The sequence below is a fragment of the Strongylocentrotus purpuratus genome, unplaced genomic scaffold (genome assembly GCF_000002235.5).
Source record: "Strongylocentrotus purpuratus isolate Spur 01 unplaced genomic scaffold, Spur_5.0 spur5_contig_850, whole genome shotgun sequence".
In the NCBI taxonomy this organism is placed as follows: Eukaryota; Metazoa; Echinodermata; class Echinoidea; order Camarodonta; family Strongylocentrotidae; genus Strongylocentrotus; species Strongylocentrotus purpuratus.
Window position 1 is genome coordinate 1,646,535 of NW_022145558.1, and position 144,179 is coordinate 1,790,713.

The following is a 144,179-nucleotide window of genomic DNA, read 5'->3' on the forward strand; positions in this document are numbered from 1 at the left end:
TAAATTATTAGAGAAAGAAGACGATTCGTTGTACCGTTCTCGATTCTTAATCATTGTCTGAATTAAGTTTGCCCCCTCCGCGCGAAGCGCGGAAGCTTTGACGTTTCATTAAATTATTAGAGAAGGAAGTCGATACGTTGTACCGTTCTTGACTCTTAATCCTTGTCTGAATTAGACCCCCTCCCGCGCAAAGCGCGGAAGCTTTGACGTTTCATTCAATTATTAGAGGAAGACGATACGTTGTACCGTTCTTGACTCTTAATCCTTGTCTGAATTAGACCCCCTCCCGCACGAAGCGCGGAAGCTTTGACGTTTCATTCAATTATTAGAGAAAGAAGCAATTCGTTGTACCGTTCTCGATTCTTAATCATTGTCTGAATTCAGTTTCCCCACCCCCTCTCGCGCGAAGCGCGGAAGCTGTGACATTTCATTAAATAATTAGAGAAAGGAGACGATTCGTTGTACCGTTCTCGACTTTTAATCCTTGTCTGAATTGAGTTCCTCCCTCTCGCGCAAAGCGCGGAAGCTTTGACGTTTCATTAAATTATTAGAGAAAGAAGACGATTCGTTGTACCGTTCTCGATTCTTAATCATTGTCTGAATTAAGTTTGCCGCCTCCGCGCGAAGCGCGGAAGCTTTGACGTTTCATTAAATTATTAGAGAAGGAAGTCGATACGTTGTACCGTTCTTGACTCTTATTCCTTATCTGAATTAGACCCCCTCCCGCGCGAAGCGCGGAAGCTTTGACGTTTCATTCAATTATTAGAGGAAGACGATACGTTGTACCGTTCTTGACCCTAATCCTTGTCTGAATTAGACCCCCTCCCGCGCGAAGCGCGGAAGCTTTGACGTTTCATTCAATTATTAGAGAAAGAAGCAATTCGTTGTACCGTTCTCGATTCTTAATCTTTGTCTGAATACAGTTTCCCCACCCCCTCCCGCGCGAAGCGCAGAAGCTGTGACGTTTCATTATATCATTAGTGAAAGAAGACGATTCGTTGTACTGTTCTCGACTCTTAATCATTGTCTGAATTGATTTCCCCCCTCCCACGCAAAGCGCGGAAGCTTTGACGTTTCATTAAATTATTAGGGAAAGAAGACGATTCTTTGTACCATTCTCGACTCTTAATCCTTGTCTGAATTGAGTTTCTTCCCCCGCGCAGAAGCTTTGACGTTTCATTGAATTATTAGAGAAAGAAGATGATTCCTTGTTCCATTCTCGATTCTTAATCCTTGTTTGAATTCATTTTTCCCCTTCCGCGCGAGGCGCGAAAGCTTTGACCTCTCATAGTGTAATGAAATTATTAGAGAAAGAAGATAATTCATTGTTTCATTTTCGACTCTTAATCCTTCTCTGAATTCAGTTTCCCTCTCTAGCGGAAAGCGCAGAAGCTTAACGTTTCAATATTTTTTTAGAGAAAGAAGACGATTTGTTGTACCGTTCTCGACTTGTCAGAATTTTCAAAATTGTATCTTTGTCTGCTCCTTTTCCGTCCTATGTCCTTTTAATGCCCCTACCGCCCTAGCTACGCATACTTTAAAGGGAAAATGAAACAATCATGATTGTGATAGCACACAATTAGGTTAGTAGAAATGAAAGGGGAAAAAAGAAATTATTACACCAACCATGGAATAATCCCGACCGGGAACGTCATGTCATAGTTTTGTGTTATCGGGCGAGGGCCGGGGCGTAGCGACCAAGCGTGATTTTGCAATGTAGAATGCTGAAATTATGCATTCTAGAAAATCTCTCAGCCCAATATGTACGTTCTTTCATTTCTTTCTAGCTATATATCTAAATTTCCAGGGGGACGTGTCCCTCTATCCGGCCCAGGATCGCCACCCCTGTCCATGATTATGTTCATGCCTTCTTCATGCATGCATGTTTCATGCTTTATTTGATGTAAATAGTAAAAGTTAATTTGTATTATTTAGATGAGAATGTAAAATCATATTCTATATAATAATATTAACATGCAGATTATTTTATGTATTGATTTTGTTATTGTTTGTGAAAAGCAATGGAGAAAATAAAATATCATTGAAAACATACAAAAAATGACTACCAACATGAGTTCAAATATAAGCGCAAGCGAGTTGGTATGAGCTGAATCCAATTGAAGAGCAACATAAGAGTTGTGAAGCGGCCCTACCTTTAATTTAAAATTTGACTGTTGAGTGTATAGCTTCTATTTGAAAGACATCCAAAATATTGTGCCCTTTTCAATTTTTTTTCAAAAGCAGGGGCTGTTTTTAACGTTTTACTTTGAATCCGTGGCTCGAAATTTTATGCGGCCGGCCCGGCCCCCTCTATTCAATAACGTTTCCCAAGCATTCTGGAATGACCCTACGTCTTCCGATTACAGTGTTTCCCTTATTCGTCGTAACTGTCACTTAGCGCCATTTCCTTGTCTTTCCCCCTTTCTCACCCGACTTTTCTCTCCCCCCCCTCCCCCACCCACTCAGTGTTGTTTAGGGTACGCGCATGTACATGTATGTTCCCTCTCTTTGAAAGCACCCCTTTATCTTCGGTGTGTAAAGTCAGTGTATTACGGGCCGGACTTTGTTGCGTGAAAAGTAACCCTTTATCGTAGATTTTGGGAACACAAACTCGATCCCTCCGACCTCGGAGTGGGAGTGAGGTGGGGGGGGGGGGTATCTTCTTTTTCTTTTCTCCTTTGTGTACTCTCTCTTCTTTCTTTTCTCTTCTCCTTTTTTCTTCTCTTCTTTCTTTTTTTTTCCTCTTTTTTTTTGCGCCGCCAATAGGGGGGGCCGCGGCCGTTTCGGCCCCCCCCCTGGATCCGCCACTGAAAATGAACACATTTTATTTATGCATCGTTAATCTGTTGCAGCTGGATTTTTTAGAACAGTCCCATGCACCGAATTTGGTGTTGAATCTTTAGCTATTTGATCGAATTTTGCGCTCATAATGCTATAGTCACATTACCCAACAGAAGCCTGCTCGGCGGCCGAGCGGCGAGTTTTTAACCAATTCTGCCCGGCAGCTGGCCGGCCAGGCACCGCTCGTTTTTAGGGCATCGCTCGGTCGCCGCTGAAGTTTTAGCGCGGAGTTAAAATTTGGGCGGCGCCTGCTCACTTTTCACTCACCGCCCAAAATACGCTCGGTGCCTGGGCGGTCGCCGCCCGGGCACCGACCTAATCGATGGGCGATGCCTATTTCCAGCAGCGACCGAGCAGGCTACTGATCGGTCGGTCGCTGCTCTGATTTGTGACCATAGCTTAAGCGAGCGTCGTAGTTGTGTAAAAATCGAAAGGGTAACGAACAGCAGTCAGCGTGCCTCGTCAACCCTGCTTAAAAATGACCGCATACGTCGCAGTCCACTTATAAACGTGCAAATCGAAAAGTCCCTAATGGCGCCTGGACGGTTACGCATGCTTGATTTCGGAAAACGTAGAATCAGAAGACCTTGATTATATGAATGAGATTAATATGCCTAAGAAGTTTGAAAGGAATTACACTTAAGGAAGGAATCTGGAATATCAAGAACTGCGTGCAGAACGAACGGGACTTTGAGGAAGAAGAAGAATAAGAATTCAGTACGCGAACGAGAACAAGGTATCGTCGAAGACGTATTAATGATAATTGTAACTAATAACAATTAATGCTAATCATAATGATAACATATGATAATAACATAACAACAATAATAATTATCAAAACAAATATTAATACATATAATAACACTCGAAAGTACAAGTATTATACATTACTCAGCAAGGCCACAGTACAGATATAGCTTTCCTTCACAACCCGACGACATTGACAAAGGGCTGGTTTGTATATCGTGTACATGCATTTACAGAGTGCAAGAACGTAGCTGTAGAAAGGGGTTTCAGAACAGGGCCAGATCGCGCAGTGCGTGGCGGAGCAGAGTGGGTGTGTGGTTTATATGAAACCCTTTTTAGTTTATCGCATTTTACTTTTTGCCAAATACTCGTACATCTTTGGAATGGACCTGCATTATGTTGAGCTGTGATATGAATTCAGTTCGATCAAACGCTGTTTTGAAACTCACCATTATATCCCCCATGAAAGTTACCGCGGTCCACGCAGTCAAAGAGCACAAAAGCAACCTTCTCGTATAAGCATACCGGGTAGAAGTGGGCTGATCCCTAGGGAAATGCAGCGAACCGTAGGTTGAGTGATTACTTTTAAGGTGTTCTAGTAACGGCTTTCTATAGCTCCTCCAAGTCGTATGTGTGTGTGGTTGTGGGCGTATGTGAGTGTTTGTGTTTATCTAACATATACATTGCTTTTTAAATTAGTATACCCAACTTTTATAGCTCTTTCTTTCCTTTAGACTTGGTTACTATCCGTTCCTGATTTTGTATGTAATTTGTTTTTCCCTCTTTGAGTTTTATGTGTATCATTCGATCTGCATATTCAGAAACAACTAAATTATTCATTCCCTTACCAAGTCTTGAAAAAAAAAAAACGTTTGCCCCAATTATTGTTTCGTGAGAATGTGTCATACTAAAGCTTACATCTTAGAGTATTCAACAAGGTCCATAATTCGACAAGCCCACCTTTTATTCTTGGGTTACAAGAAACACAACAAATCTTGAAATTTACAAGGGGTATAAATAATTTAGTTGTTAGATTTATATATATATATATATATATATATATATATATATATATATATGTATGTGTGTGTGTGTGTGTGTGTTTGGTTTACATTCGTCTCTGGATTCCTCTTCATATCTCACTCTTTGATGACTCCTCTTGTTTTCTGCAGCTAGCTTCTCTTAAACCTCATTTCCATTCCTCCTGAAAATCCCTCCTATACCCACCTTTAATTTCCTTCCTCCTCCTCCTCCTCCTTCACCTCCTGAGGTTCTGGCATTCATTTTCTACACACGCCTCGTAATGTTTTCTTTTTGGTGAGGCTAGAAGAGGGCCATAAAGCCCCCCTATATCCCTCTAGAACCGGTTTTGCTCCTCGCTCCTTTATTCCTCCCCCTCCTCCTCTAACTCTCCCCTCTCCTGTCATTTTCCTCGATCGGCTCTCTTTTACATTAGACTTCATTTGGCATTCATTTAATTTGTCATGTCTATGACCCAATCAAGGCTACCCTCGAAGAGTGACAATTTTTTAAAAGGGATGGAATAACAGGGTATAGGGGAACAAATACTGTAAAAACCATGGTAGAGTAAGAGACAAAAGAATATGGGAAAAGAGAGAGAGAGAGAGAGAACGAGGGGGTGGGAAGAAAAGAAAATAGAGAGAGCGAGAGAGAGAGAGCTAGAGAGCGAGAAACAAGCTAAACACATATACATAATCATGATTACATATCAAATTAAAAAATATACCATTGCCGTTACCATGAGAAAGAAAATGGCATTAGGATTACAAATATCTACAAAAAACTATGTATTGACATACCTTTTTTAATGGGAATCTCAGCCAACATAACACAGATCGACATAGTATATTGAAAGTCGATATTTACTTATTGTTTACTAAATATACATGAACTAGGAGGTTCAAATCAGTATTAAAAGACAATATTCAGACACTTAGACGTTAAATTGGAATCCTGCGTTCAAGTTTAACATATAATACGAGACAATCATAATCATAACTAGAGGGACTTGGTAACATTGTTCAGATGAGAGAAAAAGGTGCTAAGGTAGTGACTTCATTGCTAGATGTACAATCAAAGATAACCGAACAGTTTGAGTGAAAATAGACCATTATTAATGAAAATAAAAGGGGGAAACCCAACGATATTATTACAATTTAATTACATTTTAGGTGAATGTAAATCGGCTAAAAGCAATTCATTGGCTCTATATAATATTCCAGACATTAAAGTGTTGAAAGATGTTTTAAAGCCTGTAATATGTCCTATTTTCATGAAAAAACGGTTGGGAAAAATCAAAATAGTCGGGAGAATTTAGGGACACCTTTAAAGAAAACCATTAATATCTTTGCAGTTTGATTTTTTTCGGGAATTGTTGCATGTCAGAGGGTTAGTACAATAAAAGGAATGTTATAAGTAATATTTCATACAAAAATTACGCAGTTTGTTCATCAACCGGAATGTGAATATCGTGGTTCGCGGTTTGAATCCCGCTGTGGCACCAATGTCACTTTGGCAAAAGATTTATCTACAAACATTTACCACTCTCCACTCAGGTGTAATAAATGACTACTTGGTAGGAATTTATTCCCTTGAATGCTTCTAGCACCTGAGGGCAGCTTGGCTAGAGCCAGGATAACGATATTACTGGGATGGATAGGTGTGCAATAAAAATGTAGCCATTATAATAATGCTTTAATAAAAGGAACTTATTTATTAATCTACTGATTATACTACGAATGAAAATGAGAATCTCACATGTTATCAGAGTTAATACATATCATACATGTATGAGATCATGACATTGCAACAAACAAAATAAGTGCAGAATTAGCCCACAATCACACAAAAATCAAACTATTAAAGAAAAACCCGAGTGAGGACACGAAATTAATTAAATTGAGAACCTAAACAAATATGTAGCTAAAGAGGTGCTCCATATATAAAAAGACATTGACAAGAAGAAGTCCGGAAGTGCTCCGATTTATTTGGCCTGCAATGTAGACCTCACTTCCTTGCTTTTACAAAATATATTCAAATACATTCAAATGAAAGAGCAAGTACCCAATAGAAGAACAGAGGATGAAAGAACGGAGAAAGATGAAGAACCAAGGGTGAAAGGTGAACTAATGAAGAGGAAATGGGATTAGGGTGAGTCAGGGGTAGTCTGAATAATAATGAAGGATGAAGGAAAGAAACAGGAGCTGGGTGAAGGTGATGACAAGAAAATAGAAATGAGGAAAAGGCCATTAACAGCTGAATGAGAGAAAGATAATTTCAAAAACCAAGAACAACAAATTTAATCTATTACATAATTATGTTAGAAGTCAAAATGAGGTTATTCACTGCACATAATGATATAATCATAGTATTGAAATCACCAATGTCTATACCAAACTCACAAATTTAACAGATTTCAATGTTGGCTACGTAGATGTCTTCAATTGTAGGACAAGTTGTTTCATATAAGATAAACATATAACAAAATGTTTTCGTCATTTGTTTTATTATTGACAATTAAACAGAATCTACTAATCAATATGCACAAATACCAAATCTATTATATGAGCATTGCATTAAACAACTAAAACAAACTTGCGTACCGAATATAATACGGTGATAAAGAATATAAAATAAATTCACAAATACATGGACATCTCAAAGAAAAAATATTCACACTTAGAGAGGTCATGGAAATCACATCTAAAAAAAGACAATTGTATTATGGTCAAGCATAGTACTTTCTGAAATTCAGCATTTTGTTCTTCATGTCAAATTTCAGTGTATACACAGTTATATGAATTTAACACAAATCAACACCAATTAAAAAGTGAGTAACATATGCCTTAAGTGACATATTTATGTACATATACCCCCAGAATAAGTTGGGGAAAAAAAGACAAGTTGATGTAACAATATATAGCATAAAGGAGTCAAGAATAAACGAATGCTTTTGGAATATAGATTACTGCATCAAGAGATATATAAAACATCACATGCAATGGTAAAAAAGGCATTAAAGTCACATAACTACTGCAAAGTAATCATATACTTAACAGTTCCCAATACCAGTATAAGCTTTAAAAAAAAAGGGAAAGTCAAAAAACATATGCCATGATAATCTTCATATATATATATGTATATATATATATATATAAAATGAGGCACATAATCAATATGCAATACAGTTAGTACAGTAACACTTTCTAACATAGTATGGTATTACTTCAGAAAATGTGCCATGATAATCTTCTTATATATACATATATTATGAGGCACAAAGTCAATATACTTTAGAATTAGTACAGTAGGCCTAATACTTTCTAACGTAATATGGTATTACTTCAGAAAATATGCCATGATAATCTTCTTATATATATATACATATATAATGAGGCACAGAATCAATATACTTCACGGTTAGAACAGTAGGCCTAATACGTTCTAACGTAGTATGGTATTACTTTAGAAAAATATGCCATGGTAATCTTCTTATATATATATATATATATATATATACATATATAATGATGCACAGAATCAATATACTTTACTGTAAGTACAGTCGGCCCAATACTTTCTAACGTAACATGGTATTACTTCAGAAAATACGCCATGATAATATTCCTAAATATTCATATATAATGAGGCACAAAATCAATATACTTTACAGTTAGTACAGTAATATTTCTAACGTAGTATGGTATTACTTCAGAAAATATGCCATGATATATTTTTATATATTAATACAGAGGCACAAAATCGACATAATTTACAGTTAGTACAGGAATACTTTTTAATATATTTAATTTAGAAAATTTGATTGTGACTATAGAAGTGAATAGAAAAAGTTATGTTACCATTAAACTTATTAAAAACTACAGATATCATCACGTATCAATAATGTTTATAACTGATATTGAGGAAAAAGAAGGTTTGCCACTATCAAAAATTGAGTTAATGTTACATTTAACATTCCATTTATAAAACCATGTATGCTCGAACACAATTCATATTTTGGTATTTGAGCAAAAATCATTTCTTTTTCTTCAAGTCTTCTAAAATGTGATATAAGTACCTCTAAATGAGAATACATACAATCAATAAAACAAATAAAAATTAATATCTTCACGATCCAGTAGGGCTATCAGTTCGATACAGTCATCAGATCGACTGAATCGGAGATGTGGTGGGAAACTAATATGAGACAGAATAGCGTGGACTTGCCCAATTACACAATTACAAAGATGATTGGATATTGGCAATCAATTTGAACTCATGATCTAAGACCGTGAAAAAATAATAATGTTTTTGGTTGTTCCAGCAGCTGTTATATGCTATAATTATAATACATGAACAGTGTACATACATGTACAAAATGTATAGACCACCACGACAAGCAAGGGGTTCAACACAGATTTATAAACATTAATTTAAGAGTAAAATCAAATTCAAATCCACTTTTACTGCAGTACAGAGTGTGATCCAAATCAGTTGCACTTAATTGTGAGTCATAATATTGCAGTGCAAGATAAATGTACAAATTGCCGATTTGAGGAGTAAAAACTGACAATGCTTTCATTGATTGATCAACGATATTGAGAAATATTTCGTTTTATCAAGACGTCGAAGATAAAATCTTGCAAAAACATGTACAAATATATAATTATGTATAAACATGTAAGGAGAAATGCATATAAAAATATAAAAATAGGATATGATTTCTTTTCATTGAGCAAATTGTAGGAATTGAAAGACAGTAACATTTGCGAATTAAACTTTTTACCGCTGCTAAAAACATATGATTGTGTAAAATGATATATTACCAAAAAATACTCTAGTTGTTTAATGTCAGAATTGTTCATTCATATTTAAATATATATATATATATATATATATACATAATTTTATTATGTTTTTGTTGTTGTTCTTCAATTTACATGCATCTTATCTTTGACAATACAAAAGGTCAAGTTATATGTGATATTTAAATCAAGTAAGTAGAACTTTGATTTCTTTTCCATCCATGTGCTTGAATGTCATTTTTGTCACTTGAGGCACATCGTTATTCAACGTAAGCTATAATGTCTTTAATATCACACAATGATTTAAACATTCAAACTGTACATAGTACTCACATTTCTCTACAAGGCATAATTATATATTTATATCGATATCAATATCACATATTTCTTCAATACTCAAAGTGAACAAGGTTCTATAAACTTCTAACAATAATATCCTCGTACAGACCGAAACCCGACCTCTATTCCTGTGTTTCCTTTCTTCTACAAATACATGTAGTATATATTAACACAAAATATCAAACCTAAACTTTTGGTTAGTAAATGCCTTCTTCTTCTTGATTTGATATTGTTTGGCAATCAGTCACAGTTGACTATTTTTGCCACACACTATTTTATGAATTATTTATATATATATATATATATATATATATATATACAATCATATGTACAATTTCATGTCATAAATGACTATTTTTAGGATTCTTTCTCTTTCCATCCCCTTTCCTTCTGCTTATTTTCTTTTTAGACCCTATATTTTTTTCTTCTTTTTTTAGAGAAAATTCAATAAATGAATAAATTTGGAAAGAGACGGCCTAGCCTAGCAAGTTGTACGTACTTGTGTTTACGCGTACGTGCGCGCTCATATACCACCTCTGTATGCACATGTGTACTTCGCACACACCCCCACCTTTTTCAAAATGCCATCTTAACAGTCTTTGAGGTACATTTCGCAGACTTTCGGTTTTAACCTAGGTCACTCCGGCATAGGTGAGGGGGTGCCAGCTGGCATGTGATGCTGGAGGCGATCACCGAATTGTTAGAAAATTCAAAACGTCAAATTAGTAACAAGTATTGTGGGCTTTATTGGTGCAAGAAAAAGGGAAAGAGAAGATAAGAAGGACAAAAATGTAATCAATTTAATGGTTTTGATACAGTTGAGTCTCAAAATAGTCTTGTATCAAGACTTCCACATCAAACATAAATTATCTTCATCTTGTCACACTGATACAAAGCAGATTAATGTATACTGTCTATTCTGATGAAAACAAATTAATATCATCACTTATAAAATGGCAGTATTGTACACTGTATTTTATCCTAGAATCATTTCTTGATGAATTGACGGTTTTCTGTTCTCTGAAATCCGATAGTGTATTAAAACTCAACACATTGCCGGTAAAATTCAATGGGCTAGGAAACATGATTTGTTTATTACACATAAAGAAAAAAAGAAAACATTAACAAAATGGCAATTCTTGGAAATTAGTTCACTGTCATAGCAAATCCAACGTGGTCAATAAGTCCATGGGGGTATGAGGCTTAAGGTGTGTACATCTTTTCCTGTAGCTCCCTTTTGAGTTGTGCAAATTTCACGGATGACTCATCTTAAATGAGGGTAAACAGGAACAAAAATAGTTATATATAATGATTTATGTTACTTTACTTTCATCCAACGATGCTTGTAGCACTAGGCCCGTCGATCAATCACTTGGAATAAATACAACCTCTTCAGACTATCAAATCAACTGCATATTTCAATTTGACCAGGCCAGGAGAAGGGGAGGTTCAGTTAGAAAATCTGATCCGATAAGAAAACACCATAACAGGCGTGACGTGGCCAATCAGTATTAAATGCAATTCAAGGGTGATATCGAGTAAGTTACATGTTTAACAATTATAAATTGGAGTTATACACTAAAACGACACCCTTTCAGTTTGTATTATAATCATAATTGTTATCATGATTAATTATTTACCAAAAGCAGTTTTAATTAAACAAAGGAGAATTCTGAATGTTTTTGAAAAGGTAATACCCATTATGTCAGAATATGCAGTTGGGTCACATTGCTGATGAAGGCTAGCTCTAGCCGATCTGAACAGCTGAAAATTTTGGAGGTAAAGATTTTTTGTATTGCGACCAGGAGTTAAACTCTCAAACAAAATTAGTAAATAATTAGTAGACAATTCAGAATAGATTAAAGAGCGCCTTTTCCTCAGTCTTCAATTTGATACTTACGTCCAAGCAGAAATACGTCGGCTACATATCCCAACCCGGCATCCTTCATGGCAGTGCGGAGTCTGTCCACCTGGTCCCCCGGCCTAACCCTACGTCTCCAGTCACAGAGCATCTCGTCGAAGCCCGACCTTGAAACACTGTTGAAAGTCGAATCCGGTCTGTTCAGGTACTTCTCTACGGCTGAATGCGAGAAGCCGAGCTGGTAGCCCAGACCCTGGACGTCCTTAGGTGTGAACAGGACGTTGGTCAAGGTCTCAAGCAGCTTGTCTGGAGCAAAGTGCTGCCGCCCTTGCCTGCAGAGCATCGAAACAAAGATGGAGAAGTTAGAAAGCAAATTCATGAAGAAGAAAATGAATTCGTTTGTAGATATAAGGGGATAGTTGAGTTCTTCTTCCAGACCGCAAATGCCTTCAAAGTGCATGGTTATTGCTCTTATTCTTATTTATGACATTTCTAGTGCCCTTTTATAACCTAAAACTGTCATGAAGGTAACTTTATCATTCACATATGGCTTGGTAAACCTTAATTCTAATTCACATATGATGCAACAAACCTTAAACCTCATTAAGGTATGAAAAGTTAAACCTTAAGCCCGTTCAGATATGACGTGCTAAACCTTAAGCTCCATTCAGATATGACGCGGTAAATTTTTAAACCTCATTCAGGTATGACGCGGTAAACCTTAAGCTCCATTCAGATATAATTGGGTAAACCTATAGCCATATTCAGATATGACGTGGTTAACCTTAAGTCCTATTCACATATGACGTAAACCTTAAGCCTCATTCACAAATGAAGCAGTAAACTTTTAAGCCTATCTCCATATAACTTGGTAAACCTTATTCATAATTCAGATATGATGGGGTAAGCCTTAACTCCCATTCACATATGACGTAAGAAACCTTAAGCCTCATTCAGATATGATGCGGTAAACCTGAAGACTGTTCATATATGACGCAGTAAAGCATTAAGCCCCATTCTGATACGATGTGGTAAACCACAGCTTTTCTATTATGATGTAATGGTAATTTGTTTTATATTTCTGTATCTTATAATACCGACCTCAATGAATACGGGCATGGTCTTTGCTGCACACAGTTGCTGTTTTATGAAGAAAAAAACGCTACGGTTTACTGCTTCGAATCTGATTAGGCATTTAGGGTGGGGGTAAAACAAGATTGTACATCCTTTTTTTTAACCAATGTGGCGGACCCTTTGTACACAACTCACAAAAATGTTTGTCTTTAAAGGTACCTGAAATTGCGATAACCATTTCCTTTGGTGTTGTAGTCCAGTGGATAAGTCATCGGACTGCATATCACAAGGTACAGGATTAAAATCCTTGCCATCATTACAATCATTACCAATACACTCTGGCAAGACATTAATCTATATTTGCCACAATCTACCCAGATGAGGTAAATGGGTTCCAGGTAGGATAAGTCCTTCGAATTCGCTGTGCCCTGATAAGAATGTGATATCACAACAAACTTTCAATATGGAAGGGTAAATTGGGTGTTACTTACGCGTCAGTGAGGTTAACACCGTAATCTGGTTCCGCTGTTGTTAATAGAATTTAGGGAGAGAAAAGACATTGAAAAAAGCTATAATTTGAAAATGTCCAATTCAATATGAATTTTGTTTTTCTTTCTCATTCACACAGTTTATAACTTTTTTGTTAGCAATACAGGAAAGACTGGAAACAGAATTGGAACGAAAACAAAAATGATGGAAAAAGTTGACACAAATTATTTTTTTATCTTCCTGTCTTAAATTCTCGAAGTTGAATCAAATGAATGTTTTAATGAACCAATATCATTGACAATTACAAAGTGCATTATAAAGAATTACAAGAAAATAGTGATCATGAATTTTAAATACCGGTCTTACACAGTCTTACACCAATTTACAAAGCTACTGATTAGGGGGGGGGGGGTCTCGATCAAGACGTTATCTTTTCTCATCGTTTTCCCCTTCTCCTTTCCCTTTGTTTCCCCCACCTTTTTCTTTGATTTTGTTCACGATTTTTTTTGGGGGAGGGGGAGGGTGCCACGCTCCCCTATTCGCTGCATTCCCCTGTATCTATCTACACCACTGTATATGGATACTTACCTTCTATTGAAGTAGTGAGGCTCTGTTTGACAAGTGTGGATGTCCCCTGCTGGATTGAGAGATTGAAAGTCTTCTTCCCATCCTCAGACGACGAGAACTCGAGCTCGAAGCTCAGGGCACTACTCTCTTCCGCCAGTAGATTCCCAATCGAGATCTTAAGGTTTGATGTGGAAAGGAAATGAAAGTTAGTGGCAGGTGGCAGGAGCTTGACCTCACATGGTTTTGAATTAAATAAGTGCTTTAAAACAATATATTTCATTTAGATGCGTCCATGTTCACCCAAGTATCTGACCCTACAAATTTCACTTCTTGGCAAAAGCCTTGGATCTACAAAGCATAGATATTGCAACAATTGACAAACTTAATGGCATCAGTTTGGTCGAATTTGTGCATCAAAAACTAGAATAATCCACATATTTCATAAAGACAAAACAAAATCTACAAAATCACTCCTTTTCACCATACTTCTTTTCCTTTCGTTATAGCAAGTAATAAAGAACTAAATTCATGCTGATAGGCACCTACAAGTTCTACCCCCTCGTAATTATGGACGAGGGGGTGGAGTAGCCTTGTACATTCATGATTCCTTAACATTTAAAGAGAGACCTGACTTAAGTGTAGATGGCTCCGAATATATTTTTATTGAAATTATAAATAAAGCTAAAAATATACTTGTTGGAGTAATGTATAGACCACCTCATAGTAATATTGATATGTTTGTAGATAGATTAGAAGAAAGTCTTTCTTTAATATCGCGTGAAAATAAAATCATATATCTTATGGGGGATTATAATATTAATCTACTTCCACATGCATTGAATAATATTGGACTTAGGTTACTAACTACACTCTCTTCTTATTCCCTCCATCCACATATTAACAAAGCTACCCGAATAACTAGTATAACTGAAACTTTAATAGACAATATATTTTCGAATATTTTTAATGAAAACAGCCAGAACGGAATTTTGTATTCTGATATTTCTGATCACCTTCCCATATTTGTTATTTCCCCTACAATTCAGTTACTTAAACATGAGTCCATGAAGTATATTTACGTTCGGAAAGAAACGGATGCTAATATTCAGAGCTTTCGGGCGGATTTAGCACCAGAATCTTGGGTTGATGTATTTAATTTAGTAGTTGCAAATGATGCTTACGATATATTTTTGAATAAATTAATGTATTATTACAACAAAAATATACCTTTGGTTCGAATTAAGTTAAATAAAAATAAGGCTAAGAAACCATGGACAACGAGGGGCATTTTACGATCGATTGCGACTCGCAATCGATTATATAAGAAAGCGTTAAGAAGTAAAGATGATATCGATTTAGATAAATATAAAAAATATAGAAATAAGTTAACATCTATTATTCGGCTATCACGCAAATTATATTACTCAAATAAAATTGCGAGTACTCAAAATAATAATTCTCTTTGGAATATTATCAAAGATCTTACTGGTAAGAAAAAACATATAAATACAACCATTAATGTTAATGGACAAGACATTAATAATTTGAATGAATGCGCTAATTATTTTAATAAGTACTTTGTTGATGTAGGTCCCACATTAGCCTCTAAGATAGATGCTGGCAACAATCACTTTTCTCAATATCTTTTAGAACCCTCTGAAAATTCATTATTCTTTACTCCCACAACTATTCATGAGGTAATTAGTATAGTTCAATCACTGAAATCAAGCAAGTCATCAGGACCAGATGGGTTAAGTATGAATCTCATTAAGCAAATAATACACTTTATTGTTTCTCCATTGGTTCATATATGTAATATTTCTCTCTCTACTGGTTCCTGTCCTAACTTATTAAAAATTGCTAAGGTTATACCGATTCATAAAAAAGATGACCCATCTAAACTTCAAAATTATCGTCCCATATCATTATTATCAAGTATTTCAAAGGTTTTTGAGAAATTGGTATATAAAAGATTGATTTCTTTTTTGAATGAGCACGATATTTTGATTCCTAACCAGTTTGGTTTTAGGAAAAATCATTCAACTGATTTTGCTTTAATTAAACTTTGTGATAAAATAATTGAATCTCTCGCAAATAAGAAGCATGTTATAGGTGTTTTTATGGATCTGAGTAAGGCCTTTGATACCATTGATCATACAATTTTACTTTATAAACTAGAACACTATGGTATCAGAGGCCTTGCTCTATCCTGGTTTGAGGACTATCTTAAAAATAGAACACAGTATGTTTATTATCATTCTAATAGTTCCTCAAAAATGAACCTCACATGTGGAGTTCCTCAAGGCTCCATCTTAGGCCCGCTCTTATTTTTGATTTATGTAAATGATATAATAAAATCTTCAAATACTCTAACTTACATTCTTTTTGCCGACGATACAAATATACTTTACTCACACAAAAATATTGATACACTTGTTGATACTGTAAATCATGATTTGTGTAATATTTCGATTTGGTTTAAATGTAATAAATTATCCTTAAATATAAGTAAAACTAATTTTATCCGTTTTAGAACTATTAACTCCCAGGACCAACCACAATGTAATTTGTTTATAGATGGTTTATCCCTGGTTGAAAAACAATCGACGAAATTTTTAGGAGTTATTATTGACTCAAATTTGTCTTGGAACGAACACATTCATAATATAAATATTTTGATATCCCGGAATATTGGTATTTTATATAAAATTAAATGTTTGATAAATGATAGATCTTTGTTTATTCTTTATAATACTTTAATTTTACCGTATATAACATATTGTAATATTATATGGGCAAACTGTAGTAAAACTAAAATAAACTCAATATTTCTTTTGCAAAAGAGAGCAATTCGTATTTGTACACACTCTAACTATCTTGCAAATTCGAACCCGTTATTTAGTCAATTAAAAACATTAAAGGTTTATGATATACATACGCTCCAAACTGCCATTTTTATGTATAAGTACACTTCCAAAACTCTTCCAGCATCTTTTTTAAACTTTTATTTATTAAATGTAAACGTACACTCATATTCAACTCGACATGCTCATGATTACCATCTTAATAATCCCAAACTTAGTTTAGCCCTACGATCAATTAGACACCATGGACCAGATATTTGGAATAACTTACCAAACCATATTAAAACTAGGACCTCCCTGCATTCTTTTAAAGCTTATTTGAAAGCATATTTGTTAACTCAGTATAGTTTACTAGATCTTACATAGAAATTTAAAAATTATCTAATTTGTTATGTCTTGAATTGTTCTGTCTTTGTTTGTCAACAGAAATGGACCCTGCATACATTTAATATTATCACCCGTTACTGAAACCAACACACGATTAATATCACGGTATTAGTCTCTTTTTATTCCACCAAGCTAAATTTTTGCACCTTGCACAAATGCACTTCTCAACACGAAATATTTCACTAAATTTGTTTTGTTATTTTCGCTCAAAATTAATTCAGCCATGCTCACTTTTAATCACTTCAATTATATCTTATTTAACATTGAATACAATGCAGTTGCATGGGTTGTTCTTTTATTTTGTTAACTAGGCAGAGGCCACGGTCATGTTCAAGCATTTACGCTTACGACATGTGGTCTCCTGCTTTTTCCTTTTGTATGAAACTTTTATTTTAACTTGAAACAAATTTTGTCAAACTTACATGTTATTCATCATATTTATTTGTATGTTTCTTTGTATTGATATGAAAAAGTGGAAATAAAACAAACAAACAAACAAACAAACAAATTATTGTTCTGGATTTAGTCAAGATGCCCGGCTACGTTCTGAAAGCATTCATTGGCTTTAATCAAGCAGTAGATTAATGATATATTAATCTACGAATTGAAGAATTGTATCACATTTTTACTCACTGTTTTCTGCTTGTCTATGAAACGATCACTGAAGCACATCAATAGATCCTTTGTCGTTGATTCTACTGAAAACTTGGTTGCAGTCGTCACGAGGCAGAAGGGTTTTGACAACTCTTTTTCGGCTCTCTCAATATCCTAAGATAAAACATGGTCAAAGTTCATAGTGAATGGAATAATACAAGTGAACCGGTTCAAAAGCATTCTTAACAGTTTATAAAGCTCAGTGGCATGTCCCTCTCCAACTCTAATTCAAGTACAACATGAAAATACATGTATTGAACAAATTATTAATGACAAATTCATGGAAATACATATATATATATATATATTTAAAAAAAAAATCATTTCATTTTATCCGCTTGCATTTTGTAAGATATTGTTCAGTATTTTCTTTTTTAAAAGTATTGATTGTAATATCAAATTCATTATTTTAGTTTTTTTTTGTTTTCTGAACTTTACATGTACTAAAAGACTTTGTTTAGCTGTAAGGGGTTAGGCTCGACTAGCACTTTTGCTATTATCTGGCCCCTTTTACCAACAAATATTTTCTCTTCATATATATTTAAATAGCATTTTATGAAATGTATTGCTGTTTTGCTGTTGGTAAATAAACCACATCAAATCGAAATAGGATAAAAACTTCCAAATCATTTCTACCTTTATAGGTCTCCTATAGGGGTGAGTGACGTAAACACGGAGTGTGACTTTCCGGGAAGAGGGCATGAAGAGAGGCTGGAAGGTTACACATCTGAACTGTACTCCTTGGACGTTGGTGGAAGACAAGGCAAAGAGCTGAAGATGGTTTGTAGTGAAATCAACCTTGTCTTCGGTGATGTGGAAACCTCTTGATGAATTAGGAAGCAACCGCCTGCGACTGAACGTTCCTTGATGAATAAAACAGATCTTACAGCTATATTAAATCTTTTAATCTCGTTAAAAAAAAAGGTGTAGTCCACTCTGATATTAACTTGGTTTGAATAGGAGCAGAAAAATGAGAGACACAGAACTCTGAAGGTTTGAGCAAAATTTGATTAACATATTAAGATAATTATAAGTTTTTAAAGTTGCAATCTATGAAACACAAATTGGCAATTCTGTGATATATCGTATGCGGGATATCCCGTTTGTTTTGTACTGAAAATTTCCATTCAAATGTTTGTTCAGGGGTTCTGTAGAACTACCAGCAAAGTCATTATGAAGATGAAAACAGTGATTAATTCAGCCCTTAAATAATATATAGGCCTATCTAGAAAGGGTTAATACCTAGTCCTGTTTTGGTGTACAGAATCATCCCTGAGCCATCCCTGCATTGTTTAGGGCCGACGCAATGTGGAAGCACTACCGTAGCAGGTTCGAGCAGTTCCTGAGTTAGGGAACACTCAACGACTGGAGTGATCAACACCTCACCGTCCCTGAGAGGAATCCGAGCAGCGCCCTCTATAGGTACCCTGATGGTGACCACAGACCTCATTCCCCTGCGTAACGCCCCGGCAGGAATTGAAACCCGGATATCGAGTTCACGCAGCTCCACTACTCCTCCTTTGTGATCCAGGATGCTGCTCGAGATGAACTCTACAAAGCCTGGATCAGCTTTGATGGCTGTAATGATTAAAAAGTGACAAGGTTAACAATTTAAGGGGTAAAAAGGAGTTTTAATGGCAAAGAAACAGGGGTAGGAGGTCAACTTTGCTGGGTATCTTTATCCAACATCATGAAGTCAATCTACAATTTTGGTAAGCCAACACAAAGCCACTCTGTTCTATATGTTTCATTCACAATTTTGTTTTGGTGGGGGGGGGGGGAGATATTTGTGATATACGAAGAGATGCCAAATATTGTATATCGTCTCTTGTATTGATTTATAAGGAAATATCAAAAATAAATCATTACTTGCAGCTATGCTTTCTACCGCATCGTTGAAACGGAAAGCTTGGACAATCTCCAAGAGTCTTCCTCGGGTTCCTCCTCTCCTTAGCCATTCTCTGAGCATGTGCAGAACAACCGGATGTACTACATACGCGGGCAGGGTGACGGTCTTACACATGGCACGCATGATGTCAGAAGCGCCAAAGTGCAGACGTGGGGCAAGCTGAAGCATGTCTGACATGGAGCACATCCTTTTGTTCAGTTCTTCGAGAGCGTCATCTAGAAATAATCACATGATAAACACAAAATAATAGCAATAACTATTATCATTATTATTTTCATTACTATCAACATCATTATCATCATTATTATCATTGTTGTTGCTGTTGTTAATGGGACACTTCATATAAATGCGCACAAGGCATAAAAAGAGAAGAAAAGAAAGAAAATTAAAGAACATGGAAATATGCAAAAGAAAAATAGCTTGCAAAGTGAATATAATGGGTAGTAACATTTTAAATAATTTACAGGGTTTTTAAACCCAGGACATCTAGTTTTTTGCAAGTGGTTAAAGTTAAGGTAAATTTATTTAGAGTCTCCTCGGTACCAACACACCCACACATCCACCCACACACGCGCTCAAACATCCAAGGCAAACCTGTTTGGTTGTCCTGAATATTGTATTCCAGGAGAAGGTCAGCCATTTTATCGCTCCTTTCCTTCCTATCTAAACCAATCCACGAATTATCAACGAGCTGTCTTGCAACCTTGGTCAGTGTTGTCAAATCAGGTGGCTCAATGAGTGGAGCAATAACGTCGTCCTCCAAGCAGAGTGCCTTTCCTAATTCCCAGGCCAATGGCAAACTCTTCACTGCCCGAGCGACGCTGTAAAGTTCCTCCGAAGTTGGCGGTCCTCCTGATTTGTTGATGTCATCAACAGAATTGTCCTGATCTATAGTAATTAAAAAGGAACCGTTTTGCGATTGGAGGCTTTCGGTACCAACATGTGGCAGAATTACTGAAAGGCTGTATATATATTCTCTAATCAAAAGTATCCGTTTATGGTGTGTTCAGAGGAATTAAGGAAAAGATAAAGGAAAGGGCAGAAAAGTAGAGAGATATAATGATGAAATTAAGTTTATTTGTACACTTCGACAAGACTTTGGAATTTGTTTTTGGTGTTCGTACACAGACACTGAGGTGATATGGCAAAACGAACCGAAGGGGAAGGAAGGATTGATCAAGATCAAGAAGTTTATGAGTAGATCACAAAACTTTGAAGGGTGCAGTTCGGAAAAGAACTATCGATATTCCTTTGTAGAGAAAGAAAAATCAAGGTGCGCATAAACCCTGAATTACAGCTTTTTGAGAGAGACAGTTGCATCACTGGATAGCGTTCCTAATCAATCAGTAGTTTCATGGAGTATACTTTTCTATACTTTCTATGGCAATTTGTTTGTTGTCACGTACTGTTGAATCTTTTTTTTGGGGGGGGGGGCAAGAAGACCATAACACCTTTCCCGAAGCAAGAGGATTAAACAAATAAAATAAAATAATAGAAAATATCGTTTGATAATGAAGAAGATGTTACTTGCCTGAATCTGTAGTCCTGATGATTTCCACATAGTCCGCATCCATTCCTTTGCTTGGTGGAAGTCTCCTCATAGGTTTGGTTATGGTCTGCTTCTTTTCAGGCAAACTTCTCTCATCTACAACTAAAGATATAATAACAATTAATGATCATATGATGATCTAATAAAGGAGTAGTGGTCTTGTGAAAACGTCACCGGACTATGGATCACATGGTCCGCGGTACAAGTCCCGCTGTGGCACTAATGTCCTTTGGCAAGTCATTAATCTTCATTTGCCACTCTCCACCCAGGTAAAGTAAAATGGGTTCCCGGTAGGAAGAGATTCCTTGACAGCTTAAGCGCCTTATTATGGCGGCTTAGCTACAGCTGGGGTAATTATATCATACTTCGTATCAAGCACATTAGAGTATATTCATATTGTTGCTGCGGTATAAAAAGGACTTATAATTATCATTATTATCATGGTAATATATCTATATCGTTATACATGTATATTTACAAGAGCCTCAAAACTATACATTTTTGTTGGCCATGTAATGAAAGTTTTTCTTCAGTCTGGTGTCGGTCTGTATGGTCTCATTGGTAGGATTTAGGTATTAGGGGTGGTATTCTGCACTTTGTCATCTTTTGTGTATTAAAGTGAAAGTCTTTTATTTGTCTTAAGAAATTGAAACATACAGTTGAGAGATATCTGAATAAGCCACCCTTGGTAATTGTCTTTCTATTCCGGGCGTTATTAATTAGTTATGATTAGCGACATTAACTAAAATGAAAGAAAAAGAAATTTCCTGAATCTGGTCCCAGGCCAACGTTTCAATTACTCTGTTCTCGATGTAGGCTCAGGTTCAAGAGAAAAATTCCTTGGACTAGAATGTCAACTCGAGGCCCCGTGCCCTAATGCACTTTAATACTCTATACTCCTCGCAAAGAGTATGCCGTAGACCTGGTGTTTAGTGTGCCTGTTGGTAATCTTTCTACAAATCGTTGGGATAGCTGCATAGCCCTTGAAGATTAACAGAAGAAGAAGAAGAAGAAGAAGAAGAAGAAGAAAAAGAAAGAACACTATGTCAGAGTACAGGCCTACCTTCGGATTTCTCTGATTTTGATGCTGTTTGGATGGACTCCCAAACACGTTTCATCACCTCTATAGCTTCTGGTTCCGAAGTTTGGGATGCTTTCCAACTAGACAGCATCTGGATGTTGGCATCCTTTCTGTTTGCAAACGTTCGATGCTGTATGTGTTCTAGCTCCGTGCGGTTGAATTCCAACTTCCTGCCAATCTCAAAGAACTGTTCTGCCTTGATCTGACTGGCAAACGCAAGCAGCATCTTGTCGGGAATCTCACTGTTATTGATAGTAAAGTGAACAAGTTATTACTTCGCGTCGGGTCGGGTGGTCGCGTCACCCGACCTTTTGTGACAACATCCCCTTTAATTCATAAAAGGTGGGTGGTCATGCTTGTGAAATAAACCCCTCTCATTTAAAAAAAAATAGTGTAATCCAAATTACAAAACACATAGTGAAAACCCTATACAGCAAATGTACGAATTAAAGGTCGCACCATCTTCCTCTTTTGTTTCATTAAAGGTCGTATAAGGGACCATCAAACCGGACGATATGACCTAATGATTCGAAGTAATAGCTCTTATTAAGGACGTTGCAATTATTGTCTGTCTATGCATAATCTGTTCACGTACATGGAGTTTCACTGCCATACAACTTTACATGTCAAATCTTATGGCATCTGTGTCATCATACAAACTGTTTTTTGGCGGGCCAGGACGCACAATAGTTTTTCGAAATGGTGCGCCAAATACTCTCGCAAAACGAACCATCATATGAATATACTTACCCAGTTGTAGCTGGTTATGATACATGTCGATCAAGTGGCAGACGTTTTTGATAATGACGACACATGGCCGGGAAAGTAGAAAAAGAACACAAAATTATGATAAGTTGGGAATCATTCCAAAGACATAATATAGGAAAGAAAGATTTAAACAAATTTAGAAAAAACCTTCTACCTGAACCTTTGATAATCACCCTTGCATGAAGGCGTGGTTAGACCTCACCTAAAACAATATAACTATAATGATAACTCGTTCCCGATTCAGAAGATATTATGAGGGCAGTGCTCCTACTGATTTATTTACAGAGCCCCAGCTATTTTATTATTGAAGGCTCCGTCTAATAAAGAGTTGAGAATGCAATATATATGGATCAATCGCAAGTCCCCTAATAAATCTCAAGTGTGCAGTCCCCATAGCTTATGTACGTAGTTGCGATTAATATCAACTCTTTATAAGACGGGCCCAGGTGTACATATGCAGATCATTAATTGTTAGGTTCGACCAGGCCTTCAGTTTTTGACAACAAAATGTCCCAAATCCGCAAAGAACAAAACACTGATAGACCATGGATATCATGGGATTGCCTGCATGCTAGTCAGTAATGCTATTGGTTAATATATACTTCATGTGGCTTTCTTGCGGATGTTTTACCATATACTATGATCAGCCAAGAGAGGAAACGTGAACAATAGCAAAAACCAGTCACAATAGGGATGAAAACAACCACAACATCTTTATTCACTTTTAACAAATTAAGAAATAATCAGTACAAATACTAGCACTACAAACCTGACAGTGATTGAATTTTCTCCTACAACAATTGCTCCAGCTTATATTTTGTCGAATCTAAGGGATACGGATTAACGTTAGGGTTAGAGTTTGTATTAGGCTATATATAGTGTGGTGCAGGGTTGGAAAAAGCTATTCAATTGTAGGAAATAACCGCAGAGCGATTGATGCAAGACCAAGTGCCATTCAACTAACCTGAAATCTCTGTCTGTTTGGCTGGCGAGACCAAAGATTTCATGAGCGAGAGAAACGTTTCCTTCGCTTCTTGGCCGGAGGTCTGTCTTTTTCTCCATGTTACCAGCATGTCATAGGTGGCCTGCTCTCTGTTACGGAACCTCCTATACTCTATGACATCCAACTGTTGTATGGTGAAACCAAGAGCCACTCCCAAATCATAGTACTGGCTCACCGTCATCATCTGAGCTATCGTGATAACATCAATGTCGGGAAGGTCACTGCCGGAGAGCTCTTCCACAGCCCTGAAAAATATACAGTCAAATTTGATTCGGCAAACTTGTCCAGAGAGACGGCCTGCCTATGAAAATATTATACCATGTTTCCCTTGAAATTTGTTTCCTATTGGAACCTGTCTGTAAACTGCCTTTTTTGGAGGGGGGTGGAGGGTTGAATACACATTTCTTTTCAAAATAGGAATATACTTTGACCATATATCAATGGTTCATTTCATAATGTGAAGAAATGTATAGTGTCAATGAAGTGCAATGAATGATATTAGGTATGCATGGCTGTAGTCATTTACTTGAGAGGTATCATGTATATCAAATATCAAAGTACCAAAAAGAAACTGAATACATGAAACATACATTTCTGACAACAGCATCATACAAAAAGAAAGCTTACCGAATAAATGAAGAGGGCTCAATAGATACTTGGCATATTGAGTCATCTGCAATAAAAGGGATTCATAATTTTAAAAAGAAAAACAAAATAATAATAATAACTTTAACAAAAAATGACGATAAATAATAATACAAATAATAGTTACAATACATCTTATTGACCCAATGTTGCCTCATCAATATAAATTCTATTTCTCTGGGGGCCCTGCAATCATATTATTAAATACTACTTGTTAGCAAAATGAAAGCCACAATCATCATCTTAACAACAAGAGCAAGAGCAGGAGCAGGAGCAAGAGCAGGTCTGGAACGGGAATATGAACTGGAACAACAACAAAAACGATCAGAACAACACCACCATCAACAGTAATGATGATAAAAGTGATTCGTATATGGTTGTATTTACCCAGGGTAGCCTCATAAGTATTTAATAATACTTATTTTTTTAATATAAATGTGTTATTTTACCTTAAGCCTGATACTATGCCTCAGGCGCTCAGTGTTTTTAACGAGTTATTTTGTGCTGGGTACCTATTTACTTTACCTGGCGGAGAGTGGCAAATGTAGATTAATGTCTAGCCAAAGGAGATTGGATGAACTTCGATGACCAAAATCCAAAATCCAAATTCAAATCCAAATTCACATCCAAAATAAAATTTTATTTCAAATTTTATTTCAAATTCAAATTCAAATCCAAAATCCAAATTCAAATCCAAATCCAAATTCAAATCCAAATCCAAATTCACATCCAAAATAAAATTCAAATACAAATTCTATTCCAAATTCAAATTCACATTAATTAAACATACCTGTTTACTAATTACATGCATACTTTTCCCCCTTGAAGACTGAATAGCTTGCTAGAGGCTTACCCAACATAGCAACAACTAATGTATGCAAAATGAATTCCATCCATTTTACATAGCAGGTGAATCAAATAGTTGGTAACAAAGGGTTCAGGACAGAAACATGCATGAATTGAAATACATTTGTAAGCAGATTTATTTGCCCCCCCCCCCCCTCCCACACTGAAAAAAAGTCTTAGAATAATTATCATGACTTTCATCAAGCTCTATCATGGAGAATGAAATGTTTCCACCAACCTGTGTATCTGATGACGAACGCCAACGATTGAGACATTCTGCCTAGTCTTCCAACCTGTGATATCGTCACGTAAATGACTGAGAATTCTGCACCGTCCTCGCCAGGAGTCATTGATAGCAATATGCTGTGTCTCATCTGGCTGTGGATATCCTTCAAAGAAAGTAGCTGTGGGCAAAATACAACCAAACAATTAACATTAAACCTGTATTCAAAGATCAACCAGGGGAGGTAACAAAGGTGATATTTACGAGCAGGCAGTCTTTATGGACAGGTTACTATATATGGTTAGATGACAAACACAATTCAAGGGGGACCACAAAATGTAATATATTATGATTATAGACATGTGATCTTTCTATGCAGGTTGTAGCTTAAAGCAGTTTTGACTGTATTTTATTTTATGCAGTTAGCTACGAAATTTAAAGGAAACATTTGAAGGGAAAAGAGTTGGTTAAAGGTTTGAAATAGATGGTTGGGTGCTAGCAAAGGGGAACAAATGTTACCGAGCATTCTTCATTTTGTTTTTCATATCAGAGGGAACAATTAAAGTTTTACTTAAAAATGTATCTTTAAGCAACAAAGTTACGAGTGTGAAAATGAACAAAACAGGACTTCTCATGTGACTATTTTCTTTATAATCAAAGTGATATTAATTCCAGAAAAAATTTAGAGTGAAACCTGCTTTTTAGCAACCAACTGTACATTTAAAGACCACCTGTCCATAAAGACCACATTATCTATTTCCCTTGAATACTGTTTGTCGTTGTGTACTATTAAAAGGAACCTGTATATAAAGACCACCTGCTTTTTCTGTCTCCCTTGAGCGGTCCTAATACAGTGAAACCTGTATATATATAAACTGTTCAAAGGGGACAAGAAAAATAGTCTTCAATGGCAGATGGTCTTTACAGACAGGTTGCTTTAGGACAGGTTTCAATAGGAAATAACTTTAAAGGGAAACACCACATAGGGTCGTTATAGGCAGGAAGGCTTTCTATACAGGTTTTACTGTTTTGGCAGATGTGTTTTCATACCTTAGTGTTGCTCATCTTGCCTTCACAATCACAAGTCACTGAAATGTCACCGGATTTAGCTTCGATAGAGATCGGAAAGGAGCGATGTGCATTGTGGTATGAACTCTGCTTCTCCTCCCTTTGTACTTCCTATTTTTTTTAAAAAGAACAGAACACAGACTGTATCTCATTCATTAACCATTTCAGGTTAAAGATATAGCTACGGAGACAGATCTTTCGCCAAAGCTGCACCGGTTCTCTGGAACTCACTTCCTCTTATCTGAGGAAATTAGATTTTGTAAAACAATTCAAAACACAGCTTAAAATATATCTGTTTATCTCAAATTGAATTAAAGTTATATGTAATTTATGTAATATCTACAATCTACATGATTGTATGTACCGGATGTATCTACATGTATTTCTATAATTACGGTGGGCCAACATTTGCTCCGCTGATAATTAGTCCAGGATATATCCACACGTCAGGAGGCCCGTGTGTAGGAGAGTCACACCCTATCCAAGCTAGTTCATACTCTCACAAAAAGTAGGGTTTAAATCTGGCTTTTAGTGTGCTTGCTAATGCTGCAATACACAACTGGTAATCTATATACAGATCTTAGTGACAGGCTGTATAGCCCTTTGGAAATTACAAGAAGATGAAAGAATATTCAAGTGGGCAAAATTGGGTTGCCCATATAGGTCCAATATGAATCTTCAGTGCAAACTTATATGGGGCCCATATGGGAATTCCAAAGAGGGGGCTATATGGGAACCCCCACCCTTTGATGCCCATATGGGATAGTGCACATCATGCCCACAATTTTTCCACACCAGATGGGCCCTGGGACGAACCCATATGGGCCACCTGGGATGGTCCACATGTGTCCCATACGAATCTCGGGTGGAATATCATATATGGAGTCTCTTTATGGGCAGACCCATGTGGGACCCATATTGAAACCCAAGGTACATGTGACCCATATGAGCATGCTCCCTGGGAAGAGATCTGAAGGAAATGAGAGAGAATAAAAGTGAACCGAGTTGCACCGAAGTCTTTCTAACTGACCATTTCTATTCCCGGGATATCTGCATTCAGGTGGAGATGAACATCAAACTCTTTGCCTCGTTCAATCTTGTCCGGTACGTATGGGGTACACATGAATTGAAGCTGGATGGTCTGTTGCTCAAGAGGGATAAGAACCCACCACTCAGCACAGTGATCGATGTGCAACTCAAGATGTTTCTCCAAGATTTTGCAGTACGGCAATTTGTCAGGTGCAGCAGATGATTTTGTCCTCGAAACTCTTGGTAAACCTATGATTAGATCCATAATGTCAAGTATTCTTTAATAAGCATTTGAGCAACATGAAGCTAGGTATAGCCCTGTTATGAAAAAAGATTCCTGTTTGAAAGGATGATGACTAGATAAGATAAAGTTGAGTACTTGTCATGCAATTACATTGTGAAAGAAACTGTCTGAAAGCAACTGGAAAATGTAGTTTATGATGTTAATAAAAACTGATGCGCCTTGTGACGTTTTTCATTATTTAACATGAAAAGAAATTGACACATTTTTCCATAAGATCACATGCACCACACACAGAAAATGTGAACACGGTACTAAACAGAAGTGTTTGGACCAAACTTTATAGCCATTTATTTTAATATATGTTGAATAAGAAAGCATTTTAATAGCAATCCTTTTCAGGAAACATTTCTACTTAGGTATTGTTCCAAAATGACTTGGTATAAAGACCAGGATCCCTTGGGTAACCATGAGGAAAAGAATAGTTTAAAGTACTGTAGTTTTGTATAAAAGAAGACTTCAATAATATTTGCTGAAAGAATGGACCATTAATAAACCAAATAACCTACCCTTTCTTGTATCCCAAATATGTGAGACGATGTCTGGTATCACTTGCTCAGGTTTGATGAATAAGGTGGAATGCGGTATCGTGATCTTAACAGGATGGTGGAAGACCATGTTTTGAGGGCCACATCTGATCCCGTAGGCTGCGATTGGTGTGTCATCTTGGAGGTCAACACTGAAGAGGTCCCTCACAAGGGTGAGCGTGATATTGCAAGATTCATTCTGTTCGAGAGCCCCAGGTGGGATAGACATTGCAATGCCATGGTGTTCCAGTGTGAGCTCTTTACCGTCACATCCGACCTGAACAGAGACGGCGTTGACCACTGGTGGCGCCGTCTTGCCAGCTGCAAATAAAAAAATAATCAAAGAGAGATTGAGAATGATAAGGGTTTAAAGATAAAGTTGAGTATCTTTCCATGGAAAGAAATTATCCAGAAGCAATCGGGAGAGGTTGACTATGTTTTACATGAGTATCAATGAAGGTTTTGGAGTGATCAAAATGAAAAGTAAATCACTCTATCTGGGTATTGATATTGGGAACTGCACAATGCAAACACATGGCTTAAAAGTTTGGTCCAAACCTTTAAAGAATTTTTCGTCATACTTCAAATATAAGGGCATTTGCAGAGCAATACTTTTCAGGGGATATTTCAACTACTTCTGTTCCCTCAAATTGCCATAAAGAAAACAGACAAAAACATGGGGAAGCTTATAACTTATGCTTTATCTTTCACCGGAAACCAATCTTCTCTCACTCACCGTGGGCATTTTGGAATGGACATTTAGTTAACGAATAGAACTGATCATCATGTCAATTATTTTTCTCTTTTAATCATGAAGCTTGTTCTTCTGAAAGTAAATTTGGCAATCCCCAAAGTTTTCTTGTTCTGTTCTTGTCTTCATAATATATCTATGTCAATACAAAATTGAAACCCTTATTAATCAAATATTTATAATTGTTTGTTTATGATAGTCTATGTTTTATTATTTATTTATCAGAAAGTGTTACCTCGATAAGCTCTGATGATGTCCATGGCAGGAGACCTGAGAATATATGCAAATGAAAACAAAGAAAAAGTGATGTTCTCATATTGTTACAACCTTCAGGATATATACTTGGGCAAGCAAAATGTATTTGATCAAATATCCACAGATTTTTTACCCATGAGATCAAAGTCCCACTTTCTGCATTTAAGAATAATCACTGCGAAAGCAATGAAGGTGCTTCACAACTACTTTTTGTTTGCCCTCTTGAAAGAATACTTCCACCTGTGTACAATAGAAGATACCGTTAAACAAAAGTTTTACAATATACATTAACTAGTTTATACAATCATCAGGAATACTAACGTTTAAGACATGGTAAGGACAAAACAGGACTTATGGAATGTATGGGACAATTTGCTTTCAAATGCATTTTTTCGCATATTTTTGGAAAATAAAAGACTCAACTATCTGAAAAAAAATAAACAAGAAAATTCAAAACAATATTCAGCATAATTTATGTTTCAAATTGCCAACATTTATCTGACTAAATTTCCTTAAAATGTTTTCAATGAAGTTACTGAACATTTATGCAATCCTCTTTGTATACTAGTATTCATATTTGGTTAAATTCAATTTGAACAATTTTTAATGAATGTGTCCCAGGTGGAATTGCCCCGTTTCATCCGCATAATTTAATTACAAAACCTGGTAGCAACCGTATTAATAACTCGGCTGGAAACCCAAATCCAAATTTAAGAAAGCCACGTTAATCATTTCATTTAAAAGAAGAGATAATAATAACTGTATTTTATAAAGCACTTTACCATTTACAATGTACCTGACTAAAGTTGTTACAGTATGATCAACCAGGCTCTGTACTCTATAATGATTCTGCACTTTACAGTGCACTCTCCACTCCATGGGGAGCCTTTTAGCCAGTCACACTTTTGTACTGGTGTGCGCATGCTAATCAAATCACATTGGCGTTCACATCCTGGCAGGTACACATTTAATACCTGGGTGGAGAGGAGCAAATTAGATAAACATGCCTTGCCCACGGACATGCATGCCATGCAGAGAATATAAAGAACCGACGACCTTTGGCGTTCCAAGTCGAGTGATTAGACTACTTGACTATGACACCGTTTCTATATTTGTTCCAAATGACCATGTTAATATAATGCTTCCCTACCTTGAGAATATCATCTGGCGAATGATTTCATCCTTGGCATAGTGGACTGGTAGGTTGCCTTGGTTATCCTTGATGTCCGGCTTTGCTCCATGCTCCAAGAGATAGAAGACCAGGGCCTTCTTGGGAGATAATTCATTCTGATAGAACTCTTCTGAGATCTAGAACAATTATATATAGAAAATATTGTTTATACTTTGGGAGGCCTTTGTGTTTCTGAAGATTTATCCACAGGTTCATAATTCCGAACATTTGTTGTGTTTTTCTAACTCATTCATTGTTAAAAGGCGATGCTCACTCACGTGTGGATGGCATGATTCCAATTACATCCCATTGTAAGTAAGCAATCCGGTTAGTGTAGGAAATTACTTCATAGCAATTGTCGGAGGTACAAATGTTGTACAATCCCAAGGACAGTGTGTTCTGGAGTTCATCATCTTACCTTTTGGAGTGCTGGTGTTGCTTCAACCCTGCTGTTCTTCCGACCAGAAAGTATGACGGCTTCGTGAAGACAGGTCTGTCCGTCTATGGACTGGATGTTGAGATCGGCGCCATGAGAAACTAATGTCTCGATGATGGCTGTGTAGCCATTTTGCGTGGCTAAATGAACTGGTGTGCAGCCTTTCTCAGTATGTTGTCCAACAACCTGTGTAAAACACCATCCTCAAGAATTAAGAATATACAAACAAAACAGCTTTTATGAAGCAGTTTCTTTTCTGGTTTTCCATATCTTTAATCACCAAGTAGACTTACATATATACAGATATTAAAAATTAAACAAATATTATACAGTCAAATCTGTCTGTAAAGGTCACCCATGGGGAGAAAAAAAGTGGTCACTGTTGACAGGTGGCCTTTGTAGAGAGGTTCTCAAACACACATTTCTTTCTCGAGGGAGGCAAAATAAACGGCCACGATACACAGGTGGCTTTCATAGAGAGGTGACCACTAAGACAGCTTTGACTTACATGTATATGTACTGGTACACAATAGGTTTTGAGAAGTCCTCGTGGAATCATTTCAACCTTTTTCATAATTCAGACAATCTATATACCTTCACAAGAAAGTTTTAACAGGATTATTAAGGATAAAAGTTTGCTAACCCTTTTCAATTTATATTGATATGATTTTAAAACTTGCAAGAATATTGATAAACTGTATGATATTTTTTTCATATGAAATATATAGGAATACTAAATTAAATACCTTCTTCTCATCTTCTGTTAAACCCTCTGCTGCGGGTTGCAACGCAGTCTTCCCAGGTTTACTCAGATTGACTTCAGCTCCGTGCTCCAATAGATATCGTGTGATATCGGTATGTCCATTTGCAGCAGAAAAATGCAATGCAGATGATCCCTTCTTGGTAACCCTGGTAACATCAGCATGTTGCTGAAGTAGACACTTCATGACATCGATGTGACCGTTCTGAGCAGCAATGTGCAAGGGAGTCCAACCGTCATTGTCTGTCGCATCAATTTCGGATCCGTGGTTGAGCAAGCCTTTCGTGATATCGAGATGACCATTCTGCACGCCCACATGTAGGGCTGTAGAACCTTTCTCCTTGGTGGCTCCGTTGACCTCTGCTCCTCGCCTAAGCAAATGCTCGATAACGCCGCAACGGCCAATGAATGCAGCAACATGCAAAGGAGAGATACCATCAACATCCCCATTAGCTACTTCAGCTCCTTGTTCAAGTAGATAATCTACAATACCAAGATGACCCATTTGCGCAGCTAAATGAAGGGCAGTCCAGCCAGCATTGTTGCTTTCGTTCACTTCAGCTCCTTGACTGACCAGATACCGAACAACTGCTAAACTGCCACCTTCTACAGCATATTGTAATGATGTGCGACTAACTGTTCTGCCTCCTTGACTTGCAAGAAGATCTTGAATGTCAAGATCAGACAATATACTTGGCCGATGCACAATAACCATTCCACCTTGAACTGTCTTTTTCTCATCGCCTTCTTGATATTTGATTCTACCAAGATCACTTTCTGTAGCACCTCTAAAGACAGTGAGAGAATCTATTAGTCTGCTAACTGATTGAACTACACGACTATGCACACATCGCACACCATCATAGTGACCATACTGTCCATCAAATTGAAAGATAACAGAGTGCCACACGCTTCTCTTATTCAGTTTACAGCCTTGGCTGAGCAGATACTTGGTAATGTCGATCTGACGATTACATAAAGCATAATGGAGAGCAGTGGTTCCAACTGCGCTGCCAATATCTGCCTCCACTCCATGACTGATTAGGGATTTGACGATATCTAAATGGCCAAAAAGTGATGCAAAATGAAGGGAAGTCAATCCAAGGTCATCTCTTTTATTCATATCGGCCCCTTCACCGATCAGATATTCCACGACATCCAAGTTCCCTTTCTTTGAGGCATTATACAAGGCACACCTACCAAAGTCATTGCTAGGATTCACATCAGCTCCTTGACTTAGCAAATATTTGATCATATCAAGGTGTCCGTTACTTGCTGCAAGTTGTAAGGCTGTCCAACCAAAAGAACCAGCTTTATTCAGCTCGGCTCCTTGACTGACTTGATCTTTCATGGCATCAAGATCGCCCCTCTCTGCAGCGGTATGAAACTCCGTCCAATGAATTATATTTTCTTTGGCAAGCTCAGCTTGCTGACTAAGCAAAGCACTTGAAACACGTACGTGACCAGCAGCTGCGGCAAGGTATAAGGCTGACCATCCTTTGTTACTAGCCTTATCAACATCAGCTCCTTGACTGATTAATTCTGTGGCAACATCAAGATGTCCTTCAGCAGCAGCTGAATGTAATGCAGTCCAGCCATCATGATCGGTCTTTTTAAAGTCAGCACATTGACTGATTAGATATTTGGTCACATCAAGATGACCATTCTGTGCAGCTGAATGTAATGGGGTCCTACCATCATTATCATCTTTATTCACTTCAGCTTCTTGACTTATCAGATATTTGGTGACATCAAAATGACAATTCTGTGCAGCTGAATGTAATGGGGTCCAACCATCATTATCATCTTTATTCACTTCAGCTTCTTGACTAATCAGATATTTGGTGACATCAAGATGACCACTCTGTGCAGCAACGTGTAATGGGGTCCTACCATCATTGCTGCTCTCATTTACTGCAGCTCCCTGACTAATCAGACATTTGGTGACATCTAGATGACCATTAGATGCAGCTGAAAGTAATGGGGTCCAACCCTCCTTATCATCTTTACTCACTTCAGCTCCTTGACTGATGAGATATTTGATGACATCAAGATGGCCATTAGATGCAGCTAGTCGTAATGGGGTCCTACCATCATTGCTGCTCTCATTTACTGCAGCTCCCTGACTAATCAGACATTTGGTGACATCAAGATGACCATTAGATGCAGCTGAAAGTAATGGGGTCCAACCCTCCTCATCATCTTTACTCACTTCAGCTCCTTGACTGATGAGTTCTTTGGTAACATCAATATGACCATTATATGCAGCTAGCTTTAATGCAGTCCAACCATCATTATCATCTTTATTCACTTCAGCGCCTTGACTGATCAGATATTTGGTGACATCAAGATGACCACTCTGTGCAGCTAGTTGTAATGGGGTCCTACCATTATTGCTACTCTCATTTACTGCAGCTCCCGGACTAATCAGACATTTGGTAACATCAAGATGACCATTAGATGCAGCTGAAAGTAATGGGGTGCAACCCTCCTTATCATCTTTACTCACTTCAGATCCTTGACTAATCAGACATTTGGTGACATCAAGATGACCATTAGATGCAGCTGAAAGTAATGAGGTCCAACCCTCCTTATCATCTTTACTCACTTCAGCTCCTTGACTGATGAGATATTTGATGACATCAAGATGACCACTCTGTGCAGCTAGTTGTAATGGGGTCCGACCCTCATTATCATCTTTATTCACTTCAGCTCCTTGACTCATCAGATATTTGGTGACATCAAGATGACCACTCTGTGCAGCAACGTGTAATGGGGTCCTACCATCATTGCTGCTCTCATTTACTGCAGCTCCCTGACTAATCAGACATTTGGTGACATCTAGATGACCATTAGATGCAGCTGAAAGTAATGGGGTCCAACCCTTCTTATCATCTTTACTCACTTCAGCTCCTTGACTGATGAGATATTTGATGACATCAAGATGGCCTTTAGATGCAGCTAGTCGTAATGGGGTCCTACCATCATTGCTGCTCTCATTTACTGCAGCTCCCTGACTAATCAGACATTTGGTGACAACAAGATGACCATTAGATGCAGCTGAAAGTAATGGGGTCCAACCCTCCTCATCATTTTTACTCACTTCAGCTCCTTGACTGATGAGATATTTGATGACATCAAGATGGCCTTTAGATGCAGCTAGTCGTAATGGGGTCCTACCATCATTGCTGCTCTCATTTACTGCAGCTCCCTGACTAATCAGACATTTGGTGACAACAAGATAACCATTAGATGCAGCTGAAAGTAATGGGGTCCGACCCTTCTTATCATCTTTACTCACTTCAGCTCCTTGACTGATGAGATAGTTGATGACATCAATATGGCCTTTAGATGCAGCTAGTCGTAATGGGGTCCTACCATCATTGCTGCTCTCATTTACTGCAGCTCCCTGACTAATCAGACATTTGGTGACATCAAGATGACCATTAGATGCAGCTGAAAGTAATGGGGTCCAACCCTCCTTATCATCTTTACTCACTTCAGCTCCTTGACTGATGAGATATTTGATGATATCAAGATGGCCTTTAGATGCAGCTAGTCGTAATGGGGTCCTACCATCATTGCTGCTCTCATTTACTGCAGCTCCCTGACTAATCAGACATTTGGTGACAACAAGATGACCATTAGATGCAGCTGAAAGTAATGGGGTCCAACCCTCCTTATCATTTTTACTCACTTCAGCTCCTTGACTGATGAGATATTTGATGACATCAAGATGACCACTCTGTGCAGCTAGTTTTAATGGGGTCCGACCCTCATTATCATCTTTATTCACTTCAGCTCCTTGACTCATCAGATATTTGGTGACATCAAGATGACCACTCTGTGCAGCAACGTGGAATGGGGTCCTACCATCATTGCTGCTCTCATTTACTGCAGCTCCCGGACTAATCAGATATTTGGTGACATCTAGATGACCATTAGATGCAGCTGAAAGTAATGGGGTCCAACCCTTCTTATTATCTTTACTCACTTCAGCTCCTTGACTGATGAGATATTTGATGACATCAAGATGGCCATTAGATGCAGCTAGTCGTAATGGGGTCCTACCATCATTGCTGCTCTCATTTACTGCAGCTCCCTGACTAATCAAACATTTGGTGACATCTAAATGACCATTAGATGCAGCTGAAAGTAATGGGGTCCTACCCTTCTTATCATCTTTATTCACTTCAGCGCCTTGACTGATCAGATATTTGGTGACATCAAGATGACCACTCTGTGCAGCTAGTTGTAATGGGGTCCTACCATTATTGCTCCTCTCATTTACTGCAGCTCCCTCACTAATCAGACATTTGGTGACATCAAGATGACCATTAGATGCAGCTGAAAGTAATGGGGTGCAACCCTCCTTATCATCTTTACTCACTTCAGCCCCTTGACTAATCAGACATTTGGTGACATCAAGATGACCATTAGATGCAGCTGAAAGTAATGGGGTCCAACCCTCCTTATCATCTTTACTCACTTCAGCTCCTTGACTGATGAGATATTTGATGACATCAAGATGACCACTCTGTGCAGCTAGTTTTAATGGGGTCCGACCCTTCTTATCATCTTTACTCACTTCAGCTCCTTGACTGATGAGATATTTGATGACATCAAGATGGCCTTTAGATGCAGCTAGTCGTAATGGGGTCCTACCATCATTGCTGCTCTCATTTACTGCAGCTCCCTGACTAATCAGACATTTGGTGACATCAAGATGACCATTAGATGCAGCTGAAAGTAATGGGGTCCAACCCTCCTTATCATTTTTACTCACTTCAGCTCCTTGACTGATGAGATATTTGATGACATCAAGATGACCACTCTGTGCAGCTAGTTTTAATGGGGTCCGACCCTCATTATCATCTTTATTCACTTCAGCTCCTTGACACATCAGATATTTGGTGACATCAAGATGACCACTCTGTGCAGCAACGTGGAATGGGGTCCTACCATCATTGCTGCTCTCATTTACTGCAGCTCCCGGACTAATCAGACATTTGGTGACATCTAGATGACCATTAGATGCAGCTGAAAGTAATGGGGTCCAACCCTTCTTATTATCTTTACTCACTTCAGCTCCTTGACTGATGAGATATTTGATGACATCAAGATGGCCATTAGATGCAGCTAGTCGTAATGGGGTCCTACCATCATTGCTGCTCTCATTTACTGCAGCTCCCTGACTAATCAGACATTTGGTGACATCTAAATGACCATTAGATGCAGCTGAAAGTAATGGGGTCCTACCCTTCTTATCATTTTTACTCACGTCAGCTCCTTGACTGATGAGATATTTGATGACATCAAGATGACCACTCTGTGCAGCTAGTTTTAATGGGGTCCGACCCTCATTATCATCTTTATTTACTTCAGCTCCTTGACTCATCAGATATTTGGTGACATCGAGATGACCACTCTGTGCAGCAACGTGTAATGGGGTCCTACCATCATTGCTGCTCTCATTTACTGCAGCTCCCTGACTAATCAGACATTTGGTGACATCTAGATGACCATTAGATGCAGCTGAAAGTAATGGGGTCCAACCCTTCTTATCATCTTTACTCACTTCAGCTCCTTGACTGATGAGATATTTGATGACATCAAGATGGCCTTTATATGCAGCTAGTTGTAATGCAGTCCAACCATCATTATCATCTTTATTCACTTCAGCGCCTTGACTGATCAGATATTTGTTGACATCAAGATGACCACTCTGTGCATCTAGTTGTAATGGGGTCCTACCATTATTGCTCCTCTCATTTACTGCAGCTCCCTCACTAATCAGACATTTGGTGACATCAAGATGACCATTAGATGCAGCTGAAAGTAATGGGGTGCAACCCTCCTTATCATCTTTACTCACTTCAGCTCCTTGACTAATCAGACATTCGGTGGTCCTACCATTATTGCTACTCTCATTTACTGCAGCTCCCTGACTAATCAGACATTTGGTGACATCTAGATGACCATTAGATGCAGCTGAAAGTAATGGGGTCCAACCCTTCTTATCATCTTTACTCACTTCAGCTCCTTGACTGATGAGATATTTGATGACATCAAGATGGCCTTTATATGCAGCTAGTCGTAATGGGGTCCTACCATCATTGCTGCTCTCATTTACTGCAGCTCCCTGACTAATCAGACATTTGGTGACATCAAGATGACCATTAGATGCAGCTGAAAGTAATGGGGTCCAACCCTCCTTATCAACTTTACTCACTTCAGCACATTGACTGATTAGTTCTTTGGTAACATCAATATGACCATTATATGCAGCTAGTTTTAATGCAGTCCAACCATCATTATCATCTTTATTCACTTCAGCGCCTTGACAGATCAGATATTTGGTGACATCAAGATGACCATTCTGTGCAGCTAGTTGTAATGGGGTCGAACCCTTTTTATCATCTTTATTCACTTCAGCTCCTTGACTCATCAGATATTTGGTGACATCAAGATGACCATTCTGTGCAGCTAGTTGTAATGGGGTCAAACCCTCATTTCCGCCGTTGTTAACCTCGGCTCCTTGACTGATCAGAAATTTGGCGACATCAAGATGACCAGTCCCTGCAGCTACACGTAATGGGGTCAAACTAAGATTTTCGCCGTTATTCACCTCGGCTCCTTGACTGATGAGATATTTAGTGACATCAAGATGACCCTCTGAAGCTCGCTGTAATGCAGTAAAACCGTTATTATCAACTTTATTCACCTCGGCTCCTCTACCGATCAGTTCTTGGATGAGGTCAAGTTGTCCATTTTGCACAGCACTGCTTAATGCACTCTGCAAATCATCAACACTGCCATCTTGTTCATTTCCCTTCTTACTGTCTCTGTGGATCGGACTTTTGGTGTTGCTTTTACGACTGACCGACTGTTTGGAAATCCTCTTGTCCATTCCTAGCGAAGGCTGGGCTCTCTCTCCTGGCTCTCGAGGTATTGTACAAGTTTATGAATTCATCGAAATCTTTTAGGGCTGTTTTAAAAAAAAATTCTCCTACATTCAGTATCTTCTCATTTTTCTGCCACATTCCTAGTGAAAGCTGGAAGCTGACATCAATTTATCACCAAACACCTAGAAGAAAATGAATATCTTAGTAGTATCGAAGTATTTAAGTCCAAAAGGAATACGGGTTTGGACAGGCACGATTAATCTACGGCCACAGAAAGATTGCCATTTCATAACTTTAGAGGGCACTATATACCGTGTGAGTCAAACAAAAGTTTACACCTAGAAAATTGCTAACTATTTAAAAAATCATCTATGAACAGTAAATTATTATACATCATATGTAAGTGTTATATCCCAAATCTTTTGGTTTCATTTTTGTGAGGTATGTGTTCATGCTTGGATGAATAGGAGGCATTGTTTGCGAGAGTGCAAAAATCGACTTGCACCAAAGTGAGGCGTAGTAAGTATTATGTTGGGATTAGCGGAGTGAGAGAATGAATTGAATGTATCAAAAGAAATGCATTGCATATGATTTTTGCAAAGGGCAAATCCACACCTTTTGTTTTGCTCAATAATTTAAGGTCAGAGGTATAACAAACTATACATTTGTGGAATCATCATGACTAGACGAGAAATTTGATCTGCATATCGACACGATGGGAATATATTTGAACGTTGACCCCTGTTCACCTTTGTTGACCCTACCGGAAATGCCTGACATTTTCAAGGGGGCAGCCCAAGTCAAAATTGTTCGGTATTCATCAGGGAACACAAAAACACTTTCAAACCTTTGTTCCCAGAATTTGGTCACGGGACCTACAGCCTGGTCTCCTACTTTATGCCGACGTGCAAATCTAAAAGTCCCTAATAACAAATCTTCAACGGAAAGAACTTTCATTAAAGGCAAAGTCCACTTTTCTACTGGGGAACGTTCCGGCATCACTTCGAACAAAAAATGATGTTCCATATGTACCAGAACCAAAATGCCTTATCCTTGCCGAAGTATAGACTTAAAAAAAACTTATGACATGCTAATGTGGATAACGTCCACTGTCCATTTCTCCCTATTCCGATAAGCTTATATAGTGGATATTGCTTCGATCAGCACGATTTAGCGGTAACGAGTCAAAAATTGATATATATTATACTGTAGGTCTACTCACTATTTCCCTAGATCCTGCTAGATGCGAAATGAATCGTGGAATGAGGCGTCGGGTCCTTTCCTCAGAAATATTTATCCAATTATAGCCGACTTAAAAGGACTCACACGTAAGCTTACACAGTTAAAAAAAAAAATGGCAACAAGTGACATGAGAGGTCTCTTCTAGAACGTGTTATAAAGGTGTCTATAATGTCTCTTTCGCAAGATAAGAGGAGACTTTGTCTCTGGGTCATGAATCCGGTGTGACAGATGCCAAAATATGTAGTGTGTCGAAGTAAATGATCTAGAAATCAAACTAATGCAGATTCTATTTGCAGAAATGTGCTTCGATCCATCAGATTTCCATGTAGAAGTTATGGATAACCCGTATAAAATGAAAGACATGGGCTACGTGAGTCTGTATTTCAACGTCTGGTGACGTGGCATTGAGCAGTTACCTAATGCACTGAGTCAGTTGGATCATGTGGTCCAAAAACGAAACCAGAGGAAAATACAAATAACTAGAGCGAATAAACCAAACAAAAGAATACATATCTCTTGCTTAATGAGTCGGTCCAGATGGACAATGTGACACAAATAGCTTCATGTGATAAAGTTGCCTGGGCATTCTGCTCAACAAGTGGAAACCTTAGTCTGTTTCCATACAGGAAAGAAACTACTTTAAATGTCGTTCGGGGGGTGGGGGATTCAACATTAATCAACTGCCATTGCATCTGAGTACTTTTCCCACAATTCAATCACTTAAATCTACTACACTAGCGAATCTAGACAAGTCCAAATCTTCTGTTGCAAATGTAAACATGTTATTTTGGGGGGTTAAAGGCATAGTTCAACAATGTTAAATCTGAGATGCACGACTCTATGTGTTATCAGTGTCTGTGATATGGTGTAATATTGAAGCCCTAAAAAAAAATTGCGCTTCAAAATGATCATGAAGTGCCTCAAAAAAGTAAAACGTTTTGAGTGACCGGTCTTACCATACTCATTTTCCCCAATAGACTGTAGTGGTTTGAAAACCGTTAGGAAAACACAAAATGAAATTTCGATTTTCAATCATAAATATCTTGATCATTAGACAGGCAATCGGCTGGTAAAAGTCATGGGATTCCTGAATGACCTAAATGTTTATAATTATGATTGCAGCATGAGCTAAATCAAGGATTTTGTTTAAGGATCTGAGACAAAGTTACCGTATCCCTTTAAGGGTATGCCAGGCTTTGGTTTTCCAGTTACTATTTGATTATGTTTTGAATTTGTACATTCGAGTTTAGTTTTATTATGATTTTGATAAATGTTTTTCTTTATTAGTATTTAAACCTAAGGAAATTAATACTAAAATTAGGAACTTTAACTCAACGATAATTTCCCCACAATGTTTAAGAAAACATTCATGAAATTCGAATGAAGCAGAACAAAATATCGAAGCATAATGCAGGCTTAGCCTTACGTTGTCTCTGCTTTGTCATGTTTGTCCCCAGCAATGGTGGTTGTGAGTGTAAGTGAAGAGGAACTCATTGATGTGGGATGTGTGTGTGTGTGTGTGTGTATGTTATTTTGGATAATAATAATGATAATAATAAATAATCATAAAAGGTTCTTGTATAGCGCACATGTCAGTCAGATTTGACCCTCCTAGCGCTCCAAATTATTACCCTGGCTTAAGCACGGCTGCCATACGGCGCTCTAGCATTTCAAGGAATAAATTCCTACCAGGTACCCATTTACTTCACCTGGGTGGAGTGTGGCTAATGTAGATTAATGTCTTGCCAAAGGACATTAGTGCGGCGGCGAGACTCGAACCGCGGACCTTATGATCGACAGTCCGGCGACGTATCCACTCGACCACAACATCTCTACAATATATGTGTGTGTTTTTTTTTTTGTTTTTTTTTTTTTGGGGGGGGGGTTGTGTAGTGAGGGAGGAGATTATGATTTGCTTCATATTATAACTTATTTCCTGTCCAAAAAATCGATTGTAATTTGTTAATTGAATTAGATTATTACAAAATAACTCTATTCTGAGAATTATTTTTACTGTTATAATATTGAGTAAAATAAAAATTACGGAAAAGCAAAAAGGAAAATGTATGTGAGGGTGAATGTGAAGTTTAAACGGGAAATTGTTGTTTGCTCTTCCAAACACACCAAGCAAACAATCAGCGAATCCAGACGTCCTTTTGATATTCTTTTCAAGATGAAGATTCCTGCAACACTCATTATATTATACGGTCTGCCAATGGAATTGTCGGTAAATAATTTTCTTGACTTGTGAATCAACTTAAAAATTGTGATTAGAGTAGATCATTGGTATGAACGTCATGGTCTGATTGACCATGTTGACGTGTAAAAGGGATTATTTGATATTCTTTCAAATTACTATAACCATGAAATAATTATGTCATTATTAGAAGGAGGCTTTCTATGTTAAGTTGAAGACAAAATATTCATCTGACAAGAGAAGATTCTACAAGTAACCTTGCTCGCAGCCCAATTAGTTATTTTCTCTGAATTAAAAACAGTGGTTATGGAACCGATCAATTGTGTGGGGAGTGTTTTTTGTTCCTTTTCTTGGTTTATATTATGTAAACTACATAAGTTTACTCATGGACCCTGGATCATTTTTGTAATACAGAGAGAGAGAGAGAGAGAGAGAGAGAGAGAGAGAGAGAAAAGAAAGTCTTTGCCTGGAAACCACACAAATCTATGTCCGATCCCAATTAGTCATACCATGATTTACGGACTGCATGGCATACTCTTTATATCATGTCACATTATCGTAGGTGAATAAGATATTTCATACGCCGACTGGGGTTGTAACTAAGGTAACAGAAGAAATAAAAACACGTTTGAAAGGAACATTCTGAAAGGAAACGAAATCATTTGTAATGAAGTTCACGCTGATAGGTTTTACATTTACCAAAAAATATGATCACTGATTGTAACCTGTAGAGCGTGGGTGGTTAGAAGCTCAAAAACATGTTTGTCAAATGGATTCTTTAGAGTAAAATTACAATGGAAAAATATTTGGAGTGTAAGCATGTCCAAATTTGGGCATTAAACTTCGTTCCTCTTTGATACAACTCAGACAGCCATATAACCAGGGCATACAAAAAAGAAACAATATTTTGGCTTCGGTTTATGACACTTTACCTTATATTCAGGTCCACTATTCTTAAAGGGACTTGGCAACATTGATCAGATGAGAGAAAATGGTGCTATGGTAGTGACTTCAATTAAATATGATCTGAAAGTTTGGGTGAAAACGGACCCTAACAAAGCTTATTAATAATAACGATTTGGGGAAAACTGATCTGATGATTTATTTCTTAATTCTCCCAACTATATATATTATTACAATTTAAATACATTTTAGGTGAATGTAAATCGTCACAAAACAATGTATTGGCTCTATACCATTCTATACATTTAAGTGTTGAAATATTTTTAAAAGCCTGTCTTATGTCTTATTTTTATGGGAAAATTCAAAAATGGTTGGGAGAATTTACTGTTAAAGGGTGTCGCACACTAGTGACGCCTTCAAATAAAACCATAAATATCTTTGTAGTTTGAGGATTTGTTCAGGATTTGTTGCATGCTAGAGGGTAAGTACGATAGTAGGAATGTGATAAGTAACATTTCATACAAACATTTCGCAGTTTTTTCTTCGACCTTCAACAATGTTACCGAGTCACTTTATCAAGATTTCACATTGATGAATATGAATCATAATGAAATTCAGGAAATAAGTGAAAACCCTTAAAGCCCCACTGTCCTACTTGTAGCTACTTGCTCCCTCTATAGTAAACTTCCCCAATCGGTGCCTGTTGGTCCCCCATGATCCTCTTTTTCTTATGTTAGTTGAGAGCTTTGTTAATGAGATAGCCACCTGTCAGTGACCTCGCTGTGTGGTCTAATCCCTTTTGGCCCAGTAGTATTGACGGTCTTTAAATCTAAATACCGAACTACATTTATACATTTAGCTATGGTATGCTTTACTTGAACCTAAGAGGGCTTTTAACCGTTAAGCTGGTGTTGGGTGCATGGATTGAGAAAAACCTGAATTTTACAGAAACAATTTTTTTTTTCTCGCAGCGTTCTACATTAGTAAAATAATATCAGAATTAGATAAAGTAAAACTACGCATATAATGATGTATATGGTGGAAAACACAAGGGTCCGAATTTCTATACTTCACTTGTTGACACTTCAAATGATCACATTAGATTCCTCCGTCCCCGGTACAAAATATTAAAGATAATGTGTACTTATTAAACATTTGTTAATGAAATTTATTTAGGCTCTGCGATCTCTAAAATAAGATACCAATGACACTCAAGTTATGTAACATAATATAGGCCGATTTTGTACTACTAAGCCGATGATGTACGAATTAGGTATATGTTGGTGTAGGAAACAAGAAAAATTGTCAGTTTTGAAACATCAAATTTCATCATAATTAAATCACTAGCTATTGCTTTATATTACAAATAAATTTGGGTGAAAGATCAGAAGAACACGTCACGACGCGTGATGTGGCACAAATGACTTTCCATACCAATACTCATGCAGGGTATAAAATGGCGCCTAAAATGTCCCCCCCCCCCCACCTTGACTATTTTTCAAAATTCGGCAATTGTTTTTCTTTGTATTACACATTTGGAGGAATGTGTGTGTGTTTGTGTGTGCGTTTGTGTGTGTGTGTGTGCGTGTGCGTGTGAAAGAGGGCATGAATACAATTTATTTTATTTTCATAAATCATCCCCCACACTTTGGGACCTGTCTTTGTATGGCCGCTATGCCACTGTTTCAATCACAAACCTTTGAATTGTGAACCTTTGGAAAACAAGTGCCTCGGCGGGGACGGGGAGGGGGGGGGGGGGGGGCAAAGAGGGGGCCCAATTTTTGAGAAAATATTTTGCGGCGAAACAGCCACCCGGTGAATAATCGGGGGGGGGGGGGTTATGGAGCACTTCTTTTTAATTTGTTTTTGCCTCCAAAAATTGAAAATCGCAGCAACCGATATTTTGCTCAGTGGGGGGGGGGGGGGGGGGGGGGGCACTAATTTTGTTTTGCCACAAAATTTTGAAAAATGCACCCCTCCCCCTTGAGCACCAGGGGAGGGGGCCCGTCTTCAAATAAAGTTAAAATTAACGTGTTTTTACCTGATTTTTTTTTCCCAGGGGAGGGGGCCCCCTTCCTTGATCCGCCACTGGGGCGCGACCAGTGGCCACCCAGATTTGTCGGCGTACGACGCAAGAATTTATGTCGCTCGAAAATTAAAAAAAAAATTCATATTGGACCCATCATAAACACACTTTTAGGCCTAGTGAATGAACGATGAAAAATAATGAAGCCAGGGAATCAATGAATTGAGAGGAGTAAAAACGTGGGCAGAAAAAAGAGAGAAAGGTGGAGAGAGAAAGAGAATGGGAGTGAAAATGTAGAGAGAGAGAGAGGGGGGGGGGGAGACGAAGGAAGAGGAAGGGGGACCCAGGGCCTTCGGGGAGCCAACGTATGTCTGCCCAAATAAATGGATTCTGCTAATGTTGCTACTGATCTTTGCGGCCTAGACTCTATATATAGAGATTTGTATATGTATATGCCTGTGTACATTTAACTGTCTTAAAAATATTTTGCTTGATATATCAGTCATGTGGTACACATTATATAGCCCCGCGGCCCCTTGCCTAAAAATGACGTTTAAAAGGGCGCCTCCTATTACATTTGAAGCGCCCACTGACCTCTGAAATTCTGAAAATCAAAGAAATCGTATGCTAGCTTCAGTAATTAAGCACGTGATATTTTGTCTGCTCACTTGTTTACGTTACGTTCACAGTGCTAGTGCACAGCACATCTGCATCGCGCTCCTCATTGTTACATCAAAGACCTTGCGAATAAGCGATCGCTGACATGACACAATTCACAACGGGACTGAAAAGCTATGTCAAGCAAGCAACTTGCTCTTTAATAACATTAATCTCTGTCAAACGAGTAAAAACAATTAAACGTCATCAACATGGGAGACTACTACGAGTATGAGAGCGATGATAATGATGATCAGAAGCAACCAATTCATCGCAAAGTCTACCCGATTTATGGACGAGACCGCGAACGCAGCTCAGCGCCCAGTGACAGTTCGACATATCTGACAGGATCGTCGAGTGCCAGTGCCAATGCATTGATGAATTTTGACAGCGATTCTCATTGCGGTATGCTGCCTCACTTTTACACCTTTTTACTACAACTCGAAATCTGCATTAATATCTCATATAGCTTACAGTTTTGCAGTATAAAAATAGGCAGGGCTCGAGTACACACACCGCAAACTTTGTTGTCCTTAAATATTTGGGGCATAGCTACATGTAGGTGGCAACTATTGAACTAGACCGAAAGCTTCAGTCTCTGAATGATATCGACGGTAGCCTATAATCTAGGCGGAGTGCCGAGCTTTTTTGTTTGCTGCTAGACTAACCTTAAGCAGAACGTCTGATACGGCGAGACTACGAACCGTGAGTCGCGAAGCGGCTCACCGCCTATAATCACTGGTCTAGCTTTAGTCGTTGTTTTTTTATTATCGACCATGAATCCGTGGCAGTTTTTCGTACGAAAACTGCCACGGATTCATGGTCGATAATAAAAAAACACCGACTAAAGCTAGACCAGTGATTATAGGCGGTCCGCGGCTCACGGTTCGTAGTCTCGCCGTATCAGACGTTCTGCTTAAGGTTAGTCTAGCAGCAAAGAAAAAAGCTCGGCACTCCGCCTAGATTATAGGCTATATCGACGGTGGTTCCGCTTCTATGGGGAGAGAAATGACCCATATCAGACGGTTATTTCTGTCTAGGTGGCAACCAAATTTTAATTATATTTTGACTTTCTATAATAATAATACGCTAAGGCTCCGCGGGGGGCGCGACGTCTCGGCGAGCCTTTGTATTCTATTGTTTTTTAATGAGATCGCCGACCCAAGTTGGTGCGGCTATCTCCTCCTGAACCCTCCCCTCGGGGTACCCGTGCCCGGTGCCGTCGTCCGCGGGAGAGTCTACTCTAGCGAATTGGCTATACTCCGCCCGAGGTCCTCCTCCGTGTCGACGTCCAGGGCGAAAACAGACGCGACATGCATAATGCAGGATATGCGTGACGACAGAGATACCTCATGGATATTCAACATTGCATCCGTAGACACACAAAATTGTATACACAAAAATCGGTCGTAAAAAAACTCGAACCATATTCCATACCTTACCTGGCTTACCATGTCGCACGCAAGTACGCCAAAACACGTACATTTTCGCAGTTGCGAGATCGAGACGGAGCGTAGGGCTCGAGTTTTTGGCGGTCGATTTTGTTTTGGTAGAAGCTGAATCTAGACCATGAACCACTAAACATCGCGAAACTGCAATCAATTTCCATCACGAATTCACGATTGCTGCAATATTATAAAGTTTCCATAAATAGAGGTATGAAATTAAAGCCTATTTTGTGATGTTCTCACCGTGTTTACGTAATTTTGATAATCATTTCTTCAAAGTAAAGAAAATCAGACAAAATCACCGTAACTGACAGTGCATTGCCACTGTGTAGTGTGTGTGAGATGAGCTGAGTTGCAGTTGAAAGTGTGTGAGTTGAATTCGAGTCGAAGAGATTTGACACTTTGAAATTGTTATCTGTTGGTTTGCATCATTATTGCCGCGATTTCAATATAGTTTCGTGAATAGATTTACGAAACCTGAGCTTAGAATTAGTAAAAGTATTACTAGACTGTAATGTCTACGTTTTTAAAAGACTGTTTGATTTTCCTGTGAAAATTTTACTTTGAAAAATGATTATCGAAATTCATGGTCAGAAATAATCACAATCTAGGGTCTATTATGTTACAGTTCTTGCATCAAATCAATGCATGAAAACTTAGTTATTGAACTAGAAAAATGTTTTGTTTTTTTAAATAGGCAATTATGAAGTAGGAAGCCTGAAACCTAATAGCCTACTAAACAAATCTCAACAAAGTGTAGGCCTATCCTTATATGAATTAATGAAAAAGTAGCCCCAGAAAAAAGAGCCCCAGAAAATTTCCCTAAAATTTGAAATGGAGCCCCCGAAATGAAAAACTTAATTATTTGCCTGCGCACCCCCTCTAGAATCCCGCGGATTTCCGCGGGTCCTGAGTTGAGTGTATATATAATATAGGCGTGGGGTCCACGGGTTTCAAGGGGCCAAAAACCCCCAAAAGCTCGGGGGTTACGTTTTTCAACGTTGGGGGGGGGGGGGAGAGATCAGATCGCAGCGAGTTGAGTGTATATATAATATAGGCGTGGGGTCCACGGGTTTCAAGGGGCCATAAACCCCCGAAAGCTCGGGGGTTTTAGGCGTATAGGGTCAGATGAGCATATTTTTAATACTTTATTTGTGACACTTGCGGGTCACTAATTGGCGTGGGGTCAATACGTAGAGTTGCGTAGTGTTGCGTAACAACTACGCTGGCCTACGTTACTATATGCTGAGGGACGGAAAGGGGTACGCAAGATGAACGAAAACAATTCAACCTGTTTAATTTTTTTCGCCAGCCTACGCATAACCTACGCAGGGACTATTTCCCCATTAATACGCAGCCTAATTTCTGCGTAGTCGGTACGCCACACTACGGAACTCTACGCAGTTCCAGTGGCTTAAAGAATAACTACCGGTACAGTTGGATCGTTTTTTTAATTTTTATATAAGGACAAATTAAAAAAAAAACATGTTTAGCTTCCTGTTTTTTCGAAAAATGGGAAGGAGGAGGCCCTTTTTTTTCTTTTTATTTTCTTTCAAAATGGCCGCTTCGTATATTTTTTCTGACATTCAGGCTATTTTTCAAGATGGCGGCCGACAATTTTTTTTTCTTTTTTAAAATCAGAAATATATTTTAGCAGTGCTTTTCATGTTTTTTTTCTTTCAAAAAAAAAAAAAAAAATTTAAAAAATAATAAAAAAATAGGAGGCGGCCCCCAAAAAGGAAGCAGGCGGGGACGCTGTTTTTTTTTTCTTAAAAAAAAAAAAAAAAAAAAAAAAAAAAAAAAAAAAAAAACTTTTCAAAAAATTTCAACAAAAAAAATAGGAGGCGGCCCCCAAAAAGGAAGCGGGCGGGGACGCTTAACATGTATATTTCTTAATGGTTTTAATTTAGACAGTCTCTATATATCTATTTACACCCCCCGCCCCCCTCTAGGATCCCGCGGATTTCCGCGGGTCCTGCTAGTGTAATAATAAATAAATATGGACGGTTCCTTGGCATGCTTGGTGGCTTGGGCTAGCCTTATTTTTAATTGGCACACATACCCCGGTGTCTGGTCAGGTCGCCCCCAAGCCGGTCGCCTCCTATACGCAGTCGCCTCCTATACGCAGTCGCCTCCTAACGTAGTCGCCCCCAAATTGTGTGGTCGAGTCGCCTCCTATACACAGTCGCCTCCTATACACAGTCGCCCCCTATATACACAGTCGCCCCCTACGTACAAAGGCAGTACGCTAGCGCAGCGGTCAGAAGCAGGTTATTTAATGTAATGATGTCCACCTTCTTCTAGATAACTATTTTGTGCTAAAGTATAATGTGATAAACGTTTCATTTTATGTTGATGCAACAGAGATTTACATTCAAAGGTTTTACTTTTTATAATTGTACAGTAATATTCTTCTCATTTCGACATTATCAGCCACTGGTTCTCTGTTTCATTCCCTAAACTTAATAAAAGGTATGTGAGGGGGGGGGGGGGGTTAGAAAGTTGGACGTAGCCTGTATAGACCGTACTGTATTCATTGTTATGATATTTGTCTCTCCAATCACTCCCTTCCGGCTCTGATTTTGTTCTTTAGTTTTTTCTCTTTTTCGTGTGATTATATCTTTTCGCTAAAGTATAATTTCAGACGTATACCATCAGGAATATGTTATAATAATTAATCTCAAGGAAGGGATGATGCCTGGATACAAGCAAATGGCGGAATAGACAACATTATGGAAGATGAAGATGGACATAGACAGAGAGAGGGAGAGAGGGGGAGAGTGGGTTGGCGGGAGATAGAAAGTTGGACGTAGTCTGTACTGTATTTATTATTATGATATTTTTCTCTTAATCCTTGTCTGAATTCAGTTTTCCCTCACCGCGCTGACGTTTCATTAAATTATTAGAGAATGGTTTTCGACTCTTAATCCTTGTCTGAATTAAGTCCCCCCCCCCCCTTCCGCATGAAGCGCGGAAGCTTTGACGTTTCATTAAATTATTAGAGAAAGAACAAAAAAGACGATTCGTTGTACCGACTCTTCATCATTGTTTGAATTATCAAAAATGTTTCTTTGTTATTATTATTGTTTCAGCGTTATCCTCCGCGCGCTTTATAATAATGAAGGACAAAAGCGCCGCGACATAGTAATAAGGTATGTATTTGGAAGAATAACTGCTTTTTATTTGTGCACAGATTAAAAGAAAAGTGACATCTATACACAAAATAAACACAAATTATTATACAGGTTAAGGTTGGAACCTACTAGTGCTTTCGAATACTTGAAAAGATGAGCAGATGTCCCTTACAATATTCATTAAACAAAATCACGCACTTATATATATATATATATATATATAATGAATTGAGAGTAAAATTAGATAACGTTTCGTTCATTTGGGTTTACTGCCGAAAGCTTTTATTTCGATCTATTTGCTTCATATAAATTTATATAAGTCATATCAATTATAGCTCACTTTTAATTCAATGTAGAGACATTCTCTTCTATTTCTATTTTTAAACTTTTACAACTATCTCATGACGACACGTTCTAGTATGGGTCTTGTAAGTAGTGAACACAAACTATATGGGATTAAAAAGGGATCTGAAAATGCTCTAATTTGCTTGCGTGTACAAAGTATACTTGAGAAAAGCTAAGAAAGCCAATCTATTAAATCCTTATTATCTCTATAGCCTGTGGATACTCCCTTAAGTTCCGTCACTAAGCCAGCCAGAACGATTTATTTATTTATTTATTTAAAATGGTTTATTTCATTAAAAAACATTCGCGGCCCGAGAGCCGAATCAGTTTCTTTTACAAAGTATACATCAGTGACAAAGTAAAATTACACATAAAAATTATGCATGGTAGCATAATGGTAGTAAAATTGCAATTCTTTTGTACATAATTGTGCTTCAACGACCTTGGCAAATTGCTTGGTACACTCTGAAAACTGAAATGTTAAATCACAATTTAAAAGGGCCGAGGAGTGACCACTCTTTCAAAATGGTAGATTAACACTTGAACATGCTGGATCCAACACTATAAAGGTCGAATCTAGCAGGTTAAAAGAAACAATCTGACATTTTAAAAGAGTGGTCACTCCTCGGCCCTTTTAAATTTACATTTAACATTTCAGTTTTTAGAGTGTACATATACAGAAATCTGAATTGTATTACCATATTTGCAATTAAATTATATACTGAACTTATACAATATATGAATAGTGATACATTTTTGATATTCAAAAGAATTAAATGTTTTAGTTGGAAAATGCGTAGCCAGATGGGTATGGTTATATGGTATGGTTATGGTGTTTTCTTCAATAACAGAAACAAAGACAACAACAGAAACCAAATCCAGGAATTATAAAGTCAAATAGATGCTCCAGTGATTTAAACAGATTATACATTGTAGGCAAAATGCAGAACATTGTGTATTTGGGCCAATTTACTTAAAGGTACATGTAGAATATGATATTGCATAAAAATAAGATAAGTTTCGCATAAAAAACATGGGTAAAAGTTTGCCATTGTAATATTCGATATAATGTGCATCATCTTGGGAATTGTTAAAAAGTCAAACAGGATTTTATACAATTAAAACTGATTTAGTTTAAAAAAAGTAAAATTCTATATTCTAACCCTAGTAACATTATTAAAAAATCCATTCAAATGTCACCCTTTTATTTAAGAACTTATACCAGAGAAAGAGAGAGAGAGAGAGAGAAAGAAGGAGAGTGAGAATAGGGAGAGAGAGGGGGTGGGAGAGAGATAGGGAGAGATATAGGGAGAGAGAGAGGAGAGAGAGATAGAGAAAGAGAGAGAGAGAGAGAGAGGGGGGGGGGGGGACAAAGAGTGAGAGTAACAAGACAGTGAGCTAGCCAGAAAGCCATGAAGAGGGTCTCCCCGCTTCGCAGCACAGCACTGACAGAGAGGAGACAATAATATTGAGAGAGTGATCGATGTGTTAGTACGTAAGCTGGTGGAAACTTAGATGCAAATATCCTCGAAAATATGCGTTACAATGGAAAACTCGAGGAAAATTTTCAATATTTAGTAATATAGAACTGAGATGCCAGGAACTAAAAATGGCTTGACTTTGAACTTGTAAAAGACATCAAATTAAAACAACAAATTAGGGGGCGAGCTGACCAAAAAACTGGGGGCGAGCTGACCAAGAATCCCAAAATCGGCAAACAAAATCGGGAGGCGACATGACCAATTAAGGGCGACTTTGTAAGGGGGCGGGCTGACATTAGGCGAGCTGACATGGAACCCATACCCCTGCCTGTGTGAAGAGTGATTTAAACAAAATCTAAAATGCGCTCGTAATCGCCCTTTCCTGCACCAGACAAACCTTTCAAAATACCTTTGGGGTTGGACTCTTGGAGTTCATTAATAGATTCTTCTTTCTACTCGTAAAAAGCACTTTGAAATCGGTCAAGCATTGCATAAAACATGTGACAATTAATAGATCGGATTCTGAGTGATAGTAACATACATGTAGACTCTATGATATACTAACACTTAACAGTGACTAACCTTCCAGTAACTCCAGGGAGCTCCGACAAAGGCCTCGGCGGTGGCGGGGGGGGGGGGGGGGGGGTGTTTCATAAAGCTGTTCGTAACTGAGTTACGCATGACTTTACGAACGACTTGTATATGAAGTGCCAGATAGGATGCCCAAAGTTTTTCCTGATGATTTAACAAAGTGTGACTATTATTATGGCAAAAAATATACTTTGCCATAAAAACGTTTATTTTAATAAGAATGTTAATCTACATCTGCACAGTTTAACTTTAGTTGATGCAGCTAATAAGGAATTGAGCATACCATTTTGCACTTCATATTTAAGTCATTCATACTCATAGAGTCATGCGTAACTTTACGAATAGCTTTATGAAACACCTCCCTGGTGTTCCTGATGAAAATGAGCTAACATGTGAAAAACGCTGACCTATCACAAATATTCACGATGGTGGTTCTGGCAGACACGCAAATACATGCATTGTACATGAAAATAGCTGTTTCTCGCGTTGCCAATTTGTTATTTACTTTACAATACAGCAATTAGTGTCCAATGGACAGCTAAATTGAACTTGAAATGTATTTTTGTTTCTATTCTGTGTTTAGATCCCAAGGCCCTTCTGCAAGCTGTGGTCTTTGTCGAAGATGCTGTCAAATTCAGGAGTATCAAACACAAGATAGACCCCTTCTCTCTCTGGTACTACCGGGTCTACTACTCCAGGCCAATTCAGTGGTAAGGTTGTTCAATGTAACTCTTTGCTTCCTTTAGTTAACTGATGGAACAATCGCTGGAATACCACATTCAATTTTTGCTTCATATAACACTTTGCTTGCTGTAGTATAGACTTATTAAACAACCACTTAGTCCAGAATCTTGCCTATTTAATTTTGATCTCCACCACACCAACGCTACCTACTTACTTGCTACCAGCCGAAGATGGCTTGATCATTAAACTAGTACGCCCAACGAAAAATGGGCTGGTGAGCATAATTATGAGTTCGTTCATAAGGGCATCTTCGGCGGCTTGAATCAATTGTAGGGAGTATAATATGAAGAACCGGCTAGATTCTGGACTACATGTAGAGGTGTTGTGGTCTAGTGGATACGTTACAGAACATGGATAACATGGTTTGCGGGTCGATTTCTGCCGCTGCACTTCCATGTCTGTCCATTTGCAAGACATTAATCTACATGCTCTCAAGTCTTGGAGTATCAAACACAAGTTACCCATTCCCTTCACCTGGGTGGAGAGTGGCAAATGTAGGTCAATGTCTTGCCAAAATTAATCAAACACAGTCTGTACGCCGCTGCACGAAAACCGCCCGTATTTATCGTAGTCGTATGCAAGCCCAGCGGTCAATATGAATACGTAATGAGCACACAAGCTTGAAAACACCGACTTGTTTCCACCTACACAAAATGGTTTCTTGCTAATCATTTAGCATAAACGATATGTCAAATTGAAGACAAGAAACTGCTCTTTCATTAATCTGAATTAGAAATAAACTGGACTCCATTACCTTATGAAATATTTCCTGTCAAGTACAAGCTTACTTTTTCCGTATTTTCATCGAGTTTATGATGAAAGTGAATGCATAAAAAACATATAAAACGAGTAGGAACCTCATCAATCTTTATATTTTTGGAGAGTTTAGACATCATTCTTTGTATGGTGTGAAGATCAGGTTATTTGATTTTTCGAACGGGTCAAGTTCACGGTTTTAAAAAATAGTTCCACATTAAGAAGATACATGAATACGAAGATTTCCGATCACCTACCGAACGACCATTCGTCAAAGGTGAACGAACTTGTGACTTCGCGGTTTGTTTTCTAGGCACGAATAATGGCGTTATTTCAACATTTTAACCCTATTTCATGTAATTATCTTGGTATTTATCGATTACTAAGATTAACTATGGGCAGTGATACGATTGATTTTGGAAAATTTAGTGTTCGTTTCAAGAAATTTCAATTTGAAGAATAGTATGCGCCCACTCATACAAATTTGTGTAACGAAATTATACGACTTCACCGATGTCTGAATCAGCGAGTTCAGCTGTGTGGGTAGGCGATTTTGAGCAAAATGCAATTGTCATCGAATTTATCACCTAAAGAAAAAATAAATAAAAATCCCATTATTATTTACGGTTATTAGTGGTATGGTGAAGTTCACAGTTGTTAGTACAAAGTTGCAAAACATAATATTGCACTTTATACTATAGACTATACGCCAGGAATGTAAAGTCCAATATCTCTCTGCTTAATTGTTGTTTTTTTCTTCCCAAGAAATGATATGTGAACATGTCGGTTCCAATGCAGTGATTGACACTACACACAAATAAATAAGTTAAAAATACACGGGGGCAATTTTCCCTTCAAACCTTTGAAATTCGGAGGGCAAAGCAATATTCAAGTCATTCTGTTTACAAGGCGAACTGAAGTCACTCATGAATTTGGTCCTGCGAAGGGTTGAGGTTGACATTCCCGTTAACAAAGTAACGCCTTCAATAAAGAAACACAGTCCTCTGATCAGTCATACAGTTCACGCATATACACAAACGGTATGTTTCTTTTGAACAATTGTTTTTATTTTTTATTTCTCTTTGAATACAAAAGACAACTTGGCAAGGTTAAAAAAATACATGTTTTGGCAGATATTATTATTCATAAGCTAGTCCAGCTGGGACACACACAGTACTGGCTAGTTTAAGGCACTAAAGCACGGAAAATACAAAAATCCTAAGTTACAATGAATAATGTTATAACACGAATAACTTAAGTTGCTCATGTATGTACATGCTACATTCTGCCGTAATATATATTAGAAGACTGTACAAGGAATACGGTAAGTGTGCAACATAAACTATTATAACAAAAAAGAATATAATATGTAATACAAACAAAATGGAGCACTAAATCAGATAAAGAGTATTGTGCATAACACTGGTTTGCATTCATACATGTGATGAATACATACTGGTAAGTGGTTTTCTATATTTAGCAAAAGAAAGAAATGCTGAAAGAACACAGGCTGCAAGGTGAACATGATCACTACCGGTAGAAGCAACATACATTGTCAAAGTTAAAATCAGTGACAGATAAAGAATTAGTTAAATATTCCAACTAAAGTGTTTCGCCTGTTTACAGAGAAATTCATTTCCGTTATTGACAACATTTCGGAACTGCATGTTCACCTCTGAAGGTGAACTAAACTGTGAGGAAAAGGATGGTCTATTGGGCATATCTTGGGCACTATTCTTGTCAATTTGTAATGATCTCAATTTAGAAACTGAAATATGCCATGAACGTATAACATAATCATGAGACATCTCTGCACTGTAAAAAGATATTCCCCTCCTACCAGCATCTCTATGTACAATCAAAAGCTCACCGAACTGGTATATAATCTTATCCTTTACAAATAATGGACTTTTATTTACACAGTCATACTGTAGCGCATCACAACATCTTTTTGAGACAAGATCATAAAAATATTCATAAACAGTTATGAATAAAAATAACCATCCTCAAGACACAGTCTACATTTATACAAATAAACATTTAGAATTTTGAGTAAAAAGTCTTCGTCCGAATCTGATGCAAGCACTCGGCTCTGATGCGAATTTTCCATACTTCTAAGTGACATTTTATTAGCACTACTTTACTTTATACAATACATGTAGCATGGTCTACATGTATGGTGACCTTGTGTTCCTGAAAAGTCTTCATTTATATCACCCAATCTTTTCAATTCACTTTCAGGAATATCTTTACAGGTATATGTTTTATCATCAGAAGTCAGTAATGCTTCACAAACAGAACAGGAACGATAACTTCTAGATTGCTCAAAATGTCCCAATTCAAATCTATGTTTCATGCATAAAGGTATAGTAGGTGGAATTGAAGTGCATTCTTCAGAAAATGCAGCATTGAATTATTCTAATTCACATTCACAATCTCTTAATAATTTGAGATTGAGATTGAGATTGAGATTGAAAAGGTTTTATTGATTGCACTTCGCAGCCAGATGGCTGAATTATGAACAATTTACATTGGCAATGAATTATAATACATACAAATGTGGTTGACATTGTCACAAAGTATAATATACAGTATATAACAAAATTCATAACAAAGTTCATAACTAATATGACTAAGGCAATAACAGGCAAATTAATTCACGTTTAAAATATATTTTGTGAGGTGACACAAGAGTAGGTCAAAGGATGAGCAAGCAGGCCCTTTGCTCTTCAATACACGCTCTCATTCCTATACACGCTCCTATTCTCACTCCTGTACCTTGGACACTCTCATAAACACTCACATTTACACTCCTATACAAACTCCCATTCACACTCCCATACACTAGCTAACGGTCTGCTCGCTCATCCCTGGACCTCTCTTGTGTCAAGGAGTGTCGGGTATTTAAAAAAAATAAACAACAAAACAAGTAAGCTCCTTCCCGACTTTCGTAAATTGGGGGGAAATAAGCAAATGAATTAAAAACTTGAACACCATTTGATCTGAATTGCCATGTCATGATTGCTACAAAACCTTATCACTATTCAATGTACATTTTAAAAAAATATTACAAGTAATTATGGAAGCATAGAATTTAAAATTTAAAATGCGGAATGTAAAATGTAAAAATGTAAAAATGTAAAAATGTATGCAGACAATGAGACACCGGACCATTCAACAGGTAGACAATTTATCAACACAACGGTCATAATGGAACAGAAATAAATAATTCTTTCTTTTTTACGTGTCTTTTGGGTTTTTCAATTTTCTAACATATTTTTTTCTGCAACCACTACAAATACAGTCTGTCATTTAGATATCGGTATTACGTTCCGTAATGATAGCTACAAGGGCATTAGATTTCATAGTACATAAATGGGGCCAAGGAGCCAACTTATCCTTCACCCCAGCAGCAAGAACGATTGATGTGATGTACAGGCTGAATTTTCTACTTCATCCCTCATGGTGATAAAATCACAATGCTTAATCTGAAAATAAGATAAGAGTCAAAGAAAAACTGACTTAATATATCATTAAAACGTTAATTGATCATCTTGCAACTTCAAAAGTTTACTTGACAAACGGTTGACATTCATAAGTTAAGGAGCAAGATTAATTATATTAGTTCAAATAAAAATAATTTTCCTGTATTTTCACAATGCTTTGGTTAGATTACAACCTAGGAACACTGTTTATATACCAGTAATGGAAACAAAATGAAGATTTTTATTTTATGAATTCACTTATTCGTTCTTGAGGAAGAAGATTTCTATTTAATAATGTCACTCGGGTGGAGTGAGATGCTGCGATGCATGAAAACAGCTCAGCCATCTACTACCCTCGAGAATGACACCATTTGGGGAAATCCATGTTGCCCTCTAGGGAAGTCGACAGCTGAGCCGTTGTGCAGTCCCTCGCTCCGCCCATGTCATGTCAACATTCACAAAACAACATGCTATCGTGAAGTCCATAATGTTACCATGGTGGTTAGCATTCATTGAGGGGATAATTACTGAATAAATGGTAACTTTAATGAACAGGATCTTGTTTTTTTCCGAGAATAAACAATAAAATGTGATTCAAAATGAGTTTAATTTGAATTTACTTTGAGAAAGCACTTTATAATTTCCATGTACATAAAATAAATGAAATCACAACTTACTTTGTTTCCAGGTTGCATCTTGAGGTCAAGATCAAGGGGGCGATCAGTTGGAAGAGGGCTAGGGGTCACATGACTGGTTGTGAAGCCTATGGGAGATCTTTTACAAGTTGTAGGAAGGACTGTGTACAGCTCCGCACCTGGAACAAAATTATCAACATTAGACAGTGAATGAACAACGCAGGTTGTTTTAATATACAAAGCAATCTACATGACATTAAACAGTTATGCATCAAGATTTCCTAATCATGTATTAGAAGAGGAAATGAGAGCAATTACTATATTTTCCTATGGGAGAACATAAATGAACTTTTTTCACTAATCAGAAATTTCACTGACTGCTCTTTAGGGATACAAATTTCCATGTAAATGCAATAAATGAAATCACAACTCACTTTGTTTCCAGGTTGCATCTTGAGGTCAAGATCAAGGGGGCGATCAGTTGGAAGAGGGCTAGGGGTCACATGACTGGTTGTGAAGCCTATGGCAGATCTTTTACAAGTTGTAGGAAGGACTGTGTACAGCTCTGCACCTGGAACAAAATTATCAACATTAACAGTGAATGAACAACGCATGTTGTTTCAATATACAAAACAATCTACATGACATTAAGCAGTTATGCATCAAGATTTCCTAATCATGTATTAGAAGAGGAAATGAGAGCAATTACTATATTTTCCTATGGGAGAACATAAATGAACTTTTTTCACCAATCAGAAATTTCACTGACTGCTCTTTAGGGATACAAATTTCCATGTAAATGCAATAAATGAAATCACAACTTACTTTGTTTCCAGGTTGCATCTTGAGGTCAAGATCAAGGGGGCGATCAGTTGGAAGAGGGCTAGGGGTCACATGACTGGTTGTGAAGCCTGTGCGGGATCTTCTACAAGTTGTAGGAAGGACTGTGTACACCTCTGCACCTGGAACAAAATTATCAACATTAGACAGTGAATGAACAACGCAGGTTGTTTGAATATACAAAGTAATCTACATGACATTAAACAGTTATGCATCAAGATTTCCTTATCATGTAAGAAATCACTACTGTATTCTATGGGAGAACATACATATGTAAGTGTATTTTTTTATAGTTTCACTGACTGCTATTTAGGGAAACAAATTCCCACGTGAATAGAATAAATTAAATCACAACTTACCTTGTTTCTAGGATGCATCCTTGAGGTCAAGATCAGGGGGGGGGTCAATTGGAAGAGGAGGGCTAGGGGTCACAACTTCTATGAGGGCCTGTGTACATCTCAGCGCCTGGAACCAAAAAAACAAAGACAAAACAATTAACACAGAATGAACACAAGAAATAAATCAAACATTCAAGAGTGATTTCCTCAACAAATAAAAAAGCTAGCAAGAACTATAGTTCTCTACCCCTGGGCAAAACATGGAATCCCATTTCACAAATCAGATTATCATTAACTTTTATTTAGGGAAATATGTGTCTGTGTAAAAGTCAATATACACAAATGCACACAATGAATACGATGTGGCTGACCGGCAAGTTTGACAGTATGACATGCGATTTGAATTTTTTAATTATTTTTCTAACATCGGTGAGTTGAATTTTTTTTATTTTTTATTGCTATTTAGGTGTCATCAATTGTCACTAAAGTACCAATTTAAAGTGAAATCAGTTGAGTTTTGTACAGTGGTGTTTGAAATGTTGAGATTAAAAAGAACAGCTTTTAATACACAGCCAAGGTCGTAATTTAATGCAGCCATGTAAGTCTAGACTGACTAGAGTCTAGACCACACAGCATTACTATCCTGGCTGTATATTAAAAGCTGTGCTATTGATTCTCAACATTTCAAACACCACTGTACAACACTCAACTGATTTTACTCAAAATCGGTACTTTAGTGACGATTGATGACACCTACATAGCATTAAAATACAATTTTTTCAACTTTCCGATGTTAGAAGGAATTATTTAAAAATTCAAATTGTGAGTCCACTGTCAAACTTCCGATCAGCCACATCGGCATGATTGTGTGCATCTCTGTGTGTTACGAGTGTATCGACTATTCATGTAGATCTATTCCAATCCTGCCTATGCAGTGCAGTGCTACTGGTCAATACGCAATAGCATTGACTCATCTTGACTTTTAATAGAAGTCTAGATCAAATCCTATTTGGAATTCAATCTAAAAACGTTATTACTAATAATCCCAGTCCCATTTGATGCCTGAACACGTGAGGAAACTGAAATTCAACAAAAAATGAAATAGTTTCGGTCTTTGAGCCAACAATTGCACTGAAGACTCCATGAAAATCTATATGTGGGACAACACTATACGATCGGTATGCACTACGCCCATTCGCGCGCGTTTTACTATTTTTAGACCATTTCGCGCCAGTTCACCCAACTTCGAGTACGTATTTCCGGTGAAAACATGATTTTCTCGTGAATTTGGGGAGCAGAATTCACTAATTTCCTGTTGAGGAACCTCAAATTGGACAACAGATTTGGCAATTTCAGACATTGCTGAACACATATCGACATCAAATGATCTTTTTCTAGTTTCGAACGGGTCAGGTTCACGAAAACAATTTTAGTTACAAAACTAGGAACGAAAACTTCTCAAAATTAGGCTTCATTGCATGATGCTGTAAAACCGTAAATTTTGCGGAAATATATCAACATTTCATATCATTCGAAAGGAAATTTTCTGGAGATCGACTTACCCAAACATGGCTGCTCAAAAACTGAGCATGCGCGAGAAAATAGAGTCTACGTCATCCCTTCCAGTATTCTCGCACGATCTCGTAACTTCTCGTTTGTGGATATTATTCATCGAGCTGTTTCCATCGCACGATAACGCTCGCACGATATGCTCATTAGCGAGCGTGCAGCGGGCTGACTGAACAGGTAGCCTTTTGATTTCTTCCTTGCACATTTATTTTAGCTATCTAAATTATCTATCTGTTTTCACAAAGCTTAGCATTTGTTACCGGTACTTGAAAAAACAAAGAAGGAATACAAATGCTTGAATGAAGGAAATTCAGAGGAAGGATGTATTGTTACTTCCTTCCGTCCAATGTTTTAACTTGCACGTAACCTTGGACTTTTAAGGCAAACAAGCATGTCAGCTTTATGTCTGTAGCACTCAGTGGCGGATCCAGGGGAGGGGGGGGGTGCCCAGGGGGCCCTGGCCCTCACCTTGGAGATGCCCCCCCCCCCCCTGGCGCTCAAGGGGGGGGGGGGTTGCGATTTTTCAAATTTTCGAGGGCCCCCAAAAAAATTAGTGCTCACTACCTCCCCAATAAAAATTTCAGCACACTAAATTTCAAATTGATTTCAATTTGGCCCCCTCCCTAAGAAATCCTGGATCCGCGCCTGGTAGCACTAAACTGCACCTTTGTCGTATGGAATCTACAGAATTTATGACAAGATTTTTTTTTGGGGGGGGGGGGAGTGCTGGGTGAATCCACGCCGACCGTATTAAGTAGATTCAATAAATGCAGAAAAAGTTTTAATAAAATTAAAGATTATATTTGATCGAATACAGAGATCCTTCCCTTTTCTCAGTTTATCTTTGAACAGAACTTACAGCCACAAACAAGGGGTAAGCTTTCCACATGTTAGATAGAGAATTCAAATTAAAATGTTTCTTGTCATTAGACGGCACATTAAACTTATCACTAATGTAATGTAAGTGTTTATACTGTACAAAGCACTGTACATGTTTCACTCCAAGTGAAGAGTTTAGTTTTGCACACAACTATGGATTTATTACTTATGGATTTTCCTTTAAAGCCTGTCTGCACTAGTTTGGCCAGGAGGGATTAGATCTCCCAGCGTGGTCACTGACTGGTAGTTATCCCATCGAATCAGCTCTCAATTAACATTTTAAAAAAGAGGATCATGGGGGACCAACAGGTACCGCTTAGGCATTGTTTTCTATATAGAGAGAGCAAGTAGCTACAAGTAGTGCAGTGGGGGCTTTCCCTTTAAAACTCTACATACAGTACATGTACATGTAGTTCACAGCATATTTTGAATGTGTGGCGTGGGTTTCACATAGTCAGCAACAAACCAACCACATCCCCTGTATAAATATAGACTAAAGAATGACTAAAGAATTCTGATGTAGTTCATTGATTTTGATATCAATGCCGGTTTGAATAATATCATAACAATAGGGTTATGTTGACAGCAAGACACAATCAACATGACTCACATTGGGCTCAAAGGAACATTAGGCCTGTTTTCACTATCTCGAGATTGCCAAATATCCAGCTATTTGAACTATCTCGATCGCAAACTATCCAGCTAATTTGCGTCTTCATTAGACTGAAGTAGCAATTAGCGGGATATTTGGTCGGGATCGTCATCCCAAGATATCTTGGGATAGTTTGCAAAATAAAGTTTCGAGGTCGTAATCTCGAGCTGATGAAAAGGCGATTTGTTACTTCAGGATTATTTCCCAAATCACAAATAGCGGGCTATTTGGCAATCTTGTGATGATGAAGATGCGCCTATTGACAGAAATGTTTGCTATTGCCTGGTTTTCGTACCAGTTTCATAATTACAGAGTAACATTATTTTTCTTTAATATTATTATTACTTATTTGACCAAACAGTATAAGGGAGTGGGTATCTTTGCCTCAGATTCTAAACAAAAGCTTGGATTTAGCTCATGCTGCAATTATAATAAACCGGTAATGAATCTTTAGGTCAGTCAGGAATCCCATGACTTTTACAAGCCAATCGCCTGTCTGATTAAAAGATATCTATGATTGAATTAAAATTTCACAAATCGTTTTCCCAACGGTTTTGAACAGCTTTTATAACACTACAGTCTATTGGGGAAACCAAAGATTTTTACTTTTTTGAAGCACTTCAATGACTTCATGATCATTTTCATACACCATATCACAGACACTGATAACACGTAGGGCTATGCATATCAGATTTGTAAAACTGGAACATTGTTAAACAATGGCTTTAAGAGGTGAGAGTCAAATATGTAATAAGAATACAGGTATGAAAGAATAAAAGGAGTGGGAGCAGTATAGTAAGTAGGTCAGGGTAAACAAACGTGAACTGCAACACTGTTGCCCGGAGGCGTGTGCCCCCGCTCTTGCTACATAGTCCCGGTAAATTTACATAATACAATCTCTACATTAAAGATAAACTTGAGTACTAGTAATGCGATTGCATTGTGAAAGAAAAGGTGTGGAATGGATCAGAAAAGTTGATCATATAGCATGCAAGTAATGGTGTGTAATGCAAGGTTCTGGAGTCATCAAAATCATCATAAATTTGGCAGAGTCTTGGTAAAGTAACAATCACTTACACAGAAAGATGTATATGGGACAACACACATGGTGTCGGGGCTAGTACTACCCTGATTTCCTTATCTTTCTATGCTCATTACTTAGCCAGTATACATTTTCTTCCAAAATTGTTTGGCACATGACATTTATTTGTAATCTTGAACATTCAGTGTAAGTTTCGTTAGATTCTGTGAGAATTCCCCATAGGAAAGAAATGAGCCTGCCGCATACTCCTGCGGCAGACTTGCCGCAGATCTGCGGCAGACCTGCCGCAGACAGTCATCTTTTTCACATGCAAATTAGTTTTGCCGCAGACTTGCCGCAGACTTGCCGCATACTCTTTCAGTATGATGAAGAGTCTGCGGCAGACCTGCCGCAGACTTGCTGCAGACCTGCCGCATACTCTTTCAGTATGATGAAGAGTCTGCGGCAGGTCTGCCGCAGACTTGCCGCATACTCTTTCAGTATGATGAAGAGTCTGCGGCAGGTCTGCCGCAGACTTGCTGCAGACTTGCCGCATACTCTTTCAGTATGATGAAGAGTCTGCAGCAGGTCTGCGGCAGACCTGCCGCAGACCTGCCGCAGACCTGCCGCAGACTCTTCATCATACTGAAAGAGTATGCGGCAAGTCTGCGGCAAGTCTGCGGCAAAACTAATTTGCATGTGAAAAAGATGACTGTCTGCGGCAGGTCTGCCGCAGACTTGCTCGAACTTGCCGCATACTCTTTCAGTATGATGAAGAGACCTGCTGCAGACCTGCCGCATACTCTTTCATATCCAGTACGTGGCAATAAAGTATGCATGTAGAAGAACCAGTGATAAACTGATTGATACTTCATAATCAATATTGGCAATATCGATATTACCAATTAGGTAATACCAATATATGTCGATATTACCAATTAGGTATATTCTATTCTCAATTGTATTAACTTCATCACATTGATCATTTGAAGTGTATTCAAGAGTAACATTTAAAGTGACACAGGCTCGTACACATATATATACTAAATATGTATATTGTTTCTTGGTTAGTAATCATAGTTTCTTGGTTAGTAATCAATATCTATTGCTTAAACGTGAATGTAATTGTAACATGATCAGACAAAATAATCTATTGGTTAATAATGGCAAAAGGAAAATAGAAATCACAAAATGATGTGCATTGTCTTAATTTGCTTAACAAATCATGATAAATGTATTTTTCTGTCACACGTGTAAAGTAATAATGAATATGCATGAGATGATTGGTTTCAATTGGCCCTATTAGACTTTAATGGGATTTCCTGTGGCAGACCTGCCGCAGACTGTTCCTGTGGCGTACTGGTATGCGGCAAGTCTGGAGCAAAGTTTCGCCCTGCCGCAGATCTGCCGCAGACTGTTCCTGTGGCATACTAGTATGCGGCAAGTCTGGAGCAAAGTTTCATCCTGCCGCAGATCTGCCGCAGACTGTTCCTGTGGCATACTAGTATGCGGCAAGTCTGGAGCAAAGTTTCATCCTGCCGCAGATCTGCCGCAGACTGTTCCTGTGGCATACTAGTATGCGGCAAGTCTGGAGCAAAGTTTCATCCTGCCGCAGATTTGCCGCAGACTGTTCCTGTGGCATACTAGTATGCGGCAAGTCTGCAGCAAAATTTCATCCTGCCGCAGATCTGCCGCAGAATGTTCCTGTGGCATACTAGTATGCGGCAATTCTGCAGCAAAATTTCATCCTGCCGCAGATCTGCCGCAGACTGTTCCTGTGGCATACTAGTATGCGGCAAGTCTGCAGCAAAATTTCATCCTGCCGCAGATCTGCCGCAGACTGTTCCTGTGCATACTGGTATGCGGCAAGTCTGCAGCAAAATTTCTTTCTGCCGCATACTTCGGCATACTCTTTGCCGCAGACTAAAAGTCTGCGGCAGGTCTGCGTCAGATCTGCGGCAGATCTGCGGCAGGTCTGCGGCAGGTCTGCGGCATACTTTTCACTTTCCTATGGGTCTTTTTCTTTTTTTTACCAGAACTCAAGTTTATCTTTAAATGTTGCACACAAGTAAGCATTTACATTTAAACAAAATTTAGAAGGTTAAATATGTTGTGACTAAAAGGAATGCATGGCTCAACACTTGGGGAAAGTTTCACAAACCCTAAGATCATCTAACTATTGGCAGGCCGTTCATGTCACTGTTTGATGATGATATTAACCATAATAATAATAATAATATAGCACTGGTAGCTGCCAGGTACTGACTCATATTGCAGTTAGCGCACGGTACAAAGTACAAATGATCCCAAATTTCCTGCGATCTTTTATATATGTGGAGCCGCCCCACTTGGTGCATTTCATAATAGTCATTTTTACAGTAATGGAGGGGCTGCATGATCAGCTTTCCCCCTCCCCCCCCCTTTTTTTTTTGAAAAGAAAATATCCAACCTTTTATCATGGAATATGCTGTAGGTGCATAATTGAATGATAGTACATGTAGATCTTGATAAGCATGCATAATTTGTGTCAGTTGGCATAACAGTTTTGTACAAATAACCTTTATCTGCTCATGCGCATATTTTATCTAAAAAACTGGCATTTTATCTTAAACTTAAAGGGAGTGTAGTCTGACATGACTACGTGTCTTTCCCGTGGCCTGACTTGGGGGGGGGGGGGGGGGGGGGAGGGGACCGCACCGCAAATCATGTGCATGCAACATACTATACACAAAACCGAAGCGTGAGGCTAACTTGAGATAACTTATAGATTAAGTCGCTGACTTCCGTAAATCAAGTCCATTCGTTTACGTGCAGTTGTCCAAAAGAAACGTAGATGGCGTTAACCAGTATTTGCCAAGTTACACTCCCTTTAAGTCAAAAATATTCTCCAAAACAAGATGAAGCTAACTTATTCTGATCTTTCTACCCCCCCCCCCCCCCCCCTCCCTCCCCTTCCCCACACACACACTGTTATCTTTTCAGGACCCTCTATTTAGCGATCTTCACCATCCTGGTCCTTGCTTTCTTCGAGCCCCCATCCTCCCTCACCACCGGCAGCAGCTCTGACCCCCGTTACCGTGGCGACCGCATCCATGCACCCTGCGGTGTGACGGAGGGTATCGAGTTCGCCTGTCTCCTCATCTTCTTATATGACGTGTGCACCAAGGTAAGATGAAAATATTACAGCCCCGTTTTATAGACATGAAGTGTTTGGAGAAAAAAAATATTAAAAAGAGACCTTCTACAGCAAAACTTAGTGTGGAAATGAATTACTCACATGCCTCTGTGCATTAGTGTTGAATTTCTCTTTTGTGAGTCCTGGCCCACATGTTGCTCCCTCCCTTTTCCTCTTGTTTTGTTTTCATATTGCATGATCTGTCAAATTATATTGTGCTTTTTAAGCTTGGCCTAATAGATAATAATAACTAGATTTTTTTTTTTTTTTTTTTTTTGGGGGGGGGGGGTGTATTAGAGGCTATCTGACAGCAAATCTATGCATAATAGCAAGGCATTGTTTGAAATCTACATTTCATGATTATGCAACTTTTGTTTCTTTGAAGAAAAAAATTGTTTTGAACAAAGCAAGGTTTTAGACCATTAAGTTAATAATAATATGAATAAATCATATAAATAATATGTTAAAAAGTTCTCTTCCTTTTTCTCTTTTTTGAAAAAGATTTATCTGATAGGTTTTTCAGAGCTGAGGAAGAGCAAGTGGCTGGTTGCCTACCTTGTTGTTATGGCTTTCTCTCTCATTGATTGGTTGGTCACTATCAACTTCGTCTGCGATGAGCTGTATAGAATTCGCCGCTTCCTCCGCCCATTCTTCCTCATCCAGAACTCCCAGTTGATGAAGAAAACCGTGAGGAGCATCAAAAACACCATGCCAAAAGTAGCAAGGTACATTATAGTAAACTGGGTCAGGATTTATTTTAATACCTGACGCATAGAAGTCACGTTGAAGGAGTGAAACTATTGGTTCGCAGATACAGTCAAACCTGTCTACAGCGACCTTCCAAGGAAAACACAAAAAGTGGTCTTTGTCGACAGGTGGTCTTTGTAGACAGGATCCTTTGTACATGTTTCAATGAGAAACCATTTTGAAGGGAAACAAAAAATGTGTTCTTTGTAGACAGGTGGTCACTGAAGCAGGTTTGACTGTATTATCTTTGAGGTTTGACCTATGAAAATTACTTTACAAGCGATCCCAATGACAATAAATCATCGATAGAGGTTCATCAGCATAAATTATTTGGGTCTGCCTGTCAATGACAATTTCCAATTTAATTTAGACATCAGCACTGTGAGAACAATTTATTGTAAAAGTGCGGATTATCACTTAGTTGTTATATTGATACTGTTATCTCTGTTGGGTACAAGAACGATACTTTGCCTAAGGACAATCGCACCTTAGTTCAAAGAAATGTGTCTTCATTATGTTGTTGAATCTTTCCGTGACAGTGTTATCCTACTTCTACCAATACACATCTGTTTCCTAGACCGGAAGGATATTAATAGTCATTACTAATTTAGTGAATTTTTGTATTCCTTTTTTCTTATGACAGTGTGATTCTACTTCTTCTGATACACATCTATTTCTTCACCATGTTTGGCATGCTACTGTTTCCTAGACCAGATGGAGACCTGGTAAGTAAAACCTTCAAGAGGTGTCATGGCATAGTAGTTTATTCAGTTGACTCTCAATACAAGGTGTCGAGGTGTTGTGGTCTAGTGGATAAGTCAACCGACTGCAGATCACAAGTTACGGGGTTCAAGTCCCGCCGCGGCACTAATGTCCTTTGGCAAGACGTTAATCTACATTTGCCACTCTCCACCCAGGTGTAAAAGGGTACCTGATATGCTTGAGCGCTAGTTACTTTGGCAGCCCGGCTACGATAAGGGTAATATGTGTAAAGCGCCATGAGCGTCAGAGCCTGACAGATACCGGCGCTATATAAGTAACCATATTATTATTATCCAAGGGTCAAGGTTTTGAATCCCAGCCTGGCAAGAGATTAATCCTCATTTGCCACTCTCCACCCAGGTGTTAATGGGTACCAGATAGGATCTGAAAAATATTGTAGTTCACTCAGCACTGTGAGCATCTTTAAAATGGCACCGGGCTTGATTGCTCCCCAGGGAATGGAGAATGTGCATACATTGAATGCCTGCAAGACTGAATCCAATGATGGTATAATAATATATCTGTAAAGCACCAAGAGACATCGTCGAAACAATTGACTATTTCACATCATGGTTGAATGAAACTGCCTTGCATACATTAGTTTGATAACTTACTGGTTACAAAAAAAGAATACTCAACCCTACTGTAATACTTGTCTTTATTATATCTTTATTCTCATTTTTTTGCAGAAACCCTCTGTCCTCCACAACAAGACTTCAAATCAGACGAGTTTGATAGTTAATGATACAACAATAGTAAGTTTCATATGTATACAGTTATGTGCAAGATTAAATCATGACATGGATTCATTTTTTCTCTTTACTCCCCTCCTTTTACCTGTTTTTTCTCTCTTTATCCGGGAGAAGGGGTGGGGTGTGGGAAGTGATGAGACTCGAGTGTTACCAAGATTTATCATTTAATCTTACATCTGCTCTGTGAACCAAAGAAAAGAAGCACTAGGGTTTTGATCCTCATCACCAGACCATCACTGGTCCATGGAAAGGGTCACGATGAACTAAAAACAAATACCTCGCTTCTCCTGACCCATTCCAAATTATAGTCGAACCTGTCTACAGCGACCGCCCAAGGGAAACACAAAAAGTGGTCTTTGTAGACAGGTTCTTTTAGTACATGTTTCAATGAGAAACCTTTCTCAAGGGAAACAAAAAATGTGCTTGTTGTAGACAGGTGGTCACTAAAGCAGGTTTGACTGTATTAATATTCATCAGTCCGCCATTAGGACGATAGCTTTGAATGTTAAGCTTCCTAGGAAATTTTCAAGCAGTGGATGGCAGGTTCAGATCCCACTGGTCCATACATGCCAACTGTTCAGATTAAAGAGGAACATTCCTCTTTTTGGGAGAAGATAATTATCATTTTAATGCAGGTGTTCCTCTTCCTGTACAAATTTGTCTGTAGTATTGAATAGGAGAGTTAGGATTGTTCCTCTTTTTTTTTTAAAATAGCATAATTTGTACAGATTTCTGATTTTCAAATGTTGGCATGTATGCTGGTCCCTAGATTATTTTCTGACTTGTTTTCAATTACAAGAAAGATTATGCAATCTTGATGTACTGAGTGCAAGCCCCACCCCCCCCCCCCCAAAAAAAAAAAATTCTTTACAACAGTTAAAACTTCTCTTAGGAAGCCTAACATTTAGAGGTTTCAATCTTGTGGGTGATTCCATGCTCGTACGAAGTGAGACTTGCATCTATCTATTTCATAACAAAAATCTGTCAATATAAACCATTATTAACCAACGTTTTATATGCTCTAATGTAGGGAGCTTTATTTTTTGGACAGAATGGATGGGGAAAAAGACATACAGTTTGTCGTATGGGACACATTGCACAATCGCTCTTTTCCAATTGACTACTAATCATTTCAGTTGTGTATTCCTCCATAGCATAAGTAACAGCAGTGAATTGAAAGTATGCTACTTGATATAATGCATACATAAGCTGCAGTAGGACTTCTAACTTGAGTTCCACTATCCCCTTTGATTTTATTCTTAAAGTAATGCAAATGACAAAGCATTATATAATATTATTATACTTCTCTCAAATGCATTCCTGTTCAGGTGGATTCTAGGATATTCCAAGAGGGCATGCAACATTTTGCCAGCATAGGTGAATCATTTATGAGCCTCCTAGTGCTCCTCACGACTGCAAACAACCCTGATGGTAAGTGGAACATGCCAACATTCCCATAGAGTAGTGTAGTTCTTAATCATGGTTTGGAATATTCCATTCTAATTTTAGGTAGCATGTAAATTGTTTCTTGATATGAATTCCAAAAATATTAGATAATTATTGAAGGACACCTGGGCCCCGATGCACAAAACTTACCATTGATGGTAACTTTTGCATTAATGGTAACTACCATGGAAACCTTGATTTTGATTGGCTGTTGAGCCATGTTACCATGGTAGTTGCCATTGATGGCAAAGTTACCATCAATAGTAAGTTTTATGCGACAGGGCCCTGTTATTTGATATTTGAAATCAGAAATGGGCAAAACACAAAATTATCTTCTAAATCAGGCTTACAGGTTACATGAATGGCAAAGTGAAAATACAAGCAATCATGATAAAATGTTTGAGGGAGCGGTGTACATTTCATGTATTGCATAATTTCAAAAAAAATTTTGAGTGGATGATGAAGGAAAAGATATTTTTCATATAAGGGGTTGTGTAACTACATACATGTATGTGCAATACTTCAGTTCAGGCACACATATGACAATGTATTTTCTTATTCAGATAATATACAGATTTATGAAAATAGCAAAAGAGAAAGATAATAATAATAATAATAATAATAATCTTTTTTTAAGTCCACTCCAAGGTTAGTCACAGAGTTGCCAGTTTATGTTTGATTGATCGCACATTTAATTCTTAACTTATTTCAAAATTTGTATCTGATTTTCATCAAACGTTTTCGTATTATGATATTATGACCATTATTATTATTTTTTTAGTTACCATGCCCGCCTACCAGAACAACAGATTCTATGCCCTCTACTTCATCATCTTTCTTGGAATTGGTAAGTCCAGAGGAGAGAGAATGAGGGAGGGAGGGGGGAGGGAGAGAGAGAGAGAGAGAGAGAGGAGAGAGAGAGAGAGAGAGAGAGAAAGAAAGAGAGAGAGAATAAGAGAGAGTGAGATAGAGAGAGAGGGAGAGAAAGAAAGAAAGAAAGAGAGAGAGAATAAGAGAGAGGGATAGAGAGAGAGAGAGAGAACCTGTATGTAAAGACCACCTCTCATAATGTTACAATACAAGGTTGAGTAGTGGTAATGTGACTGTATTAGATATGTCTGCACAGGACTGTCAGTTTAAAGCTTTGAATTAGCGAAACCTCAAACTGTTCTTGTGTGAAATTATTTTATTTGTTAAACCATTCTGTCCTTCTTTTATAATATACACAAAAAAACAAAAACAAATTGACACTAAATAAATTGGAGGTATCCTATGGCTTATCCACAATCTTAGGTGCATGGGAGAGGCATTACGTCCTTGCTTGTCAAAACCATGCCGTCCTGAGACAACAGTTGACATCCCAAACTCTATCCTCTTTGTTTCTCATTCTTTGTTTTCATTCTTGAACAAGAATGTCTTAAAGATGCACATATTTATTGACATTTGAATGGTTATTTTCTCTGTTTTTGAAATGTTCTGAATAAGACCCTTTAACGATTAAATATATGTGCCCATCTAAGCATTAACTTTCAAAACTTAATCTTAACCGATTGTTGGTAGAGTATGAATTTTTCTATTATTTGATATGTTTTATTATATTCTATTGATAGTTTAAATGAAAATGTTGAACAATGATGAGTGTTTACCTCTTCTTCTTCTTTGCTGAGTGTATTTAATTTTGATTGTTTGTTTTTCTTTTTTTTTTTGTCCTTACAGGTCTCTACCTTTTCTTTAATATGCTTACTGCCGTCATCTATAATGAATTCAGAGGATATTTAATTGTAAGTAAAACCCAAGAAATGTTGAATTTCCCAAAGGTCTTAAAGGGGAAGTCCACCCTGATATTTAGGTGGTTTTAATAGCAGAAAAATGAGAGAAGCAGGTCAATGAAAATTTGAGCAAAAACCAACTAAAAACAAGAAAGTTATGAATTTTTGAAGGTGTGATCAATCAAACACAAATTGGCAACTCTGTGCCGTATCTTGCAAGATTTCCTCCCCTTTTTCCTTCTACTAAAACTAGACCAAATGACTACTAGCCTAAATGGTCATTAGACCAAATGATAAGTAGACGGAATGATTATTAGACCATGTGAATAGTGGCGGGCTGGGTGTAGATCCTACGGCAATAAACCATAGTAAGCATTGTAGTTGAAAGATAATGCCAAATCCCTGCTAAAACATGACACAAAGTCTGAGAGGTTAAAGTGACTTCTAGTAATGAAACCACCTTTAAAGAAAAAAAATGGTGACAAGTCGGTCCTCAATTGTAGAGGTGCCGTGGACTAGTGGATAAGAGTTTGTTCAAAATCATTTGAACAAATAAATAACAGTCCTTTTCAGGACTACACACCCTGAAGAAAGATTACCGAGAGTCCTTTTCAGGACTCCTCAATCCTCCCTCTCTCTCACATGGTGCATCCGCAAGCCTACTGTATAAATAAATAATAATTATCCTATACAAATAATGTTTTGTTTTGCTGTAATTGATAATATTCATTGCTGCACGAAAGAAAATTATCGGTGTTGCCAAATTGAAGAGTGTAGTGATTGTGTTCCCTTTCTCTACCAGACGTCAATGCAGTCCAGTCACTTCCGTAGGAGATTGGGATTTCAGGCTGCCTTTGAGATGTTGAGAGCCCAGATCAGAACGGTCAACGGAAGTATTGAAAGGTGAGTGGTTGGCAATCTGAGGCAGGTACGTTCAAGCAACACTCTTTCACCGTAGAAACGCGGTTTTCAAAGACGTTTAGTTTAAAACATGGTTGCGTTCAAGGGATTTCAAGTGATTCTTTGTCGGTCGTAAAAATAAACATGTTTCAAATTGCAAACATGAAATGCTGAAAAAGATGCGTTTGGTAACGTGATTCTACAGAATCACGGTCGCTAAAAAACTTGAACGAAACGGACATCTCAATCATGATTCTATGACGTCATTATGGAGGCCTGCTTCCGGTTTTTGCGGACAGTCGCTCGTAAACAATTTCAGTTGACCTATACTACCTTCGTCAAACTGCGCAGTGTGACGCGCAGTGGCTGGGCTTGAAATGAGCGCGAATCGGCGTTAATGGAAAACTGCTTGAAAGGTCTCCCGCAGTAACCGTGTTTTGTAACAGCATTTTGATTTGTAATTCATGTTTGTTATTCTTGCTTCTATAAATCGCTTGAACACACCCTCAGTTGGTTTAGCATCTGCCTGGCAATTCTAAAATTGTCGGTTCAAATCCAATCCAGGGGAATGACTAAAGCCCTCATGTGTGTTAACGCGCCCCTCTTCTGTTTCATAGATACATGTAGGATAGGATGTTTATGGAGGCCCTGTGTAGAGGAGAGTCGCCACCTTTGCACATTAATAACTCACTGTACCATCGTATAAGAGTAGGGGGAAACCCTGGTGCAGTGGTCTACCTGCACACCCCCAATCAGTTAGACCGGTAGGGGAGACCCGAGGGTTACACTGATTTAGTTTGATTTTTGTCTCCCAAGCACAGTGACACAGAATTCTTAATTATAAAAGATTCTGCACAAAACCCTTTATTGAGGTCAATTTATACCGTGATAAAGTTGGATGGGCACAAAACATTTTACTTCAGATATCAACCATGCATACTCTAAATTTCATGGTAATAATCACTTTTTAGAAGGCATGTTGATAAAGATAAGTCTAAATGATCTCTCTCTCTCTCTCCCTCTCTCCGTCTTCTACCTCCCCTGATCTCTCTAATTCTCTTTTTTTTCTCTCTTCTTCCTTCCTCTATCTCTTTGTCTTTCTCTCTCACCATCTTTCCCCTGTTACCCTTCCACCCCTCTCTCTCTCTCTCTCTCTCTCACCCACTCTGGATCCCTTTCTCTCTCTCTCTCTCTCACCCACTCTGGATCCCTTTCTCTCTCTCTCTCTCTCACCCACTCTGGATCCCTTTCTCTCTCTCTCTCTCTCTCTCTCACCCACTCTGGATCCCTTTCTCTCTCTCTCTCACCCACTCTGGATCCCTTTCTCTCTCTCTCTCTCTCACCCACTCTGGATCCCTTTCTCTCTCTCTCCCTCTCTCTCTCTCTATACCCTTCCTGCCCCTGTCTATATTTCCTAACCGCTCTGTCTTCTCGCTCCTCCACCCTTTCTCTCTCTATCTCTCTCCCTCTCTCCCTCTCTTCCTCTCTCCCTCTCTCCCACTCTCCCTCTCTCCCTCTCTCCCACTCTCCCTCTCTCCCTCTCTCCCTCTCTCCCTCCCTCCCCTCCCTACCTCTCTCCCACTCTCCCTCTCTCCCACTCTCCCTCTCTCCCTCTCTCCCTCTCTCCCTCTCTCCCTCTCTCCCTCTCTCCCCTCCCTACCTCTCTCCCACTCTCCCTCTCTCCCTCTCTCCCACTCTCCCTCTCTCCCACTCTCCCACTCTCCCTCTCTCCCTCTCTCCCTCTCTCCCACTCTCCCTCTCTCCCACTCTCCCTCTCTCCCACTCTCCCTCTCTCCCACTCTCCCTTTCTCCCACTCTCCCTCTCTCCCACTCTCCCTCTCTCCCACTCTCCCTCTCTCCCACTCTCCCTCTCTCCCACTCTCCCACTCTCCCACTCTCCCTCTCTCCCTCTCTCCCACTCTCTCCCTTTCTCCCACTCTCCCACTCTCCCTCTCTCCCTCTCTCCTCTCCTCTCCCTCTCTCCCTCTCTCCCCTCCCCTCACTCTCCCTCTCTCCCACTCCCCCACTCTCCCTCTCTCCCACTCTCTCCCTCTCTCCCTCTCTCCCACTCTCCCTCTCCTCCCTCTCTCCCTCTCTCCCTCCCTACCTCTCTCCCACTCTCCCTCTCTCACACTCTCCCTCTCTCCCACTCTCCCACTCTCCCTCTCTCCCACTCTCCCTCTCTCTCTCCATCTCTCCCACTCTCCCTCTCTCCCACTCTCCCTCTCTCCCACTCTCCCTCTCTCCCACTCTCCCCTCTCCCCTCTCCCACTCTCCCTCTCTCCCACTCTCTCCCACTCTCCCTCTCTCTCTCTCCCACTCTCCCTCTCTCCCACTCTCCCTCTCTCCCACTCTCCCACTCTCCCTCTCTCCCACTCTCCCACTCTCCCTCTCTTCCACTCTCCCTCTCTCCCACTCTCCCTCTCTCCCACTCTCCCTCTCTCCCACTCTCCCACTCTCCCACTCTCCCTCTCTTCCACTCTCCCTCTCCCACTCTCTCTCCCACTCTCCCTCTCTCCCTCTCTCCCTCTCTCCCACTCTCCCACTCTCCCTCTCTCCCACTCTCCCTCTCTCCCTCTCTCCCACTCTCCCACTCTCCCACTCTCCCTCTCTCCCTCTCTCCCACTCTCCCTCTCTCCCACTCTCCCTCTCTTCCACTCTCCCTCTCTCCCACACTCCCTCTCTCCCACTCTCCCTCTCTCCCACTCTCCCTCTCCCACTCTCTCTCTCTCCCACTCTCCCTCTCTCCCTCTCTCCCTCTCTCCCTCTCTCCCACTCTCCCACTCTCCCTCTCTCCCACTCTCCCTCTCTCCCTCTCTCCCACTCTCCCACTCTCCCTCTCTCCCTCTCTCCCACTCTCCCTCTCTCCCACTCTCCCTCTCTCCCACTCTCCCTCTCTTCCACTCTCCCTCTCTCCCACTCTCCCTCTCTCCCACTCTCCCACTCTCCCACTCTCCCTCTCTCCCTCTCTCCCACTCTCCCACTCTCCCTCTCTTCCACTCTCCCTCTCCCACTCTCCCTCTCTCCCACTCTCCCTCTCTCCCACTCTCCCTCTCTCCCACTCTCCCTCTCTCCCTCTCTCCCACTCTCCCTCTCTCCCACTCTCCCACTCTCCCTCTCTCCCTCTCTCCCACTCTCCCACTCTCCCACTCTCCCTCTCTCCCACTCTCCCTCTCTCCCTCTCCCACTCTCCCTCTCTCCCTCTCTCCCACTCTCCCACTCCCCCACTCTCCCTCTCTCCCACTCTCCCTCTCTCCCTCTCCCACTCTCCCTCTCTCCCTCTCTTCCACTCTCCCTCTCTCCCTCTCTCCCTCTCTTCCACTCTCCCTCTCTCCCTCTCTACCTCTCTCCACTCTCCCTTTCTCATCTCCTCTCTCATTTTCTCGCACTCTCTCTCTCATATCTGAATAGATGCACAGTCAGTGTGAGTGTGGTCAAGTCCGTTGTTCTCCAAGCTAGTATACCAAAGAGAGCCAAAAGGACCATTTTAACAGTAAGTATGTCGAGCGCCCAACATTCTTTGCGCCAGTGAATTTAATGAGATAGTTCAATATGTCTAGCTTGGTAAAAAGTCCATTATATGCTTTTAAATTGAGCATTAATAACGTTTTTGAATATTTGAAATGTTGAAAAGGTTGAATATCGCAAAGGATTTCTTGAAAAGCCAATTGATCAAGAAGAAAAAATATGAATGCAGGTATACAAATGTTGATAACGTGTTATAATAATAATAATGAAAACGGTGCTTATAAAGCGTTTACCACTGTAGTCTCTAAGCGCTATGACGAACGAAATATAATAATAAACAATAAGTCTACTACCCATTCGGTCTATTGCTCAGTTGGTCTAATTTTCAGTTTGTGTAATGCCCATTTCGTCTACCATCCACAAAGTCTAATAATCATTTGATGATTATTATTATTTATGACAAACTGCAATTCACTAAAGGGAGACATTCAATTCAATTCAATTTTATTTCACATCACTTAAAAAAAAATCAGAAGATATACAAACAAATCAGTATAAATTAAACAATATAAAATAAAAATATTCATTGACGTGGTACTATGAAAGAAGGATGAAGGGTGGGGGATGCGAGGGATCAGCATAGGCCATTGAGAAATTCATTACATGGTACTACTATGAAGGAAGCAGAGATTGAGGAATGGGGGAGCAATCATTTTGTTGTTGGTATGTTTATTTTTAGGAGCTGGATGGCAATATAGGTGGAGTGATTACATCATCAGAGTTTCAGGGACTGTTCGATTGCCTGGACCATCAAACAGACGAAGATGAGGTATAGTACAGTCAAACCTGCTTTAGTGACCACCTGTCTACAAAGACCACATTTTTTGCTTCCCTTGAGAATGGTTTCTCATTGAAACATGTACTAAAGGAACCTGTCTTCAAAGACCAATTTTTGTATAGTAAAAAAATAACTGAATTTTCACCAAGTCCAAACCAATCCCAAAAGCATCTGGTTAGCACGTTTCTTTCCCTCTCCTTTTCTGTAGGGGTGTCGTAGTCGAGTGGTTTAAGCACTCGAATTGAAATGCAACGGTCATGGATGCGATCACCAGCACAGCACTTATGTCCTGTGGCAGGGCATTAATCTGAGTTTCAGAGAATCTTTGATTGTCTCGACCTTCAAACGGACGAAGACGAGGTGTACTAAAAGAGGAAATAAATAAATTTTCATCCAGTATAATCTCAAAAGAGTCTGGTTAACAGATATTTCTTTGAAGTTATAAAAAGAGGCTTTCTCCAGTAGCCTAAGCTCAAGGAAATTTACCGATTAGTACTTCGCTCGAAATTAGTCCAAAGCTGATGTTTATTTATACAGGCATACGTAGTTGATGACAAGGCTGAGTTAACACGAAAGGTACTTTTTAATTTCTTAAAATATTGATGAAAGGTCAGGCCAAAAGTTCTTGGGAAACCATGTTTTTGAAAAGTTTTATGTACATTGACAGAAATCATTTCGAAGATACTCCAGGGTAAAGAACAAATCAGTTAGGAAGGATATTGAAAGCAACATTACTTGAGTGGTGAAAACGGTTTAGAAATTATTTCTAATTACTCCAGTTGTACAGTACTTGTGATTTTGGGGTTCTCCATACTCAAGCATATAGAATCTTATTCTATTTTCACTGCCTTAATTAATAATTTGTACCTTTACATGTGTTCTAGATGGCAAAGCAGAAGTTTCTAATGAGCTGAGAACCCATTCTACAAATCAGAATATTTTTAATTTGTAATACTTCTTGTAAAATTAGATTCCAGGTCCTAGACTAATAACTAGACCAAGACTAAAGAGACTCCAGTCCTGCATCGTCCATCGCTTCTTTGGGTACTGTGGGACGGCTGTGGCAGTTGTGAACATTGTTTTCATTAGTGTAAGTAGAACTCTTGGTTTCATACAGGGGGATCTAGCATTTGCTTTAGACCAGGGGGGTGTTTCATAAAGCAGTTCGTAAAGTTACGCATGACTTTAAGAACGACTTGAATATGAAATGCCAGATAGGATGCCCAAAGTTTTTCCTGATGTTTTAACAAAGCGTGACTATATTTCCAATAACCTCAATTAAATTATGGCAAAAAATATACTTTGCATTAAAAATGTTTGTTATAATAAGGATGTTGATCTACATCTGCACAGATCAACTTTAGTTGATGCAGTTAAAAATGATTGAGCATCCCATTTGGCTTTTCATATTTAAGTCACTCGTAAAGACATGCGTAACTTTACGAACAGCTTTATGAAACACCTCCCTGGGCTCCTCAAACTCCGGACCGCAGAATATGTCAATCCGTACCTACCGGGAGGCTATGCTTTTAAGAAAATTTATTTATTCATTTTTTAACTGTAAATATTCCCTTTTAATTGATCAGATGTACACATAAGCAACACTCACTTTTTTCAGTATACAACTTATAAGTTACATTGATGTAAATTTCAGCAGTCGATTGTCCGAGTCTGAACCAAAACTAAGTGATGTTTGAGCCGTGTCCGTCTTTCCAGCAATTAATAGTAATCTTAATTGTTCTTGGGTTGGGATTGAATTCTTGCCCACTGCATTAGGTAAGAAATAAAGTATTCCTACCCCTTGTAAAGTTGATGTTTGTTGTGTTTTTCGTAACTCTAGAATGAAACATGGACACGTTGAATTAGGCCCTTTGTTGAATACTTTTAGATGTAAGCTTAAATATGTCACATCCTAAAGAAACATAAATCAGGACAAATCAATTTTTCACATAAATCAAGAATGACAAAACTTGGTATTGAAGTATACAAATAATTTATTTAAACATATTTGTGGCTTACACCCAGTAAATAAGATCGATTGATCGATCTGTATTGAAAAACAAGTCAGAAAAAATCTTGGAACCAGCGGGATTTGAACCTGCATCTACTGCTTGCCGGGCAGCGACTTTACCACCAGGCCATCACTGGTACATGGCACAGTCACGATGAACTAGAACAAATACTTAAGCTCTCCAAGATTTTTTCTTACTTGTTTTTCAATACAGATCGATCAATCGATCTTATTTACTAGGTGTAAGCCACAAATATGTTTATATAATTAAAATTTCTCCCAGGAAGCATTACATTTATAAAACAAATAATTTAGTTGTTAGCTGTTTGTCTTTAGGCAAGGCAATTTACTGTTCTTTTATAGAACTGACATTTTCTTCCTTTAAATTTATGTCATTAGGCAAGTATTCTGTGTCCTTTTAAAGATCAATGTTTTCTCTATTATTTTGTAGATTGAGATTTCAACACAGTACGATAAAAGCCTTTACCATGATGATTCAGAGCTCACCAAGTTCAACATTGTCTTCATCATCTATTACTGCGTAGAACAGGTAAGGAGTATCACATGTCACTATACTGTACAAATGATGCGTGTGCGTGAGTTTGGTATACGATCTATCTACATTCACGTTGAGGCTATATGCTTTTATATCCTGCATCAAAAATGTGTTGGCTTTTGATTGGTTGAGAGCTCGTCACATGACCAGAAATATTTGAGCTATTTTTAGAAAGTATTATATGAGAGTACTATTTTGGTTTACTATTTGGGAGTTGAAAAAAAAATGTGAATTTTTTTTTGAATTTAATCAATTTTTTTTTTTCAAATCTTAATTTAATGAAAACAAAATATTTTAAATCTTTTTAGATAAAAATTGACATTTTTTTTGTTCTAAATTTGTTTTCCCCCAAAATGTATTTTTTTTTTTTTTTTTTAAATACATTTTTGATGAGGATATAAAACAAATATACCATGCCTTGTATTCAAGGTACTGGTGAAACTATGGGCCTGGGTGACCCCCAAAGTACCATTTGCTTCGGGCCTGCGCCCCTCAGCAAATAGTACTATTGGAGTCACCTCTTGCACATAGTTTTAACCAGAACCTCTCAAGACAGTGGATATTTGTATACTATTCTGGTATGGAGTATCAGATTCTACTGTACTGTGCAAATGATGCATGTGCGCGAGTTCGGTATACGACCTATCCACATTCTCGTTGAGGCTATGTGCTTCTATTCTGGTAAGGAGTATCAGATTTCACTGTACTGTGCAAATGATGCGTGTGTGTGAGTTCATTATACGATCTATCCACATTCTCGTTGAGGCTATGTGCTTCTATTCTGGTAAGGAGTATCAGATTTCACTGTACTGTGCAAATGTTGCGTGTGCGCGAGTTCATTATACGATCTATCCGCATTCTCGTTGAGGCTGTACGTGTGCTTCTACTCTGTGTTACAAAACCTTCACACTGAGTACGATCATTCAGCAGACCCTATGCCTGGAATTTGATATTTCATAATTGAGCCATAAAGCTGCTTTGCTCTGTGAATCTCGTAAAGAAAAAGATTGATTTGTATGAATCTGTATCTGTATTGTTAGGTCAGCAAAATATCTGTTCAGGACACATCCACGCTAAAGTTGTGAATCTCCTTCTTCATTTTAGATACTGAAATTCTGGGCTCTTGGCTGGAAGTGTTTCAAGTACTCGGTTACGAACCTCCTCGATGCACTGTTCACAGCAGTCTTGCTAGTAAGTCTTTTCGGTTTCATTGTGGCATGGTTTGCAGTCATGTGTAAAAGTGTTGGAAGTCAAATGGTTTAATGATAAAGTTAAAGGTAAAAGCCAGTATTGGAAACGCCCCAATTTCAAAAAATGAAATGGAAGCTCTTATTACCAATCATGTGAAAGAATATGTTTTGACTAATACATGATGATAAAACTTTTACCGGGAAACCGCCCACTAATTGATATATTTGGTAAATTAGTTTATCTATTGGTGTGTGAGAGATAAACGCACGTGTCGTGCACATGTGCGTAGTCCCATATACATCTTTCTGTGTACAGTGCTTGTAACTTTACCAAGACTGGGCCAAATTTCTTATCAGTTTGATGATTCCAGAACCTTGCAGTACACACCAATACTTATAGGCTAGATGATCAACCTTTTCTGATCGATTCCACATTTCTTTCACAATGCAATCGCATGACCATAACTGGTCTTTATCTTTAAGTGAAAGTCTTGTGATCACATGTCATGTGAGTACAGGGGGGTGTTTCATAAAGCTGTGCGTAAAGTTACAAATGACTTTACAGATGATTTGAATATGAAGAGCCAAATGGGATGCCCAAAGTTTTTTTCTGACATTTTAACAAAGTGTGACTGTATTTCCTATAATCTCAATTAAATTGTAGCCAAAATAACACTTTGCATTAAAATGTTTTGTTAAAAATGATATCTGCATATTTCAACTTTAGCTTATGCAATTAAAAGCATTTGAGAATCCCATTTAGCTCTTCATATTTAAGTCATTCGTAAAGTTGTGCGTAACTTTACGCACAGCTTTATGAAACATCCCTCTGGTCATATGATTACATATGAGCATTTGGAATGATCAAAAGGCTCAGAAAATGGCCCATTCTTGTTGAAAATCACATGCATGGCACACACAAATGGGGATACAGGATTACACACACACATGGCATGAAAGTTTGCTCCAAAATTCAAGCTAATATTCCAGATCATAATTCAGATATCATGGCATTTAAAGAACAGTTGAGAGTTATAGAATCTAGATACATGTTATATCACAACGTGGCGGACATGTGCGCTATATAAGAAGCCACCATTATTATTATTATTATCATGATAAATTTGTAATTTGAAAATGACATGAAAGTGTTTTCATTTTATATTTCCATATTTCACCCCCCCCCCCCCAGGTAGCGCAAATTTTATACCTCGTGATGGAAGGATCAAGGCTTTATCCGTAAGTTTTCCCCATTTCTTATAAGCCTCATTAACTCAGGATATAATTTCTTTTAAAGTTTGATGTGCTTCAATTTCTTAATTTTATAACCCAGATTACAAAATTTGGTGCAGATTTTTGCTGCTCTAGCCATTATTGAAATGTATTTATTTTTCTTTCTGATAGGTGTAACTCTATTATCAAATAAATATTTACTTATTAAAAAAGTGCATCCACACAAAAACAAATTACTTTCAATATAACTTGGATGCTGGTATGAGGAAATCAGATTTTTAGGGTGGAAATTTATATTATCAACATAAAAAAACAATTAGTGGATAATGAAGCAATGACGTCACAGACTCATGAGTGAGTTGCCAGTTTGTCTTGTGATTTTCAAAGTTTTTAATGTCATTAAAAATTCATAACTTTCTTATTAGTTATCCGATTTTGCTCAAACTCTTTTTAGATTGGTTTTTTTGGATTTTCTTCTTCTTTTGAAAGTTAAAAGTCATTCAAAATTTATAACTTTCTTATTAGTTATCTGATTTTGCTCAAACTATTTTAGATTGGTTTGTCTGATTTTTCTGCTTCTTTTGAAAGTTATTTTTGGAGTGGACTTGCCCTTTAAGTGCAGGGGAAACAATTAATAGGGGCAGCGAGCGAGTTAGCTCTCAAGAGCTCCAAAAATGCTCTGGTCAAACAAAAACACAAATATGCTGTGAGACAATATTAGAGCCCTTACGAACATTTAATGGGGGTGTAGCACGATGAGACTAGGTGTCTTTCCCGTGGCCTGATTCGGGGCCAATCGGTTATAATTCAACTATGGACGACGCGACTGCAGTATGCACGTGCGTGCAAAATATGTGAAACCGAACCGTGAGGAGAACTTTGGTCCGTTTCGAGAACGCTAGCGCACGCTGACCGTTAATCAAGTCCTTTTGTTTACGTGCAGTTGTCCAAAAGAAGTCGTAGATGGCATTAACCAGTCTTTGCCATGTTACACCCTCTTTAGGTGTTTTTTTTTTAACTGAAAATAGTGCTATGTAAATCCAGATTTAATATTGTTACTATTATGATTATTTTTTCTTTGATTTGACAGAGACGACAGTGTGGGCTTTGTTATGTACGATCTTGTCAGAATCATAAACATCCTCATAACCTTCCGGCTCTTCAGGATAATTACACACTTCAATGTAAGTCAAATTCTCTGTACAGTATGTAAGTTGCAAAACCTGCTTTGGCAATCACCTGTATAGAAAGACAACCTGTCTATAATGACCACATCATGTTTTCCTCAGTTTTTTCTTTCTTTTGAATCATGTTTTTCAATGTAAGTCATATTGCCAGACCTGCCAACCAGTACGATTTAGTCGTATTTAGTACGATTTTTAGAAGCAAATACGACAGTACGATTTTCCTTAAAGGTAAAGACCAGTTATGGTCATGCGATTGCATTGTGAAAGAAACGTTATGGAATCGATCAGAAAAGGTTGATCATCTAGCATCTAGCATCTGCAAGGTTTTGGAATCATGAAAATGATCAGAAATTTGGCCCATTCTTCGTAAAGTTACAAGCACTATACACAGAAAGATGTATATGGGACTACCCTATATCTCTCACAGACCATGAGAGAAACAAATTTACCAAATATATGAATTAGTAGGCGTACCTTTAATAAAATACGATTTTCAAAAAAAAAAAAAAAAAAAACGATTTTTTTTTTTTTTTTTTTTTTTTTTTTTTTTTTTTTTTAAATTTTTTAATTAATATTTTGTGTGTGCGTCCGCCATTTTCAATGGCAAAATGTCCATTCTGTCCTGTAAAGTATCCTACAAGCATCTCACATTGGCAATTTGGGGATGTTCATTGGTTCATTGAACACACCAGTCATCACGAAATCATGCATATTCAACCAATGATCAATAAAAAAAATTCTTCTTGTACGTAGAAACTGTAAGAGGCACAATCCGTGTTTATTTTCAAGAATACAACTTTTGTCAGTAAAATACAACTTTTGGGACTAAAGAATACAGTTTTTGAACTCCAGAGGTTGGCAGGTCTGTATTGCCTTGTATGTACAGTGTTCAGTGATTCCTGCTTTAGCGACCACCTGTCTATAAAGACCGCATTTCCTGGTTATCTTGAATAGCGTCTCTCTTTGAAACATGTGAACCTGTACACACAGACCACCTGCCTACGAAGACCATAGTGTGGTTTACACAGGATTTTATATACAGATTTCTCTGTATGAAACACAGTGTAATTTATGTTGTAATACGGTATGTCATTAGAGGCACATATTTTATAAAGAAATATAAGCTTTAACATCTTTAAATTGGCAACACAATGTAATGTTAAGTAACATGGGTTTCCTATGAAAATAGGCAACTTTTTTTCTTTACCGTATAGTTCCCTCCATATATTGCTACGAAGTTGTGTCATAATAACAAGATTACTAGAGTTGCCAATTTGAAGAAGAAAAGCTAACATGTGTCTTTTTGTATTGCCTTGTTTGATTGTTTTGACAGACTATGGCCATTGTGGTCAGTACTATGCTAGATCTGATCAGGAACCTACGTGCTTTCATCGGGATCCTTGTCGTAAGTCACCAGTGATCCGTCAAATGCTCGGACGACATTTTCTCGGGGCAACATGTTGTTTAACAACAGGGTTATCAGTGGAGTCCGGTTAAGGGTTAGGGTTAAGTGTAGGTTTAGGGTTAGATATATGGTTAGGGTTAATGCTGGTTGTTTAAACAATTCTGGTTTGTTTTCAAAATAATAAAGTATTTTTCTTACCAGACAAGTAAACGTATGGTTAGGATTGCCATCTTAAATTTGGGTGGTATAGGGAGGGTATGAATAACTGTTGAGTCTCTTGTGGGAGTAAATTAATGATTAGATATATCGCCACACAGGTGATCTATAATTAATGTTAAGTTTTTGATTGATTGATTGATTGGTTTATTTTATTTCATATAACAATTGTTTGCAAGATAAAGAACATAGTTTACAAAGTAAGTTCAAATTATGAAATGAAACAGGAACCTACTGGAAAGCATAGCTTGTTTGTATAGGTCCCCAATAATAAATATAATATGAATATTATTTTCATTAATCATTTTAAGTTGTCTTAATAATCACAGTAAAATAGATATATTATAATAACATATTTTCATAAACCCTTTTAAAAAACAAAGCTGCACACTACAGAAATTAGAAGAAGAGAGAGAGAGAGAGAGAGAGTGTGTGATACAGGGGAGATGTGAGAACTTTAACCTGTAGGAGACATGTATTTTTGTATTAGATTCTTTTTGAACCCTCTACTAAAACTATTATATGTATATTTACCATTCAAGGCATGGCGGTATTGAGAAACTCAGGCTTGATTAAATTTGACTACTATTTTCCTCTCTTTCTGTTGCAGGTAATCTACTATGTATTTGCTATTTTGGGGATGGTCGTCTTTCGAGGGAAGAGTCCCCAGCCGCCCAATAATACTGACATAACGTAAGTTCTTTGCATGTTTGTGAACGTTTGAAGGCCATGTCCAAGTCGCATGTACAGTCAAACCTGTCTTAGTGGCCACCGCTCTATAGAGGCCACCTGTCTATAGTGGTCATGTATCTTGTCTCCCTCAAGAAAGATATGAATGCTGCAGAACCTGTCCAGAAAGGCCACCTCTCTACAGTGGCCACATCTTCTGTTTCCCTTAGGTGGTCTCAAAAGAAAGGTTTGACTGTATTCATGTTCATGTTAAAGGGCAAGTCCTCTCCAAAAATAACTTACTTTCAATAGAAGCAGAAAAATTAGACAAAGTGACAAACCAATCAAAAAAAGTTTGAGAAAAATCGGTTTGACTAATAAGTCACTTCACTTCATATTTGTTTTCATCCAAGCTCTAGTAAGGCTTTTAAGTTCATGCAATAATCACATATACTAAATCTATGATGAGGCTAGTTATGTATGGAACAAAATAGCTTGGACCTGCAAGCAGTGTCAACTAATTCCTTATTTTACTAAAATATTGTTCAGGTTTCATGAACTCCCCCGATGATGTAGGCACCATCATATTGTGGTACCTACAGGTATACAGTCAAACCTGCCTTGGTGACCACCTGTCTACAAAGGCCACATTTTGTTGTTTCCCTTGAAGAAAAAAAAAATCATTGAAACATGTACTAAAGGAACCTGTCTACAAAGACCACTTTTTGTGTTTCCCTTGGGCGGTTGCTATGGACAGGTTAGACTGTAGTTTATTTGTTCTGAAACTATAATTGCTATAGGACTACCCAGTTCTTGACTCATTGTATTTGTATGGGAACCAGAAGTGACCTTGCCAAATATACCCATGGCCTATAGATGCTGCCCTCTATGGCCAAATACCGGAGTTGCAATATAGAGAATTATTCCAAGGCCCGTACGAAGAGCAATATTTATCATATCATGGTCTTTTTTTTTCATTTTTCTAAATGTACATATATAAACCTTGTGAGTTTTATTTCTTCTGCTATTTAATTTAATATTGTGTTTACCTTTATAAGGAACTCTTACAGGTCCTGGGGGGGTTTTCACAAAGACTAAGATCGACTTTAAGTTGGACTTAACTATGGCAGGCCATTCATGCCACTGTTTTCTCTCACCATTATGGTCTTCAGATAATATTTTTTCCTTCAATAATGAGTTGTCAAAAAATGTAAATTCTGTATATTTGTGACTATGATTTGTAAGTCTGTTGACATACCAATGCCAGTAAATGGTGAGAGCAACCAGTGGCATGAACGACCTGCCATAGTTAAGTCCAACTTAAAGTTGATCTTAAGCCCCTTTCACACTAGGCCATACATAGGTAGAGTTGCGTAGTGTTGGGTACCCACTACACCAAGCGTTCGCTGCCATACGCTGGCCTCTGTTACTATACGCTGAGGGACGCAAAGGGGTACGCAAAGGGGTACGCAAGATGGACAGAAAAAAGAAGAAAAAAAAAATTGTACATACTTCTGCGTAGACATTAGACCCAGAAAGGAGACATTTTTAACGCAAGTCTACGCAACAATACGTAACCTTAAGCAACACTTTGCTACTGTACGCCATGCCTATGCAATAGTACGCTTCCCTACGGCAGTCTGACGAAGCAGTAAAAGCGTATAAAGGCGTCCTAGATCCTACCTGCGCACCTACGTACCCTTTACGCCAGGCCTACGCAAACGTACGCAACCCTACGTTTGTTATACGCAATCGTACGCATAGGTACGCCAATTGCATACGCCATAAAAAGACGGTGCCTATCCACCGGGAACGTAACCATATGCCATCATGCGCCAGCCTACGCATAACCTACGCTGGGACTACGCCGAAGCAACATTTTTTTACATGAATTCCCAGCCTAATTTCGGCATACTTGGTATGCCACACTACTCAATTGCGACGAGTAGTCGAATGCTCGAGTACCCGCACTGTTGACAACTACTCGAGTACGATTTTTCGTACTTGAATATTCGGCCGCAACTAAAAAAAAATTAAAAATTCCCGGTCACCTGGCACTGTCCAGGCCGACGCTTACCCGTGCCAGGGAGAGCGACGGCCGCTGGTATGGTACCGTCGGTAAAAATGTTTCCCAACTCAAGCACTGTCAAACTCACCACTCAGAAACTGGGACCAAATGTCCGGATTTCTGCTTGGACTCAGAGGAAAATGGATTATTCTGCCATCTTTGGTTTTTAAAACAGCATTGTTTACTGTTATTATTATTATTAAATCGGCGCCTTCAACTGCAACTCGAAATTAAATTTCATGCGTTTTCGGCGACGGACCTTGGATACTGCTCCAGTGGTATGGTAGCAAAAAAAAAAATCAAAAAAATTATTAAAAAACATGGCGTCCGAATATTTGAGTATTCGCTTGTAAGCCTGGGAGTGACTCGGGTACCTCATTATACTGTTGTGCACAGCCTTAATTATTATGATTATTTACTTTTTATCTTGCAGTCAATTACCAATGTGTGGGTCTTATCAGCAGCTGAATTACTATGCAAATAATTTTGATGATTTTGCGGTAAGTATGTTTTCTTTTCTGTACCAAAATAACTCACATATTCTTTTATTGTTTCTTGTGTATTGATTTCTTTTTTGACCTGTTTGATGATTTAGATAAAGTATATCGTCTTTTCTTTGCAAAATTTGTCTGAAATCATGACTTGATTCATTTGGATATGCCTGTATCTATTTTATCATAAGAAAAGTGAAATAATTATATTACTGGTCTTCAGCGACTTCAAATCTGTTAAAACATCTCAACCTTGTTTTAAGCGGTACCGGTACTCTTGAATCATTGACTGTTTTAATACACAACCACCATTCCCTTGTAATATTATGTTGTTAATGTACTTTAGGTTAAGATATTAATTTACTTAAACATATTTGTGGCTTACACCCAGTAAATATGATCGATTAATTGATCTGTAATCGATCTTATTTACTGGGTGTAAGCCACAAATATGTTTAAATAATTGAAATTTCTCCCAGGAAGCATTACATTTATAAAAGATATTAATTGTTTACCGTAGTGCATTTAAGTGCTGATTTCTCTACGTACTTTAGATTAAAAATTAAATTTTGTAATGCTTTGTATAATGTTCTTTTACTTGAAAATAAGCTTCATAGAGGGCTATATACATAAGTATTAAGGATAGATGCATTATGTTGTGCAGATACATGGCAGTGAGCTTGCCATTGTAAATCTGGTTGAAAACCTTCACTTGAAAAATTGAAAAGTACATTTTATGATTTTTTTCTCTCACTCTTTGTTTTCAGTCTGCCATTGTTGTACTCTGGGATATCATGGTGGTGAATAATTGGCATGTCTTCCTGGAAGCCTACTCAAAAACAGCTAGTCAGTGAGTATTAACATGATATCATTCAATTAACTCACCATTCTAGGGTTGAGGGTTCAAATCCCAGACCAATTGGCATGTCTTCGTGGATGCCTTCTCCAAAACAGCTACTCGGGGTCAAGCGTTAATATGCTATAATTTCTTATTGGAAGTCTCATAATAAAGTGGCTCATTTTCTTGACTCTCACTTCCAGGGTCGAGGGTTCAAATCCCAGCCCAACACTAACGTCCTTGGTTGAGGCATTAATCCACGTTTGCTACTCTCCACCCAGGAGGCAACAGGTACCCAATATGCCAGAGCGTTTCATTTTTGGCCGCCAGCTTTGACTGGGTTAATAATGTTGGAGCGCCAGAGGCATCACAGCATGATGGATATATCACTATGAATATGACGGACAAAGAAAGTGGACAAAATATACAGTTCCTCATTCTACCCTCAACAATTGCTATGGTAGACACATACATGCCAACTGTTCAGATTAAAGAGGAACATTCCTCTTTTTGGGAGAAGATAATTATCATTTTAATGCAGGTGTTCCTCTTCCTGTACAAATTTGTCTGTAGTATTGAATAGGAGAGTTAGGATTGTTCCTCTTTTTTTTGAAAATAGCATAATTTGTACAGATTTCTGATTTTCAAATGTTGGCATGTACGTAGACAAAGGAACATCCCTTCACTGCTATTATGTAAAAATGTGTAGAACAGGTGAATATGCATGTGACACCTGTTCTACACATTTTTACATGATAGCAGTGAAGGTATGTTCCTTTGTCTACCGTAGCAATTGTTGAGGGTAGAATGAGGAACTGTATATTTTGTCCGCTTTCTTTGTCCGTCATGTTCATAGTGTATGTGCTGTATAAGAAGCCACCATTATTGTGTATTGGTATTATCTAACATTCAGTTTATTCGGAGCAAATTTTCAATCATTGATGATTTTCTCATCTTGTTTTAGATGGTCCCAAATCTATTTCATTGCCTGGTACTTCACCTCAGTCTTGGTTTGCCTCAACGTATTCACTGCAATTATTCTGGAGGTGAGATATTGATGATGATGATGATGACGATGATGGTGGTGATGGTGGTGGTGAAGATGATGATGACGATGATGATGATGATGACAACGAGGATGATAATGATGGTGTTGATGGTGATTATAGTGATGATGATGATGAATGTATTGATGATGATGGTTATGTTGATAGTGATGATAGTTGTGGTGATAATGATGATATTGAAGAAGATGATGTTGATGATGATAATAATAATAATAAAAACAATAATAATAGTTACAATGATAATAATAATAGTAATAATAATAATGATAAATAATGATAATGACAATGATAGTAATTATACTGATGATATGATGATGATGATGATAATAGTATTGATATGAAAATGGTGATGCTATAAAAATCCTGCAGGTAAGCTCTGGCATCACAAAGTGCATTGACATCGTCTGTTCAGGGAGAACTATTTTATTAATTGATGGATCTAAACTTTACAAAAGTGTCATGATCTGTTAGAGAATAAATTCTCACTGCCAGTGCTTAAGTCATGAGATCTATAGCACTTGACAAACTCCATGTATTGTGTGGCTTGCTGCAATTGATTACAAATTCTAATCATTGTAAAGTACGATATGTAAATGTTTCAAAACTTATGCCTGTATTTGTGGCAATACAAGATCTTGTTTAGATGCTGCTTTAAAATCCCAAATTGTAATTGGCCATGCTGTTCTAAAGATAAAATCCTTTTTATGAGCCCAACAAGTTTTTTTCTAATATATTCAATGTGTTTTATGATTTAATTTTTGATAAATGATTTTAAAAAATGATAATTAGAGTAGGTGGTTGATAACATAGAGGAAAAAATGTTTTGCCAATTTAAGGAATAAAATATTACTTATTTGGAATTAAAAGTAATTGATGTATGATTGTTTTCCTCCTGTGAAACAGAATTTCATCACATCCTGGGACAGAAGTCAGAAGAGACAGCGGCAATCTTTGGAAGAGGGAAATAGACCGACAGCTTACCTTATGTCTGTACATACAATGTTCAGGTAAGTGAAGTGAGGAAGAGAGAGAAAGGGCAAGAGAGAGAGAGAAGAGAGAAGAGAGAAAGAGGAGGGAAGAGAGAGAGAGAGGGGGGGGGGGGAGGGGTTGGGGTCAAGGAGAGAGAGATAGATCTTTGGAAGAGGGAAATAGACCGACAGCTTACCTTATGTCTGTCCATACAATGTTCAGGTAAGTGAAGTGAGGAAGAGAGAGAAAGGGCAAGAGAGGGAGAGAGAAAGGGGAGGGGAGAGAAGAGAGAGCGAAAGAGAGGGAGGGAGGAGAGAGAGAGGAAGAGGAGAGACACAGAGAGAAGGGCATTAAAGAGTGAGAAAGAGAGAGAGTAAGAGAGAGAGAGAAGGGAGTGGGGAGGTAGAGAGAAATAGTTATGACACCATTGCACTTTCATTGGGCCATCATGGCTGTAGACATTTTCATGCTTGACATCGAAAATGGTTTCTTTTATAACAAATAATTTTTTTCAAAACATTCAAGAGTTATTGTAATTCTTTGGATGAATTGTCAGAACTCAGAAGGACACATATACATGTACATACATGTACTTGGGTCAAATTTTTCTTTTTACAGTTATGTTACGGGAGGATAGAGAAAATGGTAGAGAAAAGCTATGATCTATCGCCATCACTGTCAATTTTGGATGATATATGGACTAAAAGATGTGGATAGATAGTGATCAAAATAATTTATGCTTTAAACTTCTAAAAGAGTGCATCAGCCTTGCCTTACATCCATTACCAAGGATTTGCTTTTGGACCCCAATCAGTGTTAGGTCCTACTCATACACTATTAACCGGTGTGTTGGCTCAGTCAGTAGAGCATCCGCCTCATAACCGGGAGGTCGTGAGTTCGAACCCCGGCCGCGTCATACCAAAAGACGTTAAAAGGCGGGAGTTGCTGCTACCTTGTTTGGCGTTCAACAACAAGGGATAGAGCAACGTCGATCTGGCGCTGCTCAGTGGCTGCCGGGCTCACGATCAATTGGGCAAAAAGAATTCCCATTTTCTGTTTAACTTAATAAAATTTGGAGTGGACTTTAAAAGATTATTATTATTATTTTTATTTTTATTTTTAATCTTACCATTCATTCATTCTTTCAGGGACGATCTTCAGGAGCCGACCGAGAGCGAACTCCTGGATGAGATTTACAAGCATCCCCACATACAAAACCTGCGCTTCTAAGACCATCTCTTGCCACCACTCTGTGAATTCCCTTGCCTACCCGACACTGCGTTTGATAATCATAAACAGCGTATTCTCTAACTGTCACAGAAAACTGGTTAACCAAAGATATAAGAACTGCAGATGGAAGAAGCTAGAAGACTCGCCAATTGTTTTGGATGGTCAGACGATGCTAGAATCTAAAAAAGACAATAAAAAAAACATGCTCCTCGCTCATGTCCCACTACTTGTCCGGAGGTTCTGATGATCGACAACTACTAGTACCAGACCCTAACAAGACATGGATGCGTAACAAGACGTGGAGAAATATTCATGAAATTTGTTACAAAATGCATCATAGCTTGCATTTGTTCAGCAAGTGCCCCTATCATTTCGTAACAACCAAATGCTCCACATCCCTCCTGGGCATTGGTAGTCCATTTGCTACAGGCCATACATGCAAGTGACTTGACGTGGGTGTGAAATTGTAGACTAGTTGACACATGAATTAGAAATGAAAGCTCGGTGTCACACCATGCCTGTAGGTCCAAATGATGCCATCATTGGTTTAACTTGTCTCTGTATCAGTCCAACCTTCCAGAGACTCCCTCCCTGGGTAAAGAACGTCAAGGAACAATCACTGCCTTTATCTTGATCTTACTTGTACATATGCTGTTGACAGTTGGACATTTTATCATGGACATTTCAACCACTCTACCCGATCCCTTGCCCTAGGATAAGGAGCAATATTCGAACAATCGGTGCCTTTCTTTGGACCTTCCATGTCCACATGATGATGCTGATAATGTTTGAAAACTCCTATCATATAGTTTAACATTACACTGATTAATTGATTCTTCCCAAATCCCGTACCCCCGGGTAAGGAGTGGCATTGAACAAGAAATGCTTTACTAAGATATGCGCATAGATGTGCTGCTAGGTAGAACTCCCTCTCACAAACTACAATTTGAAGGCCCAACCTTCGTTCTGTCCTTGATGCAATACGTCACCTGGGTAAGGAGCGGCATCGAACCAGAAATGCTTTACTGAGATATATGCATAGATGTGCTGCTAGGTAGGACTCCCTCTCACAGACTCACAGACAACACCTCACAAGGGTCAGGAAGCAGCAGCAGGTCCTAGATTCAAACACCCATGACCAAACGCACAAATGAAGTCACTTGATTCAGAGTTTTGAGCACAGCCTTTATGCCTAACAGTCCAATTCTCTTCCCAGCAACGGCCAACCTTGCCACAGCCTTTCAAGGAAATCAGGAAAAAGGATGGAGTCGACAGTCATCTCAGGGAGATCTTGTCTTCCGTTGACAGATTCAGAAGGGGGTTTTAATCGCTCTGGGAGATCATGCATGAAGCTCAGAGGAGATATGCTGCATTTCAGATTCCTTTGGCAAGAAATTATGAAGTATGGAATGGAACAAAGCGCCATGCATATCACAGAATTTGTCTTCTGTCAACAGATAAATGCAATTCTATTCTGCATTTATATAGCGCTTCATACATCCACGATGTCTCTAATTACTTTATAGAAATATTATTATCGTTGTCATAGGATTTAGGCTTGTCCACTCACAATGTATACACATTCTCCACTCCCTGTGGAGCATTCTAGCCAGGTGCCATACACAGACTCAGGTGCAAAAGACATTTTGTCTTCGCAAGGAGACAGCTGAGGGGTAACAAGATGTGCTGAATTTCTTGATCCAATCTGCATCAGGTATCAAGGTTTCGAATGTCCAGAAGAACTAGATGAGACAGATGACGGCTTCCAACAAGCAAGGCTCAAGCAGGGAATACTGCATTTCAGATTCCTTGCGCAAGGCTGGCGGGACAAAACTTCAGGTGGGATTCAAACTTGTTTCATAGTTGAGTTTATTTGCATTTCTCTGAAGGAAATTCCACTTTAGAATTGTTTTATATGAATGCACACTGTCAGCTGTTCAATAATTGAGTTTATTTTGATTTAAGAAAAATTTAAGAGAAAATTTCAGATTTGAATGATTTTGTTATTTTTGTTTGGAAGTTCATGGTAAGCCATTTCATAGTTGAGTTATTTTGATTACTTGGAAAAAACTTTCATTTCGGAAGTTGCTTTGTTTAAACTTTCATTGAATTTTTGTTTTCATTTCATATCTTTCAGCTTTCATTTGTTGACTAATAATGATTGGTGTTGAATTTTTTTTTTGTCATGCTTTAAAATTTGCTTTTTCAACATAAATTCAATATTTCCAGTTTACTGAATCAAATCTTGAAAGCATTGAAATTTCGAAGCAAGGGATGCTACGCAGCTACAGAAAAAGGAAAACGGTAGTAAAATAAAAAATTTCACTGTTGAATTTACCATTTTTGCTTGTATTACATATCGTCTGTTTGAATTCAAAAGGGCTTCAACTTGGATACTTTGGACAGAGTTAATAATCTTATGGCTCCAAACAGTTGATATCATGAAATGTTGCTGGTTTTGTTTTAATGCTGCTGAATTCATTGAGTAATGTGACATTCAATATTTTGCCATTTTTTCAATTTCCGGACTGACTAAATCAGCCATAGTTTTCTTGCAAATATTCATTAAATGAACTGCCATTGATAACAGTCGAGTTTGATACTAACCCATTTTAGAGGTGTTGTGGTCCCGTGGACAATTCACCGGACTGTGAACCACAAGGTACAGAGTTCAAATCCCTGCCATAGCTCTGGCGTCCTTTGGCAAGACGTTAATCTACATTTGCCACACTTTACCCAGGTGAGGTAAATGGGTACCTGGTAGGATCATTCCTTGACATGCACTATGGGCTGATAACGGCTGCCTGACCTAAAGCTAGGGTAATACAGTGTACTTTTCAAAGCTCTTTTGAAGCGCATTGGGACATTATAATGTGATATGTGCTATACACGAAAGGATTATTATTATTATTTTATTCCAGTTGTGTCTAAAAAAAAAAAAGAACCAGAAACTGTTGTGTGCATGACAGTTTTATGCTGTGTGATTGAATCACAATTGACCAAACTTGGAATCTTTACAATTTGTGAAGTGAAAGTTACTTGCCATTAAAATGGCTATTGTTTACGAATCATGAAAGATTCCAATTTTATAGCAATATGTAGATATATTATATAATGTTATTTGCATCAACTACATGTATTTATCTATACCGTAATATGTTATATTATTGATACAAATGTTTGATTTAATTTCATATTGCAAATATCTGAGATATTGGTTTTTGTTATAGAAAAAGATTTAAGAAAAAAAACTTGAAGAAAGACCAAAAAAAAAAGAAGGAATTAATTAATCAACCAGTAAGTAAAACACAAGATATGTCTTAAAGATTTTGATTATATATGTGACTAGGCCCCACCAAATAGTGATAGTTTGCCATCGTTTGAAACCAAAAGCTGATTATTTGCTTTATATTCCACATCAGAAACATTTCACTTCTTCCGTCATTTTAGAGCAACAAGTCATTAATTAACAGCTAGCAAACAGTGTACGAAACGTACAGTGTATGCAGTATGGTGGTGTGAATATAGTTTGCGTACTAACACTAAAAGCGCTTAAGAGGAGAGCAATATGCAACGTATACAATTAAAGTGCATTGCACTGTGTAGATAGTACTACTATCTACACAGTGCAACAAACTTTTTTTCTTCTCCCATCAATGATGGGCGCACTATCTTTCATCACGTGATTTACTTTTGACCAATCGTAGAGCAAGATTCTTAGTATGTGGAATATAAACAAGTATAACTCATTAAAGTTTGATGTTCCTAACCCAATTAAAATTGAGGAAAAAAATCCAGTCTTGTAGAATGTTACTTTATAGAAAAGGGTTCAGTCTGGTATTGCTCAAGCACTTTGACCCCCAAGGAGTTGTGAATACAGCCCCAGATAATTTAGTTACATTGCTTTTCAGAACTAGTGGAACTTGGGGAATGAGAGAATAGTTAATAGCTCAAGTATGAAATCTCTTGACTAGGAACACATAATTTGTGGTATATATTTAACAACTAAATTAATCATACCCTTACCAATTACATGTATGTGAAAAATTGATTTGTCCAAATTTATGCTTTTGGAATGTAAAGTTATTTAATAAAGGCCTTAATTCAACCAATCCACCTTTCATTCTTGAGTTACAGAACTCACAAAAAATATCAGGTTTACAAGGGGTATGAATAATTTAGTAAGTTGTTAAATGTATTATTTAAATTAAACTGCCATTCTAATGAACAATCATGTACTACATGTATATTGCCAAATAGTTATTTATGATGTACTTATTTCATTACATGTGTGCGACAACTTGAAGAAAAATTATGCGATTAAAAAACAACAACTTGGTTTCCATGTAATTCCACTCTTCAAATTAGGAGATAACTATTTGTTTTGATCTAATTTCTTTAATTTTGTATTTACAATGTACATGTACATTGAAAACTACAGTAATTGTTTTTTGAAAAAGACTGTGCAATGTCTTGTATTATCATCATGAGTTACTTACAAGACTGTCCAAATTTATGTTTACATATTTACATTTTATCTCTTGTAGAAAATAACAATATTATATATTTATGAATTCTATTTTTTCAGTTTGTTTATACATAATTTTGTGGCTGTTCTTAATATCTATATGTAATACATGTACATGAAGTGATTCAATAGTACTATGCCAGATTTACAGGTCTTGTGTCAAATTTGAAATAATTCTGTTAATTTTTTTTTTGCATTGAATAATTCAGTTGAATGCAATGGAGTTCATTATTTTTGTATTTCAAATGTTCAGTGTACTTGCAAGTTATTGCAAAGAAAATTGATTAAAAGCGTAATCTACATTTTCCATACATACTAATATTGTGACATTGTGTGTATTTATGTTTAATTCAAGATAAACTAACTGCTTGTTGAGTTTTGCTTTATCCATCTGGTTCAATCATATTATGCTTCATAATGTTGTATTAACAGTAATTAAGTAAAAGATCCCCCTTTAAAAAAAAAGGAATTAGGAAAAGATTCAGAAAAAATGATTCAGCTTTTCCTCTTCAAATTGGCAACAGTTTTTTTTGTAATAAATTTTTTGAAGTAGAAAAATCAATTAGAAGTTGCCAGTTTGTACACAAAAATAGTGATTAAACAATTTAACTCTGCACTGCCAATTTACAGACTTCAATCATTATTTTTTATTGTATTGCTCTTAATCGTGACAGCAAATAAAGTACTGCAACAGAAATAGACTCAACTCTTGATTTTTGCATTTTCTGCTCAAGTAATTCAGAGCTTTCTGGATCTCAAGATGAAAATAAAATATCACTTAAAGAGGATTAACTAAACTGTTATTGGTTAAACAGCTTGGACAGAATTAAAGGGATAGTCGAGTTCTGTTTTCAGACCGCAAATGCCTTCAAAATGAATGGTTATTGCTCTTATTCTTATCTATGACATTTCTAGTGCCCTTTTAGAACCCAAAATTGCTATGAAGGTAATTTTAGACCCCACAATGTGTGAAATTTAGCCAATACGAGCATACCAATTCAGCTCCACTTTAAAAAAAACATGGTGACTGTTAATTAATTATCTCTTTAAAAATAACAATACATGGGCCGGCTGGTGGTGCGTACCGGTAATATAAGCAACAAGAAAATGCCAACAAAAAAGCCAAGATCGGCATTGGATGAAATACAACGTAAAAGGCGTTATTTCGTTTTTTCAACGGTTTTTTTCAAATTTTTCAAAATATCTAATATTTGTGGTGGTACACGAGTATTAGAAATAGTTACATTTCAGCCGTCTCTGAACCGATTTTGATCAAACAAAGATGATTTTGTCATTTAAATATTATGTTCTTTCAAATTTGACACTCAGTTTTTCATTATCTCACAAAAAAATCAACTATCCCTTTAAGATATATTTTTTTAATCTTTTGGCTTTGTTTACTGAAATTTCAAAGTTTATGCACTAACAAAAGCCTTTGGTCATGCGTGTACTCCATTTGTTTAATTTGCTTGTTAATTTTTATTTCTGAAGTCAATTTTTTCCTTGACAAATTTTTCCTTCATCCATTTTTCATTCATCCATTTTTCATCCTCAATACAAGAGTATTTTCCCCCTTGCCATTGATAAAATGTTTTGGTGGAACCCCACCCCGACCCCCCCGACCCCCCCCCCCCCCCCCCCCCCCCCCCCCTCTCCATGAAGAATGGAGAGGAGTGGTGTGTTACATATTGGCAACCTCTTCATGAATTCTGACTTGTCTACCTGTAGGTAAAAACATGTATTTGACACTTAAACACGATTCTATGCAGCCTTGAGCGTAGCCTAAATTTGCCAGTCTCTGGCTCTGTCAGGAGCAGCTCCCTTAGAAGATGATGCAGTCTACATAGTCTTACACTCTAGACACTCTGCTACGCGTTACGACTGATAAAGATTTTGAATTTGGATTGATGCACAATTATAAGGATATTCGGGCATCTTGTCCAGAATCATCCAGTTTCTAAGTATTCTGAGCGAGTGAAGTGAACGACCATAGTAAAAAACTAGAAATGCAATCGTGTCGGAACGATGTGCGTGCAATGACGCCGTGTTTCTACGTGTCAAACGAAAGAGCTTCTCTCGGACTATCCAGAGCAATTTGCACGAAGTCTGTAGCTTCTGTGATATTGGAGATAGGTAGGGCGAAAGAAAGGCATCAACAGTGACCTTGATGGGATGGTACTATGCCTACGAAGTTTGAAAGAAATTGGAATAGGGGAAAGAACCTAGAAAGGGCTCGCAAGCACTGCGTGCACAAACCAATGGGATTTGGTGCATGTTTGACATTGCAATCAAGTTCGGGGCCAAAAGCGTGAACCCGATATGCCCCATAGACAATGCGTGTAATGAATGGGCGGAAAACGCGCAGGATCTGTATTATGACCGGAGTTAAATTGTTTTTTCTCTCTCTCTTTACGTCTCTTTATGGGCCGTATTTGGTATCATTAGAAAGAGAATTTCATGGTTGTTATTGTAAATCACTCTCTTTTTTTCTATGATAATCCTATCGAAACACGTGATGTAAAATAGATGTATAGGACAAAATGGCGTCTTAAATGGTCCCCTTGACCAATTTCAAAAATCCGGCCAAGAGGTGCCCTGCGTATTGGAACTCGGCATGTCACTGCAAATTTTCAAGGAAAAAAAAGGACGTTTAAGGGGCGAAAAGCAGTCTGAAAAAATGACGTCATAGCCGAAACGTGTTAGGTTCGGGCGGAATCTCGGCGGAATTCGTGTAGTGATCTTTGTTCAAATGCGATTTACTCACAATTTTCTGTGTGAACATATATAATACTTGGTATCATCCGAAAGGGCACTTCATTGCGGTCAGTTTGACACCATTGTTAACTGCGCGCAATGTATTGCGCGCATTGAACGCGCTATTACGTAATCCATAGTAAATTTATCATTTTTGGCGATAACTTTGCGCTGACATATTCAAATTTTACCAAACTTAGTAAACAGTTGTCACGTATATGGATACATATGTCTGCAAAGTTTCATTGATGTAGGTATAACGATCGCCATTTTAGAGCAAGTTGAAGTTATTTCTCAATTTTCTTGAAAATGGCGAATTTGGAGGGCAATTTTCTCAAATTTGGTCAGTGATAGGGTATATAATTTTGTATATGGCTGGAAAGGGCATATCTTCAAGTATCTAAATCCAAAAAAGGGTACGGGTTTGCCAAGCCATTATGGAGAAACGGCCACAGACAGAAAGCCAATTCCCAGAACTTTAGAGGGCGCTATTTATGTTGTGCAAAGCCATTGCAGCGTGACATTTGGCATGGCTATGTGCAATTATGAGATAAAGATACTGTGAGATTTAAATACAAAACGGAATTTATATGAGAAAGTTATGGCAGTTTTAGATTATTTAGGGGTCCATTTTTCAAGAACTTAAGAGATTTTTGACGGAGTCGGTTTTAGATTTGAATTTCGAGTATGAAGATGGCATTTTGAAGGTCAAGTCATCCGTCGCAGATGAAAGAACATCTCTCAGACTATCTAGAGGAATTTGTTAGAAGTTTGTAGGATCTAGGATAGTGGAGATAGGAAGGAAGATATAAAGGCCTTAAAATGGACCAGAAACGGACAAAATGGCGCATGGACGGTTATGCATGAGTGATTTCGAAAATCGAAGACGGTAGTGACCTGGATGAGATGTTAGAGATGATGCCTACGAAATCTGAAAGGAAAAGGACATGAGGAAAGCACCTAACTAGGAATAACAAGCACTACGTGCAAAGCGAATGGGATTCCGGACGACAAGAAGAAGAAGAGGAAGAGGAAGAAGAAGTAAGAATATTAATAAGAAGAATGTGAACGAAAACAAGGCAATGACGAAGGTTCGTCATTGCAAAAATGCAATGTAGATATAAACATATTTAAGATGTAAAGTAATGTAATGTAATGATATTTGGGTACCTTGCTGTCAAAGGATATATTCTGGCACTTCGTCGACTAATTATGCGAGTATTCAGGCTCTTCACTACCTAAAGTTAAATGTTTCTAAATGTTACGAGGGAACAAAGCGAGCGAGGAAAAAAGACACTTAATTCTCTTATTTTTAAAACGTCTTGATGAAAAAAAATTCATTGCGGTTTCAAAATTTTGTTTTTATGAAATTGAAGTCTATTTCATAATGGATACAAATATAGATGTTTAATTTCTCTCGCGGTATCCCCTTTGAAAATGCAGCTTACAGGTAAGTGATAAAATATTACTATATGCAAGATTTATAAGTCTTTAGTCAATTTGAAATATTTCTTTGAATACTTTTCTCATTGAATAATTGAATTCAGTATGATGCATACATGCCAACTGTTCAGATTAAAGAGGAACATTCCTCTTTTTGGGAGAAGATAATTATCATTTTAATGCAGGTGTTCCTCTTCCTGTACAAATTTGTCTGTAGTATTGAATAGGAGAGTTAGGATTGTTCCTCTTTTTTTTGAAAATAGCATAATTTGTACAGATTTCTGATTTTCAAATGTTGGCATGTATGATGATGGAGTTAATCATTGTTATTTCAAATAAGAGGCTTGAAAAGGTGGTGAGTTCTGCTATTAAAGAGCTCTTTGTTTGCCCATGTTGTGGTCAGTATACTCTGATCATCTTCAAGGGAATGATTTGGGTTTGTGCCTGCATGTAACACTTTCACCTTGGAAAAGTGAAATGACCTGACCTATCACCGTCCCTTGATAACATTTAGAAGTCTGTAACCGTACGGTAATACAATATTGCTTAAGAGCCCAATGTAATAGATAGCTCATCTGAATAATAGTCATTGACCTGAATACGAACTTGGACTTGATGGTATGTTTTTTTTTTAATGGCACTGAATAATCAACTTATTTGACCGCATGATCCCCAATTCTGAAGTAAATCTGTTACTTCACAATTTAAAAATCTAGTGTTACAAATACAATTCAGATAGATTCAGTTCAATTATGCTCATTACATGTAGCATCCATTAGAGGTGTTGTGGTCAAGTGACAAGACATTGATCTACATTTGCCACCCTCCACCCAGGTGTTAATTGGGTACCCAGTAGGATGCGGAAACCAATTTGGTATGCTTAGCAATTTGAGCCTAGTAGCTCTTGTTGGAATGCTCCCAAGGGAGTAGAGAAAATGCATACATTGTGTGCAGGCAAGCCAGAATCTGAAGACCGGGGTATAATGTAAAGTGCTTAGAAACTCAGAAATTCCCAACGTATTAAGCGCTACATATAAGCAAAAATATTATTAAATATTATTATTAATATTAATCCGTAGCAGTTCAGAGATTTTTTAAAGATGAAGTTGAGTTCTGGTCATGCGATTGCATTGTGAAAGAAACGGTGTGAAATCGACCAGAAAAGATTGATCATCTAGCATATAAGAATTTGTGTGTATTGCTAGGTTCTGGAATCATCAAAATGATAAGAAATTTGGCCAAGTCTTGGTTAAGTTACAAACACTGTACACAAAAAGATGTATATGGGACTACACGAACACGTGGCGTAAAAAACCTACCCCCCCCCCCCGAGTTTTACGAGTTACATGACATATTTAGAATATAAAGGCATTTGAAGAGCCATGCTTTTCAGGGAACATGTCTTGTCTGATGTTCTTTCACATACTTGCATAATAAAAATGATAACGCTCACAGATTATTTTTCACCTCTTCCCAGAACTCAACCTTCTCTTTAAGGTCCAGCTAAATCAGATTTCCCTCCTCAAATTATAAGATTGAAATGTTTTTGAAAATAATACTAAATATTTTTGCATTCTAGATCAACAGGTTAAAAAAAAAGAGGAAAGGAACCGCTGAACCACTACGTGTTTTAGAAAAATACTTGTACTACCCTTAAAGGTAAAGACCAGTATTGGAAATGCCCCAATTTCAAAAAATGAAATGGAAGCTCTTTAATATTACCAATCATGTGAAAGAATATGTTTTGACTAATACATGATGATAACAATTTTGCTGGGAAACCACCTACTAATTGATATATTTGGTAAATTAGGTTATCTATTGGACTGTGAGAGATAAACGCACGTGTGCGTAGTCCCATATACATCTTTCTGTGTGCAGTGCTTGTAACTTTACAAAGACTGGGCCAAATTTCTTATCATTTTGATGATTCCAGACCCTTGCAGTACACACCAATACTTATATGCTAGATGATCAACCTTTTCTGATCGATTCCACAACGCTTCTTTCACAATGCAATCGCATGACCATAACTGGTCTTTATCTTTAACGCCACTTTAATAGAGACAGTGAACTCCCTCTCAGCTGTCAAATATAACCTCTTATATCTTCCAGGAATCAAGGACCTTAAATATTTCTACAGGTTCTTTTCCTCTAGTTTCCTTCTCAGCTTTCAAAGATTTTATTTTTATTGTTGCCAATTTACAAATGTAGTTTAATCTGTAAGTAAAAGTTGAGCTGCTGATAGCCTATACATGCAACCTCATATTATCGTCGAGTTTATGAGGTCAGTTCGTGAGTGTTCTTGTGTCTTCTCAATTTCATTTTGATTTTGGCAAGCCCAAGAATTTAACACCATAAGAAAGTAATATTAGCTGAAACCAAAATCGATGGTACAGTGTAGTTGCATAGCAAAATGGAAAAATCTATTTCTGGGTTTTTGTTTGTTTGTTGTTGTTGTGTTTTTTTTTTTTTTTTTTTTTTTTTGGGGGGGGGGGGGTTCCAGTAGGGATGAGTAAATGGACATTCTGCCTTTTAATGATGTTTTTGCGTTATCTTTTGATCTTGAGGCATCCCTGGTCAAACAAGACACTGTTGTTGTTGTTGTCTTTAAAGGGATTGGGTATCTTTGCCTCAGATTCTTAAAAAATCCTGGATATTATAGCTCATGCTGCAATCATAATTCTAAACCTTTAGTTCAGCCAGGAATCCCATTACTTTTATGATTGGAATTTGTAATTTCAAAAAAAAATTCCCAGCCGTTTTAATGACTGCAGTCTATTGGGGGAAATGAGTATGGTATTACCGGTCACTCAAAGATTTTACTTTTTTGAGGCACTTCATGATCCTTTTAGTAAGCACAATTTTGTTAGGGCTTCAATTTTACACCATATCACAGACACTGATAACACGTATGGCCATGCACCGCAGATTTAACATTGTGAAATGATGCCTTTAATTGTTGTCATCATCATCATCATTTAAAACAGAAATCCTTGGATGAAGGCTAGAATTGAATTGCTAGTGAAATGAAAATTGGCATTTAAAGTTGATATCCTTGGCCCCATTTATGTTCTAATTCTTTTTTATGTTTACCAGTAGATCTGCCTTATCGCATAAGGCCACTGTGGAAGATTCTTGGAAAAGGAACCCCAAATAGTTAGACATTCATCCTTATAGCCTTTTTACACAAGAGGCGCTGCATGTATACAATACTTGTACAAAGGCAACATTTCATAAAGGATAATCTTGGGGTAAAAGGAGCTTTCACACTTGTCAAAAGGGTGAATTGGTCTGATAATCATTTCTTCTACATATAATCATTTGGTCTAATGACCATTTAGGATAACAGTCATTTGGTCTAATTTAGGAGACTAGAATTATATGGCAATTAGACCAAATGATTATTGACAAACCAGTTGTAGACCAAATTGCTCTGCATGTACAGAAAATTTCATGAACTTTCACTTTCTTATTGATAGTCAAAAATTCAAATTTTTGTTTGATTGATCACACCTTCAAAAATTCTCAATTTTGCTATTTTTAATCGGATATTGCTCAAACTTTCTTATTTTTAAATTTGTTTTTTCTCAACCTTTCGCTCACCTAGGTTCTTTCATCATTCTGCTTCTATTAAAACCAACTCAATATCAGGGTGAACTTCCCCTTTAAATTAAAGATAAAGGTGAGTTCTGGTTTTAAAAATATTTAAAATTCTCACGGAATCAAACGAAACTTACAGTGAATGTTCAAGACTACAAATAAATGTCATTTGCCAAACAATTTTGGTAGAAAATGTAGACTGGCCGAGTAATGAGCATAGAAAGATTAGGAAATCAAGGTTGGTAGCCCAGACACCATTTGTGTAGTCCCATATACATCTTCCTGTGTACAGTGATTGTTACTTTACCAAGACTGGGCCAAATTTATTATGATTTTGATGAATCCAGAACTTTGTAGTACACACCAGTACAGATGATCAACCTTTTCTGATCGATTCAACAACGTCTCTTTCACAATGCAATCGCATGACCATAACTGGTCTTTATATCTTTAAAACCCGACTCAATATCAGGTTGGACTTTCCCTTTAAGCAGGATCACTTGTTATATCAAAGAAGTGCAACATCATGATTCCATAATCCCCCCCCCCCTCCCCTCCCCCACCCCCCCCCCCCCCTCTCTCTCTCTCTCTTTTATGGAACCTTGCAAAGGAATTTGTAAATGTAAGGAAATGAGAACGTAGCTACTTGTAACATGAAAGAATGTGAAGAATGTGAAGACGAAAATTGTGACCTTTGTAAAGTGCAACCTTGACTTCATTCAAAGGACATTGCCCTCATTGATTTACACAGTGGCAGATCCAGTATTATTTGACAAATGGAGGGGGGGGGGGGAGTCATTCTGAAAAAATTCTTAGAAGCATATAAAAAGAAAGTCTGTCATTTGATGTTTTAAATTTAAATTCAACAAATCCACAGGGTCGAATTATCATCAGACATGAAAAACATAGAAAGACATGAGGACAAAATACATACATTTGGAACATGATACATACATGTACAATAGGCGGTGTCACCAGGGAGGTGTTTTCTCACATACCCTGGTGTCACACAGAAAAATCCCATAAAAAACCCATTGAAAAATCCTTTCAAGGGAGAATTTTCTTGATTTGTTAGATGATTTTTGATGGGATAATTGATGACAGACAGCAATTAAGAGGATAACTAAAATCCAGATTTTTGGCCTCTGTGTGACACCGCCTATTGGTACATGATACATACATTAGGTCAGAATACACCTAAGATATCAGGTACATGGTTGTGAGTAAATTAAAGGTAATTTAAATTACTAACTACAGGTGGCCTTGTTGGTTTGAAATTTGAAAAGGGGGAGGGTGGCACTATAATATAATAGGGGCCACATTTTTCTTTTGTGTGGAATGCCACATTTAGAAGTGTAATTGTAGTCAAGTGGTTTAAAGGTAAAGACCAGTTTTGGAAAGGCCCCCCTCTCAAAAAATGAAATGGAAGTTCTTATTACCAATCATGTGAAAGAATATGTTTTGACTATGTACGTAATGATACAAATTTTGCCAGGAAACAGCCTATTGATATATTTTGTAAATTATTATATCTATTTGGACCTGATAGATATTGCGCATGTGTCGCATAGTTCCATATACATCTTTCTGTGTACAGTGCTTGTAACTTTACCAAGACTGGGCCAAATTTCTTATCATTTTGATGATTCCAGAACCTTGCAGTACACACCAATACTAATATGCTAGATGATCAACCTTTTCTGATCGATTCCACAACGTTTCTTTCACAATGCAATCGCACAACCAGAACTGATCTTTACCTTTAATAGCACTTCACTTGAAATTCAAAGGTTGTGGTTCGATCCCTGACACGGCACTAATGGCCTTTGGCAAGGCATTAATCTACATTTGCCACACTCCACCCAGGTGATGTCAATATATAGGTACCTGGCAGGAATTTAATTCCTTGAAATGCTAGAACGCTGTAATGGCAGCTAGGCTAAAGCCGGGGTAATAATTAATTTGCGCAAATCTGACTGACATGAGCGCTATACAAGAACACACTATTATCATCATCATCATCATCATCATCATCATCATCATCATCATTTATTATTATTATTATTATTATTATTTGGTTTTAAGAGGGGGCTCATGCGCTACTTGCATCCACCTAAATTATTAACTGATGTATAAACATTGAGGTCATTCCTGAAGAGGAAGTATCAAGTACCCCCTCTCTGGCCACTGAAATTTCCGAAGAAGACAAATGTTTGTAGCACTTTGAGTAATCCATCCACTCGAAATGCATGCTGGAAAGGCAAGGTTAGAGTGATCCCATTTCATATTCACCTTAAAAAAAAATGATAAGAAAGAAGTTGAATCCGATCTGGTCGATTCCTTAATTCTCCCAACTATATTATTACGATTTAATTACATTTTAGGTGAATGTAAATCTTCACAAAGCTATGAAATGGCCATACAACTGTATATACCATTCCAGACATTTAAGTGTTGAAAGATTTTCAAAAACCTGTCTGGTGTCTTATTTTCATGAAAGAATGTTTGGGAAAATTCAAAAATGGTTAGGAGAATTTACTGTAAGAGGGTGTTGCACAGTGACGCCTTCAAGAAAACCATAAATATCTTTCTGGTTTGAGAATTTTGTCAGAATTGTTTGGATGTGAGAGGGTATATAGTACTGAAAAAGGAATATAATAAGTAACATTTCATACACAAATTACGCAGTTTTTTTTATCAACCTTCAACAATGTTACTGAGTCACTTAATGCAGCGACTGTCTAGACTCATGAGTGTTGCGTAGGCGAAATCATTTGGAACAAGAGCTCACTTTAAATATCTCACTTCAATTTCCTTTCTGTTTTTTATATCGTTATACATTGTACCCTCATCTCAGCGGAAACACACAACACTTCAGTGTATTAGCTAGGTCACACCCCTGAGTTCATAATGCTCATTTGCATAAATGCTAATTATGCTAATTATTTTTTTTTCAGAGGGAAAAGGCTTTAGTAAGTCTGGAAGCACAGACTTGATTTGACACTTGACCATATTTCCTGAAGTCTTGAGCAGAGCCTAGCTCTGTCAGTCTCGTGAGTGTGTCCGGAGCACCTAAATTACAGAGGCTATGCGGAAAGCTGTCAGCCTAGTGTCACAATGCAGACACTGTTGCACACAGCGACTGCTGCCCCTCATCCTTCTCTATAAATGAAGGGGGTCACTGGTTCCCAATCCCCCCTTCCCATTACCATCCAGTGCTTTACTCCTCTCTTCATAAATAGGAGGGGACATCAGTACCCTGTATTACTCCTTACTGTGGGAGGGGGCATAAGCCGCCCCCCCCCCTTCCCCATGTTCCCAGGGATGTGCTGTCCCCCTCGCCCATCTGTGTTAGGGGGGGGGGGGTATTGTTTCTCTTTGCCTCCTCTAGGTCTACCTTTGGTGCTCTATCCCTCACCCCTCCCAATACACAGGGGGGGGGGGGGTATATGTGTGTTAAAGTGTGTGTGTGTGTGTGTTGGGGGGGGGGGGGGTTCATAAGTCCTCTTTGCCCCTAGTCTACTCCCAGAGCTGTATTGACCATTCTTGTCAATTTTTGCTATTTTTACTGCTCATGCCGCCTAGAGTGCATCAGGAGTTGATTCATAAATTTTGATGCACAGATTATATCATGAGGAGCAATGATGACTTTCCAACAATAATAGAAATCCCCTTTAATTTTCATAAAGGTTTTATTGCATTTATTACAATTAAAGGCCTGTCATGTGAAATACACACATTTAAAATGATTTAAATGCCACATGTAATTAATAAGTGTATCGATTGTGTATTTCTAGGTATCATTATTACAATTTGAGAAAATCAACATCGGAAATTGTATGCATGGAACATATAAAATATGATTGGTTGATTGATCTATTGGTTGGTTAGTTTGCTGATTGATTTGGTTTGTTGTGTGAGTTAGTTAATAATAATAATAATAATAATAGCTCGTTCTTATATAGCGCTTTTCAGGACCGGAGGCCCTCACAAAGCGCTTTACAGATAAGTATATTATTACCCCGGTCATTGGATTCAGGCTTACCCGCACACAATGTATGCACATTCTCCACTCCCTGGGGAGCATTCCAGCCAGGCGTCATTTTTACATGCGCACACTTGCTAATCTAACCACATTAGCTTTCGCATCCTACCGGGTACCCATTTAACACCTGGGTGGAGAGTGGCAAATGTAGATCAATGTCTTGCCAAAGGACATTAGTGCTGCGGCGGGACTTGAACCACGGACCTTGTGATCCACAGTCCGGCGACTTATCCACTCGTCCACAACACCTTGGTATTGATTAATCAGTGTTTTTTGATTGATTGATTGATTGATTTAATGATTGGTTGATTAATTGATTGAACTATCGTGTGGTTGGTTAATTGTATTGAATGATTTATTAATTGATTGATTGTATGCCTTTTAATTTTATTGATTGAACGATTGGTTGGTTTGTTGATTGAATAGTTTGTTGTTTGATCGGTTAAGTGATTGGTTGACTGATCTAATGATTGCATGAATGGTGATGTAATACAACGTTTTTAAAAATCTCAATAGGCCTGTCCTCATCAGCTCGAGTTTGCCAAATAACCCGCTATTTCAACTATCCTGATCGCAAGTTAACCAGTTGATACCAGTTAATTTGCATCCTCATCAGCCCACAGCGGGATATTTGGTCAAGAAACTCTCCCTTGTTTCCAAAATATCCTGCTATTTGGGAAATAGCGGGCTAATTTGTGCCCGTCCGGGCTAGTTTGTGATGAGCGTATCGGTCTGGTGAAGAAGCAATATCGAGCTTCGGGATAATGTCCAGAGTCTGAAAATAGCGGGTTATTTGGCAAACTCGAGCTGATGAAAACGTGCCTAACGATGAGTGGTTAAAAAAAGTTCATTCCTAGCGTGCAGTAAGATGGGCCATATGAATGTAAACCGAGACACCCGGAGTGCACCTAAGAACACTCTATTCAACAGTGTCATGTGATTGCGATCTTATTTACGACCTTTTGATATCAAATTACGATCTTAAAAAGCCTGCAGGTCTACATGTACCAGTGAATCTGAGGAAACTCATGACTTTCCTAGTCATGTGGTGTTTAGCATGCTACATTACAATTTGGTATATTATGGAGATAGTCCTACAGTAGAATCTTTCAAAAGCAACATTAAAACTATCTTTTCCAATTTGCTTTTAGTTGATCTGATTTTCCTTCTTTTTGTGTTATATTGTATTATTGTACAAATATGTTCATGTATTTTCATGTTTTGCACTAGTGCGCCTTTAGCATTTGATTTTCAAGTGGATTTGGCGCATAATGAATCCTATACATTATTGTTATTATTATCATCCAATGCAAGGGGTTGCTTGTTCAGAGCTGCTACTAGTTTGCGGACATAAATCTTAGTTGTCGGTGGTAGTGGACAACAGTGTATTAACGGCAAGACTACACAGACTGCATGGTTGACTATGCTGTGTAGGCCATGTAATATTATTCATGTGCATGTAGATGCTACACAGTCAGAGGCTGATGGAGTTAGGCTAGATTCAAGGTTGTATGGAATTGTGTTTGTGTCAAATAGGGTCTGTGCCTTGGATTGAGTCTACGGTCGAACCAGTTTCAAGCTGATTATAGAAACATTCTTGTATATGATGAGTTAAATTATTTTTGTTCTTCTTTAAGAAAGGTGGGGTAAAAAGGTAATGCCTGAAAATTAGATTTTTACAGAAGCCTACCAAATTTTACGAAGGGAAAGATTAACATGTAGTTGTATCTCTAGTGTTTTAACCTCACCATTTTATTGTGTGTTTATGTGGGGGAGGGGGTTACTGGTTCCCCTCGCCCACAGTCTACCCTAAATGCTGTACTCCTAACCCTTCTTTGAGAGGAGAGGGGGCGTTTTGGTCCCTTGCCCCCCCCCCCCCCCCCCCCCCCCCCCCCCCGATCTACGCTGCCCACCATACAGAAATTTAATATAAAGTGAATAGTGGATAAATGGATGCCGAGTTAATGGTTTAAAGCCACACTGTACTACTTGTAACTACTTGCTCCCTCTATATAGAAAACTTCCCCAATTGGTGCCTATTGGTCCCCCATGATCCTCTTTTTCTTATGTTAATTGGAGCTCAGTTAATGAGATAGCCACCTGTCAGTGACCTCGCTGTGTGGTCTAATCCCTTCTGGCTGAACTAGTACAGCCGGCCTTTAACAAAAAAGGAACACATAATCCCATGTGTGCACATTTTTGCTGGTGCATATCAGTGTTTTCTTTACTTTTGTCTACATACATTTCACAGTCCAAATCACTCACAGTATAGTGATCGATTCATAGTGAATTTTCAGCTTTTTTCTTTTGTGGAATGTATAGAAGAACACATTGCTGTTGAATTTCATTTATCAAAAATGTGACATATTTAGGGTAAATTGTTGAAAATTAGTTGAAAATTACTGACATACTATTATTATTATTATTTTCAATCCTATTATTATTTGTATTATTGTAATTATTATTATTATTGTTGGTAATAATACTATCACTATTACAATTATCATTATTTTAGTAGTATAAGTAGTAGTAGTAGTAGTAGTAGCAGTAGTAGTATTAACAGTTATAGTAGTAGTAGTCATATTTTTTCGCCACCTGAGCCTGAGGGGCAAAAAAGCGGACTGAATCACTGAAACCCCACACATCTCTCCTCTATTATATACCTGTAGCTTATCTGGCAAAATACTGATAACTGAGTTCATAGTTCCAATCCCTGGGTCGAGAGAGACAGGTTTAAGGAAGATGCATATACCTTGAATGCATCTTACCCAAGATATGAAAGTTTGTACTACCTAGGGACTGACTTGGATTGGAACAGGCTAAATTGAACCATGACATTGCACCTTAAAGCTGATATCTAATGAAGATGTGAAACTGGCCAGTTCTAACTGGTTTAGAGTGGACTGAACTGGATCAGACTAGATGAATCAAACTCTTTGTATTTGTTTCTGGTATCTACTGAAAATAAACTGATTTGAGCTGGTTCAGACTGGATCAAAGTGGGACATTAAAAATCTAATTGTTTTATCACATGTTACTGTCGATATCTACCGGTACTGAAGATAAACTTGTATAACTGGTTCAGTCTAGATTAAAGTAGAACTGTTTGTTAAATTTGATTTTGCTGTCCAGATCTACTCAAGCTTGTTTGAGCTGGTTCAGACTGGATTAAAGAGGAACAGTCTAAATTGTTTATTTGGACCCTTCAGCTACTATCTACTGAAGACGAAAGTAAAATAGTGGTTTGAACGGGTTCAGAGCGGAATATGATGAATCAGACAAGATCCAGATTCATTTGACCTCAAGTGACTGCTAAATTTACTTCAAATCTCAAATGTACTGATTCTGACTTGATTGGTATGGATGAGGTTAGAATATTGAACCCTTGTATTGAATAACGAAGTTGGTAATTTAAACTGGTTCTGACCAGATTGAACTGGATTAGACAAGATTGTGTAAATTAAAATGACTTTTCTAATGATATCCACCGGTGATGTGGAATATGCTAGTTCTGACCTGATAAGTATGGTCCGCTTAGATTGATTATGTGGCCATTACTGCAGATATGTATATGGTGGATATATGGAATGGAACTGGTTCTCACCAGATTGAACAGGACTGGACAAGATAATGTGGGCTTATACAACCTTTCTGATGATATCTACTTTAGATGTGTGTTATGCCGGTTCTGATCTTATTGATACAGATTAGGTTTAGATTAAATGGATTCATTGGACACTTCTGGTAATATCTGCCAAATATATGTGTAAGAAATGAGCTGGTATATACTGGTTTTGACTAGATTGAGCTGGATGTATTCATTTCGACCCCTCAGATCATTGATATCTACTCAAGGTGTACAATATTGTTTGATGAGAGCTAGAAGGGGGTTAAATAAATCAATATTAATACATAATTGGTATTCTCTCTTTGTATATATAAATATATATATATATATATATATATATATATATATATATATATATATAGGCCTATATAATATATTAACCTACTCATATATTCTATTTCATAACAGGTTCCTAGTTATTGCAGGAAACAACACCCTAAACAGTCAAGTATTCATGATCAAGACGGTGACGTTGACATTGATAAATGAAAAACATTCTGCATGATTTAAGGTAAGGCGCGAGAGAAAGGATGGGTGAATTAAAGAGTGAGGTGAGAATTATGAAGACAATGGAAAAGGACTGGAAAGGGAGAGAGAGAGAGAGAGAGAGTGAAAAAGAGAAAGGGAGAGGAGAGAGAGAGAGAGAGAGAGAGAGAGTGAAAGAGAGGGGGAGAGAGAGAGAGAGAAAGGTGATGGGGAGGGAGAGAGAGTTTGGGGGAGATAGAGAGCGAATGATTTTTGAGAGAAACATACATAAATTGATACACATGTACCAGTAAAGGTTTTTTACCAAAACTCAAGATAATAATGAATTTGAATTAAAGGGTTTATTATTACGTTGTTGCAGCCACTGGCTTGATCAAGAAATATTTACATCATTGATTAAAACATGTTAAGAATAAAATACACACCTATTTGAAAATTATCATAACTGTATATTCATAAATGTGATAAATATATACATACCTGTATCGCGTAGATATGAGTTGATACATTATTAGAATATGATGGTATAGATATGGATTTGGAAGATACCTCCTTATCTTACATGTTTATGCATGTATATCAATATGTCCTTTGATAAGATTACAGGTCAACGAGGATGAAAAGAATGAAAACATAATTTGAGATGAATGTGGGTACTTCATTCAAAAGTCCAGTTGGGGTCCAGTGGTTTGAACACTTGGCAGGAGATCTTTAGGTCGTGGGTTCAATCCCGGCATTGCACCTACATGTACAGTGTATGTCCCTAAAGAGAATGTTAAGCCCTGGGGAGAGGTGAAATAATCTGTGAGCGTTTTCATGGTTATTATGCAAGTATGGAAGAACATCAGAGAAAAAATGTTCCCTGAAAAGCATGGCTCTTCAAATGTAACAGCTTAACAATGTGGGCCACATTTTTATGCCACATGTTCGTGTAGTCCCATATATTTCTGTGTACAGTGCTTGTTACTTTTACCAAGACTGGGCCAAATTCTTATCATTTTGATGATTCCAGAACCTTGTAGTACACACCAAAACTTATATGCTACATGATCAACCTTTTCTGATCGATTCCACACTGTTTCTTTCACAATGCAATCACATGACCAGAACTCAACTTTATCTTTAAGTGAGGCATTTTATCTACATCGCTTCCCTCCACCCAGGTGGGTAAATGGGTACCTGGTTGGATGCAAAATTAATTGCAGTTAACTAAGCGATGTGAGCATCAGTATAATGTCACCTGGCTTGAGCGCTCCCCAGGAAGTGGAGAATGTGTGCAGGCAAGCCCTTTCTGATGACCTAACAATAATATATTTGTAAAGCACTAAGAGACACCATAGATTTTTTAAAGCCTGTCTGCACTAGGTTGGCCAGGAGGGGTTGGACCTCCCTGCATGGTCACTGGCAGGTGGTTATCTCATCGAATCAGCTCTCAATTAACCTAAGAAAAAGAGGATCATGGGGGATCAATGGGTACCGCTTAGGCATTGTTTGCTATATAGAGGGCGCAAGTAGCTACAAGTAATGCTGTCCAGCTTTAAGCACAATATTATATAGAGGAAAATTTGACTAAAATCAACAAATATTTTTGAGGTAACTCAACTGAGGAATTAAAAGTATTTCCCTTTGAAAAATAAAAAGATAATGCAATATATACCTTAGTAATTTGTTTGAAAGGTGTTCCATCTTCTTTTTAATAGTAAATGGAGAAGCTTAAGTTCTTCAATTTATAACTTTTGATACAAATTAACAGGTAGCCTAAAAGAAGTGAGGGAGAGAAAAGGACAGAGAACAAGTTAGATGGAAAGGGAGAGAGAGGTGGTGTGAGGCGAATGTCTCTTTCTTAAGTTCATATTTTAGTCTGCACTGCTTTTATCTTACAAATTATTTTTCTCTTCAATAGGGTTGTAACTTAATGTTGACCAAATGCATATAATGGAACCACTCATAAAGATTTGAGTAATAAATGTTCATCTACTAAAGGATTTTGAAAACATTTCCTCTAGCATTATCAATTGAGCTTTGTTGTTTCAACCATCACATTTATGCAATGTCTCCCTCTGTTGCTGTAGATTGGGAAGTGTCCTGGATATCTTTTCACTACTTCACTGGTTATGTGCATCTGCTTTTACATGCAGACTAATTTGCACACCCCCCCCCCCCCTCCCCCTCCCCCTCCCCCCCCCCCCCCCCCCCCCTCTCTCTCTCTCTCTCTCTCTCTTTCACTCTCTCTCTTCTCCTCTCTTCTCTCTTCTCTCTTCTTCTCCTTCTCTATTCTTTTCCTCTCTCTCTCTCTCTCTCTCTCTATCTCCTCCTTGTTCCTTTTGCTATCAAACCCACTCTCCTATCTACTTTTCAGCAACTTCTGTTACATTGTTCTTACCCTATACTTGATCTGAGATAAGCAAAAGTTGTATAACCAGTACAAACACTTGAGAAGTTTTCTTACAAAAAATGTATATGTAATTCTTCTTCTTCACCAGAACTCAAATCTCCCTATTAAATTACTGCAATATTTATGATTTTATAACCCGCCTGACCCTTAGCAGATGATAAAACAGCTATTACTATGGCTATTAGGCATATACAGGTTTCTTTTATGATATCAATTAAACGTACCAGCTTAGGGCAAGTTTCCAGAAGAATAAATACTATTTTCTGAGAACTAATTGATAACATGATTTATCAGTGCACTCATATCAGTAGCAATTTCAGAGAAATGATACAGAAAGCATGGCACCATGGGTCTTCATGATCTAGTAAAAGGTGTTTGTTTTCATATTTCCAAATGATAATGGTACTTGTGATTTTTAATGCATCAAACTGCCGCCTTCTCCTCTAAGTGTCGGGAGCCCCCAAGATTTGATGGCAAAATTTCACTTATTAAATTGTATCATAATGTGAAAGAGGATGTCATTTAAGACCCCGTTCTCAATCACTTCGTTGGAGCGCTGTGGAGCGCTCTAACTAAGACCCGCTCCCCAGGAGCGGTTCTTAGGTGAGTGAGAACGCTCAAAGTGGTCCAGGAAGCGGACTTCTGGACCGCTCCAGAAGTCCACCTTCCGAGGTGGTCTTGAGGAGCGGGTCTTAATAAGAGCGCTCCAGAGCGCTCTAACGTGCAATGTGAACGGAAAGCGTACTTTGAACGGAAGTGAGCTAGTGACCTTCGGTGCGAAACATGTAGTACGGTACATACGGTTTGGATTCCGCGCGCGAAAAAATTGACCCGCCTACCTGAGCTGCCATAGCAACAAGACCACTTTGACTCGTGGAGCGGTTTGAGCCATAAAAACTGCTCGGAGTGTGAACGCTCGCAAACCGTTCCTCAAGACCCGTTCCTCTGGAGCGGTCTGGAGCGGTCTAACTAAGACCACTTTCAAAGTGAGTGAGAACGGGGTCTAAGACACATTTCTGCAAGGATTTTTCAAGACGAATGTATTTGAAGTCGGAACATTGATGAAAGAATACAAAACTTAGGTTTTCTGCGTACAACAGAAAACCCAAATTATGTATTCTTTTATCAATATTTGTCTTCAAACACCTTTTTTTTTTGGGGGGGGGATTTTAGCAGAAGTGTGTCTTAAAGATGAAGTGGAGTTCTGGTCATGAGATTGCATTTGAAAGAAACGGTGTGGAATAGATCAGAAAAGGTTGATCATCTAGCATTTAAGAATTTGTGTGTATTGCAAGGTTCTGGAATCATCAAAATGATAAGAAATTTGGCCGAGTATTGGTAAAGTTACAAACACTGTACACAGAAAGATGTATATGGGACTACCCGAACACGTGGCGTAAAAATCCTACCCCCGACTTTTTCGATGTTATATGACATATTGAGAATATGAAGGCATTTGAAGAGCCATGCTTTACAGGGAACATGTCTTAAGCCTCAGTCACAAATGCCATATTACGAACTGCTACGAACGCCGTACGAACGATTTTCATACAATGGAAATTCGGGAAGACAATTGAAAAACAGGGAGATTCGTACGAAGTTATCGTTCGTGCGAACCTTTGTGACCGTAGCATTATCTGATGTTCTTCCACATTTGCATAATAAGAACGATAATGCTCACAAATTATTTTTCACCTCTTCCTAGAACTCAACCTTCTCTTTAAATGACATCCTCTTTCACATTATTATGCAATTTAAGTGAAATTTTGCCATCAAATTTTGGGCTGCCAAAATACTTTAGAGGGGATGGATCTAATCATGTTGCTTTATATTGTTTGAATATAATGTTGAATCATGATGCACATATATTTTTACCCAATATCTTTCAATATGTGCTAGTGTGAATCAATTAATTATTACATAAACTGTAAATAAACAGTTTTGAAAATCATGACCTTTGTGAGTGTTCCAGGTTTGCACTTTGCAGTAAGTATATAAAATGTCACTACCATCAGCATTTTTGTCATATTTGCTTTTGCCCGTTCAATGTACGCCTGCATAACCGTTCACCCCCTTTTCCAAGAATGTCACGAATAAAATCCCTCCTGTTTCAATACCACTTAGATGAAGAGGTTTGTCTGATTTAGAGCTAATTATCTCACTTATTGGTCGGCTTAATACCCCTTTATCTTTGATGATTTCCTGTGTGAAATTCTTGTGGGTGTGGTGGGTCCCATTAGCGAGGCCATCGAACTTTGGGTCCAAGTTCAGAGTACATAGGGGCATTTCTATAGTAGCTTGAACCAGCGCAGACTTGTGATATTATTTGATCAAATCTATTAAGGTAGCTGTGCAAAAATTCTAAAAACTAACTTTATTTTCATTATCGCAAAGATGAAACTTTGATTGGACAATTTTATCAAATTTCAATGCTTGAAAACATTCAAAGTTATGTCCAACCTGTGACGTTACACATGTCAGCAGCGTTCGGAGAGCTCTTCAGGTGCTATGCCGGGGCTGTATTTATAAGCGTTTTGTAATTGATGATAATCATTACTTCAAATGTTTTCAAGCATTGAATTTTGATAAAATTGTCCAATCAAAGTTTCGCCTTTGCAATAATGAAAATAAAGTTATTTTTTTTAATTTTTGCACAGCTATTTTAAACGAACCATTTCACTTTTGAAAATTATTTTTGAAAAATCAGTTTGAAAAAGGGTAGCGGCCCATTCATTTCTTGATACAAAACATTGATCGTTTGTATGGAACTTTCATGGCTGTTTTACTTGAATTCTAAGCTATATATTGATAAAATTGTTTAAATACTTTAACATTATGGATAAGTCAAATCAATCCCTTTAAACTGAAAATGTATCCCCTGACCAAGATAAGGAGAGAATCTTTGTTTATTTTTACTCTTAAAACAAGGATATCCTCTTTCCGAAATCATGCAGATTCCAAACTTTATTTTTAGCCAGTTTTCTATCATTACTCATATTCATTTATTTGTATAGAAATCGACGGGGTTCCGATCTACTAAAACCTGAGGAAGGATGTATGTTATCCTAAATGATAAAAATCTTGAATCTCATGTTTGCTGTGGTGGTGACTTGATATGCTTTATGGTCAGCTAAAGAATCCTGTGGTGCTGGGTGGGTGGAAGCTATATGCAAATGAGCCATTGTCATAAGGTATGTCCTCATCAGCTCGAGTGCTGCCAAATAACCCACTATTTCTGATTTGGGAAATAATCCTGAAGTTACAAATCGCGTCTTCATTAGCTCGAGACTCGACCTCGTAACTTGAAGCTCGAGAAATAGCTCAAGATATTTTGCTCAGCGTTCGCGCATATAGTGCGAGTCTACGGCCTAGTAAAGACGCACCGGATATATAGCGAAATATTTTGCCAAATAGCGAGATATTTTGCAAACTAGCCCAAGATATCTTGGGATGATTATCTCGATCAAATATCCTGCTAATTGTAACTCAACTGCGGGCTGATGAGGACGCAAATTAGCTGGATAATTTGCGATTGAGATAGTTAAAATGGCTAGTTATTTGGCAATCTCGAGCTGATGAGGACAGGCCTATTGTCATTTTCCAGCTCTTGGTGGTAAAACGGTAGTGAGGCTCATTCCGCGATTCCGCTCAAACCACAGATTCAATTTTTCTTCTCAGATGACATATTTAAGTAGAAAATTCCTCACATTTATTTATCATCTCACACACAAATAGTGAGCATGAGTAGGACAGACCGGTTGCACGCAGCTAATTTTTTATTATAATTTGGGATTCAAAAACAAATTAATCAATTTCTTGGTAAATTGCTCTGCCCCCTCCCCCAGTCCCCCCCCCCCCCACCCACCAAGTCATTTATAATGTGCTATTACTGATGCAACAAATTCAAATAGTTTTTCTGTACATATTGATTCCATCTCAATTCATTAGCCCAATATTTTAAATAGCCTGCTAGTTCTTAGGGTGAAGGTTTCACAAATAAATGTAAATGTTCAATATGTGCCAGAGCTAGACCAACATACTTTTGTAACCACCTGTTTTATATTTTAAAAAAACATTGTTTCCTTTGAACATCATTTCTCATTGAAACTGGTACTGGTCCCATTGATGTCAGGATTCATTGATCACGTCATCTTTGGCTTCGCGCAGGTAGGGATATGGGCCAGATCGCCTTCCTGAAATAAAATAAAACCGCCCAGATTTTGGACTAGCCACAAGACAGAAATGTAGTCATTAGAATTTAGAGGTCTGGATGTTAGACATGCAGCCTTTTCACACACAGCTAAAATTCATCGTATCCAGAGATGATTAGTATAAACGTGTTTAACTTAACAGTTTTAAACATGTTTATAGAAAATTTTCCCAGTGTGAACATCGTTTATACGATGTTGGGATAGATATGAAGTGGCGATGCATACGCCCCTAAAAGCAGGCTGCAGATACGAAGTTCGTATCTAGTGAGCTTGACATTTTGTGTGTGAAAGGTTATTCGTGTTTAAACGTGTTTCAGACGTGTTTAAACTGGGTGGAGCGTGCGCTTTGATTGATGTGACATGACCTTCAATGCGCAGTAGTGGCACTACTGTGCATTTTACGAGCAGTAGTTAATCATGAAACGATTAACGATCGCACCGAAATTTCTGTGTGTGAATGATGTCGTATGTTCAGGTGATTAGTTTAAACACGTTTATACTAATCATGTTTATAGAATTTTAGCTGTGTGTGAAATGGCTGTAGGAGTATCTCGTTTGTCCTTTGGTCTGCTGTAGTCTATCCTAGTTTGCAGGCACAAACCTTTGTCATTAGCTGTGTGTAACAGTGTCTGCACAGTGAGACTAAGCTGACAGCATACTGCATAGGCTCTGTAATTTATCTGTTCCAGACAACACAGCGAGACAGTCGGAGCTAGGCTCCGCCTAAGAGTTTAGGAATTATGGTAAAGTGTACGTCAAGTTGGGGTCTGTGCTTCCAGACTAGTCTATAGTCTAACCAGGAAATAAGGGCTACAAAAGTTTGCTTGATTTGAAAACAAAACTTCCTAAAGCTATGAATGAAATACTTCCTGAGATAATAATGTGGTTTTCAGATAACACTAGTGTGTGCCAGACTTGATAATGATAAAACTTATCAGAACTTTGGATTTTTGCTCTTGAGTAGAGCTAAAGGGGAAGGACAAAATCCAAGATTAATTGCCCCGTTCATATTTAAGGAAATTTCTCCAAAACTTGCATAAAGAAAGGTCATTTCAAGAATCATTAGGTTCATTTACATTGCACAAATACCGATTTGAAAAAACATTTTTTTTTTCTTTCTTTAAACCACTATATACAATACTGGAATAACCCATAAAAACAAACCTGTGTTTTGAGAATGAGCATTCACACTGCTAAAACTGATGGAGTTTCTGCCAGCAATTACAAACCCCACATTCCAGACCACCCATCTGTGCACGCTCACTATAAACCCTATCCAAATATACAGTGGTTGTACGGTACGACATCCAAATGAGAATGGGACCCTGCTTCTTTATTGAGTTTGTGTTCACCATTATGTTTAAACATGCATGATGCTATACAATGTTTTGTCTTTTAAGTTTATAAAGATGCAGCTGTACAATGATTTTGGTAGTCTGAAAGAGGGGGTGGGGCTGGATTTCAGCCATTTTCTTAGTACAGTGGATGTGAATTAGATAAATTAACCTACAATTAGATTTACATACTCTCAAACCAAAGTGATGCTCAAGGTTATGAATTTGTGCAGATGTTTCATTTTTCAAAATGTCACTTTTTAGGGAAACAAGAGAGAAAGAGGGAGGGGAGACACAGATAGATAGAGAAAGGTAAATGGAGGGAGAGATGGGGGAGACACAGAGAGACACAGAGAGACACAGAGAGACACAGAGAGACAGAGAAAGGTAAAGGGAGGAAGAGATGGGGAGACAGATAAACACAGAGAGACAGAAAGAGAGAGAGAGAGAGAAAGATAAATGGAGTGAGAGAGGGGGAGAGGGGGAGGTGGGGATTGGAAGGGATTGGAGGGGATGGAAGTAAGAGATTAATATTTGTGTCATTAATAAGACCAATAAGTACCAGTTCCTATTAGTTAGCTTTCTGTCATATTGCGGCGACCTTCACCAATTACGCCATATTATCATATTTTTGCATCATTTCCTCTATTTGTTTGTTGTTTCTCTATGTGCTTTTCAAAATCACTGCTAAACATATTATTCTTAAGCATCTTTATCTTTAAACCACTTTACTGTATTTAGAATTTCTCATAATTCTCATAGTCGTGAATTGAAATCATTTGTGAATTGTTAGAGGTTTGTCCAACATATCAAAATCTGAGATATGAATTCTAAACAGGTTTTCACTATATACACTGTCGCTCATATAGTTGGAATATTTTTGTTTTACCCCAATTTATGGAATTATTTAAAAAATAATTTATTCCTATTAGATCTAGATAATAGTTTACATTCTCAGATTTTATTGAATAATAATTTGCCAATGTGTGTTTTGTGTGACAAATCCTCTGTACGGCCAAGCATTATGGCTCAAGCCATGGGCACACAGAGGATTTTGTTTATGTTGGGGACCAGGGTAAAATGAAATAAATCATTGAAAATATATTGCATTTTCTTTGTTTTATTTTATTTATGGAAACTGCCCCCTACCCTAGCCCCCGCTGTGTACAGTCATGGTTCAGTGACAAAGCAATGGCCTCGTAACTGTGAGGCCCCAGGATCAAAACTGTGTCGATGTGTTATATTAGTGCCCTTTTGTGGGGCATTAATCCTGTGGGGCATCGGTCCCCTACATTTTAGCAGTCACGCAAAACAAACACAGGCATATTATTATTCAACAAAATCTGAGAATGTATACTATTATCTAGATCTATTAGGAATAATTCATTGTCAAAATTAATCCATAAATTGGGGTAAAAAAAAACTATTCCAACTATATGAGCGACAGTGTACAAAACAGATAGATGTAATGGCTTATTGCCACGCGCTGTTCTGGGAAGGATCATCAGTTCATTAAAATCTTCATTAAACAAATAAGTAGAAAGAGATGACAATGGATTGCAATATACAGACAAAAAATACTCTGCTGCTACAACTACTCCTACTTTCCTAATATTCTTTTCTCCCTCTATTCTAACTGTACAGATTTAAAAGGAAGATGAAAGAAAGAAATGATATTTAGGTCAGGAATTTGTCTTTTCTCCTTTTTCACTGACCATGAACCATCCATTGCTAATGGCCCATTGAAAGTAGGAAGACCTTCTGGACATGGAGAAAGAGAGAGAGAGAGAGAGAGAGAGAGAGAGAGAGAGAAGGGGGAGGGGGAGATAGAGGGAGGGGAGGAGGAGGGGGAAGGGGTTGGGAAAGATGGATGGAGGTTAGGGAGAGAGGGGAGGTAGAGAGAGAGAGAGAGAGGGAGAGAGGGAGAGGATGGGGTAGAATTTGAAGACATCAAGGAGAGAGAAAGCTGTAGAACAGAATGATCTGTAGAGAGATGACAAGGAAAAGGACAAGCAACATAAGGAGAGGAGGGGGTAAGGGGGAGATATGGGGGAGGGAGTGGGGTTGAAAAAAGAGCACACCCGATGTATGAAAATATGTAGTTAGTGTAGATGAAACAAAGATTTCATAAGTCAAGTCAACTGATGAAACAATATGATGGAGTGGTCAGAAAAAAAAGTTCAAGTTTGTTTGGGGTCAGGGGTGGATGTCCTTATTTACCCTAATCCTAAACCTTCTGTAATGGTCACTGGATATGACCAATAAACCCATGGAATCAGCTGGGAGCCCCTCAAAGGAAAAGTCTTGTTTCTTGCTGCAAAGATGGAGTGCATAGATTACTTGTGCGATGCAAACAAAAACAGAAATTGAGCTGAAAGGAAAAATGAAGATTTTAATGAAAAAGGTTGTGTTGGGTGTGGTTTTACGATGGAGGTGGAGATAGATAATAATAATGATAGTATTGGGATCTCGTATAGTGCTCATGTCTGTCAGAATTGTCACTTTTGGTGCTTCACAATTATTACCCCAGTTTTAGCATGGATGCTTTATCGGGGCTCTAGCATGTTGAAGAAGATGCCAGGTACCCATTTATAGCACCTGGGTGGAGAGAGGCAAATATAGCCATATTGAGTGATTTTTTAAAAAAATCATTGAAATGAGTGTCCTCAAAGTTCATGACTTAGGACAACTATGCCATCGAATCTGCAAAATGAATTTGCATTGAACTTAAAGGTACTATGTCCCTTTTGCAGCCAACCTCAAATTCTGTAGAACTTTGCAGGAATTATGAATATGTCATGTATGTCCTATCTGTGAAATTTAAACGTTAGCAGTGTCCTCATATTCAAATTATGCAAGGAAACCCGTTTACTTGCTAGACTTCACTGTCAAGACACTATTGAGTGACTGACTGGCTTTTTTCTTCTTTGGTAATAACATACATGAAAAGAGTTTTAAAGGGTACATGAGCATTTTGTCTACATCAATAACCCACTTCTTGTGATGGCCAAGATTAAACTGATTAAATCTTTGCGCAGCATAAAACGTATGACCATTCGGTACAATTGTCTGAAAATCAAGACTATTACTTTTGGGCTCCATAGCCCTAAAGTTGATTTGACAACTAATAATCATTATTTTCCCACTTGAAGACATTTTCAAGCCCCACCTTTTTTAGGGAAGTTCTAAATAAGTATTATCTTTCAAATGCAGTTGGAATTTAACTTTTTCATTTTTTTGGCCTGCAAATGGGACATAGTACCTTTAAAGGTAATCCCATTGAGTTCCATTGCCTGCCAAATGGCTATTGAAAAGAATTTGAGAAAGTTTCTTGTCCTACATTAAATACACATTCAAGGGTTAACACCCCCCCCCCCTCCCTCTCCCCATACCCCCACATGACACCTGTTACCTATTTAAAGACCAATACTACTGGGCCAGAAGGGATTAGACCACACAGCGAGGTCACTGACAGGTGGCTATCTCATTAACTCAGCTCTCAACTAACGTAAGAAAAAGAGGATCATGGGGGACCAACAGGCACCGATTGGGGAAGTTTTCTATATAGAGGGAGCAAGTAGCTAAAAGTAGGACAGTGGGGCTTTAACCTGTACCAAGAAACCAAATCTTAAATTCCAGTGGCTCTCCTCAAGATGACCATCCCCCTCCTTTAGTCTCCCATGAGAACTGTGTGATGTTGTAGATTGTGGTTTTAGTACATTTTTCACGTTTCATCACCATTATCCAAACTTTGGGTGCATTCACACTAAAGACAAAACCTGTATTGAGATTACCAGAATTCACCGTCTAACTTTACATGAATCGTAAAGCTATCTGACAAGTATTTTACCATTTTCTAGTCCGAATATCATATAAAGAATTATCGAGGATGTTTTTATTCTTGTCGAAGGAGGAAAAGCTATATTGAAGTTACCTCAGACCAGTAGCACGATGGTCTACGATTTGAAGTCAGTTTAGCATTTATTGTGACTAGAGTAGAAGGCTTACAGGCACTAACATTCTGGATGTTTGTATTCTTCTGTTTATTTACAACCTAAATCAGCAAGGAGTGCTTTGTTTGGATAATTTCCATAACTAATAGAATTGCCATTTCTTCAAGAATCTGATTTAAAGGGATCCGGTAACTTTGTCTCAGATTCTGAAACAAAATTCTGGATTTAGCTCATGCTGCAATCATAATTACAAACCTTTAGGTCAGTTAGGAACCCCATGACTTTTACAAGCCGATCGCCTGTCTGATTATCAAGATATTTATGATTGGAATTACAAATTCAATTCATACGCTTTTCATAACACTACAGTCTATTGGGGAAAACGAGTATGGTAAAACCGGTCACTCAAAGATTTTTACTTTTTTTAGGCACTTTTTGATCATTTTAAAGCGCATTTTTTTTAGGGCTTCAATATTACACCATATCACAGACACTGATAACACGTAGGGCCTTGTATCTCAGATTTAACATTGTTAAACGATCCCTTTAAGTCGGATTGTGTAGTGTGCGCCTGGTTTTAGATATAAATATTAGATTCTCTTATTTGGCAAAGTCCTAGCTTTCTTTGTTTGCTGACTTCTAAGTCTGCTTGTAATTAATGCAACCAGGGGACCAACGGCTTTAAGTCCTCTACGATAAACTTGATAAAGAGGATTAATGCTCTACCAAAGGGCACTAGCATCGTCTTGGTTTCAAACCCAGGACCTCCCGGTTACCACCAAAGCGTTAAAGTGCTAGGGCAAGTGTGAACGTCTCCCTGTTTCGGCATTCCTTGCGATTATCAGACTTCTCATCTGCAGCACTGCTGGACCTGCAAAGGACTTGTCAGGAACCTGTAAGGCCTGGATCCAGATCTTCCCCTGTACTTTTAGGTGGTCGCGGTCAGTCCCCTTCGGCCGCCCACTTTGGCCTGAGTAGTCTTGATCATCAGGCCCTGTTTCATATAACACATGTTATCAATATCAAGTTACAATAACTGTTATAAGCTACTGAAATCCTGGCATCTGATTGCCTGAGAGCAAATTTATCATAGAAATTGAGCATTTGTTACTGTTGATAACAAATTTGATGAAACAGGACACAGACCTGTACTGTAAAACAAAAACTCTACAATATAAGTCTCTGCTACAAAAACCTGTAAGATTTTCAGGTTTTTTCCTAAATTCAGTCACTGTCAACAAGTGTCTGTGAACCATTTTACATTACTTTTCCCTCTGACAGAAAGACAGACTGACAGAAAGACGGACAGTCAGACAAATAGACAGACAAAGACAAAAAGATACAACAGACAACAGATAGCCAGCATGCAGGGAGGCAGACAGACAGGTGGAAAGTTTTGGAAGTAACTAAAGGTCTAAAATGCAGACTTAAGAATCATAAAAGATGGCCTTTTCTACAACAAATGTTGAATTTCCCTACAGTACAAATAGATAGACATACATATAGACAAACAGAAATATTTTAATGTTGAGAGCTGAGAATGTAAGGTGTATTCTAGGCCTAGTAGATGGCAGACCATGTCTGTAACCAACATTAAATCTCCCTCCGACAGACAGACAGACAGTCGACATAAAGACAGAGAGACTTGAATATGGAGGTCTGAGATGTACCCTAGGACTAATAAAAGGCAACCCTGTATTTTTTCCAGTATTATAATTTCAGTCAGACAGACAAACTAACATACAGACAGTCAAACAGACAAAGAGATTTGAATATGGAGGTCTGAGCTGTACCCTAGCACTTGTAAAAGGCAACCCTGTATTTTGTCCAGCATTAGATTTCCCTGAGACAGACAGACGGACGGCCATCAGTTAAACAGCCGGACAGCCATCAGTCAGACAGACGGACAGAAATATTTGAATATCCAGGTCTGAGATGTAGCCTAGAGCTAATAGAAGGCGGTCCTGTCTTTCAACCAATATTTAGTTTCTCATAGGATACCAAGCCCATTTCTGACCCCCCAATATTTTCATTCCTAAGCCAATTGATGCCCCTGACCCAAAATAAGTGTCCCCCCCCCCCCCCCCGATTTGTTAAAGGTACAATCTGATATTAAGGGAGATACTAGTATATCGATGATGGCTTCTGATATCATGCTCAAGGCTAATTGTGCTCAGGTAAGCTATCAATAATAATTTCATCAGCAAATTTAAGAGCACTTGACTGCTCTTAACACTAACACTAACACCCAACTTGAAATCACTCAATGCATATTTTCCCCAGTGGATTGAAGTGTTACAGAGAGCAAGCAAGAATAAAATTCAAATAACTATTTTTTTTGCAATAAATACTTTGTAGACGATTTATTCATGGACAGAGAAAGCTATGATTTTTCTGTTTCTGTTTCAAAATGAGGATTAGGAAATTATGAAATAAGGTATCGTGGATAAATATTTTGGTCAGGAATTTGTCTTTTCTCCTTTTTTCACTGACCATGAACCATTCATTGTGAATGGTCCATTGAAAGTAGGAAGACCTTCTGGACATTGGAGAGAGAGAGAGAGAGAGAGAGAGAGAGAGAGAGAGAGAGAGAGGGGGGGGGAGGGAGAGAGAGAGAGAGAGAGGGGGGGCAAGATATGAGAGGGAAGGGGAAGATGAAAGAAGAGGAGGGATGGTTAGGAAGATAGGGGAGGTAGATAAGAGAGAGGGGGAGCTGTTAGTCAGTGTCTAGCCCTGTCATGTAAGTTATCTTAAAAGCAATATTAGGCTTATAGTATATTTAATTCACTCCTTTTATTTATTTTCACGTCAAGATGAAAACAATATTATATAATATTTAAAATACAAATATATATAATTAGATATCTGAAGTGGGAGGATCCCCACAATATATAATATTTTTACCCTCTTACTCCAATTGATCCCATACATTATCTGTTTAGAGCCAGAAGGGCAATAACTCATATGCTTTAACACAGAGTTAATGCCCTTCTAGCTTCGAATAAACTATATTTGATCTCTAAAGGACACAAATTTGCTGACCGGGGCATATTTTCCCGCGACATGCAAACTGACCTCCCTATTTCTTTGTATTTACTTACTCTCACAGATAATGATGACAAAATCCCATTTCCTCTTTGAGATATATTTCTGTTTGATTAGATTGATACCACAGCAATAAAATAATAATTGTACAGACAAGTTAAATGTTTGAAGAAGGCCGGTCGTAGGTCAATTAAAGGTCAAGTTCTAGGAGAGGTGAAGAACAGTTTGAGAGCTTTCTCGATCTTTATGCCCATGAAGAGGTGTTGTGGTCGGACTGTGAACCACAAGGTACAGGGTTCAAATCCCTGCCGCACTAATGTCTGTGGCAAGACATTAATAGGGAGTTTTCGCAAACTCATTGCGGACGGAGAATCTGTGGTTCATGTGCAAAATCGAGAAGCTACTATAGTAACAGCGGGTGACCGCTGAGGTACTAAAATCTAGAACGGGTTTTTAGGCCCGAGTTCTGAGTTCTTTTTTCAGTCTGCAAATGCCTTCAAAGTGCATGTTTATTGCTCTTATTCTTATTTATGACATTTCTAATGCCCTTTAGGACCTAAAATTGCTATGAAGATAATTTTAGGCCTCAAAATGTGTGAAATTTAGCCACTACGATCATACATGTACCAAGTCAGCTCTACTTTCAAAAAAATATGGTGACCGTTAATTAATGAATTGATTAATAATAACAATATATGGGCCAGCTGGTTTTGCGTAATATAACCAACACAAAAAAGCCAAACAAAAAAACCACCATCGGCATCGGCTGAAATACAACGTAAAAGGCACTATTTTGTTTTTTTAACGGCTTTTTCAAATTATTGAATATTTGTGGTAGTACACAAATATTAGAGATCATTATATTTATGGATATTTCTAACAAAGATGATTTTGTCATGTAAATTGTATGTTCTTTCAAATTTGACACTCAGTTTTTCATTATCTCACAAAAAAAATATTTTGTGTAGCGCCCTCTGCAACAAAACTCAACTATCCCTTTAACCTAAAATCTCTTGAAGACAAAGCAAACATGTATGCTGTCAGAGAGAGTTTACTAAACACTATAATACACTTGACCTGTTCTCAAAGGATAATAGCTCCCCCTATAGTTCAAGAGTGGAAACAGAGACTGCTCTGGAAGTCTGACCTGAACTTGACCTTCATACCATTGAGTGACCTTTGACCTTTCAGGAGGGGGAAGGAAAGGTCGGGATTCAAGATCGCTTAAAATGATCATATAGACTGCACTTTTTTTTCTTCAGAAAGTAGTTTCTAGGCTCCGACCCAAATATCAATGGGGAAATCAATCCCTCATTCAGACTACCAACATTTATTGTATAAGTTATACAAAAATCGTATAGCTATACACAACATTTTGTCTTAGTCTGAACACCATATAACAATAGATCATATAGTGAAACGCATGTTTGAGCATTGTTTCAAATGTAAATTTGATAACGAATCATGGCCCCAATGTCTGAAGGTCGTATCGTACAAAAATCGTAGAACTGGGTGATTTGCAAACTGTCATGTACTGACCTCTTCTAAACTTGTTTTTTTTATCCAATGTTTCTAAAAACCATTCCCTTTTTCTTGTGTGCATGTAGGTACACCCTTCTGATCCATGATTCTTTAAAGGCATTGTTTTATAAATCTGAGATGCATGGCCCTACGTGTTATCAGTGTCTGTGATATGGTGTAATATCGAAGCCAAAAACAAAATTCCGCTTTAAAATGATTGTGAAGTCCTTCACAAAAGTAAAAATCTTTGAGTGACCGGTTTTACCATACTCACTTTCTCCAATAGCCTGTAGTGTTATAAAAACTGTTCAAAACCGTGGGGAAAACCATATCATAAATATCTTAAATATCTTGATAATCAAAAATGTGATTGGCTTGTAAAAGTCATGGGATTCATTTCTGACCTAAAGGTTTATAATTATGATTTGCAGCATGAGCTAAATCCAGGATTTTGTTTAGAATCAGAGGCAAAGTTACCTAATACCTTTAAACAACGATTCTTTAAACGATGTAAGTTTGTTTGAGTTTCTTACGACTTTCTCATTGTCTGAACGGGCTATAAAACGATCCTTCCCGGTCTGGGAATTTTGATTACGAGTGTTGCAAGAGGATATGAAAGTCTGTGAAATCTATGTCATGAAAAAAATGAGGGTTCTTGGCGATTCCTGAGGAAAAATGATTCTCAGAAATTTGAGGAATTGTTGAGAAGAGGATGTAGCAAAGACATTGCAATTCTGACAATGTTTCCCGCCCCAAAATGGCAATTGATATACATATTTCTCTGAGCTATCCATTGCAATGAAAGAGTGAAATGTTGAAGGTCGCATCGGAGTCTCGATAAGCTAGTGCTTGATGTAATCTGCAGCGAAGGCTCTATAGAACATGCTCCTGCCATGTTTGTGATTAATTTTCTCTGAGTGCTACTTCAATATTAAGTTGAACCTGACACTACACCTTTAAGGGCCTAACACTACACCTAACACTACACCTAACTCTACACCTGACCTTAATCCTACCTTCACTCTAACCTTAAAGGTACTATGTCCCATTTGCAGGCCAAAAAAATTAAAAGGTTAAATTCCAACAGCATGTGAAAGATAATACTAATTTAGAACTTCCCTAAAAAAAAGGGGGGGGGCTTGAAAATATCTTAACTTCAACCCAAGGCCTTTCACTACATTTGAAACTTAACACTACACCTTGCACAACACCTAACCTTAACCCTAATCTGAAATCTAACCTTACCCCTAACCCTAAACCTAACCTGAAACCCAAGTGCAACCCTAACCCTAACTATATCATTATTTTGGAGCCAGAAATCTTTATTATAAAGTCCTTAGCAAGCATTGGAACACCACATTGGAGCTCAATTTGGACATTTTTATTTCTGACTGGAAATAACGAAGGGGATAGTTATGAAAGTTAGTGTCTATTTGAATAACTTAATACCAGTTGCCTGCACGACACCGAGAAGCATATATACCTAGCACAATCTCTATTATCAAGATTAGCTTAAAAAGTAAATTAATCTTACATTTCAAATGTATTCGACCTATTTATTATGGCTACAAGTGATAACACATATGTAAGCCAAAAGTGAAAGAGAGATAGATTGATAGATAGAAAGAATGAGAGAGATAGAGAGAGAGAGAGGGTGTGGGTTGAGAGGGATAGAGATATAGTGAAAATAAATGAAAATGAAGGTAAAAGGTAGAGAGAAGTAAAGATCAAGTATAAGGGAGAGAAGCAGTGAGAGGGGAAAAAAGGAGGAGGATGAGTAAAGGGAGAAGAAGAAGAAGAAGAAGAAGAAGAAGAAGAAGAAGAAGAAGAAGAAGAAGAAGAAGAAGAAGAAGAAGAAGAAGAAGAAGAAGAAGAAGAAGAAGAAGAAGAAGAAGAAGAAGAAGAAGAAGAAGAAGAAGAAGAAGAAGAAGAAGAAGAAGAAGAAGAAGAAGAAGAAGAAGAAGAAGAAGAAGAAGAAGAAGAAATGAGAAAGAGAGAGAGAGAGAGAGAGAGAGAGGGGGGTGGGGGGGGGGGGGTTCTGAGTATCTTAAGGAAAGATAATCTTACAATCTTCCTATTGCATCTGAACTTTGGCCCTCTCCAAATTGTATTTCACAGAATTGTGGGATTCCCATAAATTTGGGTTTCCCCAAAATTCTTTCTCTAATCTCACCCCTTGATCTCATTTGATATCAAATTCATTTGGAAAAAATTAGAAAATATGTAATTTATATCTTATATCCCTTCCTGTGACATATAGGTAAGCAACATTACTGATAACTGGATCTTTGTAATAAAGAGTTATTTGACCTAATCTTTGGCATGTTCCAAATTCATTGAAACTCATGTAAAGAAAATAGAGTCTTGTGATCTTTTGTCTGCGAAACTGTGTTAACTCATATAGCCTTCCACAGACTTAATTGATGCCCTGCCTTTTATTTACAGGTAAAGCAATGCTGCATTTTTGTGGGTGTCATAGCTGAATGAACCTTTAGGCTTGCAATTGTTTTTTATTTTAGGTTTTGGGGAAAGAATATTGAACACGTAGCAATTGTTGCGGGACCCTTAGAACCGTCAGAGACTTGCTTTTCACTATGAGATGATTCTTTTGATATTTGATGATGATTGTTGTACCTTACTGCTAAGGAAGCATGAATATGCTTATAAGTAGAAAACCAGGGGACCTACAGCTTTAAGTGCCTACCAGTAAACAAAGGGCACTAGCGCATGGACCACTGCTGTACCACTGAGCCATCGTGCCTCCTCTTTACATGACATTTCTTTGAATGAGTTTTGTATGTTCTGAAGTGACGCTTCAGATGATGTTTCTTTTATTGAGTTTTGTATGTTCTAAAGTGTCGTTTCAGATGATGTTTCTTTGTTCGAGTTTTGTATGTTCTGAAGTGACGCTTCAGATGATGTTTCTTTTATTGAGTTTTGTATGTTCTAAAGTGTCGTTTCAGATGATGTTTCTTTGTTCGAGTTTTGTATGTTCTGAAGTGACGCTTCAGATGATGTTTCTTTTATTGAGTTTTGTATGTTCTAAAGTGTCGTTTCAGATGATGTTTCTTTGAATGAGTTTTGTATGTTTTAAAATGATGTTTCTTTGTGTTTTGTATGTTCTGTTCTGATGTCAGAACAGGCAATTATAGTTAAGTGTGCTGCAGATTACGGTTTTCACCTTTAATCATAGTTTCAAGTGTATGAAAGGCATAAAGGTTGATTTTGTATGATTACCTGTCGGGTGTTTGATCAATGTCGAGTTTATTCTTATATCCTTCCTGTGTAAACATAGATTTGCTTTTCAACCTCATTACGATAAGATATCCCCGCTCAAAAATTAACTTTCATTTTCATTTTAGAACGATAAATCCACTGTGAGATAATTTGAAAGGTTTTGTTTGTACTAAACTCATTATTTAGACTAAATCTTATCCTTATTGACTTAGTAATCAACAACTTCCTTATTTGAATTTAATTGTTTCAGTTATACACATGTTATATGCATATGTTTGATTTAATGTAATGTGAGATGTGTACTCTTGATGGTGAAACAGTCATTTGGACCTTGTCACACAAAAGTGCAATGGCCCAAATCTGAAAGGGGGTCAGGAAATATAGGTCCATGCAATTTCCAATTTGGCCTACACCAACCAAAATGAAATTGAAATATAAATGAGTCAAAAGAAAGAGGCCTGTAAACGTGGGTTCTAGTTTTAACAAAAACATTCGTAAACATGGGTCTGTTTTTTCAAAAGTGTAAAAAGTTTGGCTTTACTTCAAGAAAGATCCGACAAAATGAACTTTTTCTGTCTTCTACTTTGAGATGATGATTAAAGATAAAGACCAGTATTGGAAACGCCCCAATTTCAAAAAATGAAATGGAAGCTCTCATTACCAATCATGTGAAAGAATATATTTTGACTAATACATGATGGTAACAAATTTGCCGGGAAACCGCCTACTAATTCATATATTTGGTAAATTTGTTTCTCTCATGGTCTGTGAGAGATATAGGGTAGATATAACGCACGTGTCACGTTGTCCCATATACATCTTTCTGTGTATAGTGCTTGTAACTTTACGAGGAATGGGCCAAATTTCTTATCATTTTGATGATTCCAGAACCTTGCAGATGCTAGATGCTACATGATCAACCTTTTCTGATCGATTCCACAACGTTTCTTTCACAATGCAATCGCATGACCATAACTGGTCTTTACCTTTAATGTTATTAGATAGTTCAATAGTGCTTATATTCACAATGTGAGATGCTCAAAACCCTCCTGTATTTCGATGGTTATAGCTTAGATACCAATTTACAGTACTCACTGCATTCAAGGAAGGCCTTCCTGCTGGTGCCCATTGAAGACCCGGGTGGAGAGTGGCAAATATAGAATAATAATAATGATAATAATAGTGGGTTCTTGTATCATGTCTGTCAGACTTGACACTCCCGGCACTCCCGATTATTACCCTGGCTTTACCATGGCTGCCATTACGGTGCTTTAGCATTTCAAGAAATTATTTCCTGCCAGATACCCATTTACATCACCTGGGTTGAGTGTGGCAAATGGAGATCAATGTCTTGGACTCGAACCGTGGGCCTGATGATCGACAGTCCGGTGACATATCCACTTGACCACGACACCTCTAATGTCTATCCAGACACTAGTGGTTTTTAGTGCCCACATGGGGCTTGAACCCACGACCTTGGCATCTCCAAACATGTGTTTAAACCACTTGACCATGCATAGTGACCATCCTTGATGCTATTGCAGCAGTTGATGATTCCCCCTTTAACCCTCATCCAGGGGTCCCTCTACCAGAGTACCATGGACCTGACCTCTTATTTCCCCTTGACTCCTTGTTCGCATATTTCAGCTATGAGATCATGACAATTCCAATTTGTCCTGATAAAAAAATCCCTCTTTTTGAAGTCTTTCTTCCAAAGAAATTTTCCCACTGATTCTGCTTGCAGGCTCGTGGCCCCAAAGTATGGGCTCTTCGTCTAGACATCTTTAACCTTTGCCCCTTGGTTGCCCTACCATGGAATCTTTGAGGAATGTGGGAGAGGAAAAAGAGGGGTAATGATGCCCCCTTTGTTGGGTATAGACTCTTAACGTATTTAGGGTTTTAATATTAATGATGTACTCATTGTGTAGTAATGTCAATAAAAAGCTGATAGATGTGAAACTTATTAAGTTAAGGGGTTGCAAAATCAGTGTTGTTTTGTACGTCATCACCATCACCCCCTCCTTTCTATCACTATCACCATCCTCGAATCTGCATCTTCGTCATTACTGCCATCACCACCACCACCATCATCATCACCACCACCACCACCACAATCATCATCACCTCAACCATCACCACCACCACCACCACCATCATCATCATGACCACACCACCATCAACATCATTACCACCACCCTCATCATCAGCACCACCACCACCACCATCATCATCACTACCATCATCATCATCATCATCACCACCACCACCCCACCACCACCACCACCACCACCACCATCCTCATCATCATCATCATCATCATCATCACCACCACCACCACCAACAACAACAACAACACCACCATCATCATCACAATCAGCATCACCATCCTTTAAAGATTTTTACCCTTACCCTCTGGAATCCTGAGGTCCGGTGATGCCCCGCCCCGCCCGCATCATCACCTCGCCCTCCTCTACCTCTATTCATCCTCCTACTCCTCCGGTATTCCAATGAAAATAAACTTCACTCTGACCCCCTGCGGGTCACATAAAGTGTCTTCCTTTATTCTGCTCCTCCTCTGCCGCCGAGAGGAAATGTCAGGTGGATGGTTTGAACTTGAGCTTCCTCAAAGGGAGAATCCAACTTTTGAAAGTTCTTTTTTTTTTTTACATGTATACCGGTAGTTATCCCATGGTTATACTTAGAGTTGGAAATTTGTATTTCCAATTGCCTGGAAGTAAGACCCGTTTATGGTAATGATAATGATGGAAATAAAATTGATTGATACATTTATTTTTTGGACAAACCCATCCAAGGTCCAAGGTAAAAATGTTGCTGTTACCCTAGCTTTGACCAAGCTGCTCTGATGCACTCAAAGCAATCAAGAAACTGTCTACCAGGTACCCATGTTCTACACCTGGGTTAGGAGTGGCAACTGTAAATTAATGTCTTGCCAAGAACATTAGTGCTGTGGCTGGGACACGAATCGCAAAGTCGTTTGACCCATTCTATCGACGGCGTATCCACCAGACCACTTCTACACAACACCTGTGGAATGCTTACATATTCCGAGAACATTTACCAGGGCCAGGGGCAGGGGCAGGGGCAGGGGCGTACTTTATTTTAATGGGTGATTACCACCAATACTAGTTTGTGTATGATATAGAAAGATAGGAATCAGCTAGTAAGTAGAAGAAAATAGAATGAAAGGGGAGGGGCTAATAGGGCAAGCCTAAAAAGCTTTGCCCATGCTATATGCTTTTATTGATAGCTACACCCCTAACATTCATTCCTATGGTGGAGGGGGGGGGGGGTAATACATCCATTTTACATGGTGGAGCTACACCGGCCACCCTCTCTAGCGACGCCCCTGCCTGCATCGCCTCTTCTTTGACCCCTCCATCCATTCCTCATAGTTTAGTGAAAGCAAACATTGGAATCGAGGGGTAATCCTTCTTCCAAATTTGTCAAGAAATTCTTGAATAAATCATAACTGTTTTACATCCTAAATGTGGCCTACTTCATCTTTGTGTTTTCTTTTTGGGGGGAAGATCGAGTCTGTGACGTTCTTTTTCTAGACAAGATATGTCAAGGTCATCTTAAGGGTCTCGTCCTTTATGATAATCTTTATTTTCTCAAAATAAGCAGGTAGGGTTGCCCTACAAAGAACAAAGATCCACAGAATTTTGCTAACTATGGCCCATTTCACATATGAAATATTTCTTGATCTAAAGAAGGAGAGAATCATCACAAAAAGGAACATTTTATATTTATTTTTACCAAAGGAAACCAACACAAGACCGACAACAGGTTACACAGACAATTATATTGTCCTGAATGGCACAGTTATCAGTCAGCTTTGAGTTTGTATGGCGGTGTCAATGATTTTTTGTAATGGAGTATTTTTTTCATTTCGAAAGTGTGATCCAATAGAAATTGGTTCAACTTTCTTGAACTTCCCCTTTCTCATCAACCTTCTCTCTTATCATTTTGTTATTACTCCTGTCTCTCTCTCTCTCTCTACCTCTCTCTCTCTACCTCTCTCTCTCTCTACCTCTACCTCGCTCTCTCTCTCTCTCTCTCTCTCTCTCTCTATATATATATATATATATATCTCTCTCGCTCTCTACCTCCTTCTCTCTCTCTCTTTCATTCTTTCTCTTCATCCCTCTCCGTCCCATCCTTTAGCACCATCGTTTCTCCTTGTTCCTTTTCGCACTCTTCACCTCCCCCCTCCCCAGTTCTCCTTTCCCCTTTCCCCTTTCCCCTTTCCCCCTTCCCTGACCCCCCCCCCCCTCCCCATCTATCTCTATCTCACTCTCTCTACTCCTCTCCCCAATTATTTTCATACCATTCTTTGACATCTCTCTCCTACACCTTTCCCACTCTTTGCTTGTATTTACATCACATACTAAATATAATGGATGATTGCAAGACATAACAACGAGCAAACTTTGGTAATGAAAATCAATGTGTCACTGTCATTCATTTCTAAATTTTATTTTTCCAATGTGAATGGGGCCTTGTGGACCTTTCAGGCTTGTTTGATGAGATGACCCCATTTTTATGGGAGACAGACTAAGGCCAGATCATGGCATTAAGGGTACAAGTTCAAGTGTAATGGTATGGGGAAAGTAGGGCATCAGCAGTAATGGAAGAAGGGAGTCTTTACTATTAAAGGTGAGAAACATACCTGTTGCTTGCCAGACATAGCAACAAGTCATTCGTACTCCATAGGTATTGAAAATGAATATACAATCATATTTTCTGATGTGAATGGAAGAGAGACTTAAGTCGGATCATTGTCAAGTCATCGTCAAGTTCAAGATTAATGTTTTCTTTAGAAAGTAGAGTATGAGCAGGAGGAGGGGGTAATTGTCTAGGTGAGATTTTGGGGCCCGGGTGCCATTTTTCAGGCCCTGACCCTTGTCATTCAGGTCCTATACTTTACAGTGTATACCATCTGTTCAGAGCAAGAAGGGCATTAAATCACTATCTTAAAATTATATGAGTTAACGCCCTAATTCTGCCTCCAAACAGACGATGCGGGACTCCAACTTGTCTGAGTCTCTTTTCAGGCTCATTAGGTGAAACAAACTGGTATCCCTGTGAGAAATGGAAAGGAGATTTGTATCTCCTACGAAAATGCTAGCTGTCCATTTTAATCAAAGTGTACATATTCAAATATACAATGTGTTGCTGGGGAGATGGAGGGAGGGGGGGGGGGTGGCAGATGATACTGACACTCAGTGCCCCTATAGTTTTCCAAAGATCTTTTTTTGAGCTTTCCAGGGCTAGATTGCTGCAGTCTCTCATTCCATATTACAGACACTTTCTTGCTTTTGGTGAAAATCAAAGTTTAAGGAAGTCTGGAGGACATAAAATAAATATTCTGTCTTGATGAAGAAGAAAAAATCTCTGTTTGGAAGACAAGACTACACTGGCCTTACCTCTAGAATAATACTTTAATTAAGTCCCCTTGCTAAAGCTTGTAGTAAGCTGACAAGCTAACACTTAGCTTGTTCTAATTGTTTGCTTTCCCAGTAATTCTTTCATCTTGACCCTGCTTCTTCACATACCAAGGCAGATTCGAGTCTTCTACCATTCTCCTCGCTCTGCTAGTTTTATCTTCAGACTTATATGATAATAATATTAAATAATAATAATGAAAATGGTGCTTATAAAGCACTTACCACCAAAGTATCTAAGCGCTCAATGTTCAATTGAAAAGGACTTCTTTTAATTAATCAAGAGCAGGACAAACTGTTTGGAAGGAGGCGCAATGGCTCAGTGGTAGAGCAGTGGAAGGTCCCGGGTTCAAAGCCCGGCTTTATCCTTGTTACCAAAGCTGTTGGTCCCCTAGTTGCTGAAGACAAGCATATATACACGCTTTCTTAGCAGTCACGTAAATTAACACAGCTACTAACCAAAGTGGATTTGGACCAGGGAATACTAAATGAGATGAGCAAAAGAGCAAAGGCTCAAAATACTTTGCAAAAGAGATTGTGTTGATGTGTCAAATTAGAGCATGTGCCTGCAGACTACACAACTGGCATTAAGCTAGATATAATCATCAGTGTCTGGAATTAGCCTACATTTCTACTCTGTTCTGATTCATGCACCACTCCCTTTGAATAATTTGGCCTTTCTTGTAAGAACTAACTACATTTATAAAGTTTTAAGTATGGATTGGACTTTCCAATAAGTGTATGTGAAGTTAGTCAACAAGTTGTTTTTAGTTTACCTTTCCAATAATTGTCTTGTTTTTTTTTTAAATGTCTTAGTTTGCATTGTCACTTCTTAAGGTCTATTTTTTCTCACGTTGATTTATACTTCAGTTTTCTCTAGTTCAATCCGTTTTGAGCCTTTATCTTGCAACAATTTGAGGATGTGAGAAAAGTTAAGACACTGCAATTGAAGGGAGAAAACACCCAGGCCTAAGCTCTGGAAAAGCTTGCAGATAAGTCATGAGTGAAAAGGGGTACTTCTTTCCCCATTTAAAGATGAAGTTGAGTTCTGGTCATGTGATTGCATTGTGAAAGAAACGGTGTGGAACCGACCAGAAAAGGTTGATCATCTAGCATATAAGAATTTGTGTGTATTGCAAGGTTCTGGAATCATCAAAATGATAAGAAATGTGGCCAAGTCTTGGAAAAGTTACAAACACTTGCACAGAAAGATGTATATGGGACTACACGAACACGTGGCGTAAAAAGCCGGCCTCCCGATTTTTACGATGTTACATGCATATTTAGAATATGAAGGCATTTGAAGAGCCATACTTTTCAGGGAACATGTCTTAACTGATATTCTTCCACACTTGCATAATAAGAATGAGTAATGCTCACAAATTATTTTTCACCTCTTCCCAGAACTCAACCTTCTCTTTAAGGCTAATATCTTTCTCCATCTTCCTTCCCCTTTCTAAGCCTCGCCCCTTTGTTGTTATGAGGTTGTCTTCGTTTACAGAGACTTTTAAACCATTTGTTGCACATTTGTCAATATGTCATGTAGGGTTTCTACAAATTCAGGTAGAGCTAGGGTCCATTGTTTTTCATGAGGGAAAAGAAGAAAAACAAGAAAGCATTGAACTGCCTGATGGTTCTGGCTATACTAAGTTGTTGGAAGTGCATAACTTAGAAAGGGAACTGATCATCTATACAATCTTCTGCAGTTGGAAGATAACTGTGATAGAAAACTATTTTGAATAGCAGCGAATACAGACATACTCAAGTTTTTCGTCTTGCACTCATCAGTGTATATATTACCGTACTTTGAAAATCAAGGTAGATGGTTGACCCCATGGCACTTTGATTTTTTGATAAAAGAAGGAAAATGTTGATAAATTGAAAGGTATAGAGATGGTGAAAAGATTAGATTTGACAAAAAGAACTTGAACAGTCTTAATTCATTACCAGCATCTTTTGGCCCTACTTGATTTAATCTTTGAGCTAGCAGAAAATCTACACCACACTATCTGCCCCCCCCCCCCCATGTGCCACTCCTTCTCTTCAATAAGTGTATTGACTCTTCCTGTCAACTTGTCTCTTATACACACCTTTGACACACCCCTTTTGAATATTCATACACATCCAATTTGAATATTCATAGATTAAGACCCACCCCTTATATGCTTCCACCCCCCCCCCCTCTCACCACCACCACCACCACCACATGTGTGTCAACTTATTATGTGGAAGTTGAACTTCAGAATTGAAGCCAACAGCCTTTCAACATTTAGCTGACTGTATCTAACTTCTTTTTGCAGAACATTTTTCTTACATCTTTACCTTCTAATCTTAAGCGTTGTAATACACACCAATCTTAAGCAACAATGGGCCTAATTTCCTAATAAAAGCCAGCTTCTGGCCTAAGGGGATGACCAGGGGGAAGTTTAAGCTTTGAATTAATCAATTAAAGAACTTGTCACCCTGCATTCAAACCACCAAAAGTTTATTGTCTCTTGGTATCAAAATCACTTCTCAACATTCTTGTGTATTCTTCTATTCAATGTTCTGACACCTACCAATTAAAAGCCATTTCTTTGAAAGAACATGGGTCAAGCCAAATTAGCCATTATTGCAGATGGTGACCAGTTTACCATTATTGTTTCAGGATTAGGAACATTGTAGAATAAGCTGAGAGCATTGTCATCTTTTGCTTGTGTTTTATGGTGGATTTTTAATATCCTTAGATAAACATTCAACTACATATTTAAGGCATTTTACAAATCAGGATAATGGTATAGATTAGATGTGTGCTAATTGATTAAAGATTATTGATGAGATCTCTTGTCAAATTGATTACTATACAACCCCTTCCCCCTTTAAAAGAGTAAAAAGGGGCGTTATTCTGTCTAAAAGCGCACAACTTAATGCTATGCTGGCTTTCAGCGGATAATTGGCAGAGAATGGGATATGTCAAATAGGAACCAATTAATTCATTACAAAGATCAACATGGAGTCTTTTTGCCAGCAAACAAAGGCCCTTAACCCCTCCCCCTTCTTTTATACCGGGATCAGGGGGGTAAAAGAATGAGGTGAGGGGGGCAATATAGTACCCCTTTCACAAGAGAGTGTTAAATGAATTACAATTAACTCTATTGTCAAGTGAAGAGAATAAGCTAACACTCTCCCATAATGTATGAGTGGCAAGCATCTTGTTTTTTTTAAAGAAATAAAATACAATTTTATTTTTGATGAAGGAGATAAAAAGAGATGCAAAGGAGATTTTATGCTAGTATGTGTTATGTTCTATAAGAAGAATGCCTACAAATAAGCTCATACAATTTATACTTTTGGGGTTTGGGGAGTGGGAAGTATCAATATTCATAAGCTCAGTATTTCTAATTATAATAATTAAGTTCAGGTGAATTGGCATGATCTTAAATATGTCTTGAGTATATATAGTCAATTGAAACTAAAATAAAACGCATCACTTTAGTCATGAAGCGAACAGGGGCACCGCTTTTCAATCCACTATTACCCCCTCTATAGATGAACCATTGTCATGTTTGTTCTTCTACTGTATTCAATTGTTTGTCACTTATTGTTCCTTTAATTCCCTTTGCAAGCAAAATTTCTGTCTTTTTACAGTTGGGTGGAAACCTTACATCCTAGCTCCATTATTAGCACTGGATAGTCTGTGTCAATGCCATTGCCATCTTTAAGAGTAAACAAAAATCCCATGCACTCCCCCAAACCTATTGACATTACTTACTGAGGTGATTATTTAAGTTGTTGACTTGTTTATTTTCTTGCTTACCTGCCATGACTCATACTTTAAAGTGGCAGACTCATTAAAGGGAAGGCTGAATTTTAGCCTTCTTGCTTAAACAAATTCAATTTAAAGGTAATTCTCCATCTTAAAGTTGCAAATGCATTATTAAGAAGGCTTAATATTGGGCATCTCATTAAACAAGTTTAATTTAAACACAAATGAACAATATTCCAAAATATGACTATGGTTTAAATTATGCACTGTCACCACATTCTGATGCTACATTATGTAGCAGTAGACCCATGTAATCATATCTGTGTAGTGCTTTTTCACTGTTTGTGATATACAGCAAGATTGCGAAGATTAGTTAAAAATGTGTTCATTCTATAATCACACAATAAACATTATTACTGTTCCTTCATATTTAACCATTTTCTGTAAAATGGACATATTCATTCATGATACATAATTTTGAAAGAACACTACCCAATATAACTTTTAAAAATTACACTTGCTTGCTAATTGCAGGAAAGAAAATCCCAATTTGGATTTAATGTGAAGGTGTAAATTTACCAGATTTCACCGGCAGCTATCATGGGCAGAAAATCTAAATATGCTGTCCATAGAACCTTTGACGAAACACTAACTTATCCTAACCCTTACCCTATTTCATTGAAGAAATAAAGCACTCATCAAATGTTTCCATGGCAAATTTCAGAGAACATATTTTTAAAAGAGATATATATCGTTGGTTGCCAGCAGAAGGCCCTTGACAATACATAGGTCGTCTTTCACGACCATCTTGCAGACAGCCTACAATAGTCTGATATCTGTAGGTTATGTAAGAAGCTCATCTGAATGTATGACTTGCAGTTTGCCCTCCACCCCCCCCCCCCTCTTAAAAGTTCTTGAAAGCTTTACCCGTAAACTCCATTCATTACCTTGTAAATACACTTTGAGGGTGTATGTGTCTGTGTCTGTGTGTTTCTACTATTTGATGGTTAAAAGGTTACCTGGAAAAAAAGAATTGATAAAAGAAAAAGAACTTGCATGTAATGAATAGCATTCTTTTGCTCAATCTTTGTAACTGGTCCAGGGTCTAATGTTACTGTTGGCACCCAGTTAGAACCCAGTAGCCTGTTCAGATCGTAGAGAAACATTGTGTAAAGAATCATTGTGTCATGACAGGGGGTGTTCAGACTAGTGTAAAGACTGGTGTACAGAGATGCACAGACATCGTATAAAGAAACGTATAAAGAAACGTATAAAGGAACTTGTTTTGAAGAGGTCAGTTGACAAGATAGCTCACCAATCGTCAGTGCGTGCTCACAATTAGCCTCATCAAGTTATATCATTTTTGTATCAAAATAATACAATGTTTAGACGAGAAAGAGACCTTGATTCTCTCTAGAGTTTTCCTCTGAAACAACATTCAAATATACATTTTGCTACATATTGAGGAGAGGAGATGGTTCAGTGGTAGAGGAGTGGTATCGAAACCAAGTCAATCTGCTTGTGCCCTTTGGTAAGGTATTCCTCATTACCAAGTCCCTCGGAGAGGACTTAAAGCCGTCTGTCCTCTGGTTGTTTACTTACAAGCATGTAAATGCTTCCTGAGTAGTCAGGTATAACAATCACCATTAAACAAATATACATGTGCAACATTTCATTATATGACGTTCAAACTAGAGAAAAATAAGTCCCTCGTTGTAAAGATATATGGTTTTTATGTAGCGATAAACGTCCAATTTGGGTGGTCTGAATGAGGGAGGGGGTAAGATGTATGAGGAGTCGTATTGTTGACTTTATTGACGATTGTTCTTAGGTGGATCCAGCGACCTTTTCAGGAACTGCCTGGCAATTATCAACAAAAGCCGGCCAGAACAAACTCCGGAATGGCACTTCTCTTCTCAATCCTTAGGCTAGCAGGGCTGAGATTGTGATAATGGCTCAAAATGGTTCAAAGAGTTTGTCG

The 144,179-nt window shown here is 38.0% G+C and overlaps 4 protein-coding genes and 1 long non-coding RNA gene across 6 annotated transcripts; 1 reads left to right on the forward strand and 4 right to left on the reverse strand.

Annotated features, from left to right (window-relative positions):
* Positions 1 to 10,142: 10,142 nt before the first annotated feature.
* On the reverse strand, positions 10,143 to 19,746 carry LOC105446212. Its single transcript, XM_030994217.1, has 8 exons — positions 19,518 to 19,746; positions 18,891 to 19,226; positions 18,285 to 18,511; positions 17,628 to 17,762; positions 13,765 to 13,918; positions 13,179 to 13,212; positions 11,653 to 11,945; positions 10,143 to 11,020 (listed from the first exon to the last, which is right to left on the reverse strand). Exons 1-8 carry the CDS (start codon positions 19,741 to 19,743, stop codon positions 10,956 to 10,958), a joined length of 1,470 nt encoding a protein of 489 aa, XP_030850077.1. The 5' UTR covers positions 19,744 to 19,746; the 3' UTR covers positions 10,143 to 10,955.
* A 1,334-nt stretch (positions 19,747 to 21,080) lies between these two features.
* Positions 21,081 to 26,838, reverse strand: LOC115927708. The gene is made up of 7 exons (XM_030993893.1): positions 26,723 to 26,838; positions 25,688 to 25,853; positions 24,586 to 24,631; positions 23,920 to 24,203; positions 22,938 to 22,947; positions 22,170 to 22,429; positions 21,081 to 21,208 (listed from the first exon to the last, which is right to left on the reverse strand). Exons 1-7 carry the CDS (start codon positions 26,735 to 26,737, stop codon positions 21,081 to 21,083), a joined length of 909 nt encoding a protein of 302 aa, XP_030849753.1. The 5' UTR covers positions 26,738 to 26,838.
* A 2,731-nt stretch (positions 26,839 to 29,569) lies between these two features.
* LOC100889142 (serine/threonine-protein phosphatase 6 regulatory ankyrin repeat subunit A-like) lies at positions 29,570 to 38,880 on the reverse strand. Its single transcript, XM_030993902.1, has 10 exons — positions 38,643 to 38,880; positions 37,695 to 38,225; positions 37,131 to 37,505; positions 36,262 to 37,010; positions 35,745 to 36,072; positions 34,359 to 35,624; positions 31,957 to 33,941; positions 31,193 to 31,396; positions 30,754 to 30,911; positions 29,570 to 29,618 (listed from the first exon to the last, which is right to left on the reverse strand). Exons 1-10 carry the CDS (start codon positions 38,878 to 38,880, stop codon positions 29,570 to 29,572), a joined length of 5,883 nt encoding a protein of 1,960 aa, XP_030849762.1.
* A 7,095-nt stretch (positions 38,881 to 45,975) lies between these two features.
* LOC115917870 (two pore calcium channel protein 2-like) lies at positions 45,976 to 113,312 on the forward strand. 2 transcript variants are annotated; one of them, XR_004065793.1, is made up of 25 exons: positions 45,976 to 46,305; positions 53,483 to 53,609; positions 66,801 to 66,984; positions 67,495 to 67,718; positions 68,384 to 68,465; positions 69,192 to 69,257; positions 70,583 to 70,685; positions 71,482 to 71,547; positions 72,417 to 72,481; positions 73,272 to 73,372; positions 76,781 to 76,862; positions 77,577 to 77,666; positions 78,646 to 78,765; positions 80,138 to 80,236; positions 81,347 to 81,433; positions 82,625 to 82,671; positions 83,756 to 83,849; positions 85,186 to 85,257; positions 86,084 to 86,166; positions 88,644 to 88,710; positions 89,469 to 89,551; positions 90,504 to 90,585; positions 91,510 to 91,613; positions 92,724 to 94,644; positions 113,215 to 113,312. XR_004065793.1 is itself a non-coding variant. In XM_030994226.1 (24 exons), the coding sequence occupies exons 1-24, from the start codon at positions 46,113 to 46,115 to the stop codon at positions 92,803 to 92,805; spliced, it is 2,403 nt and encodes an 800-aa protein (XP_030850086.1). In that variant the 5' UTR covers positions 45,976 to 46,112; the 3' UTR covers positions 92,806 to 95,760. The 2 variants fall into 2 exon arrangements, 1 of the variants encoding a protein (XP_030850086.1); XM_030994226.1 differs by lacking the exon at positions 113,215 to 113,312 and having other exon boundaries at positions 92,724 to 95,760.
* LOC115927901 lies at positions 57,636 to 61,440 on the reverse strand. Its single transcript, XR_004065794.1, has 4 exons — positions 61,260 to 61,440; positions 59,719 to 59,824; positions 59,345 to 59,481; positions 57,636 to 57,887 (listed from the first exon to the last, which is right to left on the reverse strand). It is a non-coding gene; the product is annotated as an uncharacterized LOC115927901 (long non-coding RNA).
* Positions 113,313 to 144,179: the final 30,867 nt, after the last annotated feature.

Excerpts from the sequence above, each read along its gene's own strand:
- LOC105446212 (XM_030994217.1), bottom strand. The coding sequence starts at position 19,743 with ATGTGCTCCATGTCAGACATGCTTCAGCTTGCCCCACGTCTGCACTTT. Across the intron at positions 19,227-19,517 it reads GGTAGAAAGCATAGCTGCAA|CCATCAAAGCTGATCCAGGC; the intron begins GTAATGATTTAT and ends TAATCATTACAG. Across the intron at positions 11,946-13,178 it reads GGTGTTAACCTCACTGACGC|GCAAGGGCGGCAGCACTTTG; the intron begins GTAAGTAACACC and ends GATGCTCTGCAG.
- LOC115927708 (XM_030993893.1), bottom strand. Across the intron at positions 24,204-24,585 it reads GAGCCCTCTTCATTTATTCG|GGCTGTGGAAGAGCTCTCCG; the intron begins GTAAGCTTTCTT and ends TATATTTTTCAG. Across the intron at positions 21,209-22,169 it reads AAAATCAGAGAAATCCGAAG|TTGTAGATGAGAGAAGTTTG; the intron begins GTAGGCCTGTAC and ends TTATATCTTTAG.
- LOC100889142 (XM_030993902.1), bottom strand. The coding sequence starts at position 38,880 with ATGGACAAGAGGATTTCCAAACAGTCGGTCAGTCGTAAAAGCAACACC. Across the intron at positions 38,226-38,642 it reads ATTACAGCGAGCTTCAGAGG|AACTAATCAGTCAATGTGCT; the intron begins GTCATCTTGATG and ends ATGTTACCAAAG. Across the intron at positions 33,942-34,358 it reads AAATGAGAGTAGCAATAATG|CTGCATCTAATGGTCATCTA; the intron begins GTAGGACCCCAT and ends CATTACTTTCAG.
- LOC115917870 (XM_030994226.1), top strand. The coding sequence starts at position 46,113 with ATGGGAGACTACTACGAGTATGAGAGCGATGATAATGATGATCAGAAG. Across the intron at positions 68,466-69,191 it reads CTAGACCAGATGGAGACCTG|AAACCCTCTGTCCTCCACAA; the intron begins GTAAGTAAAACC and ends ATTTTTTTGCAG. Across the intron at positions 91,614-92,723 it reads TCTGTACATACAATGTTCAG|GGACGATCTTCAGGAGCCGA; the intron begins GTAAGTGAAGTG and ends TCATTCTTTCAG.